General features: G+C 48.2%; 9 protein-coding genes and 1 non-coding gene across 12 annotated transcripts; 4 read left to right on the top strand and 6 right to left on the bottom strand.

Annotated features, from left to right (window-relative positions):
* Positions 1-12,292: 12,292 nt before the first annotated feature.
* Positions 12,293-12,496, top strand: LOC148595051 (small nucleolar RNA SNORA74). Its single transcript, XR_015913267.1, has one exon. It is a non-coding gene; the product is annotated as a small nucleolar RNA SNORA74 (small nucleolar RNA).
* A 3,250-nt stretch (positions 12,497-15,746) lies between these two features.
* On the top strand, positions 15,747-41,077 carry MATR3 (matrin 3). 3 transcript variants are annotated; one of them, XM_088522646.1, is made up of 14 exons: positions 15,747-15,776; positions 29,147-29,208; positions 29,814-29,855; positions 30,153-30,256; positions 31,060-31,112; positions 31,564-31,689; positions 32,320-32,445; positions 32,660-32,830; positions 34,003-34,134; positions 34,900-34,943; positions 35,345-35,735; positions 37,263-37,656; positions 38,305-38,426; positions 40,012-41,077. In XM_088522646.1, the coding sequence occupies exons 1-14, from the start codon at positions 15,753-15,755 to the stop codon at positions 40,060-40,062; spliced, it is 1,842 nt and encodes a 613-aa protein (XP_088378772.1). In that variant the 5' UTR covers positions 15,747-15,752; the 3' UTR covers positions 40,063-41,077. The 3 variants fall into 3 exon arrangements, with proteins under 3 accessions (XP_088378772.1, XP_010224785.1, XP_010224787.1); XM_010226483.2 differs by lacking the exon at positions 15,747-15,776 and adding an exon at positions 23,383-24,445; XM_010226485.2 differs by lacking the exons at positions 15,747-15,776; positions 38,305-38,426 and adding an exon at positions 23,383-24,445.
* Positions 41,078-44,271: 3,194 nt separating this feature from the next.
* On the top strand, positions 44,272-53,232 carry PAIP2 (poly(A) binding protein interacting protein 2). The gene is made up of 4 exons (XM_088522650.1): positions 44,272-44,386; positions 48,037-48,196; positions 50,514-50,693; positions 52,122-53,232. Exons 2-4 carry the CDS (start codon positions 48,059-48,061, stop codon positions 52,176-52,178), a joined length of 375 nt encoding a protein of 124 aa, XP_088378776.1. The 5' UTR covers positions 44,272-44,386; positions 48,037-48,058; the 3' UTR covers positions 52,179-53,232.
* Positions 53,233-55,011: 1,779 nt separating this feature from the next.
* Positions 55,012-60,062, bottom strand: SLC23A1 (solute carrier family 23 member 1). Its single transcript, XM_088522515.1, has 13 exons — positions 59,985-60,062; positions 59,737-59,894; positions 59,571-59,659; positions 59,394-59,461; positions 59,129-59,310; positions 58,459-58,579; positions 58,173-58,329; positions 57,850-57,997; positions 57,554-57,659; positions 56,882-57,011; positions 56,622-56,765; positions 55,836-55,931; positions 55,012-55,259 (listed from the first exon to the last, which is right to left on the bottom strand). Exons 1-13 carry the CDS (start codon positions 60,042-60,044, stop codon positions 55,012-55,014), a joined length of 1,707 nt encoding a protein of 568 aa, XP_088378641.1. The 5' UTR covers positions 60,045-60,062.
* Positions 60,063-61,505: 1,443 nt separating this feature from the next.
* Positions 61,506-62,554, bottom strand: MZB1 (marginal zone B and B1 cell specific protein). The gene is made up of 4 exons (XM_088522516.1): positions 62,366-62,554; positions 61,936-62,057; positions 61,760-61,864; positions 61,506-61,686 (listed from the first exon to the last, which is right to left on the bottom strand). Exons 1-4 carry the CDS (start codon positions 62,552-62,554, stop codon positions 61,506-61,508), a joined length of 597 nt encoding a protein of 198 aa, XP_088378642.1.
* Positions 62,555-64,345: 1,791 nt separating this feature from the next.
* PROB1 (proline rich basic protein 1) lies at positions 64,346-68,437 on the bottom strand. The gene is made up of 2 exons (XM_088522517.1): positions 65,410-68,437; positions 64,346-65,136 (listed from the first exon to the last, which is right to left on the bottom strand). The coding sequence occupies exons 1-2, from the start codon at positions 68,435-68,437 to the stop codon at positions 64,346-64,348; spliced, it is 3,819 nt and encodes a 1,272-aa protein (XP_088378643.1).
* Positions 68,438-71,006: 2,569 nt separating this feature from the next.
* SPATA24 (spermatogenesis associated 24) lies at positions 71,007-73,841 on the bottom strand. Its single transcript, XM_088522697.1, has 6 exons — positions 73,809-73,841; positions 73,548-73,601; positions 73,128-73,354; positions 72,336-72,406; positions 71,382-71,484; positions 71,007-71,097 (listed from the first exon to the last, which is right to left on the bottom strand). The coding sequence occupies exons 1-6, from the start codon at positions 73,839-73,841 to the stop codon at positions 71,007-71,009; spliced, it is 579 nt and encodes a 192-aa protein (XP_088378823.1).
* Positions 73,842-76,272: 2,431 nt separating this feature from the next.
* DNAJC18 (DnaJ heat shock protein family (Hsp40) member C18) lies at positions 76,273-88,829 on the bottom strand. The gene is made up of 7 exons (XM_088522649.1): positions 88,720-88,829; positions 88,457-88,602; positions 86,859-87,050; positions 84,511-84,623; positions 83,374-83,483; positions 81,173-81,345; positions 76,273-77,014 (listed from the first exon to the last, which is right to left on the bottom strand). Exons 1-7 carry the CDS (start codon positions 88,755-88,757, stop codon positions 76,890-76,892), a joined length of 897 nt encoding a protein of 298 aa, XP_088378775.1. The 5' UTR covers positions 88,758-88,829; the 3' UTR covers positions 76,273-76,889.
* A 1,991-nt stretch (positions 88,830-90,820) lies between these two features.
* Positions 90,821-111,008, bottom strand: ECSCR (endothelial cell surface expressed chemotaxis and apoptosis regulator). The gene is made up of 11 exons (XM_088522651.1): positions 110,874-111,008; positions 99,953-99,994; positions 99,739-99,789; positions 98,151-98,270; positions 97,582-97,629; positions 96,167-96,214; positions 95,480-95,578; positions 93,504-93,602; positions 92,639-92,675; positions 91,531-91,630; positions 90,821-90,989 (listed from the first exon to the last, which is right to left on the bottom strand). Exons 1-11 carry the CDS (start codon positions 110,929-110,931, stop codon positions 90,981-90,983), a joined length of 711 nt encoding a protein of 236 aa, XP_088378777.1. The 5' UTR covers positions 110,932-111,008; the 3' UTR covers positions 90,821-90,980.
* A 2,100-nt stretch (positions 111,009-113,108) lies between these two features.
* SMIM33 (small integral membrane protein 33) lies at positions 113,109-115,652 on the top strand. Its single transcript, XM_088522518.1, has 2 exons — positions 113,109-113,137; positions 115,089-115,652. Exon 2 carries the CDS (start codon positions 115,105-115,107, stop codon positions 115,525-115,527), a length of 423 nt encoding a protein of 140 aa, XP_088378644.1. The 5' UTR covers positions 113,109-113,137; positions 115,089-115,104; the 3' UTR covers positions 115,528-115,652.
* The last annotated feature ends 6,505 nt before the right edge of the window (positions 115,653-122,157 follow it).

Raw genomic sequence — 122,157 nt, forward strand, 5'->3', positions numbered from 1 at the left:
CAGTGAGGAAGAGGACTTGTGTCCGTTTTACATCTGAAATTAACAACTGAATGATTTTTGACTGGGTTTAGAATTAAGAATTCAGAATTAATGGTTGTACCAGGAAAGCCAAGGGGCTTCTTAGGATGGTGGGACCTGATCTGGTGTCCCCATGTCCCGCTGAGCATCGCTCGCTGGCCCAGCACCCCCGCCAGGGCTGCCCACCCTCCGTGCTCCCCTTGCCACGTCTCCAGCACTCGCGATGGCCGGGTCTGGAGGTGTCAGTTCTCCTGGAAACACTTGAGGAGAGGCCACTCCTCAGTGTCCAGGAGAGGCTGCCAACCTTGCCCAAGGACTGCCCTCCTCTTCGCTGGAGGTTTGATCTGCAGCCGAACTCCGTGGACCGCTGCGTGCCGGGCTTATCCCGTGCTAAGCACGCCGAGCGTCTAAGAAGGGATTATAGCAGGGAAATAATTGCTGGCTTTCTTTGTGCTCGGGAAGATTATGTGCTCGGGGTGCGGCGGAGCTGAGTGCTTGGAGCCGTGCCGAAAAATCACCTCCGAGCGCGTGGGGTGTCCGCACATTCTCCCCCCGCCTTCTCCACAGCCTTTGCCCACTTGCTCGAGCTCAAAAACTCAGATTAAATTCAGGCTCGAGCAGGTGTGACCGTTTAATGAGCGGTAACTCTGGAGCCGCGGGACGAGCTGGCTTCCCAGCTTCCCACAACCCCTCTCTTTGCTGTCAGAGCAGAGCTGGCGACATCCAGGGCAAGCCAGTCTCCACGCCGGGAAGACCGATGAAACGAATCTTCACACAGAAGCGAGTTGTGACCCTGCCAGAGCACCAAACACCCCATTTTCGTAGCCCTGCTGCAATCGGACAGGGCTAAGGGGGAAAAAACACCAAGACCCAGCGCCCTCCCAGCTACGGCAGCTGGGGCAGTCACTGCCCTTCATGCTGGGGTGACCGTGTCCCCACAGGGCTCGTGCCAAGGCATCGCCCTCATCCATGTGCCAAATCCCAATTTTGGAGGCTGCTGGTGCAATCCCCACCGGACTGTGGGCCCGGCGGAGGGCAGAGGCACTGCCGGGGCTCCGCTCGCCCCGCGCGGCTCGCGAGGGCTGCTGGAGGCAGCAGTGCTGGCTGAGTGCAGCTTTTCATTACGGGTTATTACGGCATTATTCATCACGGCAAAGTGCTTCAGCCGTATGCCGGCTTCGCCCCGCGCGCCAGGGCTTCCCTTGCTCGCTGCCATTTTATATGAATTTCTGATTAAATTAGATCAGGCAGCAAAGGTGATCAATTCAAAGCCGATTTCCTACAAAGCCATACACAGATGATTTATAAAGAGAGAGATGGATAAAGGCTGTAACAAGAGGAAAGGCAGCTGGCAGCTCCGGTGCAGAGAGAACGGAGAGTTTTGCAGAAAGCAGCTGATTTTGCTGGAAATGGGGCTGGGGTTGCCGGGGCCAAAGCATCACTGCGGCAAGTTCAGCTCCTTCCAGAGCCCCTTGGCAGACGAAACTACCGTTACTGACTCTAGGAGCAGCCTTTCCAGGCACAAAAAAGCAGGAGTGGGACAGGGTACTGGGGCAGGATGGGGTGTCTGAAGGATATGGGGTGTCTGAAGGATAGAGGGTGACTGAAGGAGATGGGTGACCAGGGAGGACAAACGCTGCAGCAGGAAAAGGTGCTGAGAAGCATGAGGTGCTGGAGCAGGATGAGCTGCTAGAGTGGGATCATAGAATCATAGAATGCTTAGGATTGGAAGGGACCTCTAGAGATCATCTAGTCCAACCCCCCTGCATACGCAGGGACACCTAGAGCACGTGGCACAGGACTGCATCCAAGCGGGTTCTGAAGATCTCCAGCGAAGGAGACTCCACAACCTCTCTGGGCAGCCTGTTCCAGTGCTCTGTCACCCTCACTGTCAAGAAATTTTTCCTTAAGTTCCTATGGAATTTTTGGTGTTTCAGTTTCCGGCCATTTCCTCTAGTCCTATCAGTGGCCACCACTGAAAAGAGACCATCCCCGTCCTCTGCACTCCCTCCCTTGAGGTACTTATAGACACTGATTAGATCCCCTCTCAGCCTTCTCTTCTCCAGGCTGAACAGGCCCAGCTCCCTCAGCCTCTCCTCATAGGGCAGATGTTCCAGGCCCCTGATCATCCTTGTAGCCCTGCGCTGGACTCTCTCCAGAAGCTCCACATCCCTCTTGTACTGTGGAGCCCAGAACTGGACACAATACTCCAGATGCGGCCTCACCAGGGCTGAGTAGAGGGGCAGGATCACCTCCCTCAACCTGCTGGAGACGCTCTTCTTAATGCAGCCCAGGATCCCATTGGCCTTCTTGGCCATGAGGGCACACTGCTGCCTCATGGTCAACTTGTCGTCCACCATGACACCCAGGTCCCTCTCTGCAGAGCTGCCCTCCAGAAGGTCAGTCCCCAGCCTGTACTGGTGTTATTTCTCCCCAGGTGGAGAACCTTGCACTTGGCCTTGTTGAATTGCATGAGGTTTTTCACCGCCCAGTTGTCCAGTCTGTCCAGGTCCCTCTGGATGGCAGCGCAGCCCTCTGGGGTATCGGCTACTCCTCCCAGTTTCGTGTCATCAGCAAACTTGCTGAGGGAGCACTCCGTGCCTTCATCCAGGTCATTGATGAATAAATTGAACAGGACTGGACCAAGGACTGACCCCTGGGGGACCCCGCTAGCTACAGGCCTCCAACTAGACTCTGCACCGCTGATCACCACTCTCTGCGCCCTGCCATCCAGCCAGTTCCTAATCCACCTCACTGTGCACTCATTTATCCCACACTTCCGGAGCTTGCCCAGGAGGATGTTGTGAGGGACGGTGTCAAAAGCCTTGGTGAAGTCGAGATAGACGACATCCACCGCTCTCCCCTCGTCTATCCAGCCGGTCATTTCATCATAGAAGGCTATCAGGTTAGTCAGGCAAGATTTCCCCTTGGTGAATCCATGCTGACTACTCTTGAGCACCTTCTTGTCCTCCATGTGCCTGGAGACAACAGCCAGTATGAGCCGTTCCATCACTTTTCCGGGGACGGAGGTGAGGCTGACTGGCCTGTAGTTGCCTGGGTCCTCCTTCTTGCCTTTTTTGAAGACTGGCGTGACATTGGCCTTCTTCCAGTCTTCCGGCACCTCCCCCGTTCTCCAGGATCTTTCAAAGATGATGGAGAGCGGCTTAGCTATGGCATCTGCCAGCTCCCGCAGCACTCTGGGGTGCATCCCATCAGGGCCCATGGATTTTTGGGTATCGAGTTTCCTTAGGTGCTCTCTGACCCAATCTTCCTCTACCCAGGGCAAGTCTTCCTCTCCACCCGCTTCTTCTCTTGTCTCTAGGGCCTGGGGCTCTAAAGGGCTGCCCTTGGTAAACACCGAAGCAAAGAAGGCATTCAGCAACTCTGCTTTTTCTGTGTTATTTGTAACCAGGGTGCCCATCCCGTCCGCCAGCGGACCCATGTTTTTCCTGATCTTCCTTTTGCTGTTAATGTATTTGAAGAATTTTTTTTTGTTATTTTTAACGTCCCTTGCCAGCTTGCCTTCCAGACGTGCCTTAGCTTTCCTTGTCGCATCTCTGCACTCCCTGACTACGTTCCTGTATTTCTCCCAGGGGACCTGTCCTTTTTTCCACATTCTGTATACCGCTGCCTTCTGCTTGAGCATTGCCACAAGCTCCCGGCTCATCCACGCAGGTCTCCTGCCCCCTCTGCCTGCCTTCCTACACACAGGGATGCACTGCTGCTGGGCGTGGAGGAAGCGCTGCTTGAAAACTAACCAGCTCTCTTGGGCCCCCCTTCCTTCTAGAGCACTAGCCCATGGGATTCTACCGAGGAGGTCTCTGAAGAGGCTAAAGTTGGCCCTCCTGAAGTCCATGATTGCAAGGCTACTTACAGCCCTGCCTCCTCCTCGTTGAATCCTGAACTCCACCAACTCATGGTCACTGCAGCCGAGGCTACCCCCCACCTTAACATCTCCTACTAGGCCCTCCCTATTTGATAGCACGAGGTCCAGTAGCCACCTCTCCTCATCGGCTCCTCCACAACCTGCGTCAAAAAGTTATCATCGACGCTCTGCAGGAACCTCCAGGACTGCTTATGCCTGGCTGTGTTGTCCTCCCAGTCGATGTCGGGGTAGTTGAAGTCCCCCATGAGAACCAGGGCCTGTGACCGTGAGGCGATATCCAGCTGCCTATAGAAGGCCTCATCAACCTCCTCGTCTTGGTCAGGTGGCCTGTAGCAGACACCCACCACAGTGTCTCCCACATTAGCCTGCCCTCTAATCCTTACCCACAAGCTCTCAACTCGCTCATCCTCCACTCCCAGATTGAGCTCCATGCATTCCAGTTGCTCTCTCACATAAAGAGCAACTCCACCACCTCGCCTTCCCAGCCTGTCCTTCCTAAAGAGCACATAGCCTTCCATGGCAGCGCTCCAGTCGTGCGAGCTATCCCACCACGTCTCTGTGATTCCAATGAGATCATGATGCTGGGACCGCACACAGATCTCCAGTTCATCCTGCTTATTCCCCATGCTTTGCGCATTGGTATACAGGCATTTCAGGGAAGCAACAGAGGCCACAGGTTTCCCAGGAGGGGTGAAAGAGGACCCTCCGTGATCATTTCCTATCCTCACTTCCCCACTACCATACTCCCACTGGACGCCATCTGACCTGGGCTGTGCAGTACTGCTTGCCGCGTCAGTGTGCCACTCCCCTTCCCCCTTCTTGCCTAGTTTAAAGCCCTCCTAACCAGGTTGGCCAGCCTTTTGGCAAAGAGACGTGTGCCCCTCTTGCTAAGATGGGTCCCATCATTCCCCACTAGCTGGTGGTCATCAAACAGAGTCCCATGGTCATAGAAGCCAAAACCCTGTTGCAAAGATGAGGGAGAAGGAGGAAGAGGAGGAGGAGGAGAAACATGGGACAGGCTGAAGCTATGGGTTTGTCCCCAGGAAGAAGGGATCAGCCAATGTCCTTGGTCAGGCCTTGCAGAAAGGACTCAAGGAATGAGGACCACTGCTCACCTTCACCCAGCAAATATTCATAGATGCAGGGTGTTTAGTGCTCTTCTCTCTCTGGTGTCCCTTCTGGTGATGGCCATTCTGTCGGAGATATCCCAGCAGTAGAGAGAATAGTTTTGTAGGGTTTATATATATTAGAATTCATTAATGGCTCTGTATGTGCCCAGAAACAGGTTGATGCATGGTACGAGCGTTTGAGGGCTCTTCTGGGTTTAAGTTCTCCAGCTGTGGTTCTTGCTGGTGGAGCAAACTTGCAGGACAAAATACTTTTATTCATGACCCAATGAATAATTTTAATCACGACACTTTTAATTCAAAACCCTCCTGAGAGCTGGGAGTGAGTTCCAGCTGCAAACGAGTGCCTGCTCCAGGTGTCTAAGAGGTGCAGAGCCAATAATCTCCCCTTCTCTGGGTTGAAAACCTGCCATGTTGGTGTCATGGCCTGTGTGTCCCCAGAAAGACTAATTCCATAATAGGAGGATACTCTTTTATGTGCTATTAATGTAGCTTGTTGATACTAACGTATCAAACGAGATGCTAAAGCAGGGAAACGAGATGCTCAATCCTTCCTCTTGGTGCTACCTTCTGTGCTGTTCCTGCAATACAGGCCCTGGATGAGAAATCGGCACTAAGGGGAGCTGCGTTCTGCCGAGGTTTGTCACCTCCTCTGTGACAGACGCCACCGTGTTAGCTCTTGGTCTCCTGCGAGGAGAGTTTTCCCAAGAGACACTCGGTAGGATTGGACCTGATGAGGCTACAGGATCTTTTGAAGACCTGTGGATTTGACTCTGCCCCTGTCACTAGTTGTTCTCAGCCAAAAGGAGGGTTTTTTTCTGCAGGAGCAGTAAAGACTTGTACTTTGCAGAAGCAATAAGGACTGGAGCTGCTGCCTAGGGTGGACATCACGCTGCGTGTGGCACACAAGGATTCTCCAGTGGCACCTCTTGCTTCAGTGGCATTTCTTCCAGCACAGCCTTGGCCAGACCATGGACTGATCCACGCCTGATGCTTGTCTCAGACCTAAAAGATGGTGCTTTAATCCCAAATGCCTTCGCTTTGCTAGCTAGAAGTTGTGCCAAACCAGCCTGGGTTTCCTTCTTTCTCATGACGGTTCTGCAGACCTCAGACTTTCTTGTCATCTATTGGGTGGACATAATGCCTACAAATACAGTTAAAACAGGCTGCCTTTCTGGAGCTGTTACCTGATTTCTTTTTTTTTTTTCCTCAAGGGAGGAAAACAGGAAGAATTAGTATGCAGCTTCTTCCCCAATAAATCAATGTGATCTCACTCACTGTGAAGTTGCCTGACTCGGTTAGACAGAGCGCACTGGTAAAAACTAATCCCTGGAGCAGAAAAAAAAAAAAAGAAAGAAAGAAAGAAGAAAAGACATTTACATGGCTACACAAGGCTGAATTGTTGCTCAGCTCCTGCCAGTGCTGGAATTTGCTTGGAAGTCCCATAGTGGAGAGGGCTGGGCAGTGGATTCAGTCCAGCTGTACATCACACAGCTAGAAATCAGCTGTGATTGTTAATTCTAATTAAAGCTGTTGCAAAAAAAAAAAAGTAATCAAGACACTTTCCTTTCAGAAAAAGACATTTCAGCTAAATTAAAAATTTTGTTTTCAAAAAAAGCAGTAAAATGTTAAAAATTTTGAAACAACCCGTTCCAGTATTTTCAAGATGAAAAGGGCTATATTTTTGTTGAGAAATGCCTCATCAACTCAAATGTGCTTTATATCACAGCCTGAAGAATAAAAATAGCTTTCAAATCAAAGCAAAATGTTGTTTTTAGACTTTTTCATAAAAAAAAAAAAAAACTATTTGGGGGTTTCTGTCATAAGAACGAAGACTTCCACATTTCTTTTTCTTCCTTTTTTTTAAATTTTTTTTTGAATCAAGTGGAATAATCTATTTCTAGTTAGTTGTACTGCACAATACTGGCCTTGGGCTTTCCTTGACATGTCCCTTGTCACCTTCACCAGTCACAGTCACACAGCCACACGCCCAGTGGCTCGGGGTGCATGAGCGGTGCCTGCACCAACCTTGCTCCAGGTGCCAGTGCCAGTAAAACTCCCCCGGGACCGAGTTGGGCTTTGCAAAACTACACAGAATTAAGGCAGTAATGAAGAAATAGCACCCCAAATAACTGTTTTTTTGAGAGGGGTTGATCGTTTGTTTTGTTGTTGTAACTGGGAGCGCTTGAGTGTTTCTGTGCAGCGGCTGTTTATCTTGGACCCAGATTCCCAGGTGAGCCCTTGGTTTTCCATGCACTGAAGGGAGGGAGAGAGGAGGAAAACGGAAAATAAGAATTGGGAAAGGAGAGGGATATCGGGGAAGATGAATCAGCTAGGGAGGAAGTCAGTAAGAAGGGATGGGTGAGAGAGGAAAGGGAGCAGGGCATTCCCAAGGTCTGGAAAAACAACACAAAAAGGGAAAACCAGCCCGCAGCAATCACAGACGAAGCAGAGGGCCAACGGCACAGCTTCCCTCGTGCTGCCTGGGTGCATTTAGAGCAACAGGAGAGCAGGGCAGCCCGCGGGGAGGGCAGGGGGGAGCAGGGCTCGCTGCAGGCACAGCCGTCCCTCCAGCACCGGTTAATAAACCCGGGTTGGGTTTTTTCTCCATAAAGCCTTTCCTGATTCTCTGCGCTGCCCAGGGGTCACATCGAGCTCAGAGCCACTTCAGCGATGGATCTCGTCCCATTACTGCCTGCAGGGGAGAACTGTCACCCCAGAGGACAGCACAGCCGCTGATCTTTCAGAAAAAAAAAAAAAAGATATATATATATATACACGAAAACACACACATATATATAAATATATACATATATATAAAGCTCCTGTGGGAGGTTGTGGGGCCCTTCATTCCCCAGGGCCTTGGCCCTCATTGATGGGCGCAGGGCGGGCAGAGCGGTACCAGGTCCGCTGGTCCCAGACCCAGCAAGTGTCAGCCCAGATACAGAGTCCCCAAGAGGGACCACCAAGAGGGGATGGAGCTAAGGACAGGGCTGGAGACCCTGCTACAACATGGGTCCGTGCCCATCTAGGAGACTGCCCAAAGACGCAGCTACGACCTACGTCCAGGGGGTCCAACCAGGACACAGATCCAAATGCAAAAGGATCATTTTTTGACATTTCATTTTTCTTATTTTAAGGATGTAAGTTCCTGAAGGACATGTTATTACGCTCCCAAATCACTCTGGGGTGAACAAAAGACCATTTTAATTGTGCTTTTCAACGCAGTTACATTTTGCTCGTGATTCACCCCTGCCTCCATGTAGCCACATCACCCGCTCCTTCAGCATTTGGTCTGATTAGCAGTGTCTGCTCAGGGGCAGGGGATGCACTGGGGGAGCCTGAAGTCTTGCAGGTCAAGATTAAAGCGCTGTCAACGCTGTAACTAGCTTAAATCAGCGCGATTAGATTGCTCACAGATTACAGGAGCGACTGCGGCAGCTATTCATTCCACACAGAGCACGTCTGTGTGCTTAAACCACAGCCTTGACACTAACGTGACGTGATTAAAAGAAAGTGTCTGAGGCTCCTATATATGGGAAGAGCTCGGCAGGCAGGGTTAAGTCCCCAGCTTCTCTGAAAGCCTGTGGGCTTGGGCACACCAGGGCCTGGGAAAGATCTCCAAGCTGTGAGCGGAGCTGGCACAGCTTTTAGGTCTGTGATGCCATCTTGTGATCATACCCAGGAAGCAGAAATTGCTCTCAGTGGACGTGGATGGCATCTCAAAGAGGCTTGAAACGTGTGGCTCCTGTTAGGCGGATAGAAATCCCCAAAGCAGCCCCGCTTAACAAGGTACAGGCTGAGAGAAAATCTCTCTGATGGAAAAGACCCCCTGAGTGCTCTGAGTGAGCAAAAAATGATTCATTTCCTAAAGATGTCTCTTTCTAGTTCCATTAGCAGGCCAAGGCAGCCGTTTCCTACAAGGTGAAGGATGCAATTTGGGTCCCTCCTTGGGTTTTGAGGCCCAACTTTCTTTTTCAGTATGGAAGAACACAGTTTAGCCTGTGTGCAGTGAGAGGACCTCTGGTTAACGGTACCCTACTCAAGCAGTAAACGTACTTTTCTTTCCTGGTGGAAACCAGAGTATTCTGCAACATCAACTTCATCGTAAGCATCCCCAAACATGACACATTGAAGGGTGCACACTGAAGGGTGAGGCAGACTAGCATAGGATTTGTGAGGCTGAAAAAAAAAAAAAAAAAAAAAAAACAATATTTATCACTGGCTGCATCAGCAAATGGGAAACAGCCTGCAGGTCAGCCAGCCTTCACGTTACCCACTTTACTGCACTACAGACACAAGGAAGACTCAGCTTAGAAATGGCAATCGTCTGCCAATAGCAAAAAGCCAAGACCAGAAACAAGGAGGGAAAACATGTGGCCCTGCCATGTCACTCGCTGGGAGGGAAACACAGTTCTTCCTTCCTCAGCCCCTGTGGGACATTAGCCCCACGCTCTGAGTCTACCACTGCCTGCGCGAACTGAGACGGGCGCCGGGCACAGCAGGACCCCAAACTGGTCAGGATCTGTTTGAAGGCCTTGGAGAAGCTGTTTTTCTGCAGGCTTTGTGTTCTAGTGGGACATTTCAAGCTTCTCCCAGAAAAGGCTGGACTCCCTCCCACACACCCGTGGCTTCGTCGCTCACAGCGTGGGGACGCAACAGGAGCTCTTGGGAGCACACTGGTGAGGCCTGCTGTGGAGAGGCAGCTGGAGCTGCTCTCTTGCCCTAGGCAATCATCTGCTCTTGTGTCTGCCTTCTTCAAGGGTTTTGGGGGTTTTATTTCTTCCAGGGGGGGCAGCCATTCTTCCTGGATGCAGCAGAACCTGCCAGTACGTGTAGGGGCTCCTCATCGAAGCAGCCTGTCCCTACCTTGCTCCAGTGCTGGACTTGCTCTCCCCTAGGCTGGGAGACCCTCTTGGCTGCTGAGTGGTGGAAAACATCAGGTGACTTCCCATATAATGATGAAGTTAGTGACTCTCGTTAATTTTCCCACTCAGTCCCTCAAATATCTCAGCAAAACAGTGGACATTGTGGAAAAGGCAGCTCCCCCACAGGAGGACCTCACAGTCTGAGAATGGAGGGGATGGTTCTCAGTCCTGTCACCTGAAAGCTGCCCACGCATGGTCTTCTCATCATGAGACTGTCTGCAGGGCAAAGACGTTGCCTCAGGTGCCCAGAAGAGATCCTGGCAGCAGTGCAGATCACTGCACCAGTGCTAAAACTCCAGGCTTCTGGCCAAGGGTTTTGAAAAGCTACTACGAGTGGAGGGGCAGGTAGCAGCAGACACAGAGGGCCCCTCACAATTTCGTTTCTCATGAAACTGTGCCCGGTGGCTGAGGACAGGAGTTCACAGGTATAACCAGTCTGTGATACCCTGAGCAGGCTGCGCAAGTGACAGCTCCAGTCTGGAAGTTGTATATAGGCCATTAGTGCAGTGCTGGGCACACACTAATATGCCCTGCTTCTCATAATGAGGCTTTTCTACCAGGATCAGGGAGATGCTCCAAAATCTTTTTGGAACACCAAATAACAGCTGAGTGCATCCCAATGCCAAGGGCAGCATCTTGCCACATGACAGCATAGACTTCCCTGTGTCCCTGCACAGCTTTCCTGGCTAGTAACTGGCATTGGAGCATTTGTCAGGCCAAGCCAACATTAATATCAGGTCATTGTTTTTCCCGCTGGGACACTGTCTTGGCTTGTTGTTCTCCTTAGCTCCAGCTCGACGAAAGCTAAATAGGCCCTCGTTTTCTCCTGCAGTTATGGGCTGGAGGGCCTGCAGGGCCCAGCACTGCAGCTTACGCTCCAGGAAATGCAACAGGCTCCAGGGGAACGTTCAGCCGCAGAGATGCATGAAGGAGGGACCGTGCCTGTGAGATTTTACTCCCATGCTTGGCAGGAGGACTTGAACCAGCGCATGAACCTCCATCCACTGGTCCCGTGTTTGAAGCGCTCGTACCACCATAGAGCTATAATGCTGCACGGGAAGCATTATAGCAAATGCTTCTGTGGGAAAAATCTCCCTAGGGGCGGTCCATCTCCAACAAAGTGACCCTGTACAGTGTTAACGCACTATCCATCCCCACGAGTCCCTTAATTTGAAGCCAGGAGGGAGTAGCCACGTCCTCGCCCTGCCCTCTGCGGCGCTGGCACCGCCCGAGGGGCGAGGCCGAGGCGGGGCCCGCGGAGCCAGCCCGGCGCCCCGCGCCCGCGCGGCCTCTTTCGGGGCCCGCAGGCGGCGGGGAAGGCGGCGCCGGAGCCGCCGCCACCGCCACCGCCACGAGGCGCGGCGCCCCCGCGGCCGCCATGAGGCGAGGTGATCCGCGGCCGCCATGAGGTGAGCCGCGGCGCGGCCCCCGCGGGGCTCGGGGCACCGGGTACAAAACACCTGCGATGATTCCATTAATATTATTTTTATTCTTATGTATTATTAGTTGGGCCCATTAAATTTCCGCGTCGTTGCGCGCGGCGGCCTGCCCGCCATTTTGATACCGGTGAGGCCGTGGGGCTGGGGAGGGGGCAGCAGTTTGTCCCGGCTGTGCTGCTGATAAGTGATTTCTCAGCCCGTTGCTCCCGTTTCGTTTCCCCTCCCTCCACATGCCCGATCCCAGCTGTTGGTAATCTGGTTATATTAATAACGGCTTAATTAATTGGGCATTGGGAGTAACGTGGTCTCACACTCTCTTTAGGGCTTCGGATAGATGCACAGCTTGAGCATTTGTGGAAGGATTGCTGCACATCACGGGTCTCGAGGGCAAAGGACTGCCTGGAAGATGAGGCCTTTGCAGGTAACTGCTCCTCATTAAAGATCTTCATTGCTCTCTTCCAAAAGCTCCTGGGTTTTGCCATCTTAGGAGGCACCCAAATGAGGCTCCGAAGGGAAGCGCTTCGCGGCTCTGTGCCATGGGAAGGGTCTCCCGGGCAGAGCGCTGGGGATGTGAAATAACAAGCTGCGCTCTGGGGGGATTGAAAGTCCTGGAGCTTTCATGGGTGTTTTCCAGGAGGCAAAAGTAGAGAGGGGCAAAAAGTAGTAACTCTTTGCCAGTATCAAGTAACTAAGTAACATCTGCTGCTCTATGAATGAAACCCTTCAGTGCTCGGGGGGGGGAAAAAAAACCCTAAGTTCCTCTAAGGAGGCAGGCAGCGGGTCCAGTTGTTAAAAGGAGTCCCTCATAACCATAGGGGTGTAACTGGGGGTCTCTATTTCCTCCTGTGCTTTCTGCAACTCAAAATGTATCTCTTTTTTGTAGTTTTTATTTGAGCCAGCAGTAGTCAGCTGCCCATAGCCGCTCAGTGCGGGGGATAGTGTTATGCTGCTGGGAGAGAAACATGCTGGCAAGTCGCGCCTGGTACCGCTCGTGCTGTTCTAGTGCTAGATGGTGCCAGGTTTTGGCAGCACTCTGCATGCTTGAGAGTGGAGTAACTCTTTTTCAGTAGAGTTAATCCTAGATTGGATGCAGACAAAAAAAAAAAAAGGTGCATTTTGCTTAATAAGGTCTTGTTCATTTAAAAAAAATACTGTAGGTCAGGTAGTTATCTTGTCAATCTTATGGGGTGAATTTGGGGGTCCTTAGGGATATTTCTGTTAACTCTTCAATTTTATTTACCTTTTTTACAGGAAATCGGTTTGCAGGCCTTCCTGCCAGCAGGGGCTTCCTTGGACAGCAGCAGTTGTCTGAAGAAAAGGAATAAGCTGTTAGTCTTGTTTTGAAGGTCCCTATTTGAAAGAGATTTGAGGAGAGAAGGAAATTCATAATCCACAATTTAAATGGGTTACTTCTCTAGAAGTATCTACAGACGTGCTTCTCTTCAGGATTTGGATAAAATAACTTGAAACAGCAAAGGTGTTTGGAGCTAGATATAAGAAATATTTATGTCATTCGTTAGCAGTAGGTTGAAGTTGTGGGGTTTTTTTGTGTGAACTATTTATTTACTATTTATTAAATTTACATTAAACTTATTTTTAAACTTGCTTATCCTGTTTTTATTGTATCACAAGCCTACCTGGTTGAAATCACACGTTTTATAAATGTATAATTTGACTGCACTGCAGTGCTCTCACCAATGAACGCTTTTTCTTTTTTTAATGGTATTACCTTTCCTTCTGCACTTTGAAGGAGATCAGATGTTTAAAGCTTTCTATGATGAAAACAAGGTCTGGAATTCTTTGTCACAGCAGAAACAAGTTTATACATCCCAAACGATATCACAAGGTAACCTTTATATGCTGCAGTCTCTGGAAAGGATTACCGAATTATCTCCATTCCCTGGCCTTGAGGAAGTCCACAAAAACTGGAGGAGCTGGAAAGGCTGCCAAACACATAAAATAAATGGAAACTGGTAAGGAGGAGGAAAAGTCCATCTTGGCTTGTGACAAAATTCTGTCAAATGTTTTAACTCGGAAGTGTTGACTGTGTAAGGGAATATATTGCTCTTGCCAAGATGCTTGACCCATTTGGATTTGATACAGTCTTACAGGAAAAACCCATGTTCTGAAGCGTTTGGGAAAGGATCCAAGCTTAGAGGGTGTTTTCTGTTGTTGTTTGTTTGTTTAAGGCTTCTCTTTAATTTTCAGCTTAAAAATGCAGTCAAATTATATATTAAAACACTTTCCCTACATATATTCTAGTACAGCTATAATGCTCTCTATTCAAATTAAACTCTGAAAAGTGCTGTTATACTTTTTCAGCGTGATGTGCAACAGCAGTTGAAGATCAACATTAATGTATATATGCTGTCAGTGACAGGATTTTGATTAAAACTCAGGCTTTTGGTAAGAGGGGAAAAAAGTACATTGAAGGTTAGCACATATAGATAGGTGTTTCAGCTACATACCTAGTTCTACATATGTCGATTTACAGTCCTTAATTTTTTTAGGATCCTCCTCATTTGTAAATGGCCCTGGTATTGCTCAGTAGTCTATAAACCTTCCTGCCCCTCTGAAAAAATGACCCTTGAATCTGTATTTGATGCTCTCTCTGCAAAAATATTCATGGAATTACTCAAACGATATTGAAAAAAATGCCTTTCCTCAGTTGAAGTAAATGACATTTATGATTTGACTGGCTCTATATGACTTAGTCCTACATGCACATCTAATTAGCTGCTTTCCTATGGATTTACATTTTGGGTCCAATACTTTTTCTCTGGTATTTGCAGCATCTTTGCACTGCTTCAGAGAGTGAGCAGCAAGAACCAGGAGGGAAACTGAGTGCACTTCAAAGGAGGATTAAAAATCACTAAAAAGGAACATGTAGCTTGATTTGCTGAGTAGGCTGAAATGCAGTATGTGCAATACTGTCAGTCATAACGTATATGCTATATGGACTACAAGTATGTGCTGGCTGGTGTGTTTCCTTAAAAACCTGTTTCTGTGATGAAGCTCTAGTATATTCTTAGAGCTAAACCTGAAGATTGTCTCTAGGATTGCTTGTGCAAGAGCAAGGCAGTAAAAAGGGATGGAGAAAGCCTGTGCTGGGGTAGCCTCAAATCCCAGCTGCTGCTGATAGCACCAATCATCCCGTGAGACCTTTTTCACACCCTTATAGGGACACCCTTCTTTCCAGGTCCTCCAGGCCTTGTCCACCTATTGGCAAAGTAAGTGAGAGCACAGGAACACCACAAAATCTCTGAGGATCTACGGGAGTGCAGGCTTATGGACCAAGGGCAAGAAAGAGCTTCCAAAGAATCCCCTGGAGCTCTGTGTGTTGCCTCAGGGGCTGCGTTAGCTGAGTAGTGGTGATTGATGCCGAGTGGCTTGTTTTGCAGGGCAAATTCAATCGATGAAGGTCAAAATCCCTGCAGTTTTGGTGCCTTGACCCAGGGGCAAAAAAGGAAATGGAGAAAGAATCCATGTGGTCTAAGAGGAACAAAATACTGGGGTTGAAACAAAGCCAGGACCATGGAGTAAGGTCTGCTTTTGTGCTCAGGGAATGCTACTGCCAGTTATGGTTTATTGAATTATTATTAACCATTTTTATTATGGTTTATTGGTTGTTTACTTAGCACTGTATGTTTAGGATAACACTGCAGAGAGATGCTTCATCTCCCAAAGCTTTGGAAATCTAAATACATTTTTTACTGGGATTGCTTTACATAAGCTTGTTAGCCTTGCTCTGCAGCACTGCACCACAGCAGGGATTATTAATTCAGGTTTCTGTGTTTGTTTTTGAGGGTTTAATTGATTTTTATTCTAAGTTTGCTGAGAGCTACACTTCATGTGATTGCTCCCTGAGCACTTTCATGTTATTTCAATATATGTATCTACCTTTACTAAAAAGAAAAAAAAAAAAAGGTTACTGCTTCAATGTGCTTCTCAGTCACATATAGTGAAAAATCTTGAAATGATTTTAAAGGAGATTTTTTTTCTTTTCCCATGCAGAGAGGGCCACTGCTTGGCTACGAAATTAAATTGGGACGAGAGCTACTGAGCACGAAGCGCTTGTGAATCACCAACCTTCCTCGCCCAATTCTGCCCATTTCGGTTATAAAGCAAATGAGAGGAAAGGCGAACTTTCCTCGTGCGGGCACAAGGTGGCACCACAGGCTTGGGAACCCGGCAACAGCTCAGAGCGCGCTGCGGGTTTGTTTTTGTGTGTGTTTTTTTTTTTCCCTTTTGCCAGAATCTTCTAAAGACCCTAACGGGCGCTGAGGGCTCTCGCCTCGGGCATTGCGGAGATAGTGCCCCCTTGGCGCGGCTGAGGAGAGCAGCGGGGGGAGCCATGCGGGCCCAGCCCGGCCCGCAGGTACCGCGGCCCCGGGGCAGCCCCACGCTCCCCTCACGAGCGGCCGCCGCGCGCCCACAGCGGGCGGGGGAGCGGGGGACGGCGCTCTCGCGAGAACACGGTGAACGGGGGCGGGGCGGGCGTCTCGCGAGCCTCGGCGGCGCCGCGGGCAGTGCCGGGCGCAGCTCTCGCGAGCGCTGGGCGGGCCGTGCGGCGCGGTGGCGCGTGAGGCTGGCGCAGCCGCCCCCGCCCCGCGCAGCCGTTGGTGCCACAGCGAGCGGGACGCGCAGGTAGGAGCGGCGCCCCCGTCCCGCCGCCGCCGCCATCTAGGGACGCGGCCGCCGCTCGGCGGGAGGGAGCGGAGGGGAAGGGGCGGACGGGAGGAGGGGGGGGGCGCGGCCGTTAGTAGCCGCCGCGCGGAGCGGGGCGCGGGCCCGGCCGCTGCGCGCATGCGGCCCGGGCCGGTGCGGCGGCCGATCCGCGAGGCCGCGGGCGCCCCCGCGCGGCGCCGCGAACAAAGCCCGGGGCGCCGCCGCCATGCGGCTGCTGGGCCGCGGCCAGCGCGGCTGCGGCGGCGTCGCTACCGCCACCCGCGCGCCCTTCGGTGCCGGTTTCGGTGCCTCTGCCGCCAGCCGGGCCCCGCTAACCGCCCCCTCGCCGAGCGCTGCTGCTTCGGAGAGCTCCCCTCATCCGCGATATTTACCCTGTTTTAAGAATTAATGAATTTAAGATAGCGGTAGCATCCGTTGGGCTTCTCTTTCTGCTCAGTTTCACTTTCATGTAATTTGCACTGTGGTTTCAAGTCATCCTGCAGGGATTTTTTTCCCTTCTGTGACGAATTAGTAACGTTCTGCATTTTGTATGAACGTGTTTGATATCCAGAATCAAAGTAATGGCATAGAAGTTCGTTTATGATTAAAGAGAAATAAAGAAAACCTCTTTGGTTGGCCTTATGGATTGCTTTGTTTAAATAAATAACGCATTTAAGGCATAGAAAGAAAGCTGAAAATACCCCTTTAGTGTCTTAAACGTATGTCTCGTCCACAAAGATTCCTTTGGGGCAAATATTATAAAAATAAAAATATTATTTTTTAACAGTTTGTTTTTTTTTAAATCTTATCTTAAAATTAATAAGGTTTTTGAAGTGTAGGGGAAGTAAATGGTCCTGAGTTCCTAAAGCAAGATAAGCAGTGGGCAGCTTCTGTTCAAAGCTGGACAGTCATTTATAAAACAGGATCTGTAATTTTTGTCTCAGAAAACAAAATGGGGGTGTCTGATAATTTTTTTTTTTGAAATGCAATAATACATTGAAACATATATTAAAACATATATTAATCTGTTTTAATCCCTATTTTAATCTCTTATATTACTCAAGATTTAATAATTTTCAGTCTTTAATTTTATTTAAAAACATATAATTCATTACTTAATTACAGGGGGTAATTAAACTTAATTTAGGGTATTGGCAGCTAAGCCTTGTGCGTATGCTTGGTCAGCATGATATCCAATATCTGTATTTGTCTACAGCGCACTAGAATAGTCAAGACAATGAAATCGGAAAACAAATTCAAGAGTTTTCAGCACTTGCTCATGGTTCTGGTTAGGCTTGAGGCTTTTATGAGTGTTTTTGCTTTTGAGAGATTGTCTGAAATTTACTGCTTATTGAAAATTTTACAGATTCTGGTGTTTTGAAAGTATTCAGGTGCTTTATGCATCCCAGCAAGAAGGATGGAAGGAATAACTAACAGAACTTAAATTTCTAAATGTACCTTAGAATGTGAATGTGCCTTAAAATATGAATATGTTTCTAAAAGTAAAATCTAAATAAAGGGAAAGGAAAAAAAATCAGTCTTGGAGGTTCCAAACTAAATTAAGGAAACAGGGTATGCTGATCCATGTTAGTCTATAAATGTATTTATGCAGCCTTTGTGCTCCTTCTGTTCTCCCTTAGCTTCCTGTAAGTCAGCCTTGAAAATAAATACAAGTTCCTTACAGTAGCGCTGCACTGACTTAGTTTGCAGGTATCTGAGTACAGCTTTGTGCAGTCCTAACTTAAACAAGGCAGCTTTTACTTTGGGTACAAAAACAGTCAAACAGGCCATTGATTCTTCTCTGCAGCTAGAGCACATGTTGACAAACTCATGAGCAAGATTTCAGTCAGGAAGGAAGGCTATTTTCTCTCAGCTCTAGAAATGCCTGGAGGCAGACTTGTATTTACTAATTAGTCAGAAACTTTTAATCCTTCCAGATCACAATGCAGAAGTCACAATATGAGGTAAAATTAGTTCTGTATTACACTAGTACATTCTCTCTTTTTAATCTATTTTTGGATCCCTTTGTGTATGAGCATTTGTTTTAAAAAATAATAATTATGGTATATCCTGAGCTTTTGTGAAAGTTCCAGTTCCTGTCAGACTATTCATCTCCAAACATGAATTGTGAATGAACAGTGATTGTCCCCTCCCTCTGGCAAGGGCCTGAGCATGTGGTCGTTGTTACAAGAGCTTCCAGTGTAAGATCCTAAACATTTGGCAGTGTCTTTGTTGTTGGCAGATGCTGTCGGTTGAACAAAGTCTTAGAGGATTCCTGGAACTTAGGTGCAGGAAGCTGTGAGACTGCATCCTGCTGCAGATTTGGAGCACTGAAGTTAGTCATAAGCAAGAGATGTTTAAATTGCTAAAATATATAGTGTGTAAAAATAGGAAATCAGCCTCTTATTTTTATAGTGCTCCTTTAGGCATTCAGATACTGAACATTGTGTAAATTCTTGTAATATTCTTAATTGCTAAGCTAGTTATCTTCTCATTTGCAAATAATAGGCTTCGTAGCATGTAACATTGAGCTGTTTTGAAGCAATCCTCAATTACGGTAATTTCAGATTGCAAATTTTGATGACCTCCTGCAATCTGATAAGTCACTGAGGTGAAGCTGAGTATAATTGTCAGAATTCAAACTCTTTAGTTTTGCACGGCCTGTAGGTGGTTGTCTACCCAGTGCACTAATAGAATAGCGTAGACTGAACAAGATAAGTTGTTTCTTGTGTGTAAAGCCAGGAATATTGAATATTGTGCTCTGAGGAAATACTAGGCCATGAAATTAGGTGACAGTCTGCATTCTCTGTGTGCAGGGTTTCTTGATGATTTAATTTTTGCTCCTCTGCCTGCAGGAAAACAGCAGTTTCAGTATTTCAGTATTGTGCAAGCTGAAGCAATCCCACAGGCTTGAAACCCAGCACAGTTGTGCATCCAGCATCTGCTCCTCATTTCCTTGCAAGTTCTGGTCTTTTTACTACCACTATTTCTCAGAGCCGTACAGGGAGTCATCTGTAGTTGTCATGTGAATTCTTCAGCAGCAAAATAAATGACTGCAAAATGAATTCACGTACTAAGAATTACTCGAGGGTAGGAGAAGAAAAAGCTGTATCCTGTTACTCAGAGAGCCAGGATTGTGGATGTGGAACTGTTCAGGGGCCTTCGTTTCAAGGGTGTGCAGTCCTCAAAAATTATACCCTAACAACTAAGGGAGTGTTTTTTTTTCAGCTTGTAGATTGCTGTATTTCATCTCTTTTATAAAAACTGTTGGAATTAATTTGATTAAATGTAATGTGTTTTAAATAATTTGCTTTTGAAGTGAAAGTGAAACTGACTAGAAAGTGAAAGGCTTTTTTTTTTTTTCTTCATGCTTGAGACTTTTGAGTAGTAGAAGACAAACATAGAAAAGGATGAGTTGTACATATAAAACAAGATACTAAAAATTTGCTGTGTATACACGAGTAAAGAAACTGAGGATGGTGGAAGGAATATGAAACAATGATTTAGAGCCTACTCATGTGCCATAAAGGGTGGTAATTTAAAAGTGTTATGGCCAACATGATCAATATAGCCCAAGAATTTTCTGAATTAAACCATTCTCAGAAACATAACTAATATTTCCATGGTTTCCTCTGAGAGTGAATGGTATAATGTGGTTGTTAACACATTTCTAAATATTTTCAAGGGTTACGTCTATTTTTAATAAAACAATTTATTATTACTTTCATATAAAAGAAAATCCTTCTGTAGTGTTTGAAATTCAGCTTTGCTTCTGCCTTTATTTGGCAGCTGTATATTCTTTAGGATTCAAATTTCTTGTTATGTTGTCTGCCTTTACAGAAAACTCTTGTGCAACTTCCAGAAAAAAAGTGGGTTTTTTTTTTTCATTGTCCACATTTATCTGTAAATCTAGTAACATTTTAACTTTCCACTTATTTCAAAATAGCTTTTCAGTGTATATTTTCAAATCTTAATATGGCCAAATTTCTGACCACAGATCTTAAAAATGTTAACCCAAAAGCCTGTCTGTTCCCAGTAGAGCAGAAATTATATGGAGAATATCTAGCACGACATTTTCAACTGAGCTAAATCGTATCTGGATCTTTAGACTGCTTTGTTCAGTCCTAGTTGTCTTGTTGCTGTAACTCAGTTGATGGCACGTTTCCTTCAAAGCCAGCAGACTTTGGTCCGTGGGAACCTGTCTCTGTCAGATACCGGTACCGTATCACGTTTCATACAAAATGTGATCTTAGATTTGTGTATTAGACCTGACCGTGTGGAAGTTAAAAATTCTTTGGTTTGATTTTAGAGCTCTTCACCCCGACATGCACTTTGTTTCCTTGTCTTCTATATCTGGTCTTGAAGAATGGGTAGATTCAGGTTAAGATACGGTAGCGATCGCAGAATGACAGTGATGTAGCAAATGGTGGATTTCTGAAGATAGCCATCCAGAAACTTAACTCCATTTGGTACACTAATCAAATACCTAATTAGGTATTGGGCAACTCAGCAGTTCGTGTCCTAAGCATTAAGATAACATTCTGCATCATTATTTAGATGTGTTGGTCCCCCTTCATGCTTTTTCATAAGATTGTCCCTTTTTCCTTATTTCTGCTCCCCTCGCCCCATCTCCTTATTTTTTTCTTGAGTTACTTCATTCTTTTACCAGGGCTTGCAATAGCATGGTGGTAACATTATATAAAAGCTCCATTTGTAAGTGTAGTTGACCTGCAGCATGTAATTGGTTTCTCTGTAGCGCGGTTCCCTGCTGGACCGGGATGTGCTGGGTTTTGTTCCGTGATAATCTCTCCGAAGCAGCGCACAATGGATTGCCGATGGAAAGACTGACAAGAGGATTAGTGAGCATCTGTTCGGACAGAAGTGGTGTTTTTGGAGTGTAGAGAACTTTCCTGATTTATTGAAAACTTGAATAGTGCAGGTCCCTCCATTAATAGTAGCACGCACCATTCCTTTCCTGGCCCCATGGTTGTCTGTGGAACCACTGTCTGGTTTGTAAAGCCCTCTGGTATATCTGAGTTTATAAAGGACCTAGTAAACCCAGTTTCAAACTGCTCCAAGTGTGTGAATGAACTAGAAGGAAATTTGTACATAAAAATAGAGTAAGATGAACTTGTAAAACTGTTCATGAGGTACTTTGAAGACTGCTGAATATATGTATGATTAAAAATATACATCTAAAACAGGTGAATATGGATGTTTCATGTTTGAACTTGTTGAATGAGTCTTCATTTCCTAGTCTAGTTCTTAAATGCTTTCTATTTAAAAGCTCTTAGTGTGTTCCATTTGTCCTTGATTTCTCAGTAGTTGCCTCCTTTGCTCTCCCTGTATTCCTGTCTCCCTGACTGCTCTCCTCTGAAGCTTTCTGCAGCACTTTTCTGTCTTCTGCTTTAGATGCTTTTAAACTTATTTTCATTTCCCTGCTTCTCAATTTCTTATTCTTAACCAAATGCTGTGCAATTAAATTTGCTTTAAATGACTCCAAAGCATGCATTCTAAAAGTAAACATGAAATGAGTCTATAGTGTACCAATAACAGGAATACACAGAAAATTAAATAAGGCAGTTACCTGTCCAAGAGGGACTTCTGTTGGGTTTTATGTACTTTATACATCTGCTATGTTTTTGAACTGTAACATCGCAACACCTTGTCCTTACAAGCAATATGTGGGATTTTTCACCCTAGGGAATACTGAAGTGCTTTACAAATTATGAGAAGTGGAGGAAAAAAAAAAAAAAAAACTTCTGCTTTATGCGCTCTGAAAAAGGACTTAGAATTCGGTAGGCTCTTGGGAAATATCTGCACTCACAACCCTGGCCTTTTTTCCCTGTTTCCAGTACAAGAGAAACTGTTCTTTGTCTCTTTGCAGAAAGATCCTTGCTTTCATTTTATCCCTTTCCACTCTTCCCCCAATGTACCTTTTCTCAGGAGTTGATTTTGTTTTGAGCTGTGCGGTTTGTGCCTGTTTCTTCCTTAAGCTGTTGTGTGTCGTGTGTTGCATCTGAGTGGTGATGCTGGAGGAGCCAAACAGTTCAGCTGAGATCTGCAAGGGCTTCACTGCATCTGGGCCCCCAAACTAGCCTGCTTCTGGGGGAATGTTTCTGTGTGTCCTGACTTGCTTTTCATTTTGTGTGTCCCAAGGCTGAAGGCGTGCGGAGGAGACGTACTACAGTGTATTTTCCATCTGTATAGAAAAAGTGGCCTTTTTTGAAATATGTCTGTGCTGCCATGAGAAGAAAAAATCAGTGGGCATTGATACAATGTTTAGTTAAAGCTTTAACTAAATGCAGTTGGGTCAAGTATTTAATTACTAGGTTAGGAATCAGGCCTGTTTCCTGCATAAATCCTATCTCTTGTGAGTACTGCTTGAGGATCTTTTAACTACCACATGTGGTCATGGTGTTAAAATCGAGCCTGAAACAAGGAAACGAAGTGCTGGTAAGAGACATGAACACCGCTGTCTTGCAGAACTGGCTGCGGGGCGTAGTGCCATCTACTGACTTACTAGTACCTCTTCCTGCAGCTCTAGAGTTTTCCTTGGTTTCCCATCCGAGCACTGACTAAGCCTGACTTTGTTTAGCTTGAGGTCTGAAGGTACAGGCTGATGTCATAGCTGCCATAAAATGGAATAAAGATTCACTTCATACGTGGTATTATCCATATAACTGCAATTTGAGCAAGAGGTCTTATTTACTTTCTGCAAATTTAAAACTTATTTTTCTTGTTCACATCTGTCTTCACATCAGTAATTTGATTTTACTGCATAAAGATTGAATATTATGTTTGGTCTTATTTACCAGATCTTACAGCAGACACTTGTTGCCCAAACTTCAGTTACTTTTAACTTCTTTTCGTCCTATTCTGTGGTGGTTTCATTTTCAAATATGTATTATATGCCAAAGTCATCTTGGATTCTGTGAACTTATGTTTTTTTGTGGTCTTCTCATAGAATGTAGTATAGTAATGTAGGGTATATACAAAATCATTAACCAGAGATCAAGGCTTATATACTAGTAAACCTTAGATGCTTTCAGACATCCCAAACTTCTGAAATTCACTTGTCTTCGGTATGAAAGTAGCTTTTTTGTAGAAGGAGAGTAGTATGTATAGGAAACACTGCTGTATTTTTATCTGAAATAATATATGTAGGTTCTGGGTACATCTTGAGTCTGTTAAGTTATGTAATAAAAGCCTTGTAAGATTGAGATCTTTAATGTTTTTAGATCAACATGATGCATAAGTTTAAAACTGCATCTGTGTAAAGGGATTTATGACTAAAACTGCTTGTTTTTCTACAGAATTGTCTGGTGTTTCTCAGCTTGAAGAAGATCTGCAGTCATTATTGATCCTCTTTCTTGGCGTTACCATTTTCGAAGTGAAGTTTGCCTAGCTTTCTAGTGTGAGCTTTCTTTTCAGCCATCTTTAAAAAGCAATTTTTGATCCGTAAAGTAGACAAGCTCTAGCTCTACAATGTCCAAGTCATTCCAGCAGTCATCTCTAAGTAGGGATTCGCAAGGTCATGGACGTGACCTCTCTGCAGGAATAGGCCTTCTTGCTGCTGCTACCCAGTCTTTAAATATGCCAGCATCTATTGGAAGGATGAACCAGGGTACTGCACGCCTTGCTAGCTTAATGAATCTTGGAATGAGTTCTTCATTGAACCAACAAGGATCTCATAGCGCACTGTCTTCTGGTAGTACCTCTTCCCATAATTTGCAGTCTATATTTAACATTGGAAGTAGAGGTCCGCTCCCTTTGTCTTCTCAGCACCGTGGAGATGCAGACCAGGCCACTAATATTTTGGCCAGCTTTGGTCTGTCTGCTAGAGACTTAGATGAACTGAGTCGCTATCCTGAGGACAAGATTACTCCTGAAAACTTGCCTCAGATCCTTCTGCAACTTAAAAGGAGGAGAGCTGAAGAAGGTTATGGTAGAGATGGCAGATCATCCACACGGGAACCACCGTACAGAGTACCTAGGGATGATTGGGAAGAAAAAAGGCATTTTAGAAGAGATAGTTTTGATGATCGTGGTCCTAGTCTCAACCCAGTGGTTGACTATGACCATGGAAGTCGTTCTCAAGAATCTGGTTATTATGACAGAATGGATTATGAAGATGACAGATTAAGAGATGGAGAAAGGTGTAGGGATGAATCTTTTTATGGCGAGACTTCGCATAACTATCATAAATTTGACAGTGAGTATGAGAGAATGGGTCGTGGTCCTGGTCCCGAGAGATCTCTCTTTGAGAAAAAGAGAGGTGCTCCTCCAAATAGCAATATTGAAGACTTCCATGGATTCTTACCGAAGGGTTATCCCCATCTGTGCTCTATATGTGATATGCCAGTTCATTCTAATAAGGTGAGTTATGCACCAGATACTTCTATTTTCCTTTACGTTGTAGTATCTGTTCTGTTTTTACCTTTTTCTTTAATTATTTCTGTAGCCTGGTTGCTTTTTAAATGATCTGAAAGTTTGTTTGAGAATGAAAAAGGCACTTGGTTTATTTGCAAGGTAATTGTTAACAAACATTTTAAACCAGGGCTTTACATTAATTTTTTTTTTCCCAGATTACTTCAGGTCAAATAGCTATCATCTACTGGGATGTCTTATTTATATTTTACATCTACATGTTCTCTTAACCACAAACATCTGCCATTTAAGTAGGTTTTTTGGTGGGGTTTTTACTTTTTGTTGGTGGTTTGGGGGTTTTCTTTTTCTTTTATTATTTTTGGGGGAGGGTGTTTTTTTGCAGTGTATCTACTGTGCTATTCAGGAAGCTAGTTCAGCTCTCCTCCACATCTGTCTTGATTGCTGATTTATATGTAGTTAAGCTGCATTCTTGCACAGTTCCATTTTTTTCCCCTGTCCAAAGGGAAAGAGTTAATGTAGAGCCCTGGAACTTGTTTGAAAAAGTAAAAATCACATTTTAGATTAGCTCATTCTTGCCTTTTTAATTTCACTTTAACACTCTATCTCATACTATGGCTGAAATTTGTCGTCATTTTTCTCCTTTTTTTCACAACTTTCTTAGACACTTCAGACTCACTTTTTATTGTCACATGTTGCATCTATCCCTATAGATTCTCAAAAAAAAAAAAAAAATCAGTCTGCTGCTGCAGTGTCCTGCTCTGTGTTCCTGGTAGCATTCTTCACTTGGCTCACAAGTAGAGTGGATCATCTGGTATATTCGGTTATGCTGAGACTTCCCTCTTAGTATGTTCAATTCTCTGTAAAGGTGGCAGTTCACTTAAAATGGCATGTTTATTTAGACGTTATTTTCAGAGCCTTCTCACTTTCAGCTTTTTCAATTTTGCTCATCTTGCTGATTTTTAGTATACTAGGCAATTTAACTCTAAAATTGGCTAACGCAGTGCCCCTCTTGTCACAGCTGGTGACTTATTAGCTTGAGGGCCTTCAAATGCAAACATAATACATGCTGTTACTGTAAAATTGACACAATTTGGAATTACTGTCACTAACCATTTCTTTACAGTTACCGCTCAAGATACTGGCTCTATATCTCTAATCTTTTTTTTGAAATATATGAAAACAGCGTTCAGTCCTTAAAAGTAAACTATCAAAATAGGTTCAGAACATACGTGCTATATTGTATCAGCTGGTCTCACGGTTTGTAAACTTGTGTTGCTTTAACTGCTTTTATATAAATTAATCACAATTCAGGTTTCTTGTTTCCTTTATATTTGAAGTGTGTTTTCATAAAAAGTGTAAGTATTAACAAATTAGATGCTACGCCCAGTTCTATAAAAGGACTTCATTTGGTTAGATTGAAAACATTAACTCCCGAGGCCCTTGAAGATGGCACCCAGTGATCCTGTAAGTAGGGTTCTTTTTAGCACTTTATTTAAAACCCTTGTTATTCTTGGTTTGCTTTGGTATGAAGATGTGTTTGAAGGATATGAAACCTGAACTATCTTTCCAAATATGAGAAATATCAAATTCTTTTGACAGCATACTTCTTCTGTAACATGAAAAAAGCATCTTTTTCAAAACTTGGTTTGACTTAAACTTTGACTTAAACACCATGCAATGTTTGCAATTAGATCATGTTTCTTATGACCCAAGTTTGGGCTTTGCTTCTAAGTTTACAGATCATGTCACAGCAAGAATTTTTCTCTTCTTCTCCTTTTTCCCTCCACTTTGCATACCTAACAGTTACAGAATTTCCTATTCTGTATGCTGCAGAACTTCTAAGGTTATCTGATGAGACCCCAAATTTACAGAAAACAGAAAGAGAGTGCTTTTCTTAGCTGGGATGATGTAAACTTATTACTACAGAAATCAGGAATCTCCCTTTTCCTCATTCCCAAATAAAAACATTACAGATGATAGGTCAAAAAAAACAAGTGTGTGAATAAAGCATTTAAGACCAAAAAAAGGGTAAAAACACTCTTAGTATAACTTAAACAGCCTAGCAGATAACTCCTCTATTTTTTTTCCTTTTTAACAATACTTCTTTGATTCGATGTGTAATATTTTTGACCCAGTTTGTTTTCTGTCTAATTTTGAAGTCAATTCCCAAATTACCACATTTTCTTAGGCATTTTGTCAATCTTGATCCCTCCCTTAATCAAGAAATGAGATGTAAAAGGTATAGGGTTTGCCCTCCCTACCAAAGAAAAAGACTGACGCAATGTGAGCACATGAATTTGGAGGTTAAACACTTGAGAAACTGTGATACACCTCAAAGGAAAAACATGGCTGTCTCTAATAAAGGCATATCTAAAATTAGGTGCTCAACTTAGGCCTGATTTTTTTTCTAAAGGACACTGCGTCCTCTCACTTGCATCAGTTGAAGTGAAAGGTAATCTCAGTTTTAAGAAACTCAATTCAGAATTTCTTTCTTTTAACAGCTTAACTTTGGGCCTCCTTGTTAGTTAGTGTTAACTAGTGTCTAGAAATATCTGGTGCCCTGGGTGCTGAGAGGAGCGACAGGTCACACTGAGGAGAGGAAGGGACTAAAGGGAAGTCTAGACTGTTTTTAACAACAAATAAAAAAAGTAAGCAAGCCATTGTTGTCTTGAAAACTTTTCCCGAGGGAAAATGTCCTTGCTCATACGTCAAATCTCCTTCTGGCCAATGTAAAGGTTTTTCAAGTATTATGAGAATTACATCCCCAAACTTTGGCTCTAATTTGCAGACAATTTAAACTATTTTAAAGTATGTGTTAAGACAGCTTTAAATGCATGTTATATCTAGCAGAATCAGTCATTGAGGCTTTACAGATTCTATACTAAAATTTAGAGGTTTTTTTCAGTGTTTAAAGGGCTGCTTTCTGTATTGCTGTGATTAAAACCTGTTAGTAGCACCTTTTAAACTGAAAATACCTTTGTTTTTCTTGAAATACTGAATATTTTGTAGGTGGATTTTTTAAAAAATTTTAATCACCAGAGAATTTATTAATTTATAATTGTAGAATCTACATCTGAACCAGTTAACAACAATAACAATAAAGTGGTGCCCTTGTTTTACATTCACTTGATAAAACCAGTGAGTTTTTCATCTGCTCCATGTTACACTTTGTGTATCGTGGAAGAAATGTACAGGGCAGTTTAATGACAGTATGGTATGGGAAACATCAAATCTTTTTTTTTTTTTTTTTTTTTGGTAAAAAGGCAAAGATAGGCATTAAATACATGGAAAGCTTCAGGGATATCTCATTTAGCCAGGAGGATAGAATTAAAATTTGGAAACGATCAAGATTTAAGAAAAGCACTTGCCAGTGTTGAGTAGAAAATCTATGTGAAATAAGAGCTGCATAACACAGGCAGCCAGTGCAGTGCCCACGTTGACATTTGACGGGCACCTCAGGAGAACGAAGAACTGTCAGTTCCCCAAACCCTCTGCAAGTTTTGTAATTACCTTCCCCTGCATTTCCTTCTGTGAGCCTGAAGCTCCCCCTTCTTCCATATTTTTTGCTGCTGTATTTCCTTCTTGAATAGCAGAAGAGTGCAAATAAGTGGCTGCCAATTGCATAGCAGTAAAACTTTGTGAAAAAAGGAAAACTCCCTGTACCCTTTTACTTACGTGAATATAGCACAAACTAATAGTGCTTTTCATAAGAAAGGCCATTGAGATCATCAGGCACCCGGTACCTTGATAAAGGAAGAGGTGAACCCCTTTGCAGTCCAAATAGGGTGCAGAGAAAAAGGAGAATGAAAGAGTAGAAAGATTCCTTTCTAGCAGCCTTTCCCCAAAACCATGTGGAAATATCTATTGGACACTAATGTCTATACGTGTGTTAGACATGGATGAGCTCAGCCTGGAGGGAATCAGCCCTTTCTCCTTAGCTGAGACTTTGGCTCTTCTGCAGTTTCTGAGCTTGCCCAGGGCACCCTCTCTGCTCCCATCACTCAATACCTAGTCCCTTCTCTATACAGTGCAGCTTTGCATTAGGAACTTCATTCTGAAACTGAGGTTATTTGGTTTAACTCCACTGTTCCTCCTCTGTGCCATCTTGAACAGATCTCTTCTTCTTGAGACTTTTTTCCCCCCTGAAGTGCTCATACATTTTATATTTTATTTGTGTAATTGTAGTTTATCCTAGCTACATGCTTTCATTTCTTTTAGTCTTTCCTTTCTGAATTCCTTGCGATTTCTTGGCTTCTCTCTGGCTCTAAAACCACGAGTGTTTAGTGCATATTAATCTTGGAAAATCTGAGGAATGAAGCAGAGAGAGTAGAGGAAATTCAAAAATTATTGAAGGAAAAAAAAAATCTCAGCATCCTGTTCCAAAAGCTGAAATCGAGCTGATGCACACATATGCTGTAGCAGTTTTCTCTGGTAAGCTTTAAATATTGAGCCCATAAATTGCAGAGTATTTTTCATCAGACACTTTTTTTACACTGCCCAGGTTGTAGGTTAAGAGGTAGGTTCAATTCCAGTTTCTCTTTAAAGTGCTGCAAACAGATTGCAGTATCTGCATGCATTTTAGATACTACAGCTTAGAAAAGAAGCTATAGTGTTACATAACAACATTATTTTGTGAAAGAGGGTTTACCATACCTGGCTGTTAATTTTTAATCATTTACTTTGCTGCAGGAGTGGAACCATCATATCAATGGAGCGACTCACAGTCGACGTTGCCAGCTGCTTCTTGAAATGTATGAACTTGAAATATGTTGAGCATTCTTGTGGCATGAGGGATTGTACAACTAAGTGTGAATTATGTTGCATAAAGCAGGCTTAAAAACATGCTGTGTGTTTTGGGAAATAAAAATGTGCAATTTAAAGAGCATCTTTAGGAGGAAAACAAAAAGGATATTTAGATTATGGATAGCAGTTCATAACCTCTGGATTCTACGGATTTGTATGTACATTTTAAAGAGAATCAGCTCTTAAGAACTGAGGATGTGATGTAGTTTTACAGCACCCTAATAAGACTTCTACAATTTTGTAATAAAGAACAAACTACCTAGGTGCAAATCATGTTGCAAATTGTTGGATGTGTTATATTTTGCATGGAACTTTTCTCGTTAAGAATAACATTCCCTTTTACTGTAACTGTCAGTAGACTCTTATTTCTCTTATGGTGTGTCCTGTAGCAGACAGTATAACTGTATGTGTTATATCTCTGTAGTATGTAAAGATAGTGCTGCATGTAGGAAAAACAGGCATGCAGAGTATTAAGTATACAGAGGATTAGAATTAGATGGCATTTTATTTTTCTAACCTCTTTCTTTGTTTTGTTTTGTTTTTTTTTTTTAAGATATCCAGAATGGAATCCTGATAGTGATTCAGGACATGGAATGTAAGTAGCAATAAATGATAGAAAATACAGATTACAGAACTGTGCTTCCAGTTTAAACAATGCAACTAATCTAATTCACAATTTTGGTAGCGTTTGATGCCTTACCCGTCGTTTTTCATGTGAAGGAGAGGAAGTTCTTAAGTAAATCAGCACACCTTCATGTCTTTAAATGGAAAAGTCCATTTATTTTCTACAAGCTGAAGAGCAACAGTAAAAGCAATTATTACTATTTTTTCTTTTTTTTTAAGATGTATTTAAGATGTATAAATGTATTTGTTTGCTTGCTTTTCTCTGTAGGGGTGATCCATTTATGCTGCAGCAATCCACAAACCCTGCACCAGGCATTCTGGGACCCCCGCCACCTCCCTTTCACCTTGGAGGACCCCCTGTTGGGCCAAGAGGTAATGTGAACAGGCATTCCCAATGTTCTTGTCTTAAATTTCTGCTCACACAAAGTACTAGATTGCAATAAATTGTTTTCCTGCGTATTTTAATACACTACATGTGACCTAAGGTCGCTGGTGGTCGCGCCAGCCTTTCCTTGTTATCCTTAGAGGTTTAGTTTCCCCTGCCCCAGTGTTAGAATAACAAAACAAAACATGCAGTGTTCAAAGCAGCAGAACTGAAATATTTCTTTTTTCGTAAATACTTGCACTTGTAAATGGTAGCAGAACACATGTAAATCTCAAACTTTATTTTGAGCTAATCTGAAAGTATTTTTTTCCCCCCAAGGAATTTCCTAGTAAAACAGATATTTGGTGAGAAATAGAGTTGTTTTACAACTATAATTAAGATTCTTCTTGTGTATGTATAGCCTGAATTGTATGAGGCAAACCTTCTTAGTGAGGAGTTTCAACTTCTCCTTTGTCCTTTCAACAGGACAATGTTTTATTTTTTGTGGGCTTTACTTATTCAATGGTATGGAAATACAGCTCTTTGTACATATTCTTGTAATGTTGAACTGACCAGGATACTTGGGAAGGACCTCAAGTTGCAAGACCTCTTAAATACCCAAATTGACATCCTTTCAGAAACAAAATATTTCAAGCAATTATTTAAAGCTGTTCTCATTGGATTTTGATATCGCAAATGACTTTTATCTCTGAAGAATTTCTAAAAGGAGGCGTGATAATATGACTCCTGCAGGTTGAACTAAACTTCTTACAGGTTGAAGTAAACTTACTTATTCTTTAATTTCTTAAAGGAGCTGGAAATGGAAATATGCAAGGACCGAGGCACATGCAAAAAGGCAGAGTGGTTAGTATTAAAAATTTCTTTCAAAGAGCTTCTCTGAAGGATATAAGTGTTTTTGTACATTCATACTTTTTGTCTATTTTTGTGTGTTTTTTTTAGTGGAAGAATTTTTTTTCTAACATAACAAGATTTTAGGATTTATTTCTGTGGGAAAATTGAGGTTTTGGAGTTTCACCGTGCCAAACACCGTACAAAACATTTATTCCAAAACTGTACAGGCTCCGCTTCAAATGTTCTATTATGGTGAAGCCGTGGGGCATGAACATGCAGAAAGGAGGCTTAGGCACAGCAGACATTTTCTGTGAGCCCGTTAGAGATTCCGTGCCTTTTCTGTATGCATCTAGTGTTAGTTACTGCTGAGGAAATATAATAAAAGTAGAGCAGAGCCTTGAAAAGTCTTCTTTTTTTTTTTTTGGTTTTGTGTTGTATACATGTAACCTTCTGTCTTCAACAGGAAACCAGCAGAGTTGTTCACATCATGGATTTCCAGAGAGGGAAAAACTTGAGGTATCAGCTGCTTCAGCTTGTTGAACCATTTGGAATAATTACAAATCACCTGATTCTCAACAAAATCAATGAGGTAAGGTTGGACCTTTTAGTAGTATACTTGATACCAGGTGGGGTCTAGTATGCTTAAATTTTTGTAAAAGAACTTGCTTTACTTGGTGACAAAAATAGTTTGTCACCAAGGCTACATGCTTAGAAAGAAGAGTAACTTGTGTGTTTCCTTTAACAAAGTCATAATACTGCATTTTAACTTTGTAAAATATTGATAACAATTATTTGTGTCATCTCATAGCTTCCTTCAAAATATGCCACGCTTATAAATAATGTTCTTATTTTGATATTCTCTGCAAAACTTACTTGGTAGTAGTTTGTACTGGGTGTCATAGCAACAAAGTGAAGTCGGCCAATATATAACTCAGAAGAGAGCTAGAAAGGGTAGGAGGAAACTATGAAATGTGCTGAATCTAAGCCTGAGTGGAATGTAGACAAACCCACAACCTGAAATCATTTCGAGTGTGCGGTAATGGTTCTATTTGTGCATTTAAATATGTATGGACAATGTGTGTCTTAATTGTACAGATGAGTTAATTCTGTAATCAAGATTTCGTTTTGATTTCATTTATTCAAGGAAGAGCTTGAGATTTTAGGCAAAATACTGATTTTTGAAAGAGTAGTGATTACATTATTTTTGATATGATTTCAGGCATTTATTGAAATGTCAACTACTGAAGATGCCCAGGCTGCAGTAGAATATTATTCAACAACACCAGCACTAGTATTTGGCAAACCAGTAAGAGTCCACTTGTCACAGAAATACAAAAGAATAAAGGTAAATAACTTTCTGTTTTTAGCATTACCTAATCTGAGGCAGGATGTTGCATTAAAATTGTTGTTATTTCTTAATTTTATGTACAATTCATCTGTACCAAATTAATCACAGGAAGGATGTCTGTATAATATATTTACTTGCTTTAAGTGATACACTGTAAAGCGTATTTTATGTAGTGCGTGCCTAAAAAAACTTTCATTAATTCTTGTCCTAGAAACCCGAGGGGAAACCTGACCAAAAAACTGAGCCGCCAAAACCAGAACTTGGTCGTGTGATTCACCTCAGCAATTTACCTCATTCAGGATACTCAGACAACGCAGTACTCAAACTAGCTGAACCATACGGGAAAATAAAGAACTATATACTCATGAGGATGAAGAGTCAGGTAACTGACCCTAGAAATATACCTAAATACCAGAAATGCAAATATTTGAAACTTAGGCTTTTAACTCTGAAGAAATAGTATACTTTCAATAAATGTATCTGCAAGCTTCCTACTCTAGTATAGAAACGGAAATTATTAGAGGGTTATGTAGGTGATGTTTTGCTAGCAAATTTGCCTTGAAATTTAAATCTCTAGATGCCTTGGACTTGTTTTTAAAAAGTTAAAAATGTTGAATGAAAGGCAAATATATTTAAGTAATAAGCATATTTTCTGTCATCTACCTTTTAAAACCCTCTTTTCATTCTTTAAACGAAATATGATGTAATTGTTGAGCAATATTTGAAACCATACTGCATTTGTATAGTAAAACATTGTACTATTTGTGTAGGTGATTTGTATGAATACATAAGAATTTTAAATATTTGTCTGATAAGATTTATTTTCAACTTTACCTTCTCAGTTTGCTATTAAATAAGAAATTCCAAGGCTTTTCAGAGATCAGTGCCAGAATCCCATAGTGCCACACTTAGAGAATTAAAAAATACTCAAATTTATTGTGTGACCTGTAAGAAATTCTCCCTGACCTAATTTCCCAAATCTTTCTCTTTGGATTCGGTGCAGAAAAAGCTCTGTTTTATCCGCTAATGATCCCGTAACCCAAATGTGTTCTCAGAGGTTTGTTTGGCAAATTTAGTGTATCACAGGGACAAGAGTTTTGCAGAAGCACTTTACGTAGCGCTGCTTTTGGACCAGCAGTTGCTGCCTCCTTGTTTCTTACTACTTTTTCTTTCTCTTACAAAAAAAAAAAAAAAAAAAAGGTAGTAGATTCCAGATTCCTAGAAACTTAGCACCAAATAACTATGAAGAATTTCATGTACAAGATTATGTGAAATCATGTCACTTTAGGGTGATGTTTTTTGCAGATTATTTAAATACCTATTATTTAATTTCAGAACTTTCTACAGGACAGACTTTACTTAATTGAAAATCTAGGGACTTTAGAGCACTTTCGTAAATATTAAAACACAAGTGGTTTGGAGAGGTTGGGTAGAGCTGAGCACTATAATTTGGTTTCAGCATTTCAAAATGTTACGTTCTGAGAAAAATAGTGTTACCCGTGGAAATATTGTGTATGTCATGGGGATTTTGAAAGTTTATTTTAATCTTTTCAGGCTTTCATTGAAATGGAGACCAGAGAAGATGCTTTAGCTATGGTTGAGCATTGTGCCAACAAAGCTCTCTGGTTCCAAGGCAGGTGTGTGAAGGTGGATTTATCTGAGAAATATAAGAAACTGGTGTTAAGGGTAAGTAAATCTTTAGTTAGAAACTGATTTTGAATTGTGATTGAATGTATAAAGTGAATTAAAAGGAAACTTTCACTTCTTGATTCAAATGCACCTGTAGAATAAAAGTATGCAGTTAATGTCATTCTGGCTTTCCAAATGCACCTATTTAGCTTGACTGTGGTGTTCTGAGTCCTTGAACAAAATAAAAGGATTTTCCTTTCAGATTTCTTAAAATTTAGAATTTGGATTATTGACTAATCAAACAGTGCAGAAAAAAATTTCAAATCTCTCTGCCTATAACACTGTAATACAGATTTTTCCCACCCTCTTTTGAAAATGATTTTTGATAAAATCAGAAATTGGGTGGCAAGATTATGTACCTGTACTTGTACACTTAATTCTTGGTGTCCTTTTCACAGTAGGTGACTGGTTTGTCCTTTATATTGTGCACTTGTTTAAAGGCAAAAATCATATAAATAATTTATAAGTGATGAAGTGTTATAGCAGAATGCATGTTTTTTTGTGTGTTGGATATTATTCAAAACCTTAGCACCAGACAGCTTTCTAACTGGTGTGGTGTTGAGTAACTGCTAATTTTGGTGATGAAAGAGAGTGGAAATGTCTAGGTTAGTAAGGCTTGTGACAGCTTAGCAGTGAATTATTTGGAGTGTCATGACTGGAAGTGCTTGGCTGGTGTGTCCTTTCTGAATTAATGCTGTAACACTTGTATAAATAATATTGGACCATGAATTATGAAGGTTATTTTTTTATTATTTGTTTTAGATTCCAAACAAAGGAGTGGAACTGCTGAAAAAGGATAAAACTAGGTAATTCCTATTATTTTCAAAACATAGTGTTGTTTTAAAAAAAAAACATGGAAATACATTATCCAGAGCACAGCAATTACAGAAGAATGGTCTGGCATTTATTGGGTTCAATGATGGAGATTTCACAGCCTCTTCAAGCTCCTCCAGAAATCCCTTTCAGTGCGTGGCTAGCCTTGCCTTCCCACCGTATAGATCAACTAGCAGTTGTTCCAGGACGGCCCCTCCTCGCAGCCGTCTTTTGCATGTTCAAAGAAAGGGATCCTGTTTCCCTCAACGTTCCCTTTTCTAATCTTAAACAAACACAGCGTTGTTAGTCTGACTAGAGGAAACCGTGAGTTGCTTTGTTTGGTTGTTCCTGGGCTCGATTCCGATGTACAGCAAGTACTTTTTCTTCTTTACAGAAAGAGAACATACTCTCCAGACAGCAAAGATTCTCCAAGTGATAAGAAGTCTAAAACAGATGGTGCTCAGAAACCTGAAAGTGTTGGTACAGAAGAGAAAGTAAAAGAGGAGAAACCAGATGAGACCGCCGAGACGTCGGGCACTAAAAGCAGTGAACAGGCAGACCAAGATGAGCCTAGTTTGCTCCTTGAATCTGAAGATGAGCTGCTAGTGGACGAGGAGGAAGCAGCAGCACTCTTGGAAAGTGGCAGCTCAGCAGGAGATGATGCAGATGTTGCTAACCTGACTGATGTCACTGCTGAAGAAAAAAAGGACCCAGCTGATGAGGTGGCCATAAAAACAGAAGGAAATGTTGTGGCAAATCCAGCAGCAAAGAAAAAGCTTAAAAAGGTAATCATATGGCAAGGTACATGAGTTGGGAAAAGAGTCTAAATTGAAAAACAGCTGCAGTATTCTGTATCAGATATTTTTCTGTGGGTCTTTAAAATACATGCACGTCACATTTTCCTGAAGAGAAATAGGTGTTAAACTTACTGTGAAGAAAATGGAAGATCCCACTGGCTGCAATTTGTAAAGGAAATCATGTATAAATCAGTCTTTCTGACAGTCTTACCAGAAACTAATATTACTGGGCTCCAGCCATGTCACTTCCCTGGGTATTTTCATTTTTTTTTCCCTGCATTCCTTGTTGGGCTCATACTAAGCAGCAGCCAGGAACTATTTTATTCTTCACAGTTTCTCATGAGGCTGGAGGTGGTAGGCCTTTCAAACACAAAGCGGAATGAGGACATTTAAAAGTGATTTATTTGGAACTTCTGGCTGTGTTAGACTGGACAAAATTGTGGGTATGTCTAGTCTTAGCTGGCTGGAACCTCGAGAAGTAGATTATGGGTTGGCCAACACCCATTTTCACATGAAAAAAAAAGTTTCAGCATTTTTTTCAGCCACATGCTGTTAACCACAATCTTACTTTTTCTCACCAAATGTTCACACAGACACACTAATGGTTGTTTATCTCTTACCAGCTGCTATTTTTGTTTGTTTTTCCACATTTAAAGCATACTCAATATGTGAAATAGCATACAAATGGCCAGCATGCAGAGTGGCAGTAACCTGAAATACTGACTGGAATGTTGTTTTGTAAAACAAGTAAGGCCTTACTCTGAGTGCAGTGTGCCCAGCTTTCAGTTTTGGGAATTGTTTTAGTGGGAAGCTAGCTACGTGGTGTTGGGATTAACGCTGGCTGGTGAAATTGCACTCCTATTATATCTCCTTTATAATAAACTGCCTCAGATTGAAGCTATTTGCCTTGAAGACCTACATTTTTAGAGCATGACTTTAAAGCTACTGCCACTTTGTGGAATATTGCTGTCCGTCCATATCAGCAGGAGTTAGATTTTTAAGAGACCTGCACAGTTTTTGGTGGTGGGATGGCTGGGGGAAAGTGCTTTATTTTTATTTATTTACTTGTTTTATTGTATGGGTGAGGAAAACTCCAAATGGTTGAAAAACGCTTCCTAAATTTTCTTTGTCATTCCAAAATGGCATCCACTCGATACGAGTTTTTTAAATCTAAGGAGAGATTTTAAATTTTTAAATTAAAGTAAGAACCAAATGTACTGAAGCTTTCAGTTCAAATATCCCGTATTGACTTAGTAAAAGAGTGGGCATTCTAATGGTACTAAAATATTTATTCTGATTTGAATGGCTCATTTCTGGACAAGGGGGAGCCTTCAAAAGGAACTTGTTGCACTTCTGCATCTTTGAATAACATTCCGAAAGAGCAAGGTGAGCGCTGAAGGAGGAATTTCAGGATTTTTTTTTGTGGGACTTTAGAGGTGTTTCTCCTGCAATTTAAACCAGTTTGAGGTAAATGCTTAAGAACAAGCTGACATAAAGAAAACATTTTCTCCACAGCGATACGTGGGTGGCTTTCCACGGAGCATGGAAGGTTTTGTCACTCTAGATGAGGTTGGTGATGAAGAAGACTCAGATCATCAAAAACTTCGCAAGTCTGGTTTGGCAGTAAAGTCTGCTGGCAAGAATGATGACAGCTTGGCAGAAATCAAGGTAGACAAAATTGAGGAGCCAGAGCAGGAAAGCGAAACGTTGGAAAACGGAACCAAAACCGAAGATAATTTGAAGACCGAACCTGTTGAAGCTTCCGATACCACAACACCGCAGGATGCTGAGAAGAACCCCCACGAAAATACAGACACTCAGGATGAACAGGAAACAAAGAATATCCCGGAGAAATCTATGATCCCAGATGAATTTAGGATTGGGCCCTACCAACCAAACATTCCTATTGGTAAGGCTGTTTCCATTTCTTTTCCAGTACATCTCTGTGCATTGCACTAGCATTTCTCATTTCATGGAACTTTTGTTTCTGGCAGTGCATTGCCTCTGAGCATACGTGAAGAAAGGGCAAGGCTCACCATTTCATTTTAGGGCTTCCCACTCCTGTCTTCATTCCTCCCCTGCCCCTAGTATTTTCTTTTGTTTTCTTGTTTTCTTTTTTTTTAATCTTTTTTTTAATTTTCATATTATTTTCCATAACACTTTCCTTAGCCAGAATTTAAACTGGAAGAGGTATATTTTTAGCAACACAAATTCAATTAATAGTACAGATCACACTAGTGGTATTAGTTCAGATTCATACTAAATATACAAAACTCAGAATAATCACAGAACCTTGTTAGCTCTCTTGAAGAAACCAGTAAAATGGACCTTTAGTCTGAAAGGTTGCTTTTTTAAAAAAGGGCAAAAAATCTGCGCATATTTAGTTATTAGTAGGTTCCCTGACTTGAGTAAACTAAAACAAAGACATTTAAAGACAAAGTAGCCTTTAATGTGAAGTGAATTATGGTTTTAAGAGTTAGCTTGAAATGACATATGACATTAAAAAAATGATGTAGAGTAGATCTCTTAGTTTATTTTGTGGTGTTTACTTCTCTAGGTGTGAATTATGTGGTACCCAAAACAGGGTTTTATTGCAAATTGTGTTCCCTGTTCTACACAAATGAAGATGTTGCAAAAAAGACCCATTGCAGCAGCCTTCCTCATTATCAAAAGTTGAAGGTAAGGCAAAAACTTGTTCATTTTAAGTGGCGTGATTCTTTCCTGGGGAATAGATCTGAATGAGACTGGACGAGAACAAAAGCTTTCAGGCAGTGGAAATTGGCTTAATCTATAATTCTTAGTTCAAGCTCTCCAAAATTTCTCTTAAAAAAAAAAACACACAAGATAGACATTTTAAAAGATGGGCTCCAGGATTTTTTATTAAATTTGGATTCACAAGTGCATTCTGATCTGAGCAGAGGCCAGCCTTAGAATTAGTGGTGCAGAGTAAATACAAATGACTCAACCCTTTTCCATTTGTCCCTTTAAGGGTATTTTTAATCAGTCAACAGAACTTAAGGCGAAACTTACATATTACTTGCTTTTTTAAGCAATCATATTTGCAACTTCTGATTTTGTGAGCATGTGTTACATTTTCTAATTGGATGAGGTATCACATGATTGCATGGTGTGAATGATTCTGCTGCTGCTGCTGTATTTTTGTGTATTGTGAGCTGTTTTCAAATATCCAAGAAAGGAGGAATCCTAAACCAAACTCTAATAACACATTGTTCCCATCAGCCGATTTCCTATCAGTTGATTATGAGCTGACAGCCAGGCCTGGAGGCTCTGCAAAAAGAAGGGAGCAGGCATGTCAGACTGAAAAACTGGCTTGCTTTTCGCAATAGGGAAGCCTGAAACAAATGCAGGGCCCCTGAAAGCAGATGGCACAAATGACTGTCACAAAGCAGAACATCAGCTAAAAACTAAAAAAAAAAATAGCTCAGAAAATCAACTAGCATGCAGAAGCTTGTAGTAAAAAAACTCACCTCATCCATCACCCACAGCTTTTTTTATTTTTATTTTTATTTCTTTTTTTCCATTGAGGTGTATCTGCTCACGGGACTTGATGTACTTGATGTAAACAGGGGAAGTGGGGGAAATGAAGAGTTGTTAGCAATTTTTATCAGTTCAATGAAACGTGATTTGTTTTGCTTTCCATGGCACAAGTGACTAGTAACATTGTGTGTCTGTAGAATTGGGAGAAGAATGGGGGAAGTCCAGCCTTTTATTTCACAAGGGCAAAGCATTTCCCTGTCTGGCAGTCTGTTGTAGCTCACCCTGCGAGCCGTAAGACAAAGAGCTAGCTTGTTACCACTGTCGGATATTGTTAAAGTTACTACAAATTCCTCTAATTTCTATGATAACTCTTCTAAGAGAGGGAAGTGTTTTGGCCCTGGCTGTGTAGAGAGCAAACTTGGAGCAGGTAAGTGGCACAACCACTGTCAAAACTCCGTGACAAAACAGAACGTGATTTCTTCTACCCTGCCAGGTTGGCAGCCTCTTAGGAAGGCGCTAATGGCAGGGCCAGGCCAGTATTTACAGAGGCTGCTGTTCTGGTGTTTGCTGTTGTTAAGCTGCACATTCAGCGCCTTAAACCCAGGTCTAATGTTTCAAATGAGGCTCCACATGCAGAAGTGCCAGCCTTTGCAGTTCATATTCACAGGTTTAAAACTTGAAAATTGCATTTATCTTTAAAATGGTAGAATTGCTACTGTGAGAAACTGCTTAATGGATCCGAAACATGGTTGCTTTCTTTTAACAGAAAATTCTGGATAAAATGGCAGAAGACCACAGACAAAAGAAAGAAGCTTAAAAGGAGAGAAGGATGTGAGGAAAACAGTGGCTTTGTTTTTAATGTTAATCTTTTTTAAAAGCAGTACCAGTAGTAGTTGGAGATACTGTATTCTTTTTTTGTTTGTTTTAGTGAAATACAGTAGGCGTTATAGGTCTGTTCATGTGTTAAATGTTGTAGCAAAAAGCATATGCAGTTAAGTTAATGACAAAAATTTGTTCTTAATGTGGGAATGGCAACAAGTTTCATTTTGACACTTCAAGCTATTAAAAGAAGAAACCTTGCACCCTTGTGAAAAGCTCATTTATGAAAAGTAAACTTCATTTAAGTGAAATTTACTACTATCAAGCTTCAAAATTGTCTTTAAGTCCCATTTCCAATAAAAAGTAAAAAGTAACACTGTATTTTTATTTCGTCTAGAACATTCCATATCTCAGTCTGAGCCTAGCAGATAATTAATTTGGAGTGTAAGGCTGTCATTGCATTTCACTTTTTCAAAGTCTTTAAATGTAAGTTACATTTTTAAATGTTGAATTGCAGTTTCTTTTAATGTCATTGCTGTTATCTAGCATATAGGAGAACTAGTGGTTAGTTAGCTTTATAACTTTGTGATTTTTTTCTAAGCTCTTGATAGACTTTCCTATTCAGCTATTCTGTGTATTTTTAGTGAAAAGTAAATGCCCATTCTCCTCTGACCAGTATTATTTCCTTGAGCTCTTCCTGCTTTTACTTGAACCTTGTAGTTGTCATACATCTCTAGTATATTCAAAAGCAGCATTTGAGTCCTGAAATGTAAAAAGGTATCTTTATATTCTTCACATGTAATTTTCATACCTGCATTTTAAAATCGTTTTTGTTAAAATCTGGTTTCATCAGACTCTTTAAACTGTGCTCTTAATGTACCTGCACATGTGACATGTGAACAGGAATTTGCATGTGTAACCTGTGTTTATCTGTAGTTTTTGTTATTTACTGCTTATTTGTGAATCCAGGTTACTAAAGTGATTTACCAATAAACAAAGCTAGGCAACAGTAATTCGTTCTAGATGTTTGGCATGTTAACCAATGTGTTCACTGAACTTCTGACTCCTGTGTTCATGGTACCACACTGAAAATCTAATTCTCTTTTTAAAATGTGCATGCTTTAACATCTATAATTTAGAAGCTTACTGCTACATAACTTTTTGTCCTCTTTTCTAAAACCTCTTCCATTTCTGAAAATAAAAATAAATAAAGTACCACTTGTTAAACCAGATAGATATATTCTGCTGATGGTTTTATTTTTCTGCATTTCATGGCACTTTGATCTAAGCTAAAATTCAGTTGGGCCCAAAACAAAACAAACGAAACCACATTTGGAGCAATGACTTCACCCTGCCCCTCTTTGCCTAATGCTGAGCCTTTGTGCTACGAAAGGTTTTCAAATGTAGGAATCAACTTGATTCCCTGAAACGAGCAGCTACACCTGACAGGCAAGATGGTGCCTTTTGTAGGAGAGCCCTAATAACTGGGCTCCACAGTCTGTTACTTTCCTTGATCCAGCTTCAGAAAAAGAAGGGGTGCGGATTTTGCAAAAGTGTAAACGCTTTATAACTGATAGTAGCAGTTTCTCAGGCCTATGTGTTTATAATGGCAAAATGTTAATAAGCAACTAATGCACAGATTTGTATTTAAACAGCATATCCAAACTTTTAAACTGCAATTTCTAACCAGCAGTGATTGATTCCTAATGTAAGTCACCGCTTTGTACATGGCATTCATTAATACATGAAGTATCTGCTACATTTTTACAGAACTGATGAACAGTGCTGCAATTAAACGTAATGTGGCGAAGGTGTTCAATCCTAGAACTATGGAACTGCTTGTCCAGACCTGGAAATCAAATTTGGAGTAAGTGCAGGAGAAGTCTTGCCATAGGGAGGGCAATTTTGACTGTAAGTCCCAAGGAGGTACTTGGACCAGCTTGCCTCTACTGGCATTTCTCATTCATCCATCTCCAAGAGGCTGTTTAGTTTATCAGTCAAGCGAAGGACTTGACGTCAAAGCATTCATTTAATCTTTGGCCGTTGTCCCACCTCTCTAAAGATGATAGATAAGAAATTATCTTGAAAGAGAACGGCAGAATTACAAGGTTTTCCTTCTCTCCCTTCTCCCCTGACATTTTAACATTTCCTTGAAACATGTGCGTTAAAGATTAATATCTTAAAATGCTACTAAAGCTCTGTATGCTTATTTTTAAAATAGCCTTTACTTACCTGTTACACACATTTTACAAATCACTGAACTCCACAGCTATTTATCTAGTGTCCTCAGTCCTTGCTAGATTTTAACCTGTGTAACTGTCAGGAGTTAAGCTGTAGTAAGATGTTGCACTATATTGTGTCTAAACATAAAGAAGCTTTAGGCATAAGTTGTTACAGTGTAGTCCAGAATAAGAGATCAAAAACCATTTGCTTGCATCATCTCTCAGTTTCTGAAGTCGCTGGAATTTAGATGCCAACCCATATGCGCTTTTAAAACCTTAATAGGCTGTAAATAAAAGATGACAGTTGTATAGATAAGGAAAGAAGTCATAGCACTTATACCATTGATGAGTGTCTTCTGTTTACATTCATTCCATGGCCTTACACTTAACTTGCAACGGAAAGAAGGCTTCAGCAGAACTTAATCCTGGGGGCCCGTGCCAGGACCCCACTTAGGTGGCAGGATGGGTTGCAGTCCTGCCAGGGACTACTTAATCTTTGGAAATTCCTGTATCAGTTTGCACCTTCTAAACGGGTGGGGAGAAAGCAAGTAGAATATGAGCCTTGAGCATCCAATATTAGATGTGGGCAGTGTCATTTAGATGCCAGGATTCACGTATGACTTTCAGCCTCTTAAGAAAAACAGTTCTAGATGATGCCACTCTGTTGTTTAGAGCGTATTTGATGCCACTAGGCCCAGGGCCAGCTGAGTACTGGGGAAAATTAATGGATTTTAGACCTACTCTGGGGAGCCAAGTATTTATGTAGAATTGGTTATCCCTTGCTAAAAATTGGAAGGGAGGAAGTAAGGGGCAGGGCAGAGGAAAGATAACGAAATTCTGCTTTTCACAAAGGGCTTCTTTCCTCCCTAGCAGCCTACAAGAATGTTTTGATAGTAGAGAGACTTTCCTCGCTAGCAGGTGGTTGTGCCAAGAACTAAGTTTATCAAGCAAGTCTGTGCCTTGCTAGTTCTCTAAGTGCTCGGGCTTCCTGAAAAAAAAGAAATGGATCACATTTGGTAGCTTTCTAACCACTTTTTTTTTTTTTTTCGGATCACATTTTTCTAACCACTTCAGTGGTTGGAAAGCAGGCAGGTATCTTGCTTTTTGTTGCGTGGAGCCTTTTCCTGCACAAAATGGCAGGAGGGAAGCGCTGCCTGGGGCCGGCATTGCCCTCCCTGCAGCCGCGCGGCTCGGCTGGCTTCCCCTCAGTGGGGACGGTTTTGGGGACTGCTCTTTTCTCAGCATGACTGAAAGCAGATCTGTCCCATGGGGCTTGTCTAGACGCTTAGGGGCTTTTCTTTCCAGCAGCGGCTCCTCTTTCAGGCGGTAACGGGAGCTGTGTGTTATTTACTGTAAGGAGCAGTGCGTGACAACCCAGGCCAAGGAGGCTGCGGCTCGGTGGCAGACAAGAGCCAAATGCCGCCTCAGCGACAGGGAAGCAGGCCCCAGAGCAGCCGGTCACCTTCGTAACGGGAGCAGTGTCCCGGGATGGAGGGATCCTTAGGCACGAGGTGCTTTTGTGCACATTTCCCTTGGAGTGCTTGTGCCCTGAGGGGTATTTCTGGAAGACCAGTTCCACGGAGCTCGCGGAAGACGCCGGCGCAGCGGCAGGAACGCGGCTCAGGGCGCGTTTCAGGACAGCGCCCGCCGCGGCGCTGCTGCACCCCGGCCGCGCCACGCTCCCGCCCAGCGCGGCGCCACAAGATGGAGGCCGGCGCCCCCGCGGGACTACGCGCCCCGGCATGCCCCGCGCCAGCGCGCAAAATGGCCGACGGCGCCCGGGAACTACGAGGCCCAGCATGCAGCGCGGCCATGCCTGCGCGGACGGCCCCGGGGCTCCCAACATGGCGGCGCAGACTACAACTCCCGGCGTCCCCCGCGGGGGCCGCTCCGCCGGGCGCCGCGTGTTGTTCGGCGCGAACAGGGGGCGGGGCTTGTTCGGTCACACAGGTAGCGGAAGTGAGCTCACGTCCGGCTGGGCTGTTGTGTTTGGCCGGGGAGCAGCGCGGAGGCAGCAGCGCCCGAGCGAGCGAGCGCGGCGGCGGCAGCAGAGCGGCTCGGAGCCGGCGCGGAACCCGCGGCCCTTCGCCCCGCGCGCAGGTAGGAGCAGGCGCGCGGCCGCCCGGGCGGCGCCTCCCCGCGGCGGCCCCGCACGGCCGGGCCGCGCACCCGTCTCCATTGTCTGCAGTCTCCATCCGGGTCCTCGGCGCGCGGGAGTGCGGCGGGGGGGCGGCCGCGGGGGGTGCCGGGATCGCGCCCCCCCGCGGCGGGGGCGGTGCCGCGGAGAACAAAGCGGGGGGGGGGCGGGGGGAGCGGCCCCCGGGCCCGTGCGGAGCCCGGCGGGCCCAGGCGGCCCCCGCGCAGCCTTGGGAGGCGGCCGCGTTCTCCAGAGGTCCTTTAATCCAGCGGGGTTTCCACTCCTTTCCCCCACTTTTTCAAAATTTATTGTTATTTTATGCTCCGCAACATTTTACGGCCACTCTGCACCCACCCGGCTTCGGCCCTCGCCGTGAAGCGCGTGGTCTCGAGTGTCCAGCCGCGAAGCGCTCGTTGGCTCGAGGTGCCGCCGGCAGCCGCTGCCGCCGTGATTAAGACACCCATTAAACACGGAGCAATCAGGCTGCTTGATAACTGCTTGGTGCTAATCTCATTAGATAACCGCAAACTTGGCCGCCGCTCCCGAGGCAGAATATTCCCTTTGGAATAGGCTAATTGCGCGAATAGCACTTAACCTCTGCAGAAGTGTCGGGTATTTCCCCCCTGCACCGGCACAGCTTTGCTTAGACTTCAGCTGCTGCTCAAATTGTCACGTGCATGGTGCAGTTCTGGGTGTTTAGGGGCAATTTCTTAATCCCCGTGTTTAAGGGCATGAAGACCAAGGTTTTGCTAAATGAAATGAGACCCATTGACACCTTCTGTGAAGGGGGTGCTAATCACCCCGCTGCTGCTTGCCGTTTTCACACCAAGGCTTCCATTAATGATGCTTGGTCTAGATCTTTTAATAGCTATCAAAACAGCAAAATTCAGAAAAGTGGGTATTTTTTCCCTTTCTCTCCTTTCTTATTCTCTTTTCCCACCCTCCAAAACTTGGAATAAGCTGAGACAAAGTGAGTGCCAGATGCCAGGCCAGTCCTCAGAAGGAGGATACCGTAATGGCCGTGTATTTTCTCCAAATCTCATCTCTTGGCCAATATTGCTGATGTTGTATTTTTTGTTTTACTCTAAGGAGCCTTGAGGCTCTCTCCCCTCCACCTACTCCCAGATCGAAATGTGTTTGTTTTTATTCTTGATCGTGTTGCCTTTCCCTGTGTCCTATTTTCCACAGCAACCTTCGTTTGGGATTGACTTGTTACAAGGCTAAACTCACCTTGGGCTCCCCATCTTTGGAGCTGCCTCATCCCTAAGAGGACTGTACCAAATGCTGGGGGAAACAGCTGAGGTTAATTTTCGTCTCCTAAATGAGCGTAGGAGGCCGACTGGTTTGTACCTTGAAACAGTGCAAAGCTCCCTGTGTTGCAGTATTTTTTTATTGGGAGTTGCAGAAAATCAAATTACAAGGAGCACTGTGACTAATGCGCTGGCCTGAGGCTTGCCTACTGTTAATGCAGAATAAATGTTTGTTTGCACATTTTCCTAGGGAAAATTAGCAGCCCTAGGGTTTCATCAGATATCTTCCTGGTGGCATAAACATCATGTATTCAGGGTAAAGCCTCATATCATTTATTTAAATAATGATCCTCATCATTCATAAGAAGTAATGGAAAAAAAAACTTGTTTCAATAAAATACTGCACTTTCCCTTATAAATCAAATACCTTGTGTTATGTTTTAATATCTAGCAATTGGGGAAATTAGCCCATGTTTCAACAAATCCACCTTTCAGGCTTTTATAAAAACGAGGCTTTTCCACCCTTACGGATTTGTCTGGGTACTTCCCTGCAACTTGGCGTGAGTATTTTGCCCTGTTAATGCAGAGTTAATCACCTGCGGTGTGAATTGTTGATGTGCACAAAGCCCTGGGGAACAGTAATATCAACATTCCCTCCACAAAGGAAAAGGTGAGAACACTTGCCAAGAACAGAAGAAATTAATTAGGCTTTTTAGACTTTGAGGTCTCCTATTTCACTTGGTCCTCTTGATAAGCTTGTGAACAGCTGCAGCTGTTTAAAATAATTTCAGGCTTGAATTTGGGGTGTTAAATGCAGTGTCCTTTCCTGTTTTGTGTTAAACACTGCCTGTACTTCTTTACAAGTTTGTTTCGAAAGAACATCAAAAGTACCCTGCCTTCTGCTGCTTGAATACTCTAGTTTCTGATCTCATTTGTGGTATTTCCTAGGGAGTTAAACTGGCTTCCGTGGTTGGTTTTGCCTTTGATTAAAAATCTTAAATAGAATAAGCCAGGAAGGTTCCTTTTCTTCCTTCTCTCTGTTTTTCTTCATCTGGATGTAGCAGGTCTTTGACTTGCCATTATCAAGAACAATGTATTGAATCAAACCTTAAATTCATCCCATGGATAACAGGATCAACTGGAATGTGAAGGGAAAACAGGAGCTGTAGTGCATTCAGCTCAGGTGTTGTAGTAATAAAGGAGGATGTATTTTGATTTTTTTTTTAATGCTGCATTTTCACATATGAGAGTGCTAGGGAAACTGCTGATTGGGTGTGGGACAAGGTATTTTTGCCTACTGCTGTGTTACTTCATTGCAAATTTTTAGCAGTCTTCAGCCCTAAATTTGCATTTTCCCTCGATTGCAACTGAGTAACGTGGCAGAACAAACCTGACCTCCTGGATACACAGGAAAAGCTGGGCTGCTGGAGGGATCGCATCCCCCGCTCCCCTTAGAATATAAAGGGACAAGAAACATTCACGTTAGCTTTTTGGTGTTCGGGTGGAATAAAGCCCTTTTACCAGCTCTACCTTGGCTCCCCGTGTTCAGGACGTTGTGGTACCGTGCGCTGTGGACGTGCAGAGGCGTTGAGCACTCTCCAGATGCGACTCAGCCCATCCTAACCAAGGGGCATGAGAGGAACGTGCGGCCTTCTGGGGTTGTCTCTATCCGAAATGTCTCAATCACGGGGCTTTGGTAGTGAAGCAGCTCCAAAAACTCTACAGCCGGGTTGCCTGTCTGGAGAATCGGGCACCGCAGCTTCTGCCTCCCAGCACTTGCAGGGTTTCTGAGCAGGGAAATGCCTGGGCAAGTCGGTTCATGCAATCACAGAGCAGATCTTGCAGCTGAACTTGGGTAGTCTAAAATTTAAAAGTTTTCCCAATCGTATATTTCCCTGAAATTCCTCTCCAAGTGTCACATGATGTCTCCCTAACAGTATGGACATTGGGCAGTTTGTTTTTCCAGGGAAGCTTGATAAATGCAGGTGAGTTTTAACTGAATTTTGGAAAGCAAATTTGCCTTTTGTTTCCTGAATGCTGCCTCAAATTCTCTCTTCCTGTTGGCAAGTTGCCTCTCCTATTTTTTCCTGCCACTTTTCATCAGCCTTAGTGCTTGGTTCGTGCTGATTTGCTGAGGTTTAATTTGGGGAAGTCACTCTAATCCCTGTACAATAAAACAGCATATGATGTTTTTGTTAGGTTGGTTGGCTGATTAGCAGAACTCAATTTTATGCCTTTTACTCACTCTGCCACTGCTGAGTTAAGCCTACCTGGAGCCTGGAACTCAGGTGCAGCTTGGCAGGGTCTGTGTAGGGTGATGAGTGAATCTGTGTATCTTTAATTCCTGCATTTCTTAATTGTAGATTTCTAATCAAAGACGCAGCCATGAAAGATCCAAGTCGCAGCAGTACTAGCCCAAGCATCATCAATGAAGATGTGATTATAAATGGTCATTCTCACGAAGATGACAATCCCTTTGCAGAGTACATGTGGATGGAAAACGAAGAGGAATTTAACAGGCAGGCAAGTTATTTCTCTGTGTAGATGTGCTCTGATTGTGTCTTTTTCCTAGATTACGGGAGAGATGCTGTGGCCTAAAAACCTGTGTTCCCTTAGGACTGGGAATCTATTAGAGACAGGATTTTTGCTGGAAAGATTCTGGGGGATGTTTATTGTTTTTTCTACCTGTAAATGTTTCCTATAAATTTGTTGGAAGCTATAGGAGGTGCAGAATGTTCTTACGCATCCATTAATTCCATGCTTCTGCAGAAGGGCAAAAAAAAAGTATAGTGGGCTGATTTAACATGTGACATGTTGGAAGGCTCAAATCTTGCTTGGGTACTGAGCTGTTTTGACTTTCAGCTTGTGCAGGTGTGCCAGGTGTGGTGGTTTTAAATGGGATAAGGCCCATTTGCACCTGAGCTTATCAACAGGGCTGTTAGGGAGGGAGTTGGTGGACGTAGCTGTTGAATGACAGTTCCCTTTGGGTTGTTTAATACTTTTAAAGCTCTTTGGAAGGAAGCTTTGATTTCATCTCATGTCTGGCTGTAGTTTTCCCTCCTGCGGAGATTGGAGAGAGCCCCCTCTTTCCATTCCCCTTTTCCTAATAATCACTGCTTGATCCTATTGCTCAGATTGCAGCTTTCTCTATCCTGCAAAAACATGGCAGTGCTAAAGGCTCAGAAATGTTAGCTTAAGAAGTGCAGTTCTCCTATTCTCTCTTTAGAGGTCTTTATTGGGTGCAAGAAGGTACAAAGCTTTAAATTCTTTTAAATTCAGTTTGCTTGCATAATGCATGTTCTTTTGTGCATCTGCTAGGAGGGTCTATGTGTGGGGTTTTGTTTGTTTGTTTTTCTTTTTTTTTTTTTTTTTCCTGTTTGGTGGGTTTCTTCCTCCTCAGGGACTCTGCTCTGCGTAGCACACAGTACTTGGGGAGTGAACTGCGAGTCGTGCAGTGAATTAACTATTTATCAAGTACAGACTCCATTTCAGGAGAGCGGGGAGGGGAGCCTGGGAGGAGAAGGCTTTTTATGCAGGCAGGCAAATGCCATGTGAAATCCTGCCCTCTTCCCCTGCAGGCGCGTCTCCCTGGAGCTGAACAAGTCAAAACTTCAGCTGGAGAATGCAAACTGTGGCAATATGAATTTCAAGCCATTTGGGTAATTAGTTGTTATTTAGGAGCTGCCCCTGGAGACACCCGGAGGTGTGCAGCAGGGTAACAAAACACCTGGAGTTGAGCAACCCGGCTGTAATAGTAGCTGGGGACTGTGCCCATGATTCCCTTTCCCCACGCGCAGGAAGGAGACAGCACTTAATAGGATGTCTGGAAACTGGAGCGCTAATCTGCCCCCGCTGGGGTACTTTGCACTGGGTTTCCTGAAAATAAATAAGTCCCTGTTTCATGCAGGGTCTACATTGTCTGGACAGTCTCTTAAAGCATAAGATAGTGAGTCCCTGTTCCCCCAGAGCTGGGTGCTCTGTGCCTGAAGTGCCAAGGGAGCTAGGGACTGCACTTGCCTCAAAGACAGGGAATGGGAATCCTCAACTCCAGTCCTTACCTTTTTGACATAGTTTCTGGGCCTAGCTCTATTCCCATTCCAGATTCTAGAGCATGTTTGACTTTGGAAGATTCAACCTTTTTTTCCCACAACTAAATGCACTTTTTTTTTTTTTTTTTTTTTTTTTCCTCCCCCTTTATGCCTGGCAAGTTATTCAGGTTTCTGTGCTTTCTGTGCAATGCAGGACACAGAAAACTTGTCAGGATCAGCTCCTTCCAAAACGTGTTTGCTGAACACCCAAGCAAAACCTGCCTTTAATCTGCGTTCCGCAGTGCCTGTCCAGTCTGCGTCAGCCGGTCTGTGCTGCAGGTCAACCTTGTTAATGAATCCTACCATCCCGCAGAGTTTCTTATGAAAAATACATTGTGTGAAAGCATCATCTGCTGCCCAGGAGGGGCGTTCCTCTCTTGAGGGCTACGCACATCCCCGAGTCCCTTCCTCATGCTTCACCTAGGGACAGTGGTGGGTTTGGGACAGACAAGCTGGCACAAAGGAAACTTGGTGCTTAGAACCAATGTTCTTGTTGGAGCAAGTTCCCCATGCTAAACCCGTGGACTAGACAGCTAGGACTAAGCTCTCCTGCCATCCTCATCTTACCAGAGCCCGAGTTCTTGGGACAACTTTCCCTGTGAAAGGATTAAAGCTGCTTGTCTTCCTACAGCTACAAGCAGTCGTCCTGCCAGGAGTCCTAGTGCAAGAAAGGCAGCCACTTGGGTAGCCCAACCCTGAAATAAGAGCACGGCCTTTCAAGAGCTTTGATAAAATTGTTTCTGTCTGTGCAGATTGAAGAGGAATTGTGGGAAGAAGAATTTATTGAGCGCTGTTTCCAAGAGATGCTGGAAGAGGAGGAGGAGCACGAATGGTTTATTCCAGCCCGTGATCTCCCACAAACAATGGATCAAATCCAGGACCAGTTCAACGACCTTGTTATCAGTGACAGCTCATCACTGGAGGATCTGGTGGTAAATTCACTTTCTCACCTTATTTCTAAAACTCAGCAGCTCTCCCTGTGTAAGGCTGGTTCCTGCTTCTGGTAAGGGCAACAGAAAGCCCTTTATAGGCAGGAGAGCCACTCTCACACCGCACGGCTGTGGTGGAGGGGGAAACATGGGTGCTTGGCTAAGTGCATTTCCTTAGCTGACTCAACTGGTTCAGTGGTTTTGCTCCTAGCTGCTCAGGGCCTTTCCTAGACCGTGGCATAAATTTGGGTTTGGGGCTGTGTGCTGCCCTGTGGAGGAAGGGCAGCGAGTGAATTGTGCTGCCTTTGTGAAGGAAAGGTCAGTGTCAGGGCTGCAAAGCTTTAAGGTCCCAACTTCCAACACTTAACATGTGCTGGGTGAACGCAAATCACATTCTAAGATTTGATTTGGATCATGTGAGGGTGACAGAGCACTGGAACAGGTTGCCAGGAGAGGTTGTGGAGTCTCCCTCTCTGGAGATCTTCAAAACCCATTTGGACATGTCCTGTGCCACGTGCTCTAGGTGACCCTGTGTGCAGGGGAGTTGGACTAGGTGCCCTCTAGAGGTCTCTTTCAACCTTAACAATTCTGTGATTCTGTGTGAACAGCGGCAAATATTTTTGTGGAATAGGAAGAGGGAATAGCTACACTGCTGTTGTTTTCTTGGTTCTGGTGGACAGCTTCAGTCCCCTGCTTAGCTCAAAGGGAAGGGCAGTCTTGGCACTTTTGCCTCGCAGACGATGTAATGGAGCTACTGGTGGCACAAAACCCGTGCGAACATTCATGTAGCTGCTGTAAAAGATCAGGTGCAGAACTCTGATTTCCCAGGCTTAAGGAGATAAAGGCAGCAAGCAGTTTCTAACCCTGTTAAGACCACAAAAGCCTAATCCTCCTTTTCTTTCTTAACAATAAATAGCTCATTTTGGAGATGGCTGCCTGCCCACCTGTAACTGCTACCAAAATAACTGCAGAAGGTTGTAGAGCAGCTGCGTGCCAGCTGAGTGGAAAGGGTACTCACGGGCAGGAGAAAACTCAGTGTTGTATTTTAATTGTGAGAAGTGGCTTAACTTCTTTGAACGAATCTTTTTTGCTCAAATAAGCAAGATCAAAAAGCCTTGTGACACATTTAGCAGTTCAACTTCAGGAAGGGCTGCCAGCAGTACTGAGAGCTGCTCTATTTGTGTGCATTAGGGTTGTTGCTCCTTAGTCCCTGAGCCCTTGTTGGATTGAAACCTCCAGGTGGTGCTAATGAAGGCTGGATAGTTACTAGCAGGGGCTGGGTTTTTTTTAATGAGTATAGAGGCAGTGCATTTAAACCCTGCTATTCTGAATCTGTTAGGAAAGAAATCTGCTAAAGTGGTGGTGTGTTCAGCTTGAAAGCGGAGGATGAAAATGATGCTTCAACTGGACTTCTGTTTTTCCCTTCCTTAGGTCAAGAGTAATCTGAATCCAAACGCAAAGGAGTTTGTTCCTGGGGTGAAGTACTAAATATTTGAGTAGACTGGGCCCTCTTTTGGTGGATGTAGCACAATTTCCACACTGTGAAGCCAGTATTAGAAGATTTAATTGTAAAAGCTCTCTTCTTGTCACTGTGTTACACTTATGCATTGCCAAAGTTTTGTTAGTCTTGCATGCTCAATAAAAGTGCTGAGACTGTTAAGTAAATCTGTCAAAAGTTTAATGGAAACATAATTGGACCCTGGCTCTTTGCAAAGGAGACAGTGAGGTAAGAAGCACCAGTCAAGTTGAGACAAAGTACCACATATAAAAACTTCTGCAGACTCTGTCTTTTTAATAGGATTTGGAATTTGCTAAGGATGGTCTGTTTTTTTTTTTTTTTTTTTTTTTCTATTCTTTTTTAGCTAAAGATGTGTTAACTGGTGCTAGTTTGCACCTGATAATGCCTTAACTTTAAAATGAAAGCAAGGTTATCTGATTGTTATGCAAATTAGCTAACTTTCCTTTGAAATATCAGTATTGTAACTAATGTTAATTTTTCCCCTTGGAAAAAAAATCCCTCCTGCTGCTTGAAAAGCAGCACAGGCTTTAACAGAAGTTTTACAGACCTGTACAGAGTCCTAGATCTCAGCTACTGAACTAACATCCAAGTGATTGGAAGGAAGAAATTTCCTGTATTTCCAGTATGTTATCATGTTAGAAATGCTTCTCTTCCTAATTGTATTAAAGGAGATGTGAGTTTCATCACAGTTTCTTCCAAGAACCCAGATACATAGCGCTGTCTATGTAACTTTTAGCATACAACTTTAATATAGCTGGATTTAACCAAGGAAACCCTAGCATTAGTGATTTGAGTGGTGCTTTTCCCTTGCTTTGTTTAATCATCACTACACAATAGTCTACAGCACAACAACTTTTTTTTTTCTTTTAATAAAGCTAGAACAGTTTTGGCTTCTTAAACTTCATATTTGGGTAGGTTAAGCTGCCATACGTGTTCAGTGTGAATAGTGTTTAAGTTGAAAATATTGTAAAAAAATTATATTTTTTCAAAAATATTTAAAAAAATAAATAATAGTAGAACTGACTTGTGGCTGTCTCATGAATCCGCATCCCTGTGGCAGCGCAGAATTGGCAGCGTGAGGGGTGATGCTAGCGCCTCGCGCCGGATCCGCTGCCTGCGCTGCTGCTTGCAGCAAGCTCATCCGGGAGAGCAGCCTGAGATCGGCCTCCAGATGCTCCTTTTTCCTCCTGTGAAGTCTTAAACTCTGTGGAAACTCGCGGGGCTACAACGAGTGTGAATAGGCTGCGCATTAGATGCACTTGCTGGCCCACAGAAACTGTTAGATCCAAGTTTGGCGCTTGAGCACTTGGAGAGGAGGTCAGGACTGACCTGCTGTCTGGCGGTGGCTCATTCCTAGCTGGAGAGGAAGCCTCTCCGGGGTACCCTGTCAGTTCTTGCAGCCTTAGCCCTCGCACTGAAACTGTGTGAAGATTTTAACCCAGATGTGATTAACTGGGGATGGCCGGCAGCTAAAGGCCTCGAGGAGCTGGCTGGTTGCTGAACAGCTGCATTCCTCTTCCTTTTTTCTTGTGCTGTGCTAGCGAACCCCGTGAAAGGGAGAAGTTTTGTGAAGAGGTGCCCCCCCCCCCCCCCCCCCCCGAGAGCGGTGTCAGCAAAGCTCTTGTTTGCAGGTTGCAAATAGGTGCCTTTATGTGGCAGGAGGGGCTGTTCTGCTACGTGCAGGTGTTTTGTGTAATCCCTTGATGGGGAGCAGATCCTCTGCTGGAATCGAAGCAGGGAGCACTTGGCATTTTAGGGCTTCCTAGGCATGACTTGCCTCCTGCCTAGTGCCCACAGGCAGGTTAACACCCACCCCCAAGCCAGAACCACTGCCAAAATTGGGCCTGACATTGGTGTCTCCTGCGCTGAGGCCACCAGCCGTGTATCCCGCGTGCTGTCCGGCCCTCGAGTCACGGAGCGATGTGTGGCCGGGCCTGGAGCCGCTGTTCCGGCAGCCTCGGCAGCATGGCTGGTTTGCCGGGAGCTCCTGCTTTCCGCCCTCGCCCTCTGCGCGAGCGCCCGGAGAGAGGAGCTCTCGGAGCCGTGAGGATCAGCTGTACCCGAGTGGCCTTGAGCTGGAGCTGGCGGCCGGCGAGGGAGCTTTGCCACGCAGCAGCCGCCCCTTGTGCGGGCCCAAAACCTTCATGGTGCAGAGGAAGCGAGCCGGGAGAAATCACTGAAAACACATGTGGCAAATAGGTTTCTTTATTAAAGGCATTATCTTAAAGTTGACATACCAGTGTTGGGTCCGAGTACCGGACTCTGCACAGAGCCAGCTTAAACCCACAGAGAGACCTTGCGGAGGTTGAGGGTTTCGCGTGGACGTCGTGGCCCTGGGTGGCTGTTCATGATTCTGGCTGGTGCTAGTGGCCCTGCAAGTTTGAGCCAGCTCTGACCAGAGCTGTGGGTTTCATCAAAGCTTTGGACAACTCGAAAACCAGTTTAAGGTGGAGTTATTTGAATTACACAGTGGTGCTTGTTCTGAAGCTGGTACCTGGGGAGTGCTGCTGCTTGTAGATGTTGTCAAGGTGGAGTTTGTGCTCGCGTTTTTAAGTTAAAAACAGGCTAATGCTGTCCTGAAAGTGCCTAGTCTTGGTTACGAGCAGCAGCAGCCTTGGCTTTGGGCTTGGTGGGTTCTGGAAACCCTGCAGCGAAGCTGCTCGGATGTGGCCTGGGAGGAGCTCGACGCGGGCTCCTCTCTGGCGTTTGGCTTTTCTGTCCTGGCCTTCCCTTAGCCCCCCGGGGAGAGCCGAGGCGCGAGGCTGGCGGCGGGCGGCCCGCGCTGCCCGTCCTGCCCTGCGTTCAGACCTTCGTGCACACGGAGAGGTTGTCTGCGTTGCTGTGGGCGCTCTCAGTTGATTCGCAGCTTCGCCTTGTTCTCGAGGGAAAGCCTCGGAAGACGGGGCAGATGGGCACGTACTTGAGCCACCGGCTTTTCCTCACGACGCTCATCCCGAAGGGGAAATCGTAGCTCTTCAAGCTCGCCGTTGTCGTGCTGTCCGAGTGCGCCCCGGCCTTCCACTGCACCAGGCCCCGCTCCTCCTGCGTCCCTGTGGAGGGGATGGAGCTTGGCTGGCGCAGGGGCAGCAGAACGGCGCCTTGGGAAGCAGCAGAGCGCTGGCTGCTCCGCGGGTCCCTTACAGAGGCAGCGCTGTGGAGACGGGAGCCTCCCGGCGCTGAACGCTGGTGTCTGCAAGGCCGCGTTGGCCGAGCAGCCTCAGCACCAGCGTTTACAACGCAGCACCTTCCTTAAAGGAGTAGAAAAATCCGCCGTGGCCTTGGCCCAAGCGACTTGTGGCAGCGACCTGCTGGTGCTCGGCTGCGCGTGCAGAGACCTGTTGTTCAGCTCAGCCGCCGGCGCCGCCACACTCGGTGGCTCCGTGGGGCGCAGGGAGCAGTAACCAGCAAAACTCTGGTTATGAGGGAAGCTCTCTGGAACCCTCCCCATGCAGCACGGTGGGGACTCTGCGGTGGGGCTTTGCTAACCACGAAGGCACCTGCAGCCTTGCAATAGTCTCTTGCTGCGTTTAAAGAGTAATAATTACAGGTGTCTCCGAGTGCCCTAGAAGGGATGAGACCTGGATAAACCCCTCTGTTTTTCTACCTGTGGCTCTGGGGAGGTTTACCTGGGATGGTGTTGTCCAGTATGAAGGCAATGGTCCCCCCAACAAACATCTCTGTCGTTAAGAGCACTGTAAATATTTGGTCCAGTTCCGGGACACCTGCGAGAGTTCAGGCAAGACGTTTACTGCGGAGCAGGGGAGGAGGGAGAAGGGGAGGAGGAGGAGCAGGAGGCGACGCCATCCAAAAGGGAGCTGAGAGACACGGGTCGCGGTGGACACGGGGCTGCTGCTCAGCGCTGGTCTCATGGATGCTGTCAGGGTCCTCACCTCACTCCTGTTTAGCCCCAGGCCACTCAAATGATGTTTAAAGATGTTGCCATCTACTCGCACCGTCTTCCTTGTCACTTGTATCAGAGGAGCTTTCAGGTGCAGGGCTTCCCTTACCTTGTGGCCTCTGCCCCGGTTTAACTCGCATTCTGCTTTATAAATGTCACACAAGCGCAGTTTAGCCAGCAAGGCTTTTGCTGAGGTGGCCAGGGCTGCTAAAGGCAAGTTTCAAAAGGGGAGGAAACCACCAGCTGTAAACAGTAACCACCTAACGCGGGCCTAGATCTGATATGCCCTGGCAAGAGCCTTAAATCTCCACAATGTTCTCATGGAAGGATGTCTGTCGGGATCAAGATTTGCCTTATTAATCACTGCTTACCCGGCTGCTCTCATAGTGCCCGAGAGATCCGTGTTCCTCTCTCGCTAAACATATCGAACCAAGAATTTGGTAGGGGAGGGGATTCGTGCCGGGGCAACCGAAAACATGAACCGCGCTCTGGGGCTCTTGCTGGGGCGGCGTACCTGTGTTAATGGCGTTGGGGTGGGAATCCAAGTAGTTTGGCAACGTCAGCCCAAAAAACATGGCAAATCCCAGGACAAAGAGGTTGCGGGAGGAGTTCATGTCAACAAACTGCAGGTTGGAGAGGCCGACGGCTGTGATCATGCCTGCAAGCAGAGGAGATTCAGGCCCATGGCAGGCCCAGGGGAAAGGGCCCCTCCAAGCGCGGGGATCTGCCGGCGCTTGGGGTTGACAGGCAGACGGGTACTTGTGGAGGGGTTACCGAATAACGTGCAGAACATCCCCCCGAGGATGGGGTCTGGGAGCGAGGCAAACAGAGCGGTGAACTTGCCGATGCTTCCTAGGATGAGCATGATGCCTGCGCCGTACTGAATCACCCGTCTGCTCCCCACCTGCACGGGGAAATGGGCAGTGAAGCGAGGCGAGCTGGCCCGTGGCCATCCACACTTCATCGCTGCGGCCTGCAGAGCTCTGGTGATCCCTGGATTGCAAAGCACTCGGCAAAGAAACGTCGCGTACAAAGGCGTTGCCTGGGGTCATGGCACTTGGTGTGTGCTGTCCCCTCGATGTCTGGGAGAGCAGGCAGAGGGCTGCCCTGTTGGGCTGCTCTGATGTCCTTCAAGGAGGAAGACTGCGTGGACAGCGGGCAGCTCCTCCATGTGCTGGCGCCACATCCGAGCCCCCGTGCTGCTCTGGGTGGAAAGGACCTAAACCCTCCAGAGGTTCCTAAACCCTCTAAACTCTCTAAACCTCTGCCAGGACAAGGTAGAGGAGCAGCAGCAACAGGCCAGCCCCGGGGGAACCGTGTCTACCAAAGCAGACGGCTGAGCGCAGCCGAGAGCCGAGCGGGAAGCAGCCCCTGCCCTGGGAGCTGAGCTCCGAGCGAGCCCTGGGGTGCTCCGAGGGGGACGCGGTGCCTGGGCCCCGGCAGTACCTTCGTGATGCCCAGGACGCCGATGTTGGGGCTGGAGGAGGTGGAGCCGTTGCCCGTTCCCAGCAGCCCGGCTATGATGCAGGAGATCCCTTCCGTGAAAATACCCCTGGAAAACGGATCCAACCAGCAGGGCCGTGTCAGTGTTTTCCCACGACACAAACCATGGCAATGGGCTGGCGGGGAGGTGGCCAAGGACACCGTGGCCGCCTGGCTGAGCCGCTGGCTCTGGTGCAGCTTGCGGGTGGCTGCACTTGCTGGGCGCCACAGGCAGGGTCAGGCCCTGCGGGGGGACCTACCTGTTGATGGCGTGCACGGGAGGGGCCGGGGCGCCCGCCAGGCGCGCGCACGAGTAGTAATCCCCGATGGACTCGATGATGCCCGCCAGGGTGGCGCTGAACATGCCCAGCACGGCCGCGGCGGTCACCGTGGGCAGGCCCCACTGACCTGGCGGGGAGCAGAGCGCTGTGAGCGGCCGTGGGGGCACCCACGGGTGCCACGGCGAGCTGAGGCCCAGCCCGGCCTGCGCCTCTCATCGCGGCTGGGTTCCCCGCGTCCTGGAACAGCTCCTGCTGCCGCAGGCACCGCGGGGAGTGCGGGGTGCCCACGGGCAGCCACTCACACGGGTAGGGGACACGGAACCAGGGTGCCACGGAGAGGATCTCGCCCCGCGCATCCGTCCGCGCCTTGTAGCCGTAGGCGTCGGTCTGGCTGGGGAAGACATCTGCCCGCGTGAGCAGGTAGCAGAGCAGCCACACCACCATGATGGCCAGGATGATCTGCGGGGAAGCGTGCGGCTGAGCCCCTCGCCGGCCTTGCAGCCGCCATCGCTTGGCCCCAGGCCCCCACGTGCCAGGGTGTCTTGGGCACCACCAAGCAGTGGAAACCCTGGGCAGGGCGGCTCCTACCGGGAACATCTTGAAGATCTGGACGCGGAAGAGGACGAAGCCCCGGCCCCAGCGGTAGCCGGGCAGGCGCAGGGTGATGTTCCGCAGGTACTGGGCAAACAGCACGATCAGAAAGATGGTCCTGGGAAGAGAAGAGGTCCCTGAGGGCTGTTCAGGTGCCACCTCCCCAGCGAGCGGAGCGGAGCAGGACACGGCCACCTCTGGGGTGCCTTGGCAGAGGGACCGGGACTGTGCTAACTGCAGAGTCAGACTCCACAAAGGGTTTCAGCAAGAAAAGCCATGTTCCCCTGCATGTTTATTTAAGTGGCTCTTTTTTGGCGAGCTCTGTCTGGCAAACTACAGTGTTGGCACAAGAAAAAAAAGGGTTAAAAAAATGCCAGAGCCATTCGGAGCAGGTGGAAACTAAGCTGTTTGTGCTGGTTGCTCCAGCAGCACAGGGACGTGCTCCAACACGCACGGGCCTGCGTCGGGGAAACGGGTTCGTCTCCCGCCGTGCTCGGGATGCAGGAGCCCTCGTGCCCACCGCCCGCCTTGGGCTCCACGCAGCGTTGCCAGCGGCGCCTCCTCCCCATTTCCTGCAATCTGCTTTTTTCAGGGGGATGTTGCGGTTCCAGCGAGCACGGCGCTGGCGCCTCGCGCCCCTTGGCCCGCCCGGCAGAGCCCCGCATACAGCGCCGCGATGCCCCAGTGCGATCCTGCCCGCTCGCCGGCCGCCTGGAAGACGGAGAGGCCGATGAGCGACACAGTTGGGGTGACGGTGAGCGGCCCGATGTAGCTGAGCAGCGCCCCGGGGAGCCCCAGCAGCCCGATGACCACCTCCACCAGGCTGGACACGATGATGGCCCCTTGGATCTGATGTGCAGAGAGGGAAGGAGGAGGTGCTGAGGTGGCCGGGGCGCCCTGGCTGTCCCCGCACGCCGCCGGCAGGGCCCTACCTCTCTCATCCGCGGCTGCCAGATGTGCGACGTGTTCAGCGGCAGCGTCCAGTTGCCGTAGATCTGCTCTGGGGACCAAGGGGACCCCAGGGAGCACTGAGCCGTGGGACAGGCCATTCCCTGGCCCTGCTGTCCCCCAGTGCCGCTGTCCCTGCCATGCCGCGCCACCTGCCTTACCCTCCGGTGGGCACTTCCACTTCTCCAGAGCCAGGATGGACTTGGCAGGGACGAGGAAGGCCAGAGCACTCGCCTGGAAGAGGGGCAGCCTGGGCAGGCAGCGAGGAAGCGCTGCGCTCGCTGCGGGCCCAGCCGGCTCTGCGCTGGTCCCCCAGTGGGGCCCTACCTGATGCCCACGGTGGTCTGCACCAGCGTGGTGAGGCCGACGCAGGTGAAGATGGTGCCGATGAGCTGGCTCACGGTGAACTGGTCCTTGCCCACGCACAGGCTCTCGGCCAGCAGGAAGGGCACGGCGATGGTGCCGCTGAAGCAGGTCAGGTAGTGCTGCGTGGGGACGGCGGCGCAGCTCAGACAGGGTGACGGGACTGCTGCCTTGGGGACCACCCCGCGCAGCCTCCAGGCCTAGCACCTTACCTGGAAGCCGAGCAAAATGCAGAGGTACCAGGGGGGCACATCCTCGATCTTGTAGATCATGTCGAAGCTCTTCCTCCTTGGGCCGGCAGCCGCAGCGGGCAGCGCTGCGCTCAGCCCGGGCGCCGCTGCGGGCTCCTTCGCGCGGGGCAGCCTGGGGCTGGCCGGGCCGTCGGCGGGAGCCGTGTCCCCATTCTGGCACCGGGGAGAGGCGGGAGCTGAGCCCGCGTCGTGCCGCGCACTATGGGAACGGGGCCAGGCTCTCCGGCAGCGCCCTCGGCCCCCTGCGTGGTGCCCAGTCCACCCATGAGGTCCCGGTGGCCAGCTCGAGGCTGGGGTGGCTCCCACGTCCCCGGGGGGCGCCACTGCCTGCCAGTCCCACTGCGAGCAGCACCCAGGAGGCTGGGGGCACCTGCCACCCTAGAGACACCTCCCGGCTTCAGCTCATGAGTGGTTGTAGTTTGGGGCTGGCCTCCCGCTTTCCGCCCTCCTGCCGGAGGTGCCTCCCACCGCAGCCCCCGGCACTGGGCGGGAGGAGTGCCTGGGGCTGGGGCCGGGACCGTGGCCGGGGCCAGGACACGCCGGGTTCACCTGGGGCTGCGGCAGATCTCCCGAGCTGGTGCCCATTCTCCGGCAGAGCGGCCCGGCCCGGGGGCCGTGGCTGAGCGGCGCTTTTTATGGCCGCCTGGAGGACTTTAGTCAACACCTCGGCCATGGTTCGGGGAGGCGATCTGTAACACGGCCATTGGCTGCCGGTTGTGAAACGGGGTGAGCTCTGCCTCTCGGGAGGATCATCTATTAACTCCTTTAATTGGGCCTGGCATCACCTGGTGAGCGGGCCGTGCCCGAGCAGTGCTCGAGTGCCCCCGTAGGTCCCCGGTGCCCTGATGGGGGCCGGGATCAAGCCCACCCACCTGCCCAGCTCTGGGGGCCAGCAGGAGCCGTGGGTGCTGGAGCTGCGGCAGGGGTGCCCTGGCCCCATGTGTCATCCCGCGCCCAGCCCCACTTGGCGGCGACAAGGCCAGCTCCAAAGGTTGCCGGGGCATTAAGCATTAACCGCCCTGGCAGGCGCGCCGGCACGCATGCCGATGAGAGGGACGCCCAGTGCTTGGCACTGGCAGGAGCACGGTGTCAGCGAAGGCCGTGGGGCGCCGCCGCACGCGGGAGCTGCAGGGAGCGCCCATGGGTGTGCGCCCGCGTGACGGCTGCCCAGGCATGGGGTGGACCAAAGCTGCAGGAAAATCCCCCTCTGCCAGGGCAGCTACGGAAATACCTTCCAGGCCCAGGTGATACTGCTGGGACAGTCCTGGCCAGGCAGGAACATGGCTGGCGGGGGCGTAGAGACATGGCCAAGGCGGTTGGCAAAGTGAGGGGGGGGGGGTTGCATGATGACATGGGCGTCCCCGCTTTGCCAGCTGGCTCCTGTATCCCCCAGGACCTCCCCAGAGTGGCACTGAGCCCCGGCGCTTCCCAAAGAGCCACACATCGATGGTGGGAACAAGGACATCTCTGTTTTTGCAGGGGCTACAGCTCGTTCTGCGGCGCTTTGGTGGCAGCTGGCTTGCTGGCGCCTCGCAGCGTGGCGCAGGCACCCTTGGCGCTGTGGCACAGCAGCTCCTGCAGCGCGGCGGCCCCGCGGCGGTGCGCCCGGTAGAGCTGCTCCTCGCCCAGCTCGCCCACGTAGCTGTGGCACATCTTGTGCAACCTGGGGGTGCGGGCAGCAGGTGAGCACGGCAGCACCGCGTGCCTGGCCGCCCCGTGGCGGTGCCCCGTCTTACCTGCCCGGCCACGGGCCCCCGGACATCATCACTGTTATGGACTCCTGATTCGGCAGCCCTGGCCCCGCAAGGCGCTTCACTCCCTCCACCTCCATGACGCCATAGCTGCAGAGACACGTGGCGTTGTCGCCGCCAAGGGATGCCAGGCTGGGCGGGTGCCCCCAGCACCCACTCACCCGTCCCAGCTCTGTGAGCAGCTCTTCTCCAGCACCTCCATGTACTCGGACTCGCGCAGCTCGGCGCCCACCTTCCTGCCCGGCGACCGCTTGGCTTCCGCCTTGAGCAGGTGCTCCTGGATCTTGGGCAGGAAGGAGAGAGATGGCGGTCAGCAAGATGCCAGCAGGAGGAACCATGGGAGACCTTGGAGCCCACGGGACTCACTGGAGAGCCACCGAGGCCACTGGCAGCCAGGGCTCTTGGGGCGGCCACGCCGCTGTGGCGCTGCTACTTTGCATCCTCTCTTTCTACCCTTCAGTGGAGGCAGGCGGGTGCCTCCAGCAGCGCCTCCTCGGCTGCCCGAGCCAGCTGTCCCCACAGCAGCCCCGCCATGAGGACCTGCTCTTGGGCGGGCGCATGGGGACCCCCCCAGGCCACCGCGGAGCCCACCTGGAAGGCGATGGCGTGGCAGGCGTCGCAGCGCAGATGCTCGGGCATATGGGCTGAATGGGCCTCTTCGGCGCTGAGGCGCGGGGCGAAGGCCGAGCGGGCCGGCGCCGGAGGGCCACCACACGAGTCCTCGGCCTTCCTCCCCATGAGGAAGCTCAGCGTCACACAGGCCACCAGCAGTGGCCGCATCCTGCTGGCTGGGAGGCCACGACAGTGCTGGGGGCTGGGCGCACTGTGGCTATAAGGCCCTGTGGCACCTGCATCCGGCCCCATGCTCCTCCCCGGCGGGTCCTGGGCCACTGTCCCCAGGGGCCTTTGTCCCTGTGCACCCACGCGCCGGGGTGCAGCCCCAAGAGTGCCCCACTGCAGCCCCGCCCGCCCCCAAACCAGGGGCTGCCTCTCTGTGTTTGGGCACTTTGTGCCAGCTGCTCCCTGTCCGGACGGGTTTGGGTTTAATTTGATCCCACAATGCCTACTTGTGTCCTCACAGCTGCCCAAACCCTCCCCTGGCCCCGGCGCAGTGCGCAGGGTGCCCTTCGCCTGCACATTTGCATCCTGTCCCTGCCACCCTGCTGCTCCCCGGGGCCGCGAGAGCGGGTTGCAAGCAGAGCCAGCTGTGGTTTGGGGCCGTTGCTGCCATCCCCTGTGAACGTCCCCTGCAGCCGCCCTGTCCCTGCTGTCGCGGTGCCTGCCTGCATGGCTGGGCGATGCCCCCCCTGCCCCGGGCACTGCCGGCGCCAGCGTGTTGGTGCTGCAGGGCTCAATATACTGACATCAGGGTGCCCCAAGGGACTGCAGGACATGGCCACCTCCTCCCTGCCCTGTTCCCTCCTTGGCAGACACACAACGAGTACCATCTTTCAAGGTTATCTCATCACTTTTATTGCTTTAAAAAAAAAATCTGAGTTTTATCTGTGGCAGAGAAAGGCACCTTTGTTCGAAGATGCTGGCAGCGGCCGAGGCAGCCGTACTGCTGCATCCCCGGCACAACGTCAGCGTCACCAGCAAACAGCAGCCAGGCACTGCTGCCTGCTTGCTTTTTTTTTTTAATGTGTATCCACCGTCCCTGGCCCTACGAGGCCTTTTCTCAGCACACGAGACACCAACAGTGCTGCTGGAGGCGCCGCGCTCCCCTTGGCTCCCTGCGCGGCCTTCGCGGCTGCGCTAAGTCAGAAGTGAAGCTCTGCCCATGGCACCGGCTGCTCCTTGCGGAGCGCGAAGGCCCAGGGAAGGGAGCTGCATTCCCTGGGAGGGGCTTTTCAACCTCCCCTCCTGCCGGGCCTCCCGCTGCGCAGAGCTTGGTGGAGCGTTTCCGGCTGCTCACGCGGGTTTTCCCCCAGCAAGGCACCAGGCCTCCCCCGCGGTGCCTCTTAGCAGGGACCAAGCAACAAGCAGCACCAGCCGCCCTCGCGCCCTGCCTGTGCCTGGCGCCAGGCCGCCCGCGGGTGCCGAGCGCGCAGCCAGCAGCACCACCCGCACGGCCTGCGCAGGGTGTCCCTGGAGGGGTCACAGCCCGGGGAGCCTGGGGAGGGGACACCACCTGGGGGGCTCCTTTAGAGGTGGCCACAGCCAGGGGAGCCCTTAGGAGGGCTTCCAGCCCAGGGCACCTGTGGGACAGGACGGCAGTACGGAGGGAAGCAGGTCCATGCACCCTGGTCCCTTCGCTGACAATAGCCCAACTCGCCTGAGTTCAGGACCCACCCCCCAGGGCTGCTCATGCTGTAATAGACTGGAAAAAAGTACCTTTTTTCTTTTTTCTTTTTCCTGTTCTTAGGAGAAATGGGTCAGGTCCAGCCGGTGTCCCGTGTCCCGCGGGTGCTCTGTGAGCTCAAGCACGGGCACAGGGTTTCTCCCTCCAGGGTGTTTCCAACCATGGCTTGGGGACAGATGCTACTTCACAAGGGCGGGGGTGGGGGTCAGGCCTTAATGCCCAGGCGCCCGAGTGCGATCGCGCCATGTCCATCCCGGAGCCGCCGGCCGTCACATCCGCAGCAGCGGTGCCTTCTCAGGCCCACCGGGGCTGCTGCTGGTGGCGGGCTGGCCAGGGCCGGGGCCGGGGCCAGGGCTGGCCCGCATGCCTGTGGGGATGTAGTAGAGGCTGTCCAGGTAGCTGCAGTCGGCGCCTGCCGCAGCAGGGGGGCCCTCGCTCTTGGGCGTTGGGCTGAAGGCTGCGGGGAAGGAGGCGTTTTCGGCCGCTGCCGCCTGGCTCTGTGGCTCCGGGTGCGCCGGGGAGGTGGCGGCGGCCTGCGGGGGCACCGGCAGCCCAGAGAAGCCGGCGTAGGGCATGTAGGGCGGCCCGTAGACACCCGGTGTCATGACCAGAGGAGCCTGGTAGAGGCCAGTGTGGGATGCCAGGGGCACTGGTGGGATGAGCACCTCGAGGTACTGCCCCGTCTCAGGGTCATAGAGCGTTTTCATCTGGGGCTGCCTTGGCGGCTCCATGTAATAGCACTTTCCGCTGTCAGGATCAAGGAGCATCTTGCGGTGCGCAGGCTGGTGGGGCACGAAGGGCCTGGTTGGGCTGGGCGTGCTCTTACTGCTCGGCGAGGCGCCCTCAGTCCTCCTCAGGAAATGGGGAACGTCGTCGAGGCGCAGCTGGGCCTGCTGCTCTGCACTGGCCTGGCCTTCAGAAGCAAGAGACAGGGGCAGCTCGGGGCTGGGGTGGCTCCCTGGGGCCTCCCCGCCTGGCAGGAGAGACATAGCACCCACCGATGGAGGGCTGGCTGGGTTAGGGACCAAGGGAGATCCCGAGGAAGAGTTCGTTGGGTTGGAGACTGGGGGGTGCCGAAGGGAAGCAGGGCCTGGGTTTACGGCCAAGGGAGCCCCAAAGGATGTACTGGGCGGATTGGGGACCAAGGGAGCCCCAAAGGACATACTGGAGGGGTTGGGGACCACGGGAGATCCAAAGGAAGCGCTGGTCGGTTTGGAGGCTGATGGGTACCCAAAGGACGTGCTGGCCAGGTTGGGGAGCAGGGGGGTTGCAAAGGAAGCGCCGGTCAGGGTAGAGGCTGATGGGTACCCAAAGGATGTGCTGGCCCGGTGGGGGACCAAGGGCGTCCCGAAGGATGTGCTGGCTGGGTTGGAGACCAAGGGGTTCCCAAAGGAAGTGCTGGCCAGGGTAGAGGCTGATGGGAGCCCGAAGGATGTGCTCGCTCGGTTGGGGACCAGGGATGTCCCGAAGGATGTGCTGGCTGGGTTGGGGACCAAGGGGGTCCCGAAGGAAGCACTGGCCAGGTTAGAGGCTGATGGGTGTCCAAAGGACGTGCTCGCTCGGTTGGGGACCAAGGGAGTCCCGAGGGATGCACTGGCTGGGTTGGGCACTGCAGGCAGCTTTGGTGCTGGAGTGGATTTTGGGGCTTTCACAGGAATTGTTAAGTAGTTTGTGTTCTCCATTGGGGTAGATGTGAAATACTGTTCGTTGGCTCCTGTCTGCTTCGTTAAATGCTCCCAGTTCTCCCGCCAGTCTGGCAGCCTGCCAACAAGTGGCGCTGGGGTGACAGAAGGACCTTTGGGCACCCCAGCCTCCTCACTGCCCTCCTTTGCTTGAAATGTGGTGGAGGTGCCAACACTGTCCGGAGACATGCTGGTCCCCGTGGAAACTGCCCAGCTACCTGTCTGCGTCAGCGCATCAGGCCTTTCCCTCCTGGCCTCCTGGGGACCTGCGCTGCTCAGATGCTTGCTTGTGAGCGGCGCTGGGGCACTTGCTGCTGCTGGCTGCAGGGGCGGCAGATGTGGGTTGACTCCTGGGGGAGGTCCCAGTTCAGAGATCCCTCTGGCCCCTGGTGGCCCCAAAATGCCCTCGCTGTTGATGGGCTGCTGCAGGGGTGGGTTGGGCGCTCTGGTTGAGGTTGCGACATGATGGTGCCCCTTGGCTTCCTCTGTGGCACTTGCTGGAGGTGGGAAGAGGACGGTCTTCTCTGTGAGCAGAACCGCGCTGCTCGCGACCGAGCTGGGAGCAGCTGGAGCCGAGGGGTCATCCCGGCCGGGTGCAGTGCCCTGTGGGGCCAGCACAGGACCCTCGGCGGGGCTGGGCGCCTGCGTCGAGGGTGGGCTCACCTGGATGTGCAGGTGGGACTCCAGGTGCGGGGCCGCCCTGGCCACGGGCGGCAGGGTCAGCTCGCTCCGCTCGCGGCGCACAGCGGGCTCTCCGCTGCGGCCTGCCGGCCCCTCCGGCCCACTCACAACCCTCCGCGTGGACTGGATCTTCGTGATGTTCATCGGGGAGTCCCTCACCGCCGAGCGTGGCCTTTCGGGAGGCTTTGCGGGGCCGTCGGCACATGCCTCGCCTGGCTCGCGGCCGGGAACTGTCAGCACGTCCCTGTCCTCCGGCTGCTGCGGGCTGTTTTTACGAGCGCGGCTCATCATTGGCACTGGCTCTTTGCGGCAGACCGAGGTGCAGTGTATGAAGAGAGGGGAGGCTGCCGCAGGCTCCCCTGCCGAGGGGCCCGGCCCATCGGTGCCCTTGCCTTGAGTGGTGGGCGCTGGGGCGCCCGCCGGCTTGAAGCAGAGGCTGTAGGTGTTCTTCACCAGCTTGCGGACGTCCCGCGGCTGAGGGATTTGCCCCTTGCCCTTATTCCCAGGCTGAGGAGTCCGCTCTGGAGAGCGGGTGACAGGGGGCCGGTGGGGAACCGGTGGGGCCTCCCGGGGTGGCCCTGTCACGGGACGCCCCGCAGAGCCCCCCTCAGGTGGTGGCTTCTCCTCTTGCTGGCTCTGCGGGACCAGCTTCACCTCCTGCGCCCTGGAGGTGAAGACGTTCCGGGGGGCCACCACAGGGATCCCCAAGGCCTTGGGCTTGAAGGGCATCACTTCGGGCTTGCTCTGCCGGATGGCTCGCTGCCTTAAGCTCGGCCACGGCTTCTGGGGTTTCTCAAATTTCAGGGGGGCATCCGGCGCCTTCCCGTCATCCTGCTGCGGTTCGAAAATGGCACGTGCTCTCCTGTAGTCCTCCCTCCTCCTGCTCCGCGCCTGCTCCGCAGTGAGCGACTGGCACTGCAGCACCTCCTGGTACTTGATCCGCTCATTGAGCTCATTGAAAGTGGTCTTCAGCTTGCAGACGTTCTCCCTGGTCTCCTCGTTGAGCACCACCCCCTTGGTGGGCCGGGTGGCCACGGGCACAGGCCTTTGATTGCCTGCCTGGCCCTGCATGTCCTCGGCCGAGTAGCTGCAGTCTGACTTGGACAGTGAGCTCGACTTGCCCTCCAGACAGTCGCCTGCCAGGTCGGTGCCCACAGACGATGGCCCTGATGATGTCGAGCTGCCCTGCAGTGCCTTCTGCTCCATCTTAATCCTTTGTTCGTACTGCATTTTTTTGGCCAGCACGTTTTTCACTAGGCAGGAGGCCATCCTGGTCTTGTTGCAGGTGTCGTCCAGCGATGCGGTCTTCATGAACTGCTTGTAGTTTATCCTGAACTCGTCGCTGATGGCCCTGCCCTTCACCAGGGGCTCCTTTCGGGGTGGTGGCAGGGGCTGGTGGGCCGAGCAGTCACCCCAGGGGAAGAAACCCGTCTCCTTCCTCTCCTTCCTCTTGAGCTGGATCTGCCGCTTGGGGACGGTCCTTTTCTTGCAGTGACCCTTCTTAGCATCGTTGCTCTCCAACTCCACGTCGACGCATTCGAACTGCTCCTTGCCTGGCAAGCTGCCCAAGAGCTCCTTGTCCAGGGCCTGTCCCACAGCAAGGAAGGGCCGGGTGGGCCTGGTGTGCAGGGCCAGCATGGCCCCCCGCGGCTCGCTGCCCGTCGGCCACCGCTTTGCGGCGCCGCCGTCCTCTGACAAGGAGTTGGAGAGGCTGGAGGAGGTGTGGGAGCTGTACATGTCGAGGTAGCCGCCGTGGGGGCCCGAGAGGCTCCGGAAGGAGCGTGCCGTGAGCTTCTGCACCTCGTTGTCGGCTTCGTCCGAGTCGCTGAGGGCGCTGCGTGGGGCGCACACCGCCTTGCCGGTCCCGGGGGCCCGGCCACTCTTCTTGGCTTTGTGCACGGCACAGAACATCAGCCCCGGCGCCTCCGCGCTGAATGGAGGCGGCTGATCCGAGTAGTCCGCAGCAGCGGGCTGCCGATCCCCTCGGCCGGGACCCATCCTGCCCCCGTGCCCGGCCGCCGCGCTATTCTTAGCCGTGACTGACAGCTGAACCTGTCGGGCCCTCTCCTCCTGCGCGCGGCTGCTGGAAGCTCCGCTGCCGCCGGGAGCGCCGCTTGGGCTGGCGGCACCGCTGCCTGCAGCCCAGCGCTCGGGGGCTGCCCCAGGGCGGCCCAGCGGCCTCTCGGTGGCAGCGGGGTAGCCCTTGTCCTCCGTGGGTGGCTGAGCCGGTGGTGCCTCTCCTTCCTCTTCCAGAAACTCCAGGCAGTCACCGAAAGTCTCTGTGCCCTCGGAGCACAGGGCAGAGTGGTAGGAGGAGATGGAAGAGTCGGACATGCTCTTGGGGAGGTCGTCCCTGGAGAGGCCGAAGAGGTGCCCGTCCTCCTCAGCCAGGGAGCAGGGCCGCTCGCAGGCGCCGCAGAGCGCCTCGCCGTCGCCACTGGGGAGCTCGGCAGCCGGGCTGCTGCAGGCGAGCGCGCCCGGCTTGCTCGTCCCGCAGGGAATCATGCTGGTGGCTCGGCCGGGCGTGGGCGCCACGTGGGACCGGGCGCGTGGTGGGATCCTGCTGCACTGCGCGGAGCTGCTGGTGCCCAGCGCGGGTGCCCTGACCTTCTGGCTTACTTTCCGTCACCACAGCTTAATGCAATCGTTCCCCAGCGCGAGTGCGCAATCACATGCGCCTCGGCCAGCGCCAGCCCCGTGGCAGAGAGCTGCCAAGCGCCCCGCTGGCCCCCAACCCACTGACGAGAGGCACCTGGGTGCCCCCCCAGCCCCACAAGGCGGGTAGGACCCCAGCAGCTGCAGACACCCAACACTGGCCCTTCAGGGGGGTCAGGCCGTGCTGTGCCCCGGCCCTGAGGGAGCCCACCCAGGGGACCCCCATGCTCCTGCTCTCTCCCCACCACCACCCCCTCCGCCCGCCTGGCCACACAGACGGGTCTCTCCATCCCCTGGCCGCCCCCAAGCAATACCTGGCCCCGAGCAGCAGCCACCCACGGCCCCCCCAAAACTCAACAGCAAGCGACCAGGAGCGGATTTTAAGGCTCAAGAGCAAACCAGGCATCCAACACTTCCAGGTCTTGTGGTAGCGGAGAGAAGGGCGCTTATGATTTGCCTCTTTCTCGGGGCCCCAAAGCAAGTGGCCAGCACCCCCGAGCACCACGCGAGGGTCCCGGCGCTGTGCGGCCGGCAGCCTGCAGCCCCCACGGGCTGTCGCTGTGGCTCCCCACCTGCCTCTGGAGGGATTTTTTGACACGGGAGGCACTGGAGGATCAGCAGCAGGTGCTCCGCGGTGCTGCCAGCCCCACCGCAACTTGATGCCTGAGTCGTTTGGGTTCACACAGAGACTAAATTTAAACCTTGGCAAGAAAGGCACGAAAAGCTTTTTCTCAAGAGCCGCCCTGCTGTTTAACTCCTCCGGTGCTGTGCTTGCTGCTGAGCACTTCTGGTGCCTTCAGTGTGGCACGCTGCCTTGTGCAGCCCCAGCAGCCAGCCGTGGGGCTGGCAGAGCGAGCCCCTGGTGCCAGCAACCCCACGCGCCGGGGCTCAGCGAGCACCCCAGGAGCGGGTCCCCGCACGCCCGGGGTGCCGCGGGCCTGGCAGGCGCCTGCTGAGTAACGGCTTGCTCTGGCCCTGACACGGCGCCAGGGGGGCCGTGCGCCGCCGCGTCCTGCAGCGGGACTGCTGCTGGGGCAGAGGGGACGCGGCTGCTCCTGCTGCCTCCGTTTTGCTGCGCTGGCTCCTGGCTGCGGCCGTGAGCGGGGCCCAGCGCGAGCTCCCGGCTCCCTGCCCTGGCCTGCGCTGCTGGCCAGCCCGGCTCTCTCCGCTCAGGTGCACACACCAAACAGACCCTTCCCGTAACGCCTGGGCACCGAGCGCCCGAGGCAGCCCAGACACATCCTGGCAAGGATGAAGGGTGCCCGGGGCACTGAGCAGCGCTCAATGCTGGGGTCTCTCTTGTAGGGGGTCATGGTAGTAGCATAAAGGAGCTGTGGGGGCAGGTGCTTGGGCAGCTGCACCACAGGTGGCCTTCAGCAAGGAGGGCACACGTACCTGGCTGAATAGCTCCAGTGCCTCGGGGTTGCCATTCCTCAGGGCAAGGAAGTGGCGCAAGGGAGCAAACGGCAGAGCAGGGATAAGGGAAACAGGCTGTGGGGGCTGACGAAGAAGAAGCTGCTCTGGATACAGTCAAACCATTTTTTGCTGGGGCTCTGCTGGTCTACACGGCCTGTGCTCCTGAGCGGGCAAGGCCTGGCCAGCCGGCAGAGCAGGTCCATGCGTGGTGAGGGAAAGCAGGAGTCACGGCCACAGGTGAAATGAATGAACTGTGACTGACGATCAGGTCCCACAGGATGCGATGCAGCTGGGGGGAAGACCCCTGGCAACAGGAGCCTCCAGGACGCGTACGTAGCTGACTGGTCTGCACAGCTTGGAGCATGAGGCTGTGCTAACCCAGCCAGCACTGCTGGGCAAAGGGAAAGGTCCTTGCGTTGTTAGCTGCAGGTCTCGGGGTCCTGACAGCGGGTGTGTGTATCGCAAGCTCTGCAGATTAGGGGAACTTCTCATGTCATCACTTGCAACCTTTCCCCTGCTTCTTTTCCAGCACTCGAGCTATGTACAATTCTTGCTGCTTCTGTATCTTTAACTCAGACGCTTGAGTCCTGCCAAAAATGAAACAGTCACAGTTTAAATGATCACAGATGCAAGGAGTGGCAAGAAAACACTGATGGCTGCTGGGTGGCTGGAAAGCACCGCTGCACGCTCGGGCTTCCATCTCCTTCCCGGGCACCACTTGGCATGGACGGAGACAGGACACAGAGCGTCTGGCACAGCACACCCAGGACTCGTTCCTGCTCCGCAGGCCCACTCCAAGGAAAAACCGGTCTTCCTACCAGTATTGCAGCATGCACTGAGGCTGCCAACAACTTGCTGGGAAGATACGCACGTGAGTGCCTGCTTCTGCCGGGCAAGGCAGCGCTGCAGCGCCTGGATCTCCTTCTCCTTGTCCTTCAGCGCATCCTCCTGCTTCAGGACATGGCTTTTTATTTCTACAGCGAAAAGAGAGGGAAAGCCAAGGCCAAGATCCTTGGTGCGGGTCTCACCCATTTAGCTCATCCTCCTACAAGGCACTAAGGCACCAGGATTTTAGGGGAACAGCCTGCAAAACAGCAGCAGAACAGTCAGGAAAGGCTGTGCCTTCGCCTTGGCTTTGAGCAGGGAGTAACCCCGCACACGATGCCTGCTCCAGTCCTGCCGTTCGTGTGTTCACCTGAATTACTTCACACATGAGTTCCTGGCTTCTAGCATGAGTGCTCAGAGCTCCACACGAAGCACACAGCAGGGCATGGCGGGAGGTCAGCACATGCAGGAAACAACGGATGGAGCAAGGCTGAGCTCTCCCGCCACCAGCCTCGTCCCGGAGGGAGCTGCTCTTGTGGCTCCCACTGCCAAGGCCAGGCGGGAGGACACAGCTGGTGGCGCAGAGCTGGGTCGCTGGTGAAACCCGCGCGTTGCAGCCCCCTTCTCTGGGTGAGCTCTGGCACTCGTGGCACCGCCACCGCAGTCGGCTCCGTGTCACGTGCTGTCCCACAAGGCCACCTGCAGCAGCAGCCTCCGCCAAGCTCCCATCCCCGCCAGAGAAGAGCAACCGCCTTCTCCTACACGGGAGCCCTGCCTGCGTTCTCCCCTGCGCGATCCCAGCTGCGGTGGCCTCGGGCAGCGAGACGTGCCCACATGCAGCCCACGAGCGGGAGCCCTGCTGAGGAGGGCGCCTGCACCTGCACGGGGCGCTCTCTTGGCAGCACGCAGTTAAATCAGAGAGCTAGCCTGGCTAATCCTGATTTAAACCCCTGATTTACATTTGTACCTGAGCCAGCGTGAGAGTGCCTGGCAGACTTACCATTGCATTTGCTTATTAACTTGTCTTTCTGCGTCAGTTCTGTAAGTGCTTTACTCTTAATGCTGCCAAGCCTGAAAGAGAGGCAACAAAGAGGAAGCTGAAGGCGGTCGGTGGCTGCCGAAGGCACAGCTCGCCTCTCCCAGGCTGCGGCTACATTTTGCAACTCCAGAAGAGTAGGAAACAGAGGCCCAAGTTGGCTGCCTCTGAGGTTCACTGGGCATCTGAAACATCCAAAAAAAAAAATCTCAAGCACGTTGATACCCAAGTATCTGGTGGGCACTCCTAGGGCAGGGGCAGATGGCCGGGCTGGGCCAGGCTCACCCCGCTAAGGGATCTGCATGCGCAGCCTTTCAGTCCACACAGGCACTCAAGGACTTCCCGGCGCTGCCGTCCTGCCCTCGGCCCTGATCCCCTCACAAGGTGGTGGCGCTGGAAAGCGGCCAAGCCGTAGGCGGACCAGCGGGGACCGCGCAGGGCAGACCAGGGCTTGTCTTCTGGGACTCCCACCCGCTATCGGGGCAGGGTCTGCATTCTGGACACCCGTAAGTAGGAGACCGGCCAGCCAGACAGCATGAATGTGCTCTTCTCTGCTGCCGTAACAGCCGCGGGGTCTCGTCCTGCTCTAAGATTTCTGCGTGCAGGGGGGCTGCAGAGGCACAGGCCTCTTTCCTGAACCTGAGCTGCTCTGAACCTCTCTGTCCCGTCGTGTGTCACTGCCCTCAGCGCCGCTGAAGACATGGCAGCCGCCTCCGCTACGGAACCAGAGACGTTTCGGCCGGACCCTGAGCTCACGTTTCCTCAAAGATCCTCTTTTCCCTCTGGAGCTGCCGGGACAAAATCTCCACTTCCCCCAGCGCTGAGTCCAGCTTCTGTGACTCCGTGGCGAGCAGGGCCTTGGTCCTGGCGTGCGCGCTGCTCCTCCTGCAACGCGCTGCCCTCGTGCCAGCCCGGCTGCATGCCGGGGAGGGTTCCCTTCCCCTCCTGCCCACCCCCTTGGAGACCCTCTGCCCGCAGCGCCACTGCACGCGGCAGCGAGCTCCAGGGCAGAGGGCCACGAGGGTGAGCAAGGAGCCTGCTCGGAGCCTCAGCGGGCCAGGAGAGGCTCCCCTGGCTCAGGCCCGTGCGGCAGCACTGCTGGGGCTCCTCAGGGCCACTCGTGCAGGAGCAGCCGCTGTGCCAGGCAGAGCCCGCGGCTCCCTGGGGACGCGGTACCTGCAGCCTCTGCAGCGCGGCCTCGTAATCCACCCTGCTCACAGAGCCTTCCTCCTGCGAGGAGGGGATGCGTCAGGTGCGGAGGCCGCAAGGGGAGCCTGGACCCGGGGAGACCCGACCCGGGAGACCCGACCCCAGAGCCCCGGGACCTCCTCTGCCACGTGCGGACCCCATTAGGCCCCGCCCCCTCCGCCAAACCCCGCCCCTCAGGGCGTGGCCCAGTCAACCCCCGCCCACAGGAGGGAGCTCCGCCCCCCGCACCCGCCGGCCGAGGCCCGCCCCCTCCGCCGCCATCTCCCGCAGCCCCGCGGGGAAATGGCGGCCGCCGCGCCCGTCTCCTAGCAACGCCCCCCCCCCCCCCGCCTCTTAAAGGGGCCGCTGCCCTCTTCACCGCCGGAGCCGCACTTCACCCTTCACGAAAAGAAAATAATGCCCAGGCTGCAGTTATTTCTAATTTACAATCTTTTTCTTTTCTTTTTCTTTTTTTTTAAACCACAGTACAGTGAGAGAAACGTCCAATCTTTCAAAAGAAAATATATATATATATATGTATATATAAACAAACCCATTTGCAACTCTGCTGCTCTTCCTAAAGGGACAGCAATGCCCTACAAAGATTCAAACACTCTCTGATTTAATATTCCCAGACCAAGTGGCACAGAGCCACAGAGTGGTGGGAGCCACTGGGAGCGAGACCAGCTCGGGGCTCCCTTTGGAGACCAAGAAATCTCTACAGTCAATCATTCTGGCAAGTCATTTTTGCTCAGTAACGGTAATGCATAACAGTCATGGGTTTGAATTTTTTCTTCTATTTGTCTTTATTTTGAAGTAAATAGGATGCCAGTGCTTCCCACAAAAACTGTTGGTATCTGTCACTAAAGACCTTTTAAGAAGCCAAATGTCTTTATTTGCCACCTGTAGAACTGGCCCCTGTGACACCCTCAACCACCATAAAGAAAAATCTTACCACTTTTTAAAAATGATTTTTACCTTTCGGTCTCATTTTCCACCTAATCTCGGCCTCTTTCCTAGTCCTGGAGAAGGCACCCAGGAGTTATGCTTCTCCTCAGGGCCACGGCCCACCTTGACAAAGCACTTGGACGTCTTTGGATGAAAGGTGGGATATGATTTAAGTGCAAAACAGGCGTATTGGAGTTGTGTTAGGTGCATCGTTGGGCCTGTCACGGAGTTGGGTTTCCCTCTGTCTCACCTTACAGTGATGGGAGCCAAAGAACCAACAGGGAAGGAAAAATAATGAACCTGGAATTAAGTCAAAACACTTTAATATAATTAAAATATATTCTACAGACTGTTTTATGGATAAAAAGCAACATTTAAAGGTTGTTGCTTTTTATACATACATATATTAAGCACTGAAAATTGGCAAATACCGGAATTAAGGCTGCCTATCCCACTTTCTGTCATGTTTATCCATCCGCAACAACTAAATCCAACATTTTCTTCCTCAGAGAAGCTATCATAGTTTCAAAAGTGAACACAAGCATCAACCCTCAGCACGTGCAGAGAACGCAAGCCTACCTTCACGCCCCATCACACAGAGACTGAAGTTAAGCTTTTTTAAGATAGTTTTAATTCTGGCATTTTTATTTTTAAAGAATCTTTTGAGTACTTTATTTCCTTTATTTAAGCCAAGGCTTCCTCCATTATTTGTAGCGAGTTTTAGCAATAGGAGCAGCATTAGAGAGTTGTTCAGGTCTTTGCAGACACGTAATTACATGCCACGGAGGTCACGCAACCGCTTCAGCGGCTGCTGTGCTAAAACCCCATATTACAGAGGGAGGGCAGAAGCCTGTCCCACTGGTGCCTCTATTGTCTGGATATGTCAGTGGGTAGAATACTTCATTCCACAAGTTTTATAGGTATTTATACATCAAAAATAAAAATAAAAATAAAAAAGGTACAACCGAAAGTGCCTGCCTTCTGCTACTTTCCAAAAGAAGTAGAATGAAATTTGAGGGCAGCTACACATGTGCTGAGCAGGCTGAAGCTTCCCTGTGCGGAGCCCAGCACAGGCCTGTCTCCTGCCATGGGCAGAACTAAGAGTTCTCCAAGTGATGTCCAAGCAAAAAGGATCCAAAATTCACGTGTTGCACAGGCTCATGGCCATGCCCATTTTCCTCTCATCCCACTGGCAAGAGCGTGATTGACCGCTCTCCACAAGCAGGACTGTTTAGGGGGGTTAGTTTTCATCTGATCCAAACAGACTAGGTGCTGCTGCCGCTATGGCTCACACCAGCAACACCACCAGAGAAAGAGGTTCAGATCTTCATGATGTTCAATCACAGTAATACTCTGTTCTCTGCTTCTTACTAGCATAACCCAATCCTCAACTTTCCTGTAAACATCTGGCTTTGTAAAGGAGGATTCAAAAAAAAAAAAAAAAAAAAAAAAAGGAAGCTACCACATAGATCTTTTTCTTTGCGATACTAATCTCTACAGTGAAACATTCATAACTGATCAGAGTAAAAATATGCTACATCAAAACTGCACCAGCAAGCAGAACCCGTGTAGCAGCTGGAGAAGAGTTGGAAAATAAAATGAGAACTAAACAGCCAGCTTAAAAATATGCCACTGAGAACACAGAAGAAAATAAATACAGTTGTCCTTTCTCTACAGCTGGAATCAGTCCCATTCACAGACTCTCTTCTTGCTGTTCCTGCTGCAATCTCAGTTGGTTTCCTCAGTAAGGAATCAAACGGACCCAGATCTTCAGTGAGACAAGCACCTTGTTAAGTCCCCTTGACGTTAACGAGAGTGAGGAACATGCTCAGCAGCTTACCTGACGCAGGCACCTCGCACTTCTCAATTAAGCAACAAGTATTAGACTAGAACAAGAAATATGCCTGCTTCCAGCCTAAATTCTCATTACAAACAGTTGTAGAAGCAAGGACGGCCGCTCGAGGTCATTATGAAAAAGCGAGCATACTTTAATGCGGAGAACTACTACACGGTATGATCAAGTGAACTGCAGGTCCATATAAAATACAGAAAGCATAAGACATTATGTCTACTCTCCTGGGAAGCACACACTGTTTGGATGGCAGACAAACTACCATGAAGACGGGTTCCAAACCGGGCAGCATTTCCCAGGGAATTATTTTACACTAAATGCCACTGGTCCTTGGAACCAAACGTAATGTACAGTATATTAAAGCAAACACCAGCTCTACAGCTCGTGTTGGCCCATCTCTGCACTATATATATGAAGGAATCCAGTATTCACACTCTTTACAATAGACTCCTTCCCTTTTTTTATACAAAGAAAAATAAAATATAAGTTAAAACAGCAATAAATAAAAGCACAGAACACGTATGTCCTGGTCAGCCCTCTTTGTGCATTCCAATCAGACTGGAGAGCTTCTCACAGTGCTCAAGTTTCAGTGATTCTGCTTTCTGTTTTAATCGTTCATCTCTGTACAACTTGGCCAAATTTGACAAATCAGATTCTGAAAGATGAAAAGAAAAAGTATTAGGACAAACTCTGAGAGCCTGCTTTGAGTAACTCTTTCACCGTGCTTTCTAATCCTCATGACATACACCTTATTTCAGGGACACTGAGCATACTAAAAACCTGCATTAATAAGAAGCCGCAAGGTTTAACCAAGCTAGCAAGCTAAGAAAATGGTATTTCCATAAGAACTTGAAAATTCAAACAATTAAAATATTCACTTAAAATAACCCCAATACACTACAAGTAAAATGGAACAACTGCTGAAAACAAAAATGAAGTTGATTATCATTGACTACAAATAAAATATAAAATTATAAACACAGATCATTACAGAAATTGTGTAAGATATAAAATTAGGTATTAATAATCTAAAGTAATTATTTTAAAATATGTATTTGAAATAACTGGGTAAAAGACAGTGAGTCAGATGCTATTTGGCCTCTTAGGTAACAATTGTCTTAGATGACACCAACATTTACATTTAAATTGCATCCCATCACACATTAACCCTTATGGCTGTTAATGTGTCACCAGGCACGGGCAGACGGACACAGAGGCTGCTCTGGGAATACCACGAGGACTTAAGTGAGAAGCCAGAAGGGAAGCAGAGCCTCACGCCTACTTTTCCTGCCATCTCCTTGGGGTCCTTCCTGACAGCTGTTTGGAGTGTAAAAAGCTGGGCAGGAATTACCAGCCAGACAGGAACAGCACAGCAATCCCTGCCCACGTTACTGAGAAATGCAATTCTTCCAGCACATCCGCTCTGTGAGGGCCCGGAACACCCATCTAAATAGTACTTCAAAGGAACAGTTCAGAGTACAGTATTTTACATTAAGCTCCACGGATTTATTTCATTTATTTACTTATTTATTTGATGTGGTGGTGCTTAGAATTCAAGCTCTTGGGCAAGAGGCTTGCCCAGAAGCCATGATAAATCAGTTTTCTTTTTTTGGTAATGATTATAGGAAGGTGAACAGCTAGATCAGGGCTGTGTGCCCTTTCATTAACAACATAGTTTCAAGTGTGGAACATTCTTTCTTTATTCTCAGAAGCAACTGAGCAAAACCCACTCTTTGAATGTAGCCCTGTAACTCGGAGAAGTTTCTTTTGCTGATAAGCTAAAGATAGCTTTTTCCCTTGAGAATAATTTAGATACAGGATTAGATGCACCTATGAGAAGAGCAGTAATTCATTTCTGCAAAGGTCAAAATTACCCTAAGCATAAGCTACCCGATACCATTTAATTTTCTAAGAGCTTTTTTAATCACCTTTCAAGTCCACCATTCAGAGTGGAAAGAACATCTCAACAGGACAATCCCAACATAACCCTTCAAGTCACATGTCCTCTTACTGCAATTTCAAGGCTTTTGACACTCTATGTATGCATTGAAAAGCTTTACAAAGCTGACAAGCATGTTTTCCAGTTCTCATAACTAAAACACTACTCATGTAGAGTACAGACATGGTGGACAGAACCTTGACAAGCAAGAGAGGACTCAGGTAACTGCCTTTCACTCCAGAACACAGGAATACTGCGACGGAAAATCTCAGCTTACAGCTAGTTTATTATAGCTTGGAAATTTTCACACATAGTTGTTCCCTCATCCTTATTTGACTTCAGAGCTCTTTGTAGCTCTCTGAGCAAACCTAATGCTTTGCTGGTGCTGATGAGAAACACAACCCCAGCAATAAAACTGGGTAATAATACTGCTAATAGGCATTCAGCTGAAGGGAAAACTAAGTTGACCACATGAAGTGAAACACTTAAATAAGAATTAATGGACCAAATGTTCGAAGCAACAGCTGATTAAGAAGAGTCTCAGGGTCCCCAGAGAACTTTTTCACAACCACTCCATCTTGTATTCAGTTTATTTCTGCAATCTTAGTTGTACTAAAGTTAGCACAGTCTCCGCTGTATTCATTACTGGCTTGCTGGCCCAGATGGCAATCATTCTGGAAACGTTTTTTTCAGTTACAGTGCTGTCCTCAGGCTACTGCTTTTTGTGGGCCCTGCCAGCTTATTTGCAGACGTGTGACTAATCCAAGGCAGCAGTCAATGCTGCGAGCAGGTATTTCTGCTCCTCACTTAACTGGGAACCCAAGTGCCAGCGTCTCCACAGGTTCGTTTGCTGGATGCGCAGGGATTTGTGAGGGCAGCGTTCCTGCGCGTCACCACGCGTGGATTATAGCAGAAACAGCAGCCTGCACCTGGGGCCTGCAGGCAGTGCTCAGCTGCGCGAGGGCACGTTTCCCTGCGCGGCCCTGGACGTAGGGCAGCAAAGGAGCAGCCTGCGTGGCTGCAGGCAGCCAGGAGCTGCTGCAGGCTGCAGCCCCCGATGCTCACACTCCCTCCCCACCTCTCCACGCAGCTGCACAGGCCAGGACGCTCCCATCCGATGCCATTCCCACGAAGGGAATCTCTTTGGCACGTACCGCCACGTGCGCGCGCGGCAGATGAGGCAGCTTGGGCTGCAGGGCTTGAAGTGTACAATCTGAAGAGGAGCATTACTTGGCAGCCTGTGCTGGATCGTTTCCCTCTGACTCTCACCCCTTTCAGGCTTGCAAACCCTGCTGCCTTTTTAGGGCAGAGCGCTCTGCAGCTCCAAGCCTATGCACAAGAGATGACACAGCATTTTTGGGGAGCACTAGGTCAATTATCAGGGTACATCGATGGATTTATCCTTATTACCAGCCACGTTGTAACCTAGAGAATGCTACTGCCAGCTGCAGAAGCTTGGAAAACACAAGACAAGCACACCAAAAATGAAAGATTGCTTGGATCTTTCTGGTTTCACCTTTTGGGTTCTTCAACTTCTACATTTCCATAGTAGAGACATTTCAATAGTCTGCATTTGGATATTCCTCTTTACAAGCATGATTGCCAATTTTTATGTCAAGTAAACCATCTCTAGACAAAAATACCCTTCTCATCAAAAATCTGCAAATAGTTTGGAGTCAGCAATGCTGTTACCTCTTGCACTGGATGAGGCAAATCCTGCTTAGACAAGGTGCATACTACCTTGCTTATGCTCTAACAATCTGACTGGTAGAGAAACTGCAAAAAAAGTGCAAAGTCAGTTTTTAAAAGTGTGCTGAGCTGTGTTTTTACACAGAGCAATTTAAAAACCCTTACTTAAATGCGCAAGCAGCTTACCTCTCCTACTACTACAATATTAACACAAAAAAAGACCATTTTACACAAAAAACCCCTCATGCACCACAGTATTTTCTGTTTACTCATTTTAAGATGAGTACTTTAGCTGAAAAAAGGTCAGTCTCAGCATGCCAAATTCAGCTAGCCCAGGTTATTTGATTTCTGTGTTTTTTTGTGACTTTCTGAAAGTGGGAGTACCCCATTTTCAGTGGTCTGCTGAATTAAATAGCAAATAACAGGTAGTGCAGTAAGGGGGTTGAATACATGCCTTGCTAAATTCAACTGATGGCATGAGAACTGACATGAGAGTAATGATTTCTGAATGCTTGAATTTGTGTGTTCTCACCATCTGCACTCAATTCTTGTTTTTAAAAGGCAGCCTCGTGCGGTGAAACGCACGATCTCAAATGCAACTAAAGATAGAAAATGCAAATAAGTGCATTAAATAGCCACAAAGTACCCTCTCTGAAAACCGATACCAGCAACACAGTCCACTGCAGGATTGCAAAAACCATCTGAAAAGGCTACAGACTCTCTTTCTCAGGACATTTTGAGGAAAGAAACAGATAAATTGCTCACAGACATAGTCCAAAGCATATATGCTTCTGCCTCAGTAAGGGAAGGGTGAAATAGGTGAACCCTACATAACTTTTCTAATCCTAACAATCTGTCAGAGATAAACAAGTGTGGTGGGTTATATGCTTAAAACACCATTAACTAAGAATTACTCAAGCATAAAAACTCAGTGGAAAAAAAAAGTCTCAAATGGTGAAATCTATTTTCCACTTCTCCGCTAGAATCACCTAAAATGAACCACTAACAGACTCTAAATTAGAGTAAGAAAATCAGCACTGAGACCAGACATGAGTGAAAAGTTTTTTAAAAAGTTACATGCTTTGGAAAATAAGGCTAAAAATGGCAGTGCTTTACAAAACACGACCATGTTGCAGCTCTTGATGGCTTGGCTGTATGCACACACCTGTAACAAAGAGAACTTACTTTGCTGTTTCTCCTTCCAGCAGCTGGTCTGAATATATTCTATGTAATCTTTTTCAACAGTCTTTTCTAGCTCTTGGAGCTCCAAACCTTGATAAATCTTTTCAAAGTTTTTATCAACATAGTAAGGCACCTGCAAGTTCTCGGTTTCTCTACTAATAACATGGCCTATGGACCTGTGAAAACAAAAGAAAGAAATTTTTGAGCATCTCCCGTATAAAAATAAGAAAAAAAGAGGGAAAAAAAGTCAGGATATGTTTCCTCATATTAGCATTTCCAGCAGGATATATTTCCAACTTCTCCTCTACAGTAACTTCCTGCAGGACTATAGCTCCCTCAGCCATCCAAGAACACAATTGCAAGTCTGAGGCACAACAAACGTCACTACAAACAAGAGTCACCCAAAAATATGGTGAAAATATCTAGTATTTAGAGACATTTACAGAGAACCGATTTGGAGTTGACACTGTCCTTTCCAAATTCTGTTTGTTCGCAACAGCTTGGTCAAGAAACCTCCAAAAAATAAGAGCAAATTTTATCTAGAAAAAGCTCTACACACGTTGTTCTGTTTACTGGTAACATCTGGCAAGCTGTGTGCAGAAATCTATGGGAAATTAGGACAAATACAGATATTATAGGAAAGACACATGGCCCAATTATTGCTTATGGTACAGTGCATTTTTCTTCTGAATCCTTCAGTAGCAATAGGGATTTGCAGGAGGGATTCTAGTTGCACTTCTTTCAGGGTTTTACAGTTATCAAATAAGCCAAGTGGCACGTGGATTATCCCAAAATACATCCTGCATGCTGAACTAGCCACTCTGACCCAGGCACTGGATTAAACCTATTCTCTTCTACTCAATATCCTTATTTGAGCAAAGATATCCAGACATTTTTCAAATTACTGCCCAGAGAAAGAGGCAGGCAGCCAAAAAGCAAAGGCTACTCTCTATCCAATGGAGCTCAGCTTGCCCCTTCATCATCTGATGGACTCTTTTCCTTTTCTCTCATTATTTTGCAGAGCTGCACGGTCTGTTTTTATAAAACTCCTCTTTTTTTTTTTTTTCTAGCAGCATTGGTTCTTCAGTTATATCATTTAGGGAAACAGCTTAACTGTGACTATACAAGTTAGGCTCAGGTAATACAGGCCAGGCTCAGGTCTGGCCATCTAAAAATCAACAGGATGAGGGGAGGTAGCAGAGAATTAGCTGCTTGGAGGCAGTGTGAGACATTTCGCTTGGGCCTGGCAGTTCCCAAAACACTGTCTGGAAAAGATGCTGTGTTATTAGGCTACCACATCTTGTGATAAAAACAAAAGAAAAGGTGCAAACTGTGTGACCCTGGACAGTGCACAGGCCTAAACCGGGCTAACTGTGGCCCTCAAAGGGAGCAAGGAGAGATTTAGAGCACTCTGCTTCCTGCTGTTGGTGGCCTAGGAGAGCAGCTCCATGCCCTGAGATGCTTCCAAGGCTGCCAGCTCCCACTCTGGGCTCAGGAGGAGGCAGGGAGGATAGCTGAACTGGGCAGCCTCTCCCACCAAAAGCTCCTGCATCTCCCAGCACTGGATGCTGAACAGAGGAGCAAGGAGGTTTCCCTCTGCCCTCCAGACTCGGATTACAGCAGTCCTGGCAGTGCTTCTATCCCCAGAGCTGCCCAGTTTAGTTAGCTCTGGGCACGCCTGGGCGTTCTGCTCCTTTGTGGATGTTCAGCTGGGGCATTTGAAGACTAATTTGTGGAGCTCTGTGATCCTTGCACTGAAATTCAGGCCCCAGTGCAGACAATTAACAGTGCAAACAGGAGGCTTGATTTCTTAATGACTTTACCTGGGAACCACAGGCAGATCCTTTGGGACTGCAGACAAGAGGCTGATAACTACTGTAGCTGAGCTACACCCGCAGCATTCCTGCATCTGCAGCACCTGCAAAAGCATTTCCCAGCAGCTGGGAGAGCTCTCTGGCTCCACGCCTCTGTTTGCTCAGCACACAGCAAATAAAGCTCACCACTGCAAATTTCCTAACCATAACTTGACTTAGAACATGTCAATATAAAGGGATTGGGAGTATTCCCTTATTTACAAGCTGATAACACTCTCTAGAAAGCACAGAACAGAACATTAACATGCACTTTTCTATGAACCCAACTTCTGTCTGCCTTCTTAACATAAGCACCACAAGACCTGGAAGATTAATTTTTAAATGACTTACGATTTGTAAAATAGACTGTAGGGTGGGTTAGTTGCCATCAGTTGAGTTATAACGGACACTATTATTATTATGAAAACTGGCATCAACTGAATGAATGCAGAATACGAGTTCTGAAAAGGACAACAATAATTAGCAGGCAAGAAAATACACCCATGGAAAAGGATGCATTTGATCACAGAAGTCAGGCCATGATAGGCAGATCAGCAAAAGAAAAAGGAAGTACTTTTGAATTTTGAGCGGGATGACATTTGAATTTTAAAATAACCTTTATTAAAAATATTAGAAATCTCTTTAAAGCCATTTGATTTTCTTTCTTACTGGCATATTCATGACAGTTCTTTAATCTGCCACTTCCTCCACAGGGCAATAGGTGCCCACAGCACTTGCATGACAACTCAAACTGAAGTAACACTTTGAAATCCCTACCTGTGCCAACGCCCTTCTTTGCAGTTTCTAAAGTTTACTACATATATTTTAAAAATCCTAATCCCTGTACAATCACTGGATAAAACCACTTAAATATAAAGGGTTAAGAGACCAGAGGCACGATAAAGACATTTGTGTGTGTTTGCACAAATTTAGTAAAGAGTGGGGAAAAAGCTCTAAGGAACAAAGAGTCATGGAACAAAAACACACCCTAACTTTTGCTCTTCGTTTTATTTTTAAATTGTTCTTCTAAAATCCCTTTTCAAAACAGGAGCAAAACAAAATAGGGAGCTAACTAGGCTTTCCTCCCTGTCCTGGGTTAGGAACAAGGGCACTTGATTTGCACTAGGCTGGATCTATTTGTCATTTTTTAAGCTGTGTGGAAAACTTACGTCCTAAGTCTATGATCTCAGCTCTTTTCAGAGCTTGTCTTTAAGGAACTTGCAGGGAAGAAATCATCATCATCTTCATCAATCAACTTCTTCAAAAAGCACCACGAAAAAACTTGATCTCAGAAACTCTAGAGCAATATAATGCATTTTGAAGGTAGTGATTAGTACAAGACAAGTAACGTGGTTGTATCTGAAATCATCCTCCATGGTAATAGCACCGCTGACATGGATGAAAAATATTTTTACTGATTTCAGATGCATAAATGAGCCCCTTATCCTGGCAACACACTGAAGCCCACAGATCCCTTCTCTTGGCTACCTGCGGTCTGTTTTCTTCCTCTTCTTGCTCCTGTGTCCATGCTCTCTCATTTCGGTGCCTCCGTGGATAATAGTGAGCATCTCTAGCTACATTTGAGAACATGTGGATATTTCCTGATTAAAAACAAAACAAAACAAGAGAGTCATGATTTTCAATCAAATGCTGGTACTTACCTGTATTTTTTAGTTCCTGGCTGATTATCCAGAGTTACATTACACAGATTGAATTAGGAATGAGAGCCCAGTTTGAAAAGTACAAATGCACTTATTTAAGTGCATTTAAATTACAGTATTTACCAAAATAATACAACATTCCAAAAAGTGTTCCAAGAAATGGTAAGATTGGCTTCAAGATCACCTGAATTTATGTCAAATTGCATAAGCCTGCTACAATTTCTATTATCGCAAGTCATACTTTAATATTAACTTTATCATATCTGCAAGACTACAGTTTGTGTTTCATTCCCAGGACTTAAACAGGAAAATTGTTTTGCTTAACCCAACACAGTCCATGAATTATGGCTTCCTATAACCACTGAATATGCTCTACACTCATTTCCACTTTTTATTCTTTCAAACCTTTCATACATTCATTCATTTAATGCTTTTATAATGAGGAAAAAGATTAAAAATAAAAAGTACTATTCATGATTCTCTTTCTTGCACGCTGAATGCAGCTGATTTTTAGAAATGCTAAAATGAGGTAAGAATGGCAAATACTGCTCTTCATTTGAAGCTTAAAACTCTGATTGTATCATCATATAAATATCTTAATAATGGCTATGCTCTCCTCTTCTCAAACACAGAACGTCTTTGTAATAAAGAATTGAAATTTAACAGCCTTAGGACAACAGAAATGGAAATCTATTTTAAGCCTTGGAGAAAAATGACACAGCACTTTATGTTCATACAGCATCCCTTATCTGACTTTCTCAAAGCATTTTGCAAGTGCTGTCAAATTATCATTGTACCAAAATACATGGTGGGAGGGGTGACCTTTCCTATTGCCTAAGAATATTTGTTTCCTTGCTTGTTCAATGACTATACCAATTTCCAATGAACTTTCCACAGAAAAAAGCAAAATATTTAAATAATATTTAATTAATATTTAAATGAGTTTAACCCAACACCATCATTTTTTGGAGAGTTCCAGAAAGCCAGGTGATAGCAAGATGTTCTTAACATAAAGTTATGTTAAGCTTAACATAAAGAGGACTTTGTGTGAGTACACTCATGTTTGTCATAGTTTAAAAAAAAATTCTCTTACTAATAATTCTACTAGGCTACTAGTAACTGCTAAGTAGAAATTATGTGGATTTTGCCTACTAAGAGAACCACTGAAATGACTTTTAACAATTAAAAAGCCACTTAGAATTGTTAACACTAAAAATTGTTAGGAAAATGCAAATATATTCAGAAACAAACACTTTTGGAGGAGGAAACTACTGCTTACTACTAAGTATTACTATGAAATTCTCTTTTTTTTTTTTCCTTCGGCACAGTGATAAAAATTCCCATGTACTTCCTCATGCCCTTGTACCTGCTAGACCCGCTGTCCCTAGTGCCCAGGTTCCTCCTGCAGGTCCTCGGCTTCCTGCCCTCAGCTCCAAGTGTCCCCACTGCCGGCAGTGACATGGCCACACTCCAGCAGAGGCCACGTCCCGATAGTGACTGAAGCCACCAGCAGCTGCAGCTTCTTGCACGTCCAGAGGGAAAACGCCAGGCTGAGTTTGGCCCATCCTGAACATTTACTAGCAACTCTTTTAAAATAATTTGTAAGATGCTACTGCACAGAGCAAGCTGCCATGACACAGACTGAGGTGTATCTCATTATCTGCATCTCTTGCTTCAGGTTTTAGAGGTCGGCACGCGTGTTGGTTTATGCTACACCCGGGAGGTGTGAAACAGTATGCGAGACTGCTAAAATAATCTGTCATCAAAGACTGCTAACAAAGACACTGCCAAGCAAGATGCTTGGATACCTTTCAGAGGTACTTGTAATCCAAACCAGCATCCATTAATCATGCAACATCTTGCTGTTTTTACAGTTCTGTCAGAAATTCTGAAAAACAAGCTGGGAACTTGCCCCAGCATCCATTACTCCAGCAGTAACTTTCTCTTGTAGCAGCGCTCTTAGCTTTTGAGCTTTTTCAAGCATCCAAAACTGGGCACTAAAGGAGATTCCCCAGGCATAAAAACTACAGATGGAGAAAAGAATAATCCAAACAGGTGTTTTGCTCTCTCCAGAGACATAATCAACTTACTGAACAGCATCAAGAGAAACTAAACTTAATTTATAGTATCGTACCAGCTGTTTACATTTCAAGAGCACCACAGGCAGATACTAACCTGTAGGAAAGTGCCCACCAAAGAAAACATTGAATATTTCTTCTGGTGTGATGTCTGCTTCAAATTCTGCATAATAATTATAGTGCCTGGCCTGGCCATGGCCAGCGTGGACATTCTCTTGGTCACTTCCAAACTCATCGTATCGCAGCCGTTTTTCAGGGTTGCTCAGAACTGCAAAAGCATTGCCTATTGCTGCAAAAAGAAGAAGGCACAAGTTATACACACACATCACGCAACATCTCCAGGTCTCGGGATTATTTTTTACACACAGAATAGCACGAAGCCCAAACAAGCAGAGAAAAATTGTGCTTGACACAACCTGACAATGTATTTTTGGAAACTGCCTTTGCAAAAAGAGGATTACAATACTGACATTAGCCATGATGGAACCAATTTTCTGCTATTACTGATACCAGAAAGAAGACAAAACGTTGCAGTCATAGAGAGTTCAAATGCTTCAAAAACTGAGGCAAGAGAGCCCATTTCAGAAATCTGTCAAGAGACTGAGAGCTTTTTAATCACATCAGACTAATCAGTGATACAGAAGGAGAAGCTCACCTCCCAATGCATATAGCTAATACCAAGCTAAGTGTTGCAGAGGTTAAGATGCAGAACCAAATTCCAAGTTTGTCAGCAGAGACTGTGAGGCTCTACCAACATTTTCATTTTTCAGTGAACCTAAAACCCCCCAGAAGTAGTTTGTTCAGCTCATCTTCTTCCGTGGCCTTTCAAAGAGTGCAGCTATAAGCAAGTCCACAGAGAAACACAGGAATAAACTCTCACAAAGTCGTTATTCCAATACACAATGAAGCCAGACCTTGCTTTCCTAGACCTGTCTTACAAGGTTGCTGCATAGAGCTGCAACACAACAGGGACAAGGCAGAAAATGTGGTAACGAGTTTAGATGCTAACACTGTTGATAGACACTTAGCCTGCAACGCTCCTGAAAAAAAAACAGATTAAAATGTCACGGGTTTGCCTAAGCTTTTGTTGCTTAATTTCAACACAGAGCTGATATGGGAGCACATTGCTGTGCAATGAGTATAGGGGAAACGTGACTTCCAAGCACTGTTTTGAAGCAGCAGTGGTGTCCAGTAACCTGGGATGCCATCCCAGTAGCCTAGGATGCCTCTCCCTTTGCTTTTAATCACAGAACTATAGAATGGTTGAGGTTGGAAGGGACCTCTAGAGATCATCTAGTCCAACCCCTGCTCCAGCAGGGACACCTAGAGCACGGGGCACAGGGTGGTATCCAGGCAGGTTTGAAGATCTCCAGAGAAGGAGTCTCCACAGCCTCTCTGGGCAGCCTATTCCAGTGCTCTGTCACCCTCACAGGAAAGAAGTTCTTCCTCATACGGAGATGAAGCCTCCTGTGTTTTCTGCAAGTCTGCCTTCAAAATGCAAAGCTTGCTGCAGGGTTTGATGACAGACAACTCGTGCCAGCCTAAAAACCAAAAGGGGTTATGTGCACTCGTGCCAAAGCCTCGGTGCGAGGGGCAGGCCTGGGGTGAGGCGAGCCTGCCCGAGGCCTCACGGAAGCGCAGGCCTGCGGCAGCGCGTGGCCCTCGCCCCGGGCCCGCCACCGAGCCCTCCCGTACCTTTGAAGGCCTCGGTGGCCCCGGGCGCGCGGTTCTTGTCGGGGTGGAACTTGAGGGCCAGGCGGCGGTAGGCTCTCTTCAGCTCCTCCTCGCTGGCGTCCCTCTCCACGCCCAGGATCTCGTAGTAATTCCTGCAGCGCTTTATCCTGCGAACGAGCCGCGCGGCGCCGTCACTCGCCCGCCTCCCCGCTCCAGGCCCCGCGGCTCCCCCGCACACGGCGCCGCGGGGCCCGCCGCGCTGCCGCCCGCCCGCCCGCGCTCACCGCCGCACGCCGTCCAGCTGCTCCGCCGTGTAGGTCATGGCGGCGGCGCGGGCCGCCGCGGTGCAGCGCGGGCCGGCCCCGCCGCTCAGCGCCCGCCGCGCGGGCCCCGCCGCCCCGCCATGCTGCGCGCCGGGGTGCTGGCGGCGCTGCGGCGGCGGGCGGGATGTTGTGGCGGCGCGGGGCCCTCTGGGTAGGCGAGTGCTCCGCCGGGCGGCGGGCGCCGCGCCGGGGCCGCCATGGACTACATTACCCAGAGGGCCCCGCGCCGCGGCGGCGGGGGAGGAGAGGCGGGAGGGCCCGTCTCCGCCGGGGGGTTTCATGGCGATGCGCGGGGCGGCGCCCCGTGACGTCACGGCGGAGCCCCGTGACGTCATAGGCAGCGTTCCACTGTGGGGCGGAATGGCCCCGGCAGGCCGGTGCTGTGACGCCAAAGCAGCTCTGTGAGCGGCGCTGCCGTGTCCACCCCTGCATGTAGGGTGACAGGGCTGTGGCGTCCACACGGTGCTGCTGGCTGTGGGACCACAAGGAAACAACCGCTGTGCACGCTCTGGCCAGCCCAGGCCTCGTGACGTGGTTGCATGGTGTCTCTGTCCCTCACAGCTGGGCTTGTGTCACCGTGATCATCCCTTGTTCCCGGGGTCACCTGCCAATGAAACTGGGCCAACAAGCAGTGAGGGAGAAATCATGGGAACTGGTGGTGTGAGGGCGTTGGAAGAACGTCTCCTACCAGCACAACGTGTAGGAATACACATGGCACGTGCATGGCAGGGTCAAACTCCCTCATTTATGTGAACAAGTTGCAACTAGAAGCTGGGGGTCACATTGCTTCCATTGCTGATTTCAGTTCAGTCTTCCTTCTGAACGAGTTCAGCATCCACGTTTTTGTTTGCTTCTGAACGGGCATCAGTTTTGGAGAGGAATGAGTCCTAGGCTATGGGAAAAAGGATGAGAAGCTAGAGGGCTAAAAAAGCATGGGAAGGGGAAGATGTCAAGAGAAGGGGGTGATGCTGAACTGCAGTCTAGAAAAGTGAGAATGGAATAAAGGCCCTGAGCCCCATCTGGAAGTTATTTAGGGCACTAGTAAGACTAACTTCGGCTAAGTAGCAAGGAATAGTAGGGCCTAGAACTGAAGGGAGAAAGAATGTCTTAACTGGAGACTTTTCTCAATGAGTTCAGAGACAAAAGAGCTACAGCAGTGATGAGATCCTAGGGCCAATCTTTCAGAGGTCAATGCAGCTTGCAGGAGGGAAGCCTCGTTAAAGCTCAGCATTCCCTGATATTGTTGGCCCTGATCACGATCTGAAGAGTCAGGAGCACATTTCAAAAACCTACTAGTGAGATGCCCCACCGAGGCAGAGGTTTGTGACACTTGGAGCTGTGGTAGGTTAGACACAGAAAAAAGAAAGATGTAGTGGTCCCGTGAGTCCCTGCCGTTCCAGGTGGTTGTCTTTTCTGAGATGCTGTTGCAATAGAGAGAAGCAGCTCAATATTGGCTTTGCTTGTGGCTGCTCTCTTTCATAGTCAACCCAAACAATACACCTTGTTCTTTTGTTCTTTATATTTAAACCAGTGAGTCTTCCTTATTGTGAGCACAATCTGTCTGCCCGAAGCTCAGATAGTAATAAGAAATTCTTGACATGGCAGCTTGCGTTTCAGCAGCACCTTTAATTCATGGCTCTCCAAATGCTCTACAGGCATTGCTTCACGGAGCCTCACAACACCCCTGTGAGGTAGGTGAGTGTGGTTAACCCCTCTGTGGAGACACTGAGGCACCACGGATAAAAGACTGAGCCACCATGCTTTGATATGACCCCGCGCTTGGCCGTATAGGTCTCATGAGGCCTTCAGCTTCAGCATCGTGCTTTTTAACGCACGGCTTTAGCTCAGTCTGGAGCCACGCTGATTAGCTAGATGGGAAGCCCGTGACTGTCTGGCACGAGCTACAAGGGCCATTAATCAAGGGCAGCAGCTTATTAGCCAGGTAGATCGTTCCTTGGTGCTCCTTGCTGCTTGGATAATCTGAGAGTGTGAATGCATATCAAAAATACAGTTGGATATCAACACTGAGCGTGGCAGGCTGTAGCTAGAGCAAGGACTATGTGGCCTGATACAGTAAATGTATTGATCAGAAAGGGTAAAGTAACTTTTCTATTTAAAAAAAAAAAAAAAGCCCACCGCTGCTCTTTCCCCAAAGGACAACAAGAACCTGGCAGGTCACTGATGGTTGTCAGATGTCAGCTTCCAGCTCTGGGTCATTTTCTTCATAACACCTGCCAAAGGAAACAAAATATGATGCATTAGTAGCCTGTTTGGGCTGGCAAAGAACTAAAAGTGTTGCCTCAAACAAAATCCAATTTCTAGTTTAGCTTTCAAGCATCAAAGTGATGGGAATTAGTTTTTTTTGGAATGGATCTTAGAGTTCTGGTAAGAAAGTACTGCAACATCATCAACAGAGCGAGAACAGGGGGAGCTTTGACTAGAAAATAAGACCCCCAACTCCAGAAAATCTAGCTGATTTATCTATTAATTTAATGACAAATCACTCTAGTTTTGGCTAGCCCTGGATGATGGCACCTATATACATGAGGTATGCTTGATCCCGTCAGAGTTCATCCCCTGGATAAGCTTCACAAGGAACCCAGCTTTCACCAGGCTCACTGAAAACAGTTTGAAGCTCTGCAGGTTTGATGGTGTTTAAAGCTTTTTAATGGTTTTTGGAAGGAATAAGAGAGCAAAGGGAATATCTCAAAGGCAAGCAAGAGAAATAATCCTCAGGTAACTCTTATAGAAAGCACGATTTAAAAGGGAAACCTTTTCTGATGGCGGGTAACTTATGCTGTTGTTCATGTTGATGTTCTTCATGGAGATCAGAGTGATGCTGTTATCCTTCTCCCTTGTGCCCGCAGAGCAGCTGCCAGCAAGAGAAGGTATTAGGAGATATAGAAAAAGATCACACAACTTTGCACACAACGACAGGCGAAGAGGCAAAGCTGACACCGGCGGGTACATCGGGTTGGGTAGATCTGTGACCTTCCCACCTCCAGGTGACTGGCTGAGGAGCAGCCCATGAGTGGAGGAAGGTCCATCCAAGGCCTAGTATAGCGTTGTCTCCACTCTGGTTTTATGATCTTGACTTCATTCTCTGGGACTGAAAATGTGGACCTGCTCTTTGATCTGTTGCCATAATTCAGGCACATTCCAAGTAGCTAAATTGTCCAGAGGATTCTGGAGAAAGAAGCGACGTGTTCGATGGATTCTCATGTAGCTGGTCCGCCTAAGGGAAAGCACCCTGATGGAATTCCCCTTTCTCCCTAGCTTAAGGGCTGGGATTTGCATTTAGTGTCAAAGGCGAGTGGAAGATTTTGGGATTAGGGTGCCTCTGGGTGCAGTTTTCTGCTGATATGTCCTGTCTAAGTGGCTGCAGGTCACTTAAGTCATGATCATTAAGGTTATTTATGAACCATTAATGTCAGTGCGAACTCACCACCTTGGGACCTTCCTCCCTGTGTCCCTTCACCCTTTCTGAAGCTGGATTGCTACCTCAGTAGGGAATTATCAGACAGAAGAGCAAGAATAAGAGCTTCTGGGATGCAGTTACCCTTTCTTCTCATTTTAGTTTCCTTCCTGTTTCTGTTTCCTGCTCCTTTCCCACCTGCAGGCCCTTTCCCAGGCAGTGGTGATGGGCAGACTATCCTCCACTTGGTGCTTCTCCTCCAAAGGCCTCTGCAGTGGAGTCCCCCTTCTCCCACACTTTCCTCTAGCAGGAATAGGGATCTTGGAAGGTATTTTTGGGGACCTGATCTCCTCTTGCTGAGATGGCTTTGAAGTTCAGAAGCCCAAGTTCGGACCTCAAGCCTGTATCTCAGCAAGGCAACACAAGTGAAATGCTCTTTTGAAAGGTGATGGCAGTAAGCCTTACCTCTCTGACACCATGTTGCTCCCCGGCTTCTGCTTATCTGGTGGGGGAGAAAAGTAGTTGCTATGTAGGTGAGAACAGCATAGCGAAGCAGTAAAATCAGTCAACTCAGCTATATTCAGAGTTGTAATGTAAAGGACTATAAATGACATCCATATGAGATTAGAAGCACCATCAGATTCTCAAAAATTGGTTAGAGAAGGTGCTTCGACTAAGTTTGCATTTATTTTTATAGGCAGGACTGAATGTTTTGCTGCTTATTTAATTGCTGGCTTCCCCTGGGCTCCTGGTGGTTCCCTGTCCTGCCATAAAGCAGCCTGGCCCTCTAGTGGGCAGCGTGTCATGAAAACTGGGATTCTGGGGAAAACAAGGGTCAATCTCCACAACTGCTTTGCAGACAGTGCCACATACGTGTGGAAATCTGCAATTTTCATCCTTGGCAGGTGCAGCAACCTTCCTTCTGCCCCCTTGTGCGGATGGGTCTGGCCTGGGACTCTAAAGAACAGGTTGCACATTCCTAGTTGCTAAATTGGTATCCCAACCTGTTGTGTCCTCCCTCCTCCAACCTCCAGCTAACACATTTCGTAAGCTTTTAAAAAGGAATCCTTTCATCTTTCAAGAACTGCCAGATCAACATAGAAGGTGATAACTTGCTGACTAGGAAAGGAAAGACAGCCATAGGATACACTCCTTGGGCGTGAAGAACTCTGGCTCAGCTATAATTCTGATCTAGAAATGATTTTTGTGCTCTTCAAGCTCATCTTCAGCTGCGAAGAGGAGCGTGAAGCTGTAAAGTGTGCGGCCTCCTAACCGCCCAGCACCAGGGTGTAGCTGAAACTCCTCAAGGCCCACACGGGCAGGCAAATACCTTCCGAGTCCTTTAAACGGTTACACTTGAACCGCAGGCTGACCACGGCGACGAGGATGATCACAACCACGATCAGGATGATTATGAAGCTGATGACACCTGGGGAAGGAGGAAAGAATCGTCTGCTGTTGGCACGGCAGTGTGCCTGCCCTTGGTGCAGTGCAGGGACTCCCTGAAAATTTGGGTTGGAAAACAATGACTCGTTCATCTCTGATAACATGAACATGCTATGTAGTAAATAATAAAGTGGGAATAAAGAATAAATAATGATATTATAAGAATAAATAATGACTGGAGTGAATTTTTTTTTAGCCTCAACGAACTCTTGATGACTTTATAATTGATAATACAGTGCCAAAAAGGCAGAAAACTGGATTGCATGAAGGTTTGTTTGGGGTCTGTATGTCTTCTAGTTGAGAAGTCCTATCTTAAACATTTGTAAAGTCGGGTAAATACATAATGTAAAGGGGAGAGATGAGATAGAGACTCTGGACAGTTTGTTATTGTTGTCATAAACCAGTGGCCAAACACAGGTTTGATTCTGATACCTAGGATCTAAAAATTGCACAGAAATTTGCTTCAGGACTCCTTTTGGCTCCCCTTGGGTTCTTTTCAGATTAAGGTATGGCACCTCTCGGACCTCCATGCTTGCACAATCTGTGAAGGACTCGGAGGACTTGGTTGCTCCCTGCCAAGCAAGGTATAAAATGTATGGGCGAAAGCAGGAAGGTGGGGCTGGGAATGCAGTCCCAGCAGGTATACAGGGAAGAAAAAAGATTGCCTAAGCTCCAGGGCAGGCAGCCTATTTATTCCGCACCCTATTAGGGAAACCGGGACATTGGCAGGGGATAATTTGTGCTTCTTGCTGTAACACAGAGCTGTAATGTAGCTGGGGCAAATATTGGTGCTGGGAGCAAGATCCCAAGTTCAGGCATGCCGTGATGAGCTTTCAAAATGCTGATCCATGGTATTTTAGGTATGAAGAGTAATAATTACTCTTATTAAGTAATTACTCTTATTAAATAAGATTTTTTACTGCTTGATGACAAGTCTTTCTGAGGGTTTTCATTGCACTCAGACTCTGTAATTGGGCATGCTCATGAGGAAAACGGCGGAGCCATTCCCCAGAGAAGCCTAACTGCTGAAGTTGGGTGTCCAAAAATGACTGGCTTCACAGAATCCCAGAAGGGCTGAGGTTGGAGGGGACCTCCAGAGATCACCTAGTCCAATCCCTTGCTCCAGCAGGGACATCCAGAGCACGTGGCACAGGGTGGCATCCAGGCAGGTTTGAAGATCTCCAGAGAAGGAGCCTCCACAGCCTCTCTGGGCAGCCTGTTCCAGGGCTCTGTCACCCTCATAGGGAAGAAGTTCTTCCTCACATGGAGATGGAACTCCCTGTGCTTCCACTATCCCTTGTCCTGTCACAGGCCACCACTGAGAAGAGTTTGGCCCCATCCTCCCTACAGTCACCCCTCAGGTACTTATACATATTGATCAGATTTCCTCTCAGTCTTCTCTTCTCCAGGCTAAACAGGCCCAGCTCGCTCAGTCTTTCCTCATACGATAGATGCTCCAGTACCTTAATATTCTTTGTCGCTCTCTGCTGGACCCTCTCTAGAAGCTCAATGTCCTTCCTGTGCTGGGGAGCTCAGACCTGTCCCCAATACTCCAGGTGCAGCCTCACCAGAGCTGAGCAGAGAGGCAGGATCCCCTCCCTCAACCTGCTGGCAATGCTCCTGATGCAAGCCAGGATCCCACTGGCCTTTTTGGCCACAAGGGCACATTGCTGCCTCACGGTTAACTTGTCGTCAACCAGGACTCCCAAATCCCTCTCTGTGGAGCTGCTTTCCAGCAGGTCAACCCGTAATCTGTACTGGTGCCTGGGGTTATTCCTCCCCAGGTGCAGGACCCTGCACTTGTCCTTGTCTTGGCAAAACAGAACTCCTCTGCCCAGCACAGATCACAAAAGGCCTTACCAAAAGCTGCCACTGTGAGCGGTGATTTACCATCCGTAGGAGTGGGCATGGGCAGGTAGCCGGAGGACTCTGGCATTGGGGTGGCTGTTTGAGAGGTGCCTGTGAGAGAAATGGGGGGGAAAGTAGCTTTACGTAAAGGTTTTCTTCCAAGACGAGAAGACATTTCCTAGCAAAGCTACAGGGCTTGTCACTTTACCTTATTGAAGAGGATAAGAGTGGATGCTGGACCAGCACCATCAGCATTTACAGCAAAATGACTAAGACCTAAGTAGGCATCAGAGATAGCTGATAAAAGGAGCCTCACTAAGGCAACCTCTGTGAGCAAGTGATATTCCCACCCTCAGTGTCTTCTGCTGGGATAGCAGTGAGGAAGCTGAGCATGGTAGGTAGAGGGATTGATGTATTTGAGGATGGGACCTGTCCTGTCTCCCTCCTTTTATAAACTTTAACCATACTAGCACCTTCTCTGCCTTGACTAGGCACCAATCTTGTTGGATTGGACAGATTGTCGCAAAGAAGTGCTGCTTTTGTGCAGCTTTACAGATTTTTCAAGATGGAGCAGCCAGTTAGCCCCCAGGTGCTCTAGGGAGCTCTTCACCACGCTGCCTTGAAGACAGCTTCATCAAGTTGCTTCATGAAGTCAAAAAACACCAGATGTTATTTATTCTCCAAGCAAGGAGAAAGCACCTTGAGTTGCTGATGTTGCAGTACTCTTGCTTCTCTTGGGCTCTTGACCTGGACAGAGGAAACACAGAGCATGAGACTCATCCTTGGAGACAGTGTAACAACCAAAAGAATTAATGGATGTGCTAGAGAGAAAAAGAGATTCACACTAATGCTGAGAATATCCAGGGAAATGGGGCATTCATTTTCAGAGTGAAACTTTCCCACCAAACATTATGTTATTTTATTTTATTTTATTTTATTTTATTTTATTTTATTTTATTTTATTTTATTTTATTTTATTTTATTTTATTTTATTTTATTTTATTTTATTCACCATGCCTAAAGAAAACTCAGAGAAACAAGGGATTAAAATATGTGTAACTGTTCAGATCAGCTTTCTACAACCCCAAAATTTCCAGGCAAATATGCAGCAATTAAAGCCAGAGCATTGAACTGAGGATGTTACAGATTTGCCCTTGCTCACAAATTTTAGATGAGATCGGGCTTTCTCTTCCCTTAACCAGTTCATATTTTTAGGAGTTCTGCAGAGTACAGCTGTGGGTTGACTAGCTGGCTTGCCTTGGACTTGGAATTACTGGATATGTTGTCTGCATGCCTGCAGACTGCATGTTATCTGGAAATAATTAAGCCACCTTGAAGTGAGCTGATTTGGTCAATCAAGATGTGGAAGGAAATTACTTGCAAATATAGTAATGAAGCCTTCCAGCACATTTAAGCAAAATATGGATTCAAATTGAGTTCATTTTGGATATGAGGAAGGAAAATTATGCAGTTAATGAAGGGTCTTGGCATAGATGAAGAGGTTTTTTTTTTTTTTTCCTGAAATCACAAATTTAACTTGTATAGAAACTAGTAACTTCATGGAGCAGAACAGGCCAGAAAAATGGTGGCTAGTTATAGCTACTGCTGTATAAATCTCTTTAATAGCCATCAAAGCCCCTTTGTTTCCTTCTGAAGTTATTCTTTTAGCTACAGTGAGCAGAGAGCAACTGCGGGTTGAGCCTGGCCAGGATACCCAGTTCTTGAGAAATGTTGGGTCTCAACAACACATCAGGAGGCCTCACTTCTGGAAGCATCAGCAGCATTTCTGATGTATTGCACTTTTCCAATACAGCTGAGTTATAATTCATGCTAATCTGCTGTAATTAAAGGACTCTTGGCTTAGCTGGACACAGACCTGCTGGTTGGACATCTGTGCAGGCAGAGCTGACCCCAGGATTTTAACCTTGCACGAGTGAAACTTGGGCAAGATTTAGGAGGTAGGCAGGGAGGCTCAGCCCCAAGGTATACACTACTGCTTAAATAACCTGCACCATGTAAGTGAAGTAAGTTAATTGCAATAAAACCTGATCTAAATTTATCATTCCTCTAAAACAAACAAACAAACAAGCAAACAAGCAAAAAAACCAGAATACCTTGAGTTGATGAGGCTACTGTGTTTCTGCTTCCTTTAGACTTTTCATCTGGCAAAAGAAAACACAGGAAAGGAGTCTTAGCATAATTAACAAAAGTTTTGGAGAGCTGTTGGTTTCTTGGCAAAGAAATTTGTTTCTTGGCATGAAACTTCCCCTCCAAGCATAAATAAAGCCATCTGGCTTGCAAGCCATGTCCTACACATTGGAGAGAGCGTGCACGAGATGTAAGCTTTGGGAGAGCTCTACCAGGGAGACCGTGGATGCCTGTAACTCCTCCTGAAAGCATTGCCTGGTGTACGGTGTCCACCACCTGGCTTTCCTGATGTGGGTTTGCTCCTGACCATGGCTGTATCCAGCCCTGTGCTCTTGGGGAGCTAGAATAAGTTGCTCACGGCAAATTCAGCGAGGCCACTTCAACTGAATGCTGTGACTGAGCAACGCACGTGGTGTTGAAGTAACCCAGACTCCCCGATGCCCCCCAAATCCCTTGGGCAAGGCAAGGTTCATCCTGCAGGAGCAAAAATGTATTGTTTTTCTATAGTTGTACGAAGGCGGTGACAGGCCCTTACCCAGCACAGATGACGTTAGTGTTGTCGTAGAGGTGGTAGAGCGTGTGCTTGTAGCAGTCAGGTCCAAAGAGGTGAGATTCAAGCCAGCTGTTGTTGCTGACTTTACTGAAGTTGAAGGCTCTGTGGAGTGAGCAAAGGGTTAGTTGAAACAGCTCTACACACCATGGGTTGTGTTTAGAAATAGCTTGGCTGTATATTTTTGACTTCTCAGACTCCTTAGGGATTATGGAAAATATAGTAAGAGAAGCGCTGAGCAGAACAGACAGCAAGCAGAGGGGTGAGCTGACAACTTGAGATGCACGAGTTCAGTCTAGTTTTTCCACCACTTTTTTCACTTTTACAATAAATATTTTAATAATATTCATCACTTTAGTATATGCTTTATCAGAATATTTATGTCTAGGAGTAAATTTATCCTTTTTTTTGCAATTCAATAGGAGCAGAATCTCCAACATAGCTAGCACTGGGCAGCTTTTGGGGAACTTAACTTTTGTCTTTAAATTTTGGGGTCTCTTTGAAGGGTAAGTTATGTTTAGAAGAGATTTTTTTCAGGCAGAGCAGAAATTGCATCTCTAAGGATCTCTCAGAGTCAGAACAGATACCAGTCTGGAGTTGGAGAGATCCCATTGCGTCTTATTTGGGTTTGGTCTATTTGCAGACTGAAATAGGTAACTTTTTGCTGTTTCCATGGAAAAGGATAACAAAGCAAGACAGTCATCATTAGTGACTGGATTAAACCCAAGGCAATGTTCAGGCCTTGCACTGTCACAGATATCACGTTGTTTAGGGCCAGCCTTTTCGTGTCTCCCTTTCCCTCTTAGAGAAACGGGGAACATATCAGGTGCTGAGGGTGTGCAAGGCACTGGAAATTGGTAGTTGTTTAAGAGAAAAGGTGTAGCCAGGCTTCTCAAGAACTCAATAACAGTAAATGAGCAGTAAATATAATGTAGGGAAACTCCTAACAATGGCTTTATTACTGTTACTTCCGTTAAAACAATGCTGAAGAACCAAGGCCAGGCCTGGTCCATGTGTGCTTGCACACACTGTGCTCGGGCTGAGCAGATCTTGAGGTAAAGAGACACTGCGTCAAGCGGGTGATGGTAGGACACAGTGGCGCAGGTGCAGCCCAGCCCGCCCCCTTGGATGGCCTTGGGACTGTGAATCATTTACCCACCCAGAGGTTGGCCTTCTCCACGAGAATCCTACCCATGCTATGACCCTACTTCTCCCCAGTGAGTTCAACGTCTTTCTCCCATTCTTACCAACCTCCCTAGATCCTTTTGAGGTAAGCTGGTTGGGTCCTTTATGCCACAAAATCCTCTTCTTCGTCCCCACAACAAAATCGCCTTCCTCCCCACCACTATACCCTTCTAACCTGCTTCCGGAGAGCCCAAAAGGACTGATATACATACAGACCATTTACAAGCTTTCCGGGATGCCTTCAGGTCCCCAAAGCAGTGTAGCTGCACTATCTGCTCTTCAGAGGAGCTCTGATTCTCCAGCTACCATACCTTGTCACGAGGTGTCTGCAATAGCCCTTGAGGGAGGAAGAGGAAGGCACAGAGCACTACTCCTTGGGATGTGTTACCTGAGGTATGGTTCTTTAGTTCAGCGCTGTGTGTTGTTGTTTGAGGCTGACCTGTAACACAAGCAGAGAGTTATGGAGGTGACATCTTCTATGTTTGTGCTCCTTGCTGGTGGGTTCTGGTTTCCTTTTGTGAACTCTCCTTCTGCATCCACACGTAGGCATGCACGCACACATTCAAATGGTCTTTTTAATAAGATCAAAACTGAAGTGGTACCTGCTACAGCGTGGTCAGAGGGTTCTGAGGAGGTTGTAGTACCTGAAAGGAAATGACAACAGTTTAAGTAGTGCTAATATGTAACAGTCTGATATGCACACCAAGGCATCCGTATTCCTGCTGGTTGTGTGGTTTGGGGCTTCCTTGTTTTCTGTAGGGACTGGCTTTGAAATACATCAGTTTTCCCCAAGGCATTAGCTATGAAGTAGTAATGCACACTTTGAGAGTGTAGAGTTACTTGGTTAAATATGAGCTATTAGGTTTGTTCTAAGCAACTCACTACTGGAGTTTATTCAGTCACGATAAATGTCTTTGCCCATCCCCTCCTCTGAGTGGAGCATGGTGGGGAAGATCTGTGTCTGAGAGCCAGGCTGTCTGGACCTGGAAAGAGGGGTTGAGAGAGTAACGTCAGATGAAGCCAAACCCTTTAGGGACCCTTCATTTGCTCTTATGTGAAAAATCAAGGCAGCATAAGTGGTGTCATTCCTTCCCCGTGAGCCTCTTGCTCTTTCTTGGCCGAGGAAGCCTGTTTGAATTGGTTTCTGTGGCTGTTTAAAGAGTGCAGACACTTGAACACTTTGTTTCAATGGGATCTTGATGGATGAGGCTCGCAAAGGACTCGAGGCTGTTTTTCTTCCTGTCTCCTACCTTCTGCCCCCTGCAACTGCCTCCTCGGAGCTGCCTGGAGCCTCGCGGCTGGGTTAGCTCCCACGTGGGGAGCAGGCGCGAGGCTGCAGCTGATGGGCCGACACGGAGCTGCCCTCCCTGTTGGGTTGGCACTGGAGGAGCATATTGCACACACCTTGCTATCGCAGGACTGTGGGAGTTGCAGAGAGTCTCAGAGAGCTTCTTAGCTTATTATTACTATTATTTTAATATATGCTGAATCATCCCTGCACCAATCCTCCATGTTGTCAACTCTTAGAGTATCTGATGCTTTTCTCTAAGCTGCAGTGCCTGGAATCCTATGATAAGTTGAGCTGCTGTTTAAAAAGGAAAAAGAAATATCCGGTTCTCATATTTTGCAGCAAAAGCTTGAAAATATGAGCAAAATATACTTTAAATGGTCAGAAATCAAACCCAACTGCTTTAATTTTGAAAATGTAATTCTGAGTTTGTCTTTTTTTTTAATGTACTTCCTAGTTAGTGTTTTAATAATTCTTGATGGTGATACCGACACTGCCAGAAGATTCTTCAAAGAAGCTGTGTTAGCACAAATAAAAGTGGCTGAAAACTGGGAGGCGAATCCCACTCCGACAGCAGCATAGATCTGGAATGAGAGATTTCTACTGCTGTGAGCTAAGGCTTGTTGGCCACGGTCCAAGCAAAAGCGGTTGGAGGAGGCTCTGGCTGGAGGAGGCATTGAACCCGGGGCTGATTTTGACCCTGTGGCCCAGGCGAGGGAGAAGTGGAAGTCTTCATCACATCGGATTACTGAAGCTTGGCTCGGAGCCCACCCCTCCGGGGACTGTCTGGGTCTAGCGAGCTCCTGATTGATGTCATCTTTCTCACGTAATTATCTTGGAGCCCTAATTGTTTTTTCCTCTGAGGCTTTATGAAAAGGATCCCAGCCCAATGGGAATGAAAACAGCATGTAAACCACAGTGAATGCAAGATAAAACAATCTTTCCAGATAGGATTTGCCTGTAAAAACCACACTTGAAAACTCTTCTGTACTTTTCTGTCTGGCTTACTGGGCTGGCAAAACTTGCTTGCATAGCAGCACTGATACTGGGAAATACTTTTCTTGTGGACCTCTCCAGGGCTGCGCTCTAGATAGCTTTCACTCAGATGCCTGCAGAGAATGAAGACTGAAAGGATGGGACAAGAGTGAGAGGAGATATGATTTCAGTCTCCAACAGCCTAGAGAGGAAGAGGCTGATCGGTTCTGTACATCCATAGGGACAAATGGGCCAAGACAAGTGAGCTAAGCCTGCATCAAGAGGAAGGGAGTCAAGAAACCCTAACATAAGGATCGTGAATTGCTAGGCATGGTTGCATAGGAGGACTGTGGGATATCCTTCTTTGGAGGTTTAAAAGAACAGATTAAATGTACCAAAGTCTAAAAAATAGGCTTCTTGAAATTGTCCCAGTTTTTTGTAGTGTCTACGTCACATGAAAGCACCAAGAATTGCTCAAATAGCTATTGTCTTCACTCAGTAACTTCCAGACAGCTTAGCTGGTGCTTAATATACATCCTTGGAGGAAAAGAGAGAGAAGAGTCCTCTCAGCTGGCAGTTTATTCATCCTTTTTTAGTGTAATTAAGGAGAAATCTAAAAGCTTTAATGGGACCTCTGGGGAGCAAGAAGCTGAGAGAAAAGAAGACAATGTTGACTGCTGCTGTACTGTTGGACCTGGACAGAACTATTCCATGGGGTAGCTCAGGTACCTCCAGAACTAGCACAAGGGAAAGAGGATCCCACTCAAAGCTCTTCCATCAGAGCTTACCCCTTCACTGGAGGTCAGACCAGAGCACTGCCTTAGAAGGAGATTTCACAGAACAATTTGCAAAACCACACCTTGGGGAATAACCTGGGGTTGTTCTAAACCAGACAAGCAAGGAGGTGTTGTCCATGCCCCACCACCTGAGGTTGAACAGTAACAGCCTCCTCAGCAGCCCTGCTGCTGCGTCAGCCATACATTTGCTTGGGCAGCTGGTATTATGGATCATGGTACTAATGTAGCCAAAGAACAGCAGTAAAGATGTTTAGTTTTTAGCTGTATCAGATCCCTTCACAGTTGGGAATGGGAAGAGCCTGGAGGAGACCTGGTGTGCGTTGGATCTGTTACAGAAAAGTGACCAGCCATGGTGTGAGGAGATAAGGAGATGGAGATATCCCTCTTGGCCTTTTGTTCTCCAAGGAATTACCCAGCCTTCTCTAAACACAACAGCACGTTACTTCGGCACGGAGCAGGGCTGGCTCGGGCTCCTGGCCGCTGCTTCTTGTGACACTTCCTCCACCAGCTTAAATAACCAGGACTCCTGTTGTGTCGGGTGTTTTCTTTTGGGGAAGGTGCTTAGCTGTTACAATGGAAGAACAGCAGAGCGGCACCGACATGCACAAAACAGGAAGGGCCTCGGCGTGTGTTTTGCAGGGTGGGCAGCAGGACGGGGAACTCTTGTGTTGACGGTGCCACCGTGCTGATGGTGGCTCCTGGCCATTGCGCCGTTTCCTCCCTCTGTTTCTGGTAGCAGCCCCGGTCCCGCTGTGGCAGGCTCTGGCCGTGGCTGCTGTATAAACAAGTGACAATAACAGGCAGGGGACAGCCAGCATGCCTGTAATTGCTGCGAACATCAAAGCGCGTAAGCGGGTGGCCGTTGAGCTCGAGCCCTGCCAAGCTATTTGTCGTTGCCTTTTTGGGGGCAAGTGATTTACAGTGGGATTGTGCAGTTTTTAGGTGGAGCCTGGGAGCTTGCGGAGGGATTTATGATAGGAAATACTGCTTTATGCTCTTGCAGGAACGGGAAAGTCCCGATAACCGGTCAGAGCAGTAGGGCCTAAGAGACCTGTGTCTGAACTGCAGGCACTTTTCAGTTCTCTGACTCCAAACTAGGCTTGTCTTCAATTATTATTATTATTTTTTCTTTACAGTGGACCAGGGACAGGGGAAATTTGGATTTATGTTATTTTTAATATTCCTTTTCTGATGTTAGATGTGAGTGCTGCATTTGAAGGCCAAGGGCCCCTTCCACATAGCCCGTTCTCGGTGACCCCGGAGCTGAGAAGTTCTTGCCCTGCCCTGTGCACCACCCCTCCATGTAAAACAAAGAGATGCTAAGTGAGTTTTAGGTATTTCTGCTTTAGTATCTTACTTCTGACGGCTTTAGGCATTTAAAGAGTGGTTTATTCAGCTCCTGGGCAAACAGAGGCACTGATTTTAAAAAGGCTTCATGGCATGGCCTTAGTATAACAGCATAGCACAAGTTCTTCCTGATGCAGAAGAGACCTGGACCAAGTATGGAAATATTTCAGAGGGCTTGTGCTGTCCAGTTGGTGTTGACCGACTGACGGATTCACATGGGAGGATTCTGGGATCAGTGTGAAGGCACAGAAACTGGGACTGATCCCACTGCACTCAGAACCACTGAGAAAGAGGCACCATCTAACCAACCCCCTTGCAGCTTGTAGCGCTGGGCTGGCTGTCTTCTCCTTCCTCAACAGCTTCGGAAGGAGAAGTGATGTTGTTCTACCTGTTTCTGTATGGAGTATTCTCTACAGCCTCTCTGGCACCGTACAGGCTTGCGACACCAGCATCACCCTTTGCTATTAGGATTTATAAACAAATGTTTTCAAAGCAGATGGATAAAGAAGTTTTCTTCCTTTAGTACCTTCCAGCTGAGCCTTGCAGAAGCACTTTAGCTAATGTTTTCCTAACAACCTAAAATTAGATTTTTCAATTCATGTGTTTACACTTCAGTAAAATGACCCACAACAGAAATATGCTGGCCACTTAACACAAAATGCAGCAGTTTCCTGGGTGGGACTCAGACGTTGTTGAAACAGTAATAGCAACATGATCGGTTTGAAGTTTGCATGGAGGAAAACACTGTGTTAGAAACTCATGAGAGTGACGAGCCTTGCAGGAGACTATAGCCCATTTTATTAGACACCTGGCAGGCACGAAAGAAAAGATGCCTCTGCCCAGAGCAGCTCAGAGCAGAACGGGTAAGGCAAAAGATGGGAAAGGAGGGAAAGATCACTGCTCTTTCTATAAAGATCTGACAACTGGCAGGCTAAATCAGATCCCAGATTGACATTTAAACACCCAGTTGTCCCACAACCTCAAGGAGTCTAGCAGCTCATTGCTGAGGTTCTGGATTGAAATGACTTGGCCAAAGTTTTATGGAAAATTTAGAGGGAGCCAGGAATTAAATCTGTATCTCCTGAATCATTGAAAACAATCTTATCCTTCCTCTGCCCCTCGAGGGCTGAACCCGGGTCTGGGCATCCTCTGAGCATCGTGCTCTGTTCTCTCTGGTGAGCTGTTCTGGAAACACGGCACTGTTCTATCGGAAGACAATTAAAAACTACTTGAATTTTGAAAAACAAGCCAGCGAACAAACAATGTGGGGAAACCATTTGCGCAGAATGGGACGGTGCGTGTTGAAGTCCTGCTTTCTCACAAACACCACAAAGTCACCGCTAGAAGAGTAAATTAGCATAGTTTTCTCCTGAATGAAACCCCAGCCTGGGTCACCACTGCTCCATGGTGTGTGGGGAGTAAACACGTGCTGTAAATAGGTTGATGTCCCTATATAGCTGCTACACTGTGAGCCTCCCTGCTGTTTACTGGCTCCAGATCCCCCCACAACCTGGTCTGAGAGCTGTATGTTTGCTGTACTCTATAATACTGGGGCTGTGGGTCTTGTCATTCCCCTGGCTATGCTGCTCTTAGAGCTTGATAATCTTCCTGGGAATTTGGTGAAGGAATTGCTTCATGCCAGACTGAAATGAAGCAGGGTAGCAAGCTATTCAGGCTGACTTCTGGGAGTCCAGAATGCCCTTTTTTGCCTGCCTGTTGTTCTCACACTTCTCAAATTGTAGTTTTCACCTGCAAAGCACGTTACAGAGGAGTGGCATGATGTTAGCTCTGTTCTGTTCTTTAAAAAGGAGAAAATGAAGCAGTGAATAAGTGCCACGAGTTGCAGGCTGGTTCAGGAGCATGACTCCCACGTCTTCATTAGGCTACCGGCCATGTGTCTGCCATCGTGCGGGTCACACTACAAGTCATCCTTATTATTTTCTAAGGGTTTTGTTCCTCATCAAATGTAGTGTGCTGTAGGAGATCTGCTACAGGATTTGCTTATTCAGTGCATGTCTGGACAAGCATCCACACAGCCTCATGCCAGCACACAAATTTCACCCCCTGCAGCAGTACAGCCATGGACATGGATTAGTGGTGGGGTGTCTCTGGCAGATACATTTATCATTTAGCTAAAGTCATGGGTGCTCTTTGCCTCACTTTTTGTGTTTCTGGGGTTCCCCAAGTTTACTTGGGTGGAAAGAATATTGCTGATAGTAGTTGGTCTGTGTGGTGGTTGTGATGCATCTTGCAGCAACGTGGCCTGCTGGGGTCTGCTCAGCTCCCACCTAGTGACTGAGGAGGAAGAGGTTTGTCAAGGGGCAGTGGCGTGGGATATTCTTACAATTCCCATTCTTTTCATTTTCTTCAGTCTCTTAGACTGAACCTCAGGGGAGCAGCTGAAGGAAGAGTTGAAACAATCCCTGCTTAATATACTCATTTTATACAGCCTTGCTGGGAAGGTGTTTTACAGCTTGCTCTATGAAATACTGCGTCTGAGTGAGAAGAAGCTTTTAAAGCTTCTTGACCTGACAAATTTCATCTGGCTTCAGATTTTAGGTGAGTTATCCCCCAGATTTAATCTGCAGGTTTCAAAGCACAGTACAATGCCCTGTTTCACATCTGAGGAAACCAGAGTGATTCTAAGATGTTTAGTAGCTCCAAAGCCACCTCCAGTCAACATCTTAGAGGAGTATATTGAACCAAATGTTTTGCTGCAGTGTGGCACAGTTTTCAGTGCTGGGAGGGATTGGCAGTGCCAGGCTAGAGCTGGGATGGTTCCTCTGCATTTGGTCAAGCTGCCGGAATTTGTCAAAATCGGCCTCTTGTTTTACAAGCCTCTTCACCAAGTCATTTCCCAGTGAAGGACTGAGAGGTCTCCTCACACTGTTCCCCAAGTCATGCTGCAGGCTAGAGGGGGCATGAAGCATCTCAGCAACAACACTGTGCTGCTGATGTTGCCCCTTGCATGGTCTTCTCTGCTGGGCCTGAGGGAGGTCAGAGTGAAGTTGTAGCTTCCCTGGGACCAGGGAGGGGAGGTCCCGGCTGTCCCGTGCAAGCCCAGGATGCCTGGGAAGCTTTGGGAAGCCACAGCCATCTGGGTGGGTGCTGTAGCTGTGGCTCGTCCCACCACCAGAAGGGTTTGCCCAGCTTGCTGTGGAGGTGGGGGGACCTGTTCCACACAGGCAGCCTCCTGTTCCACTCTGCTGCAACAAACAGCTCTGCGTGAGCACCCAGGCTCCTCTTTGCATGGAGCAGCAATTTGTAGCTGTTGCTTCTCTGCCTGGAGGAGGAAACCAGCAGTGGACCCGAGGGCATTTTGGTTTTGTTGCTAATGGGAACCATGCCTTTTCTCCTCTGTCTGTACATGACGTGGAAAACAGGGCTTGACACTTGAGTTTTTCAAGGTGAGTCTAAGCTGGTATCCTCAACTGAACCCCCAATACCTAAGAACATTTGGTTTTGGTTCACGCTTCTCCACCATGATGTCCTTGTCCCTTCACTATGTCCAAGGTAAGTAACCTTGATCTCAGTGAAGTGGATCCCAGAACAGTGAGTAATCAGAAAATTATTCATAAACTGCGAAATCCAGTGTTTTCACCAGATTTCTAGCAAGTTTCTAGAGACATTAAGGGTCAAAGTTGCCCTGAGATTTTTCACACTTCCAAACACCACCATGGCCAGAGATACTGGAAAGGGCCTTGCTCTTCAAACTCCTTTATCTTATGCTAGAATGGTTCAGCAGAAAGGCAAAAACACGACCTGCTGGCTCCTTACTGAGCAGATCGCATGAGAAGTTCCTTCTCCAAGCAGTGGTTGGATTGTACTGAAGTGGCTGAACTGGGAAGCAGGCTCATTTTCATGTCTCTTGAAACTGGAAAAGCTAGACCTTCTAGCTGAGGCTTGGCAGCAATGCCCTTTGCTACTCTTCAACAAGGCAATTTTTCCAGGTTTGGCTTAGGAACCAACATATTCACTTTCCAAGCAGGAGCATCCTCCATGCTGGATTACCAGCACTGTCTCCTCCAAAGGCACCTGCTGTTGACTCACCTATTGTAAAATAACATAATTCCTGGAAGCGGCGTCCAGCCGCTCGTATCAGCTTCACAGAGAGTTGCCTACAGAGCTACATTTTACTAGAAGTGAGTGGTTTGTGAGCAAGCATTTCTCCTAAACACTTCCTCCTTTGCTGTTGGTCTTGCACATTAGATCAGGGTCAAACTAGCCTCTCCTGTTTGGTAAAGGAGGGTCAGGGAAGGATCTTGGGTTTCCCCTCAGGCATCATCTGGTACGGCCAGGGACTAGCGAAGGAAACATCCGTCCATACAGACGGAGGAGACCTGTGCTCCAGCTTGGTTGAGTAAGAGGCAGGATGTGAGTGAGATGCCTCCTCTGGCATCTCACGGGCTGCTGAATAGCAGCGCCATCACTTTGGACTCCTCCAGCCAGGAGCTTTACCTGGTGAACAAGAAAGGGGTGACGCCATCCTGCCATCGCACTGTGCCATGTCAGGAGCAATTGCTTTCTGACTGCAAATCCTCCTGATGCCCAAGCTAGAAACACCCATTAACGATTTTATTCCCAGCCTTTACTGAGCATACAAACCCAAAGGGTCAGCGTTATGGTCTCTGCCACTACAATATCTCATGTCTCTTGTCAGAAGTATTTGTAAAAGCCATGCATTTTGTTGTTATTGGTGCCAGCAAAATTTTTTACATGTGACTTTTGCAGCGTCCTTAGAACTTAAAGAGAGGACCTATTCGGTCCTCCTCTTCTGAGGAACACAGGCAGAAGAGCAGCAAGACCCAGGTTTAGGATTCACTCGTGGGTAAACACTGTGTCTGGAAGGCATCCTGCTATCTGGAGGTCTGTCCTTTAGTGGCATCCTATGTTCTCCGTCACAGGCACCTCGTACTTCTTGTGGCCTTATCTTAGCGCAGACAAGAAACACAGTAAAGGGACTGGCAATTGGAAAAGCCTGCGGCATTCCCGTTAGCTCCCCACGAGGATGTTTTCAGTGGAAATCTTTTGTCTGGAAAATGCCAGGCTGTTGTAATGGAAACCATTCAGAGGAAAAGGCTTGTTAGGACATGTTTTTTTTGTGAAGGTTTTATGGGGGAAAAAAAGGTTGGAAAGTTTCTAAGGCTTCCCATCTCAGCAGTTTCAAAATGGCAGTGTTTAATTATTCTCTTTGAAATAACTCTGAGCTTAGAAATTTAAAATAATGAAAAACAAAACTTGCAAAAAGCAGAAAAGGCCTGTGCTGAAGCAGACAACTGCTAGTTTTCAGCCAGCTATTCAGCCCAACTTTGGGGCTGCTGGCTTGTGATATTGTTTGTGATTTTTGGCTTTTCCTCTTGGTGCAGTTTGGAAGTTCTCAGAGTCTCCTGCAACAGGGAAGTTTCGCCCCTGCCCCGCTCCTCTGGTCCCTGTCTTTCTCTGCTCTAAAACTACCCACCCAGTTTGTAGAAGCTGCTCCTGCTCTGGCCCAGGACACTGCACTGCGACCTCAACACCCTCTTTGTGGCTTTACGGGTGTTTTGATTGCACCCTGCTGTGCTCCAAAGCAAATTCTGTCTCTGCATCAGGGCTATCTATCTCCATCCTTCTGGTGCAAAGGGAGACCACTGAGCTCTCATGCCATGTTTGAGAGGCCGTAGCTCCCTCCTTTGGTTACTTATGTGTCGTAGGACCAGGAGTATCACTGATCAGTTCCCAGCTCCTTTCACTCAACCTTGTGCTCTCCCTTGTCCTCCAGCTAGTGGACCTCTGTCATGAAGTCAGATTCAGCTTGTAAACCTAGGTGACTTTGTTCCAAATTTAAAGCAGAATGGAGGGGACCGAGTTACGGACAGGCAAAGCGTGTCCCTGCGGGCTGATGGCCAGCACAGTGACACACTGTCCTGAGGACATCCCTGCCACCGGCCCCGCACTGCGAGTCAGTCTCCTGGGACATGGGGCAATCAGCCCCAAACCCCGTAGGCATCCTGGAGTCGGGAGAGGTGGATCTGGGATCGCACAGGTGATCCAGGAGAGGTACCTGAGAACCTGTGTGGCCTGCCTAGCCTATGCAAACCAGAGCAAGCATTTTTATGGGAAAATAAGTATTTTTATGGCATTCTGGCCAGGCATTAAAAGGCCTTGTGGCACAGCAGATAGGCCTTAAAGCCCCTTCTCTCATACTGAGCAAAATTTGTCCCTCTGCTGAAGCCAGCAGCATTGCCCTCTCCTAGAAGAGAAGTTTTCCAATCTATATGTTCTTGCACCTGACAGTTTTTCCACCAGGAATTAGAAGTTCAATAACACTATTTTGGGTTGTATGGATTGATTTATTTGGCTCTGCTCTCTGTGCCTTCTTAAAATCCTGTTATTATCCACAGACTACCTCTAATCCTTATGCAACTTCCATGGTTTAATGATAAGAACCTTGGATCCAAGGCACACGGTATGATTATTTTCTAACTGCTCTCTATTAGAAATAGCAATAGTGTCACAGTCTACTCCTTCAAAAGTTCTTAAACTTATAACTACAACACAAGGCATGACTTACAAAGATAGAAAAAATAATATTCATGCCTCAGAATGGGTGACTGATTCCATCATAACTGAGATGTGAAAGAAAAGTTAGAATCAGAGCTATTGCAGATTAGTTTTCAGTAAGAATAATACGTGAATTGCATGTGGAGTTCTTGCACCTTGCCCTTTGTCCTTTATATTTACATCAATAAGAGGAGAAATTAAACTCAATCAAGGAAAGAAAACGCACTTTTCAGGAGAACTTTCCAGTACATTTAAAAGTGCTGTAGTTCTACCTTTGCCTATATTTGCGAAAATGCCACTTACTACAAAATACCTCAATAATCCAATATTTCAACAGAAACAATCCTTTTGTCGATGAGGAAACTGTCTGCTTCATTCCGCTGCATCCCTTCTCAAATAAACTTTGCACAAACTAACGTGGCCAGATGTTCCCAGCCACCCCCTGCCACTGCCTCTGAATTTAAAGGTTGAGCTTTCCAATGTAGTAGCTTTTGCATCTGCTACAAACTCGAATCTTTGGTGCAAACATGGAAGATAAGCCCGAGCCTTCCTCAGGAGGCCACCGAAACACCTTACCTCTGAGGAGGACGCAGCCAAACAGCCACAGGAGCGGATGGAGCGACACAGCCAGCATCTTCTCGGGCGCTTGCAACCGTCCAGCCCTGCTAGGGCTCTGGCCATAATGAGAGTGAAAAAAAGGGTGAGGAGAGATTTGCCTGCCTGGGTTGATTCTTTTAGAGCTTCCTGTTAAAGAATAGAAGGAAACAGACTGTATCCACAAGGGAACTGGGGCCGCGGAACAGTGCTTTTAGCCCATTATGGCTGGAGAGGATATGAGGCATAGCTTACCCAGAGCAAAGGAAACCTCCGCATCGTTTTGGTCGGGATTTCGGTGGCCACAGTGTGGGAGAACAGTGGCGCAATGTGTGCCATGGTCCTGCCTTGCTTCGGGCCTTCGTTGCTCCTTTATGGTGCTGGTTTTATCAGAAAACTTAGGTTTGAGCCGAGGATGTGCTGGCACAAAGCGGGCAGCCCAGCACCTGCTTGGCTCCTGGCCTGCAGCAACTTGCTGCTCTGCTCCGTGTGGAGCAGTGATGGGTACAGGTTGGTCTCCCAGGGCCAAAAGCTGCTCCCGATGCTGTTGGAGGAGCCAGCCTGCCCTCTCGTGGGAGCGGGGACTTTCCTCAAGGCTCTGAAAGGGCTTAGACGTGACCATTGGAAGCACCTGCACCTGGAGGGCACACAGGACATGTGGGTTTCTGTTGCAGCAGCAGCATCATGTCCCTGCAGAACAGCCAGGCTTTGAATTGGGAATAATTTGGTCTGCTGCTTTGCGAAGGGTTTATTGCCTTGCCTGGTGCTGAAGCAGGGAGCTGGGACGAAGCCTGGTCACACGTGTGGCTGGGCAGCTGGCAGCCCAGGGCAGCCTAGAAAACGAGAGCGGTTTTACTGAATTAAATCTGTTGGGGAACACCATAATTAGAGGAAAAAACCTCATCTGGCCTTTGTGTGGATGTTATGTTCTGCCCAAGGAGTGGGGATTAGGGGGAGCCCACGGGGGGTTGATTATTCTCCGTCTGTTGGGGCCAAAGTGGCTCATGTCCAGGGCACTTTGGATCCCAGAAGAAGGAGAATAATCAGAGCACAGACATGCTGATTTAGATGTGAAAAAGAAAGAGAAATGTCAGGCTCTGGTTCTTTGATGAGGGGAGGAACCAAAGACTCGGTTCAGTTGGCCCTTCTCAGCTCTGCTAGCAAAGGGCTTGGCACACTTGGTTTCTCGCTCCTGGTGTTGTGTCTGGGTGGTGGCCGGAGCAGAGCCCTTGGTTTGCCTCGAGGAGAGAGCGGGGCTGTCCTGGTTTCTGCCCTGTGTGTGTTCTGCTCTGTTTGCTTCCTCCTGGTACATTTTGAATGTCCAAGGCAAGGAGCTGCTGTTCATTCGATGGGGCTGTCTCATACTCCCTGGTTGAAACCCATGGCTCCAGAGCTCTGCACTGCACCCAGGTGACACTGAGGTGACCACTGGGAGTGATACATCCCTCTTGGGCAGCACTGCCATCCCTACCCCTCCAGATCACCCTTCTCTCTTGCTCTGGCAAACTGATGTGATCCACAGCTTGTTTGCCTGCTGTCTGGCACATTAGATGCATGGAGGACATCAAAGAGCAAGGGACATCGCCACCATGCTGTGGCTGACATGCACCTCCAGGAGCACACAGGAACCCATTGGAAAGCTCGTGGCCAATCTCAGCCTCAGGCCACAGCCCATTTCCTCATTTCTGGACTCAAGGGACTGCAGAGAAGACCAGAAAAGCAGGAGGAGCCCCCACTGGGGCCCATGGGGCTGCTCCTTCCACATCGCTGTCACTGTGTGGATCAGATCAAGGGAATGGTCTCATGCTGCTTGCAAGGTCCTCACCTTCTGTGGCAGGGAGAAGACTGCAGGAATGGAGGGAGAGATCTCTAACGCGTGGTACAGCTTGCTAGATTTCAGCAGGTCTCTTCAAGGGCCTCTAAAACCCAAAGCAAACCATCAGGCCAAGAGGAGCCAGCTTCTCACAGCAGCTTTTGTTTTTACAAACCCTCTCTTAGCATCACTCCCCCCGCCACTTTATTTTTTGTCTTTTGCACAGATGTGATGCTCAGAGATTATGCTGTAGATTAAGGTCTTACTGAATCCTGAAACGAGTACAAATTCCCAGTCACAGCAGCCCTATCATTCAGACAAATCCCTTCCGTCAGCTTACTTGGCTAAACGGGGAAAGAGGCATTTCCAGTCCTATCCTCCCCATGAACGTAAGAGAGGGATCCCCAATATTCACCTGAGAGGCAGCCACAAGGTAAGAGCAGGCTTGTTCTGGGCAGGAAAGGCGGGGAGGGATGGGAAAAGCTGGGGTGGTTTCACAAATGCCTTTCTAGAGCTAGCGAAAGTGGCGGCTGATCCATCTTTGCTGGAGCTGTGACGTGCCCAGGGTCTCACTGGGTTGCAGAGGCTGCCTGATTCTGAAAGGGAGTTGGGGTCATCCAGACTCTCCTCCATCCGATGGTGCTTTCAGGGCTGGATTTCACTAAGCAGGTCCGTGGCTGCTTGGAAGAGACGCTTTGCTGCGGTGGGATCTGCTGTGTCCCCAGAAAGGGACAACCTGCTTCAAATGCACCCCTTTAGCATGTAGCTGTCTCCCAAACAGCCTCCTGCAGCCAAAGAACCTGCAATGCAGAGCAGTGGGATCCCTGGCTCAAAAAGGGACCAGAGGGGAGCTCTGAGGAGAGTGGCTGCAATGTCGCACTGGGCAAACCCAGCTTGGAGCATCGCTCATATATGACTTACCGGCCTCTGCAAGGAGCTTGCGCACAGAGGGGTAATTCTACACTTATTCTGTAAGGTCAATAAATTTTAAAGACAGGTCAATAAAAGAAGGGGGAGGAGAAAAGTTTTTCCTCTGGTCTGTGTGTGTGTTAGGAGGGGGAGTGAGGAGCTTTCTGCCCAAACAAAGGGCACTTGTGCTGCAGCAGGCGAGCAGGGAGCGCTTCCTCTGCGTATGTGTGTGACAGCGAGGAGGAGGAGGAGGAGGAAGAGGAGGAGGTGCAGATGATGTGGCACTCTGCTAGGTGAGGCAGCACCTCCGCGGAGCACGTGTGGCACGAGCCTCCGTTTCCTCTTTCTCTGCCCGGGGGAATCCCTGGGGCCGTGGGTCGGAGGCATGACGTGGCTGCTTCTGAGGGGAGTCCAGCTGTGCTAACGGCCTCGCCGGCCTCCAGACAAGCTTCCAGGAGCCTTTTTGAGCGCCCCAGCATCTCCCTTGGACATGATTCTCATGGAGCAGCGATACGGAGGTACTGCCTGGGCCCCTCTGGAGGAGGGGAAGGCTCTTTCTCTTTCCTTTTCCTCCTCTCCTCCCGCTACCCCCTGCCTCCCCACTCTCAGACATTCTTCCCCTCATGTCTGGATTCTTGCTGCTGAATTGCCAATACCTCCTGGTGTATTTTGGCAAGGTTGGGCTTTCCATGAAGCCGCCTGTGAGTTTTGGTGTTGAATTAGCACTGCAGTACTGAGAGGAGGAAGGGAAAGTTAAAGTCTCCTCTTCAGGAGCTTAGTTCATGTAATGCTGTAGTGGAGGGACATAGAGTGGTGGAAGGAAGCCCCATGATTCCGAAGGTGTCCAGGACAAGCCAACAGAGGGGACAACCTCCCTGTTGTGCTCTGATTGCCACCGGATTGAATGAGTCCAGGGCACCATCCCTACAGCCCCACATTTAACCTCAAATTCTGCCAGTGGCTCAGCACTGCTAGTGGAGACAGACAGCATGGCCCAGGTGGCTTCTGCAGAGCTTCACTCTCCTCTTCATCATGAACTCTTTGAGGAATAAATCAGGCTGGAGCGGGGTTATCATGATGAGGTCTTTATAGGAGCCTGCATACCAGGCATTGAAGCTTAGTCTGCTTGAACCCAAGTAGCTGCCTGGGCACGCTGGGCATCTGTGGAGTGCTGCGCTCAGGAGGGATGAAGTACTTGTCATGTCTGTTCCTAGCCCAGAGAACTGTGATTCGTTCAGAAGGGTTTGGGGTTTGCCCAGTGCCCAGAGTCCTTGTCCCAGGCCTGATCTTTCCCCTAGCATGCACTGAAGAAGTGCACATCCAGTGCCTGCCCCTGGGGCCCTGTGCCCAGGGAGCTGCAATTGCAGAGGGGTGACAAGCAGGAGCCACGTAATCAAGGACAGAAGATGAGGGCGCACGTGAGACAGCCTCTGCTTGGTGATAACCCATTTCCAACCGGTGTTTCTCTGCCCCAGGTTAGCCTGCTGAGCCATGAACATCTCTGCCCCCAGCAGCCAGCTGAGACAGCCCGAGCCCCAAGGCTCAGACGCATTCACTCCCGTCTCTATTGTTAGGAGCGTGACAAAGAAGTCCGATGCGCTGCCCATGATATCCGTCATCGTCGTCATCTTTGTCCTCCTGGCCGTCTTCATTATCATTGTGGTGCACTACGGCCCTCATCTCCGCACCATCCAGATCACCCTGTACCATGAGCCCATGCCGCAGGACTTGGATGGCGGCGTGCACCTCACGGACTGGAAGAAGCTGGGCTCCCAGAAGAAGCAGTCAGTTCAGTACTGCCAGAGAGAGCTGGACAGCAAGGACACGGATGGGGAAAGCTACCAGTGCTCATGTAAGCACCACCTTCCCTGCACGAACGCCGAGCCTAATGTCATAGAGATCACATACTTGTGACCAGACCATGGGCCATCCAGTCCAGGTGGGGCTCAAGGGACCATGGGCCAGTTGGAAAAATGGTGACTGGAAAGTTGGCTGGGCCGGAGCCTCACCAGTACCTGCACACTGAGGTTTTAGCATCCCAGAACTTGAGTCTCTCTCCAGGTAGCCAGTAAAGAAACTGTGAATATCAGCAGAATGACCCATCCTCTGTAGATTAAAGGTACCTTCAGAATAAAGAGGCCTGAGTACTGCTGAAGTGTGTGTCTGTGATCAAATTCAAAGCCGCTGCTGGGTCTTGGTTTCTCCTGCCTCTGTGAAAGATAGAAATTGAAACCCATCTCCAGCTCATGGGCACTGAGGAAAGTCCCACAGGGAAGCAGTGCCTCTGGGACAGGCCCCAAGGCTGGCGCTGCAGAATAGCCTGGGAAATTGAAACAGGGCTTCACCTCTGCCTCCTCCACGTGAGAACCAAAAAGCTGGTGGGAAACATAGGAGGAATGGCAAGGTACAGGCACCATTCCTGGGGTTCCTCCTGAGGGTGCCACCCCGACCTCCCTGTGGTCTCCGCCACATCCTGAGTGTGGTTCCTTCCAATGCTGCGCTATCCCACTGAAAAAAATAGGCAATTTTACAAATGAAATGGGTTCTTTTGCAAATTCCTTCTGCTGTCCAAAGGTGTTTGTGATCATCTTCTCAAGGAATGTTATCTATCTTCCTTCCTTCATCTCACTTATTTCCAGATTGTTTTGCTCAATTACTCTTGTAATGGCCTTGTAGGACCAGCTTTGGTTTTGGTCTTTTCAATTAATGTATTTTATATTGCTTAAAAAAAAAATTCTCTCATTTTCCCCCAGAGATTATAGTGAATTTCCAGCTGTCCCACTCCTATGTTAGAAGGGGAGGAAGTGTATCATTTTTTCCTGAAAATTGCTGGGACTCTCATCTCTCTTGCTATGCCAACCCATGTTTTTAAAAAATGGTGACATTCATTTTTCATCCTTAATTTTTGATTTTATAAACCCATAGCTACTGAAGATGCAATAATTCAGCTGGGACCCCATCTTTAAATGATAGCCTTAGGTTTTGTAATCCCGCCAGTCACCTCTTCATTGCTGAGCAGTCAAAGAGTTAGAGATGCAGAAAAAAAATCTAACAATGATTACAAAATCTGGATTAAAATCATGGGAGTGGGGAAATCGCACCTTGTCTGACTATGTGGTGAGGTGGTGTCACCCAGCCAGGATAAATGAGCCAAGAAAGCAGTCAGATTGCAAGATCTTACTGTTTCAAAATAAGTACCAGCATCATTGAGGACTTGGTGCTGAATCTTTAATCAAAGAAACCAGACGCTTTCATTTCAGCATTCTCTAAAGGACAGCAGCAACAGAGAAACATCGTGTTTGCAAAGAAAAGATTAGACACATCTAAATATTAATAAGAAGGGAGATAAAACAGGTAATTATTACTAAAACTCATCGATTTTCAGTCGCTCGAGACTTTCAGAGGTCTAATTTATGTTGGAGTGCGCCTTGGCCTAGATATATCAATTATAGAGTTCAGGAGCTGGGGAAAAAGCACCTTTTCAAAATGTTTTGCCATTCTGGAGCTATTTCAGATTGTTAAAGCAGAAGCAGACAAAAGCGCTGGGAAGCTGCAGTGCTGCTGAGGCTCAGTTTTGTCCAGCATTTGCCCCGTGCCCCAGTTCCTGCAGCACAGCAGAAGACCTGTCAGTGTCCCCTCTTTGGGAGACCTCCTCCCACCGTGTTCCCAGCACCTTCTCACCACCCCGCCAGGCTGGGCAGTCACAACCTGTGACCGTCATGCAGATGTCGCTGGCAGGTTATTTGCTCCTGAGGCATTTGCACACTACAGGTGTAGACTGTGAAAATGAGCCAGGTGTTACCATTTTACAAGCAGGTTGACCTGTACCTGCGTGTCCCAGCTCACAGTTCAGATAGGGAGGAAGTGCGTAAGAGTGACCTGTTCTGCAAAGATCTAGTATCAGGACATATTTCATTTGTGAATGTGTATTTACACATAGCTTTTAAAATACAAGAAAAAAAAATAGAATTGCTGTAAGATATAATAATAAACTAGTCCATATAAATATAAACAAGTGACAATCTTTTCCAACTTTCTTCCGAAGGGCACCATGAGTCAATTTTGACTCAGCTTCTCATTGCTTTCTCTTACATGGCATTTTAACATTTTTTCTCTTTTCTACGTAGCCAGCTTTACTGTTATCAGCTTTAAAATTTTGATCTTTCCAGCACAAGAGTTTAAATAAAGTACAGGAGGATTCTTGGGCGGCAGAGGCTCTGGAGCCCAGCAGATGGGAGCATCTACCAGAGCTCTTGCTTTAATGGTGTAGTTGGTTGCTTTTCTCAAAGATGGACTTCTGCTTTAGGTGGACTTCAAACTCAACCTCATCTCCCATCTACTGGTAGCTGTGTCTGGATCAGGGATTGCTCACACCTCCTTCCTTCACCTGCCTCCTGGTGAGGAGCTACTCGCCTGCTGCAGGAAGACAACCCATATAGCTCTCCACAGGAGCAGAGGTCCTAGAAGAAGTGAAAGGGGATTTTATAGGTACTGTTGTAGGGGGAGCTGGGAAGAATTGGTGCAAGCATGGTGGAGATGTGCTGTGAGGGAGGTATGGTGCTGGCTGGCACCTCCTGAAGGCGCATTAGAGGCCGAGGCCTGGCCGGAGGGCACTGCTGACGAGTTGTCTCTCCCTGAGGTGGCCCCATGGCCTAGCAGCAGGCAAGACTGAGCCAGGAGGACAGCAGGAGCTGTGGAGAGGTGAGCACTGCTAGGGAGGATGACCAAGAGACAGGCTGGGAAGGAGAGACAGCCATGTGCCACGTGTGGGCCTTTGGGCTGCGAGGAGCCGGGAGCCGGCGGCCTCAGGCTGTGGGCAGGGTGTCCGTGTTGATGGGAATTGGGGCCAGGTGACACCATTAGAGACCTTCCTGCAAGGGACAGAGGCCCCGCCTGCCCTGGGAGATGGGTTGCGCTTGCTGAAGCCTGTCGGGTTTTCGTGCCCTGCAGATGAGCTCATGACGAGAGGTAAGGAGTGCTCATGGTGGAGCGAGTTTCGGCAGTTCCTGCAGCTGTCTGCTGAACACGAAGCGGCAGTGTGCTCTGGTGGCGAGGGAGGACAACTGCACACCGGGTGTGTGGGAGGGCTGTCGGCAGCTCAGGGAGTGAGACTGTCAACTCAACTTGTGTTTTCAGTCCTGTGCCTAGTTTGGGGCTCTCTGGATCAAGGAAGACATCAGGAGACTGAAGCAAGTCCAAAGGGCGCAGGTGAGTCGGGCAGGAGCTGGAGCCCAGGATGTGCAGTCAGAGTTTGCCCAGCCTCATGGATCCTGTCCCTTCCTACCTCAATGGAGTCTGCAGGGACAGTTCAACCAGGATCTTCTTGGAGGCACCTGCAGAAAGATAAACTGCAACTGGCATAAACTACAGCAAGGGATGTTCCAAGTAAATAATAAGAAGGCAGAAAAAAAATCACTCTTGCAGGGAGTGAATCATGGGGAAGGCTACCAGGAGAGGTGGTAAAGCCTTCAATGTCAGAGATTCAATGCTTGGAAGGACAAGATCTTGAGCAACCCAATCTGAAATGACCAGAGTGGGGCACTGGATAAGGTAGCGTGTGGAAGTCCCTCTTAACTAGCATCACTTATTTATTATTACTATGTTTTATTTAATGGAGAAGATGACCACAGAGAAAGGCAGTGGTCTCCCATGAGAGGGCCCTGAAGAGTGGGGACAAGCCACCTCCAGCAGTTTTTTATGCTTTCCCACCTGTGGTTTGCAGCAAGTTGGTGGATCCTCTCCTTCCTACTGAAGCAGACAACTCATGTGCTCTCCCACAGGAGCCTCATGGGCCCCAGGGCCAGTCAAAGAGCTGAGGGCAGGTCCTAGGCCTTCTTCTGCTCCTGCGCAGAGCTCTACATCCCATAGGGTGAATGACAAAATTCATGGATGGCAACAGATACATCCTGCCTCTGGGTGTTTGGCATTGGGGTTCCCCCAACACCCTGCAGAAGACAGGAGCTGTCGTTGGTGTCCCCAGTCCATGAGGGGATGGTGCTGCCCCTGCCCTGGGTGATCCCTTGGGCTCTGCATCCATCCTTGCCTTGGCCCTTGGTCACCACCTCCACCTTGCAAAGTGTGCACAAGAGCAAGTCTCTCTTTCCTGTCCCATTCATGGGACAAGATAAGCCCTGACATGATCCTGAGGCCGAATATTGGCCCAGACTTATTTGTTTTGTTCATTTTGAACTCTTCTCCTTTGATCTGATTTTTCATTATTAAATTTTAAAATATTTATTTTCCCTGTCACATATTTTCTATTCCCTTATTGGCAATTGTAACAAAAACTAGTTGTGAGACCGATACCAGCTTTTCTCTACCTGCTTTCTGTCCCCAAGCAGTACAAATCCCCTCTGTGATCCGAATTGGTGCTGTGCACAGCCATCAATACAAACCACCAAGGCAAGGGGCAAAAGTAGCTTCCAGGCTCTTCCTCATTTTCCTAGCGAGCCGGACTTGCCCATATCATTTCTCTACGTCACAAATCTACAAAGCTGGCGACAGCCCAGAAATGACTTCCTTTTCCCAGGGGAGGAGTTACCATGGCTGGGCTGGGAAAGGGGCCAATATTTCTGGCTCGTGATAGTCCCTCTCTGCCCTAGGCCACCCACCGGTGCTGTGCAGCACAGTTGCCTGCTTAAAGGCTTGTCAAATCCCCCCCAAAAGCTGTATGAAAGCCTGTGGCTGTGCAGCAGGAGCTAAGGGATGGGGCTGGACCTCACAGTGTTGGGTTGCTCTGGGCTGTAAGTAGGTGCAGCCTGCATTGCTCAGCAGACGGGCTTTGGGGGATCCCAGTTTTCCTGGCTTGTCTCTACTTCTAAACACAAGCAGCATAACATGTTTCACAGAAAGAACAGGGCTGAATATAACTGATGCTCCTCCCTAAGGTGTAAATGAAAAGCCATCGAGGCTCCCAAGGGAGAAAGCTTGGGTTATGGCAGAGCCACCAGAGCCAGTGTTTTCTAGGGAGGTCTCAGGGCACTTACAAGTTGGCAGCCTGCATTTGCATGAAAAGGAAGTGAAAGCTGCAGAAAATCTGCTTTGTTATGAGCATTGAAACTTATTTTGCTGTGGGAGCTTCTTGCATATCTCAGCTTGTCTCCAGCGTTTTCCTTTCTACCTTCTGTTGCTATTTGCTTATCTTGTGTCAAGACACGGCCTGTATGGCTTGCAGCTCAGGAGTACTGGCTCTGTGTCCTGTCCCGCAGCCACAATCTGCTCGCTTCCCAGAGGTCAGGGGTCTAGCCAAGAGGGATTTATTCCTGGAGCACTGTAGCTATTAATACACTAGCCCCGCCAGCGCCTTCTCCCTTGGCAGTCCAGGTCTGTCACCGGCACCCACAGCAGGGCAGGCGCTTGGGGAGCAGCCCTGTGCCGAGGCAGCGGTGCTGGCCCTGGGGACGAGCCCGCTCTGCTCCCGGCACGGGGCTGCCACATCCGCCTTTTCCTGCGGAGGCCGAGCCAGCTGGCGCTCCGTCGCCTTCGCCGCTTGGCCTTCAGGGAGGAAGAGGAACCTTTCGGGGCCACGGCAGCCTAAACAGGAGGTGATGGGGAGGAAAAGGATGTGCCTTTTAGGGCTTTTGCAGAGGAGAGCTTCCAAAGCCAGCCTCCTTCAGGGACTGCATTTGTTTCTTTCTTTGCATGAGATTTCCATGCTGTTCTCCATTCCCCTTCCTCTCCTTTCTTGGAAAAGGAGAGATGGATGAGGAGGAAGGACAGGATCCTCCTGGAAAAAGGCAGTGTCTGCTCCCACCTGCCAGAAAGCAGATTTTGTGCCATGAAACGTCCGTGTATGCAGCCACAGGTCCCTGGCCAGCCTGCAAACGGGAGCACAGCCCACCGGGAGACCCCGCGGAGTCGCTTTGCTTCACTGGGGAGGAAGCAAGAGCACAAAGGAGGGAAGCGGCTTGGCAAGGGTCCCCGGGGGGTGCTGAGCGCAGGAATAGCGCTGTGGCTCCCGCTGCCCCGAGTCCTGCTGCTGTGGTTATTGTGGTGTTGAGAGGTGCTGTAAAAGACCATCTGCTTTGTGCGGATGCTCTGCTCTTGGAAAATGACTTCCATGATCACGTTCCCTGGCCTGAATGCCTTCCGTGGCCTCAAGACCAAAAACACAGCCCTGTTTCCAGCATTTGGCCCATCAGCCAGCCCTAGCCTGCTACCCTGCCCTCCTGCAGAGATGGGGGTGGCCTAGGAGGAAACCTGTGAAACCACTTTCATTTGTTCATGGTGTCACACACGCACAACAGGCCAGCAAATGCCAAGGGTGGCTGTACTGCCCTGTGGGTGGTTGTACATAAGTTGCATGTGGGCAGGAGCTTGGGGCAAGGGGCTGAAATGAAGCAGAACCAGGGATCTGGGCAAAAGCTGAGTAAAATCCTTGCTGGGTGAGAAGCAGCAGTGGGGAAATGGAGGCAGAGCCAAAGGGGAGCCAGCGTGCGTGAGCCAGCACAGCTGGGCAGGATAAACGGCCACGGGCACTGGGAGTATCTGCCATCGCTCAATCGTTTTCCTTGTGCCCTGTGTCCACCTGCCCTTGTTTTAAGT

Source organism: Tinamus guttatus, unplaced genomic scaffold (genome assembly GCF_059628265.1).
Source record: "Tinamus guttatus ecotype Peru unplaced genomic scaffold, ASM5962826v1 Tinamus_guttatus_pri_ptg000155l, whole genome shotgun sequence".
NCBI lineage: Eukaryota > Metazoa > Chordata > Aves > Tinamiformes > Tinamidae > Tinamus > Tinamus guttatus.

Excerpts from the sequence above, each read along its gene's own strand:
- MATR3 (XM_010226483.2), top strand. The coding sequence starts at position 23,555 with ATGTCCAAGTCATTCCAGCAGTCATCTCTAAGTAGGGATTCGCAAGGT. Across the intron at positions 30,257-31,059 it reads ACCCCCTGTTGGGCCAAGAG|GAGCTGGAAATGGAAATATG; the intron begins GTAATGTGAACA and ends AATTTCTTAAAG. Across the intron at positions 31,113-31,563 it reads ACATGCAAAAAGGCAGAGTG|GAAACCAGCAGAGTTGTTCA; the intron begins GTTAGTATTAAA and ends TGTCTTCAACAG.
- PAIP2 (XM_088522650.1), top strand. The coding sequence starts at position 48,059 with ATGAAAGATCCAAGTCGCAGCAGTACTAGCCCAAGCATCATCAATGAA. Across the intron at positions 48,197-50,513 it reads AAGAGGAATTTAACAGGCAG|ATTGAAGAGGAATTGTGGGA; the intron begins GCAAGTTATTTC and ends CTGTCTGTGCAG. Across the intron at positions 50,694-52,121 it reads CATCACTGGAGGATCTGGTG|GTCAAGAGTAATCTGAATCC; the intron begins GTAAATTCACTT and ends TCCCTTCCTTAG.
- SLC23A1 (XM_088522515.1), bottom strand. The coding sequence starts at position 60,044 with ATGATCTACAAGATCGAGGATGTGCCCCCCTGGTACCTCTGCATTTTG. Across the intron at positions 59,895-59,984 it reads GCATTTTGCTCGGCTTCCAG|CACTACCTGACCTGCTTCAG; the intron begins GTAAGGTGCTAG and ends GTCCCCACGCAG. Across the intron at positions 59,660-59,736 it reads CAGACCACCGTGGGCATCAG|GCTGCCCCTCTTCCAGGCGA; the intron begins GTAGGGCCCCAC and ends CTGCCTGCCCAG.
- MZB1 (XM_088522516.1), bottom strand. The coding sequence starts at position 62,554 with ATGCGGCCACTGCTGGTGGCCTGTGTGACGCTGAGCTTCCTCATGGGG. Across the intron at positions 62,058-62,365 it reads GCCACGCCATCGCCTTCCAG|ATCCAGGAGCACCTGCTCAA; the intron begins GTGGGCTCCGCG and ends TTCCTGCCCAAG. Across the intron at positions 61,687-61,759 it reads GGGGGCCCGTGGCCGGGCAG|GTTGCACAAGATGTGCCACA; the intron begins GTAAGACGGGGC and ends CCGCACCCCCAG.
- PROB1 (XM_088522517.1), bottom strand. The coding sequence starts at position 68,437 with ATGGGTCCCGGCCGAGGGGATCGGCAGCCCGCTGCTGCGGACTACTCG. Across the intron at positions 65,137-65,409 it reads CTTCGGGACGCCCTTGGTCC|CCAACCCAACGAACTCTTCC; the intron begins CCCACCGGGCCA and ends ACCCCCCAGTCT.
- SPATA24 (XM_088522697.1), bottom strand. The coding sequence starts at position 73,841 with ATGGCGGCGGAGGGGGCGGGCCTCGGCCGGCGG. Across the intron at positions 72,407-73,127 it reads AAGAGGATCTTTGAGGAAAC|GCTTGGCAGCATTAAGAGTA; the intron begins GTGAGCTCAGGG and ends CCTCTCTTTCAG. Across the intron at positions 71,485-72,335 it reads GTTAATAAGCAAATGCAATG|AAATAAAAAGCCATGTCCTG; the intron begins GTAAGTCTGCCA and ends TTTTCGCTGTAG.
- DNAJC18 (XM_088522649.1), bottom strand. The coding sequence starts at position 88,757 with ATGACCTACACGGCGGAGCAGCTGGACGGCGTGCGGCG. Across the intron at positions 88,603-88,719 it reads CAGCTGGACGGCGTGCGGCG|GATAAAGCGCTGCAGGAATT; the intron begins GTGAGCGCGGGC and ends GCTCGTTCGCAG. Across the intron at positions 83,484-84,510 it reads AGGAAGAAAACAGACCGCAG|AACTCGTATTCTGCATTCAT; the intron begins GTAGCCAAGAGA and ends TGTCCTTTTCAG.
- ECSCR (XM_088522651.1), bottom strand. The coding sequence starts at position 110,931 with ATGCTGGCTGTGTCGCTCCATCCGCTCCTGTGGCTGTTTGGCTGCGTC. Across the intron at positions 96,215-97,581 it reads AGTAGCCTCATCAACTCAAG|GTCAAGAGCCCAAGAGAAGC; the intron begins GTATTCTGGTTT and ends TCCTCTGTCCAG. Across the intron at positions 93,603-95,479 it reads GCTCACAGTGGCAGCTTTTG|GTGTCATCAGCTTCATAATC; the intron begins GTAAGGCCTTTT and ends CTCCTTCCCCAG.
- SMIM33 (XM_088522518.1), top strand. The coding sequence starts at position 115,105 with ATGAACATCTCTGCCCCCAGCAGCCAGCTGAGACAGCCCGAGCCCCAA.